General features: G+C 47.1%; 6 protein-coding genes, 1 long non-coding RNA gene and 1 other non-coding gene across 20 annotated transcripts in view; 4 read left to right on the top strand and 4 right to left on the bottom strand.

The window, feature by feature from the left end:
- The window catches only part of EPHA10 (EPH receptor A10), a 40,889-nt gene extending 11,786 nt beyond the window's left edge, over positions 1-29,103 (bottom strand). For 2 of the 3 annotated variants that reach the window (XM_025857081.2, XM_073902885.1), the window contains exons 1-7: positions 28,899-29,103; positions 26,904-26,968; positions 25,493-26,171; positions 19,110-19,265; positions 18,242-18,592; positions 5,611-5,744; positions 2,902-3,073 (exon numbers count right to left, since the gene is read on the bottom strand). In XM_025857081.2, the coding sequence (XP_025712866.1) occupies positions 2,902-3,073; positions 5,611-5,744; positions 18,242-18,592; positions 19,110-19,265; positions 25,493-26,171; positions 26,904-26,968; positions 28,899-29,004 (1,663 nt within the window). In that variant the 5' untranslated portion in view covers positions 29,005-29,103. The remainder of the gene's footprint in view (positions 1-2,901; positions 3,074-5,610; positions 5,745-18,241; positions 18,593-19,109; positions 19,266-25,492; positions 26,172-26,903; positions 26,969-28,898) is intronic. The other variant, XM_073902884.1, reaches the window with a different exon arrangement.
- Positions 10,706-30,501, top strand: LOC112812316 (uncharacterized). The gene is made up of 3 exons (XR_003205251.2): positions 10,706-10,784; positions 11,981-12,141; positions 29,901-30,501. It is a non-coding gene; the product is annotated as an uncharacterized lncRNA (long non-coding RNA).
- Positions 30,502-51,527: 21,026 nt separating this feature from the next.
- MANEAL (mannosidase endo-alpha like) lies at positions 51,528-57,040 on the top strand. Of its 4 annotated transcripts, XM_073902876.1 has the most exons (5): positions 51,528-52,139; positions 53,337-53,446; positions 54,306-54,382; positions 55,494-55,537; positions 55,771-55,931. In XM_073902876.1, exons 1-5 carry the CDS (start codon positions 51,590-51,592, stop codon positions 55,797-55,799), a joined length of 810 nt encoding a protein of 269 aa, XP_073758977.1. In that variant the 5' UTR covers positions 51,528-51,589; the 3' UTR covers positions 55,800-55,931. The 4 variants fall into 4 exon arrangements, with proteins under 4 accessions (XP_073758977.1, XP_025711620.1, XP_073758978.1 ...); XM_025855835.2 differs by having other exon boundaries at positions 55,494-57,040; XM_073902877.1 differs by lacking the exon at positions 55,494-55,537.
- A 476-nt stretch (positions 57,041-57,516) lies between these two features.
- Positions 57,517-61,902, bottom strand: YRDC (yrdC N6-threonylcarbamoyltransferase domain containing). 5 transcript variants are annotated; one of them, XM_073902880.1, is made up of 5 exons: positions 61,387-61,902; positions 60,703-60,889; positions 60,460-60,579; positions 58,960-59,219; positions 57,517-58,640 (listed from the first exon to the last, which is right to left on the bottom strand). In XM_073902880.1, exons 1-5 carry the CDS (start codon positions 61,776-61,778, stop codon positions 58,580-58,582), a joined length of 1,020 nt encoding a protein of 339 aa, XP_073758981.1. In that variant the 5' UTR covers positions 61,779-61,902; the 3' UTR covers positions 57,517-58,579. The 5 variants fall into 5 exon arrangements, with proteins under 5 accessions (XP_073758981.1, XP_073758980.1, XP_025711623.1 ...); XM_073902879.1 differs by having other exon boundaries at positions 58,960-59,215; XM_025855838.2 differs by having other exon boundaries at positions 58,960-59,102.
- On the top strand, positions 61,772-63,047 carry CUNH1orf122 (chromosome unknown C1orf122 homolog). 2 transcript variants are annotated; one of them, XM_025855840.2, is made up of 3 exons: positions 61,772-61,904; positions 62,130-62,331; positions 62,580-63,047. In XM_025855840.2, exons 2-3 carry the CDS (start codon positions 62,284-62,286, stop codon positions 62,673-62,675), a joined length of 144 nt encoding a protein of 47 aa, XP_025711625.1. In that variant the 5' UTR covers positions 61,772-61,904; positions 62,130-62,283; the 3' UTR covers positions 62,676-63,047. The 2 variants fall into 2 exon arrangements, with proteins under 2 accessions (XP_025711625.1, XP_073758984.1); XM_073902883.1 differs by having other exon boundaries at positions 61,898-62,037.
- Positions 63,048-63,169: 122 nt separating this feature from the next.
- Positions 63,170-105,498, bottom strand: MTF1 (metal regulatory transcription factor 1). 3 transcript variants are annotated; one of them, XM_025855833.2, is made up of 11 exons: positions 105,407-105,498; positions 103,090-103,548; positions 88,772-89,010; positions 87,695-87,826; positions 85,065-85,138; positions 84,479-84,615; positions 80,289-80,363; positions 74,576-74,672; positions 73,270-73,853; positions 70,259-70,322; positions 63,170-68,982 (listed from the first exon to the last, which is right to left on the bottom strand). In XM_025855833.2, the coding sequence occupies exons 2-11, from the start codon at positions 103,495-103,497 to the stop codon at positions 68,555-68,557; spliced, it is 2,238 nt and encodes a 745-aa protein (XP_025711618.1). In that variant the 5' UTR covers positions 103,498-103,548; positions 105,407-105,498; the 3' UTR covers positions 63,170-68,554. The 3 variants fall into 3 exon arrangements, with proteins under 3 accessions (XP_025711618.1, XP_025711619.1, XP_073758976.1); XM_025855834.2 differs by having other exon boundaries at positions 70,259-70,319; XM_073902875.1 differs by lacking the exon at positions 105,407-105,498 and adding an exon at positions 104,683-105,087 and having other exon boundaries at positions 103,090-103,544.
- Positions 105,499-106,795: 1,297 nt separating this feature from the next.
- INPP5B (inositol polyphosphate-5-phosphatase B) overlaps positions 106,796-140,974 on the bottom strand; it is a 46,086-nt gene continuing 11,907 nt past the window's right edge. The window contains 17 exon segments of the mRNA XM_025856246.2: positions 106,796-107,648; positions 107,896-108,007; positions 109,118-109,245; positions 109,608-109,692; positions 111,147-111,260; positions 112,040-112,275; positions 113,116-113,278; positions 114,204-114,314; positions 115,784-115,919; positions 116,881-116,990; positions 118,935-119,046; positions 120,563-120,750; positions 121,529-121,645; positions 121,989-122,103; positions 123,343-123,444; positions 124,303-124,470; positions 125,857-125,953. Of these exon segments, the coding sequence (XP_025712031.2) occupies positions 107,533-107,648; positions 107,896-108,007; positions 109,118-109,245; positions 109,608-109,692; positions 111,147-111,260; positions 112,040-112,275; positions 113,116-113,278; positions 114,204-114,314; positions 115,784-115,919; positions 116,881-116,990; positions 118,935-119,046; positions 120,563-120,750; positions 121,529-121,645; positions 121,989-122,103; positions 123,343-123,444; positions 124,303-124,470; positions 125,857-125,953 (2,210 nt within the window). The 3' untranslated portion in view covers positions 106,796-107,532.
- On the top strand, positions 110,275-110,382 carry LOC112812424 (U6 spliceosomal RNA). The gene has a single exon (XR_003205281.1). It is a non-coding gene; the product is annotated as a U6 spliceosomal RNA (small nuclear RNA).

The following is a 140,974-nucleotide window of genomic DNA, read 5'->3' as shown; positions in this document are numbered from 1 at the left end:
CTGTCTATCCATCCAACATGTGTGACAGGCTGGCGCCAGCACTTGGAAGGCAGTGATGAATGAGCCAGAATCCCTGCCCTGGAAGAGGGTAGAGACCAGTGGGGGAGACAGAAATAAAATTCCTAACTGTAGAATGAAAACAGAAACAGAGAGCTCGGCAGAGACAGGCTCATTTCTTCCCAAAGCCAGTGAGGAAGGCTTCGCAGAAGAGGTGTGGCACCTGCACCAGGCCTGGGCGCTCGGAAAGGTTCTGGTGGTGCTCGGGTGCACAGGCAGGGTCTGGAAAACGGCAAGCCATCCCGTGGGGCTGGGAAAACAGGCCACATGGGGGCCAAGCGGGGCCAGATGTGAAGCTGGACAGTGAGAGGAAAAAGGGAACGGGGGTGCGGGGGAGGAGACAGCACCTGAAGGGCCTGGGATGCCAGACCAAGGAGCAGGGACTTCATCCTGAGGGTGACAAGGGAGCCAGGGAGCAATGGACAGAGTTCCTGCCTGAGGGGAAAGGGGTGAAGGTATCTGCTGGGTTGGGAGTGGGGATGGACAGGAGGTACCTGAGAGAGGGGGAAATGTTTGGGCAAACTATTGAGAATGGGGGAGATGCTGCGCAGCCCTGGAGACTCAGCTGAGATTAGATGAGGCTTGGGACACAGGACTCAGGCCAGCTCCAGGCTCCAGGCTCTGGGACAAGCAGGGCAGGCACAATGCAGCATCCAGGGAGTGAGGGCCAACACGGCTGGGGAGCATTTCCCTGGGGAGGATCCGCAGCGGCTGGGGCGATGTGGGACCAGGAGGGGCTCACAGCCTGGGAGATAAGGTTGGATCCCCAGGGCTGTTAGGAGGATGTCACAGTCAACTGACAAGGGACAGAGGAGGAAGGGAGAGTTAGAGGCCAGCAAGGCCAAGGTCAATGAGGGGATTTTAGAGCCCATGGTTCCAGGGGTGGGGACAGGACCTGGGGGCTGGCTGGGGCAGAGGTGGGTGGAGTTGCCAAGAACTGTTTGAAATGAGGTGTCCATGTGGACCTGGAAATGGAGACAGGGCGGTTGTGGCAGGTGGCTTCTGAGATGTGCCCCCTGGATTCCCCACCTCCTGGTATTCAGTCCCCTTGAGTGTGGGCTTGACATAGTGACTTGTTTCTAATGAAGAGAATGCAGCTGAAGGATGGGATGTCACAGACGAGAGACTGTGCACCCTGTCTTGGGCACCCTGTCTCTCTCTCTCTCTCTCTCAGTCTCTGAAAGAATCGAGTTGCTGTGTGATGAGGAGCTCTAGGCAGAAGCCCAAGAGGCAGAGAACTGCATGCCTCCAACAAAGAGCCAGCAAGAACCCGAGCCTTGAGATGACTGCAGCCGTGAGGGACCCTGAGCCTGTGGCACCTACTTAAGCTGCACCCAGATGCCTGGCCCACAAAGACCACGAGAGAACAAATGTTGGCTGTTTGCAACTACTTGCTTTGGGGTAATCTGTTACGCAGCAATGGGTAGCTGATACAGGGCTGAAGTAGGATCCTTCATCGTGCTCCTGAGTTAGGGTCACAGATCACTGGAAGAAGGGGTCCACAGACTGGGAGACCTGTTCCCCCAGAGCCTGGGCCACAGCCAAGGAGGCCGAGGGTCCGAGCAGGGTCTACTCACCAGGCAGCACCAAATGAATGGAAATCATCGGCCCATTTCAGCTAACAGCCCTCAGCTCCCGCCCCCGCCACACTCACTGCAGCCAAACCTGTGCGCCTTTGTTCGGATGGATTCGTCTACCCCACATGCCTTCCCTGCCCATCTCCACACATTCAAATGCTCCCTAGCCTTCAAGACAGAGCTCTAATCTCCTCCTGCCAGCACCTGGCCGAGGTCTGGCACAGACAGGCATTCGAACAAGAAGTGCTGTCTCTCTTCCCAGAACCCAAACTCCCTCAACATTTTATCTCCACCTCCCTTTGGGCTCCGAGCTCTTCCTATCTTGGATTAGACTCATGTAGCAGGTTGGAAAGAATTATTATCTTGACAGCTGGTGTCAGAATGCCTCTTAGGGGGAACTGCCTTTGTCTGGGAAAATACTTTCGTGAACTGCTCAGGGTAGATAGAGGTGAGACCCTGAGGGCAGGGTTAGCAGCAGGCAAAACCACCAAAGCCACAGCTAAGCTGCTCATCTCTCATCATGAAAGGGAATTTGGGGGTTAGGGTGGGGAGAAGAGGAGCCAGGGGAGGGAGGTGAAGGGCGGAAGCGGGTAGCATAATACCACGGGGGAGAAGCCAGAGCCATTTTAGAATCAGGGCATCTGACGTTTAGCTTTTGTTTTGTTTTGTCGTTTCATCTTGATAATAGCTTTATTGGGAGAAATGATTCACGTACCATACAATCCCCCCCACTGAACATGCACAACTCTCGCTCTGTTTTGTTTTATTGCTGTGGTGCGACCCCTTTGTGTCCCCAACCTTCAGTGAACTATGCTTCTCACTCTAAGGCCGAGTGGGGAAAGGGACAGCATCCCATGTTTGAGTCTATATCATGGTAGAGAGAAAGAAGCAGAATGGGAAAGAATTTAGCCTTCGGAGCAAGAAGTGACCATGAGACTACAACTCCTCCCAAGAAAAATAGCAAGAATCTTGGAGAGGGCACAGGATGTTTCTACAAGACACAGGAGGTCCTGGGAGGCTGGGAGATCCCAGCTGAGACATGGCTTATAGCTGTTCATGAGCCCCTCCCCTGTGAGCTCCCCCAGGATGTGGCCCTCCCATTTAATTCATGTCACTGAATAGGCCCTCCGTCAGTGGATTCCAAATTCATGAATTATTTAGGTTGTAATTAAACTGTTCTGTGGGCTCCCTTAATTGCATGGATAACCACCCCCTCCCCAGCTGGTCTCCCCACCTCAGCCCCTCCCTACAGACACACATCACTTACCCTCGCCTGGGGTCTGCACTTCAATGGAGGGATTGAAGTTCTGGGTCTCCCAGGAGGGTCCTGGGGAAGCTGCCCGGATCTGAAAGACGTAGCGGGTAGCCGGCTTCAGGTTGGTGACTGTGACCGCAGGTGCCCCTGTCTTCACCGTGGAGTAAGTCTGCTCACTCTGACCCTGAGGAAGGACCAAGAAGTAAGGCCCAGACCCAGGGCCAGACCCGCGCTCCTTGGAGAATGACGGGGGCAAGGAGCAGGGGGGCGGAGAAGCGCTGAGGGTGGGAGAATCTGACTCCGACAGTCTAGGGAGGGCTCCGCAGGCTTCCACGGGCTCTCCAACCCCTCCCTGCACCCAAGTTCCCAAGTACACTCAGTGGTACTTGTGGCTAAGAACAGTAAGAGAAACTTGAGAGAAGACGCTAGATCCCCCTTCTGGGGGACAGACGTCAGGGCCTCGTGGTCCAGAGAGAGGGTGAGCTGGGCCTGATGCCTCGGAGAAGTGAGAAACAGTCCTGACACCTGCCCGGCCGTCGGCTCACACAGATCCTTCTCTTTGTCATCTGGTTTTCACAGACAAGGACTGAGGCACAGAGGGGTGGAGAGACTCGCCCGAGGCCTCTGCTGGACAGTGGGGACAGCGGTAGCTGTCATGGAGGGAGGGCCGGCTCACTGCCCGCTGCTGAGCTAGACTCTTCGGAGGCCTGGCTACCTACAGCGCCCACAGTAGCAGTTCTCTCTTCCTTTATAGGGGACAGTCGCATCAGGGAAGGGTCAGAACAACACCATCTTGATTCCTTTGGGTCCCGTGCGTACTTCATATCATACTGCCCCCAGCATGTCTGATAATGGTGTATACTGGGGATGCAGCTATTGTTTCGTCTCTGCCTGCCCCCCCCCAACCTTATTAGAGCCCCTGCCAGGCTCACAGCCCCTCATTATCATGTGGTCCAGTTCTTTGGTCACGGTATTCAGGAATGGGGAAGACTGGGACCCGAACTGGGCCAGTAGGGATCTCTCTTCCAGGTATCTGAACCACCCAGGGAAAGACAGCGAGACAGGGGCTGCAGGCGGGACCTCTGAGAGACGGGCAGGGTAAGGGCGGGGTGGGGCGAAGAGGCAAGGCTGCCGTCCTGGGCCACCCTCATGGGCCCTGAGCAAGCCCCTGTGCAGAGGACGCGGGCACTGGTGTGCACAGAGAAGGGCAAACGAGGAGCATGTGCCTCCAGGACTTGTGGTCCCGGGCTTCTGTGCAATGCCCCTGAAGCTTTTCACACGGAACCCCTTTTGTACAGGCTCCTCTTTTCAACGGTTTTGGTTCCCTGCAAATTCACAGCCCCTTAGGGCCTGGAGCACCCACACAGCTCCGCCTCAGGACTCTGTCTCCTATGCTCTGACCCCCACCCCGTGTCAGTTCAGTGAGGCCTCTGTGAGCAGTGACTGCGTGCCCAGCTCCTTCCCAGTGTCCTCTGCAGTCTCCTAAACCTCAGGGCTCCTCAGAGCTCTGTCTCGGCCCCTCTTCTCACGCTCAATGTCCTTCTTGGCCTTCTCTTCTGGCCCTTGGCTTCATTCAGCTCCCAGCCCTATGCTGAAGGGCCCCACCTCTCTTTTTCCAGGACAGGCCTCTGCCTTGAGCTGCAGACCCCCAAGTCCACCTGGATGTACCAGGGACCCCCTGAACGTTGCATGGGCCAACCCCAGCTCACCCACTGAGCCCGGACAGGCTTCTCCTCCTCCATCCCCATCCCCTAGATCTCCCAGCAGTGACTCAGGAGTCCCTCCTTCGTGTTCACTCCCCACCCACACCCGACTCACAGCTCTCAGTAAACTTCCAGTATTCAAAAACTATCATCTGATTCAGCTAAGAAGTCCCTCGAGTCACTAAGGGGTGAGTGAAGTTCTGACACATGACATGCTGAAGATGAAAGCCAAGGTTTTGCTTGAATGAAGAAAACTGGCACCAAGGCGAGAAAACTTTAACAGTAGATTACATATCACATTTAAAGACGGTAAATTTATGGGGAAAAGAGACACTGGACTGGGACATATCTCCATTTGTCAAGTCGAGGTTGAACTGCAACCATACATTGACAACAGATACAAGAAGTCAGCAAAAATCGGCAAAAGCATCCTATAAGGATCAATCGGCTAGATGGAGTTTATAATACGGACACTGTATATCTTTTTTCTTATTTGTAAACGATGCATTACACATCCTGTATATCAGTAAAACCGTAATAGTAATTCATACATGCATTCATTGTTCTGGACAGCAGGATGTTAAACATTTACCAGCACAGGGCCAAGTTCCAGTGGACCACCTGACCTAGGTCAGACATTTTTGTAAATTTTGAAACAATACGGTATTTCTGCATTCTTTTTCTTAAAAGGGGTTGCAAATTGTATATAGTCTGGCCATGCAAGATCTGGATCAGCCCCCAGGAAACGCTCTTAGTCAACTGTAAACAAGCAAAAGTGGTGACAATGGAGCTGATGACTGGTGAGGAGCAGAGAGGGGGGGACAGCGGATGAGCAGTGGGGTCCATGCACGGAGTGGAGGGGACAGGAAGAAACTCAGACCTTAGGAGGCCGGTGGATATGTTCACAAAGAAAGTAAGGAGGACTTTTTGCGGCGAGAAGGTAGAAAAGGAAGCGGCTGCTGGAGACAGACTGCAGCCCCTGAACGCAGACCCGGGTCCCGCCCAGACCCCGCCTCACCTTCTCGTAGTATCGGATCTCGTATTCGGTGCCATTAGCCCCCGGAGCTCCGACGGGGATAGGCTCCCGCCACGACAGGGACACACTCTGGGGCTCCACTCGGTCCCTGCGGATCTCATCCTCCTCCCAGGGCGCTGAAAGTAAGTAACGCCGGGTTCTCCACGGGATCCCACTGTGGGGCAGTGCCCGTGTGGGCGCTGGAAGGGCGAGGCATGCAGGGAGTGGGGGCGGGGCCGGGTGGGTGGGGCGGGGCCAGAGGCTCCTGAGGGGCGGGGTCTGAGCTGTCGAGTCCTGAGACCAGACGGTAGGGAGGCCGCTCTCACCCCACAGCTCTCAGCTTCCTGGGTCTCTGCGGGGGGGGGGGGGGGGGGGGAGAGGGGAGGGGGGGCCCAAGCCACCTGCTGCTTGCCCACCCCCTGCACTCCAGCTGCCCTAGTGGTGTTTGGTTCTAATCCCCCAGGTGCTTTCTACACTTTCTGTGGTTTGGAGACATTAAAGAGCACAGGAGGCAGGAAAACAACCTACTCAGGTACTCTGACGGTCTGGTGGAGAAGCAATACACTGGACGCACTAGGGACCGCAGGAAACTACCTCATCATAATAAAGACCATATATGAAAAGCCACAGCCAACGTGCTCAAAGGTGGAAAACTGAAAGCCTTCCCTTGAAGATCAGGACCAAGGCAAGTGGCACACTTGCCACTTCAATTTAACATATACAGAAGCCCTAGCTAGAGAGCTTAGGCAAGAGAAAGAAATAGAAGGCATTGAGATTGGAAAGAAAGAAGTAAAATTATTTCAGTCCACAGGTGACATGTTCTTATATGCAGAAAATCCTAAAAATTCCACAAAAACACCGTTAGAACTAATAAATGAAGACAGCAAAGTTGCAAGATACAAAGTCAACACACAAAAATCAGTTGTGTTGGGGCACCTGGGTGGCTAGTCGGTTAAGAGGCTGCCTCCAGCTCAGGTCATGATCCCAGGATCCTGGGATTGAGCCCCGCATTGGGCTCCCTGCTTGGTGGAGAGCCTGCTTCTCCCTCTACCTCTGTCTGCCGCTCTGCCTGCTTGTGCTCTCTCTCTATCTCTGTTAAATAAATAAGTAAATCTTAAAAAAAAATCAGTTGTGTTTCCACACACTAACAATGGACAATCTGAACAGGAAATGAAGAAAACAATCCCATATACGATTGCAGCAAAAAGAATAAAATACTTAGGAGTAAAGTTAATGAAAAACGAGAAAACATTGCTGAAAGAAATTAAAGAAGACACGAATAAATGGAAAGACATCGTGTTTATGAAGTGGAACACTTAATACTGTTACAATGTCCATGCTACCCAAAGTGACCTACAAATCCAACTCAATTCCCATCAAAATCTCAAAGATGTTTTTTGCAGAAATAGAAAAGAAATCCTAAAATTCATCTGGAAAAATCAAAGGACCATGAATAGCAATATGACCTTGAAAAAGAAAAACAAGGCTAGAGGCCTCACACTTTTTGACTTCAAAAACATTACAAAGCCACCAAAATCAAAACAGTTTGGTACTAGTATAAAGACAGAAACACAGACCAACTGAACAGAATAGAGAGCCCAGAAATAAACCCTCACACGCACAGTCTAATGATTTTTGACAAGAGTGCTAAGCTGACACAATGGGGAAAGGACAGTCTTTTCAACAAACAGTGCTGGGAAAACTGATTATCCACACGCAAAAGAATGAATTTGGACCCTTACCTTATACCACATACAAAATCTAACATGAAATAAATTACAGACCTAAATGTAAGACCTGAAACTATAAAACTCCTGGAAGAAAATGTAGAGGAGGGTGCCTAGGTGGCCAGTCGGTTAAGTGTCTGATGCTTCTTTTTTTTTTTTTAAGATTTATTTATTTTATTTTAGAGGGAGAGTGAGAGAGAGAGAGTGCAGGGGGAAGGGCAGAGGGTCAGGGAGGGAGGGAGAGAGAGAATTCCAAGTGGACTCCCTGCTGAGCGCAGAGCCTGGCGCAGGGCTCAATCTCACAACTCTGAGATAATGACCTGAGGAGAAATCAAGAGGCGGACACTCAACTGACTGAGCCACCAAGGTGTCTCTGTATCCAACGACTTGATCTCAGCTCAGGTCTTGATCTCAGGGTTGTGAGTTTGAGCCCTGCGTTGTGCTCCATGCTGGGCATGGAGCCTAACAAAATAAAATAAAATAAAATAAAATAATAAAATATATTTAAGGGACACCTGGGTGGCTCAGTCAGTTAAATGTTTGACTGTTGATTTCAGCTCAGGTCATGATCTCAGGGTCATGAGATCGGACCCCACAACAGGCTCTGCACTCAGCAGGGAGTCTGCTTGATATTCTCTCTCCTTCCTTCCTCACCCTTTGTCCCTCCCCGCCTCAAGTAATAAATTTTAAAAATATATTAAAAAAAAAGAAAAGAGGGGGCACCTGGATGGCTCAGGCATTAAGCGTCTGCCTTCGGCTCAGGTCAGTACCCCAGGGTCCTGGGATCGAGCCCCGTATTGGGTTCCCTGCTCGGCGGGAAGCCTGCTTCTCCCTCTCCTGCTCCCCCTGCTTGTGTTCCCTCTCTTGCTGTCTCTCTCTCTGTCAAATAAATAAATAAAATCTTTTTAAAAAATATTTTAAAAATAAATAAGTAAAATAAAAAAGAAAATATAGAGGAAAGCTTCCTGCCATTGGATTTGGCAATGATTTCTTGGATATGACACCAAAAGCACAGGAAACAAAAGCAAAAATAGACAAATGGGACCACATCAAACTTAAAAACATCTTCACGGTAAAGGAGACCATCAACAAAATGAAATAGGGAAACCATCCCTATGAAATGGGAGAAAATATCTGCTAACCACATATCTGATAAGGGGTCAATATCCAGAATATATAAAGAACTCCTACGACTCAACAAAAACCCCACAAATTCCCCCAATTTAAAAACAGGTAGAGACAGGGGCGCCTGGGTGGCTCAGTCAGTTAAGTGTCTGCCTTTGGCTCAGGTCATGATCCCAGGGTCCTGGGATGGAGCCCTGTACCTGGCTCCCTGCTCAGCGGGAGGCCTGCTTCTCCCTCTGCCTCTGCCCCACTGTTGAGCATAGTCCAAGAAAATGAAATCACTATCTTGAAGAGATATCTGCACTGTCGTGTTCACTGCAGTATCACTCACAATAGCCAAGATACGGAAATTACTTCAGTATCTGTTGATGGATGAATGAATAAAGAAAAGAAAATGATATCTATAAAGGAATGTTATTCAGCCATAAAAAAGAAAGAAATCCTGCCATCATCAAGAACATAGATGGGGGCGCCTGGGTGGCTCAGTCCTTAAATGTCTACCTTCGGCTCCGGTCATGGTCCCAGGGCCCTGGGATCAAGCCCCACATCAGGCTCCCAGCTCAGCAGGAAGCCTGCTTCTCCCTCCCCCACTCCCCCTGCTAGTGTTCCCTCTCTCGCTGTGTCTCTCTCTGTCAAATAAATAAAAATCCTTAAAAAAAAAAAAAGGATGAACCTTGAGGGCATTATGTTAAGTGAAATAAGAAAGACAAAGACAAATACTGCATGATTTCACTTATATGTGGAATCTAAAAAAACCAGACTCATAGAAACAGAGAGTAGACTGGTGGTTGCCAAGGGCTAGGGGCTGGGGGAAATGGGAGATGTTGGTCAAAGGGCATAGACTTCCAATCAGAAGATGAATAAGTTCTAGGGATCTAATGCAGAGCAGCAGGATGACTCTAGCCAATAATACTGTATCATATACTTGAAGACTGCTAAAAGAGATCTTCAGCGTTCTCATCACACACACACACACACACACACACACACACACACACACACACGGTAACTCTGTGAGGTGATGGATGTGTTAACTAACCGTATCATGGTAATCATTCTACAATATATACATACACTAAATCAACACATTGTACACCTTAAACTTACACAAGTTATATGTCAATTATATCTCAATAAAGCTAGAAGAAAAAAAAGAAAATGTGATATAGGCGTACAATTTTTCTGAATGAACTCATTCAGAAAAAAAAAAGGAAATCCTGTCACAGGCTATGACATGAATGAACTTGGGGGGACGTGATGCCAAGTGATAAGCCCGTCACAGAAAGGCAAACACTTCATGATTCCACTTTATGAGTCATCTACAGTCATCAAGCTTAGAAACAGAAGGGAGAATGGGGGGCAAAGAGGGCCAAGAGCTTTTGTTCAAAAACAAAGGGTTTTGTTCAACGGGCGCAGGGTATGAGTTTTGCAAGATGAAAGGAGTTCAGAGGTCTCCTGCACAAGGATGTACATATAGTTCAAACTACTGTATACTATACACTTAAAAACGGTTAAGCTGGCAAATATTATGTTTCTTTCCCCACAATAAAAAAAAAATATTGGTGCCCAGGTCACACAACCCAAAACAATTAAATCATCTTAACAGGGAGGGACTCGGGCATTTTTCTTTTTCTTTTTTTAATCTTCTCGGTGATTCCAATGTGCAGACAACTTTGAGAATCACTCGTCTAGATAATGTTGAATGGACAGTACTGAACTAAAAAAAAAGGTAAAAATGCCTGATCTGAGGCAGGGACCACAAAGTTACTGGGAGGTAAGACCATGGCCTCACTTCAGGTGTGTTGAATAGAGGGGTTTCCAAGAGAAGATACCGGACAGGCAGCTGGAGAGGTGGTTTCAGGGCTCACAAAAGGCATCTGAGAATGAGATGAAGATCCAAGAGCCATCAGAGGGTGACTGGATGTAGCTGCCCAGGAGGATGCAGAGAAAGAGAAAGAAAGCTTTTAGGAACAAGCATTTACTTTAGGAGGCAGGTAAAGGAAGAGGAGCTCAAAAATGAGGAGCCAGAGAGGTAGCAGGAAAACCAGGAGCAAATGAGATCCAGAAGCCCAGGGAAGAGAGCATTTACGAAGGTTCCCTTCTGACTCTTCCGGTTTTGAGCTACTGGTCCATGAGCAAGAGGCTCTGTTTCCTCACGTGTAGAATGGAAAGAATGATGACCTCACTGGGCTCACTGTGAGAATTTTATGAAGCCATGTGTATGAAGAGCTTAGCACGACACATGACACAGAGCACGCACGCCATGCAGGCTTACCCACAAGAGGAACCCACGGTCGACAGTGTCATCTGCTGAGAAGAGACAGGGTAAGACCACGATTCAAAGTGCCCTCTGGCTTTAACAAAGTGGTGAGGTCCTGGTGACTTCAGGGGATTGAGGGAAGCAGATACCAGGTGGCGATGGGCCAAGGAAGTGGAGACGGGGCGCATGTAGCTCACTCTTCGAAGAGTGCGTGAACATGGCTTCTAGCTGTAAATGGTAACGATCCAGCAGCCCCCACCCTCCAGTCTCTCTCAAATTCTAACTAAAACATAAAGGTACAGAAAGAATTGAAAACCTAGAACATCGCCATAAACTAGTCTTGACAGCTGATTGCCAGAATGGGGGTCGGGTGGTGGAGTGGCATTATCTCCACCTAGGAGAAAACCAGTGAAACTAGACTGAAAAGTACAATTGTAGTGAACCCCCAGGCTATGCTGCCCACAGAGTGACCCTGCCTCCCATCCTAAAAATAACTTGAAAGATCTTTTATCCCTCCTCCCACTGTCTGACCCTTAAAAAAAGGCAAGGTCTTTGTCAACTGGACAATGCATAGCCATCACTCTCCTGCAGAGTTGCTCTGGAGGAAGAGTGTTCCTACCTATTCCCCAGGAGTACCTCTCAGCCTAAATCCACTTGGAGATGGTAGCTCGCAGAAAAGACATGGCTTCAAGGGGGGAGAAGTGGGGAAGCATCCGAGGAAGAGGCACAGCCCCTTGCAGATACAGAGGGGAAGAGGCTAGGCATGTCATTTTTTGGAACTGCATTTGTTGAAAGCATCAGAATGGCCAGGATACAGAGGTGGGAGAAGGTTCCATTTCAACCCCACAGAGATACATTAGATGAAAGCCTGATAACTCCAGAGAATGGAGCTGAAAACCAAGCCCAAGCACCTGCTCTCCCACTGCAGATCAGTGATGAAATTTGGCCAGCGCCCAAGTGGGACCAAGAACACAGCACACATTACTGGAAAACCATTCAACAGCCACGTCCCCCTTCCTTGCCTGCGGAGCCCAACTTTTGATTCAGGGTGTACTGTTTCCCCCCATGGGACTCAGGTTTTCTGATTGTTCTAAGGTATCTGTGCGCACCCATTTCCTGTGCCAATGATTGGGGTCGGGCTTGTAAGCCAGTTCTGGCCAACGTAAGGAGAAATCAGCTAAGGGGAGGATGGATTCTGGGAAAGGTTTCTTGCTCTTAAAATGATACCTACAAGGAAGAAACAGTTCTTTTTCTGCTCTAGATGGTAAGGATGTGATGTCTGAAGCTGCCGCATTCAACTTGCCACCATAAGGGAGCTAGCCTAATGTGACAAGGATGGCACAGTAGAAAGACAGAAAGAACCTGGATCCTTGAGGACCCTGATGAGCTACTGAAGTAACCATGCTCTATCTCAACTCTTAGGTAAGCTAAGAAAGCATTTTTCGGGGCACCTGGGTGGCTTGGTCAGTTAAGCATCTAACTCTTTGATTTTGGCTCAGGTCATGATCTCTCAGGGTCATGAGATCAAGCCCCATGTGGGGCTCCGTGCCCAGCACGGAATCTGCCTGGGATTCTCTCCCTCTCCCTTTGTCCCTCCCCTCGTTCTCTCTCAATAAATAAATAAATAAAATCTTTTAAAAATCATTTCTAGTTAAACACCAGCGGGATTGAGATTTATTGTTACTTGCAGCTGAAAGCCTTACAAACCAACCCAAGGGACAAGTCACACATTGAGTTTTTTGGCAGACACCAGCTATCTCCTTGTTCAAGAACAAGGAAACAGAAAACACCAAGAAATCGGGCTCATGAAAAAAACCTTTCGGACTAAATGAACAGTAAAATTATTCTGAAGAACCAGGAGGAGCAGCTTCTTCCGAGGGATTTGGTGTGACAGAGAAACAAGTGAAGCGATTGTCTGGCATCTGCAAGAAGAGGAGAGAAAACACTGCCTCCCCAAAGAGGGAGCAGAAGGTCATGAAGGGACAACAGGCGGAGAAGAAAAAGAAGATCCGGGGGAGGTACAAGCGGAGAGGTGAGCACGGCCCGTGAGGGAAACTAAAGGTGCATTAGTGAAACTGAAGCATTTAAAAGAAAAGGCACTGCAAACATAAGGAATTTTGACAGAATCACACGCAGGATGGGAACATCAAGGAGACAAGAAGGAGGAGGTAGAAAGGAAGAGTATGTTTACTTTATACATGGAGAACGCGAGAGCAAAACGGCAGCATGGAAATAATACACGTTGCTCTCAAGTAGCCATGAAGCAATTAAAATGCTGACCCTACCCTTTCACAACAAAGAAAACCTCAGTGGTGACGTTAAAAAGGAAAAGTTGTACAAACCTCTTTCTCTAAGCACGGAGCAATAAAATCAGAAACAAAAATAAACGCAAATCATCCAGAAATTGAAACACATTCTCTAAAATAAATTCAGGCAAAACAGCACTACGAGAAGAAAACCATAGGTCTAAATCTTCATGACCTTGAACCAGGCAGTGATTTCTTAGATAGGAAACCAAAGGCACAGGGAACCCAAGATTTCACCAAAATGTAAAACTCGGAGCTTCAAAAGACACAACTCAAAGTGAAAGACAGGTGTCTGCCAGCAGCATGACTGGGGGGTGGGCAAAATGGGGGAAGGTGGGCAAAAGGTTCAAATTTCCAGTTATAAAATAAGTAAGTCCTGGGGCGCAATGCATGGCATGGTGACTCTAGTTAACAATACCATGTTGTGGGGTGCCTGGGTGGTTCAGTCAGTGAAGCCTCTGCCTTCGGCTCAGGTCATGATCCCAGGGTCCTGGGATCGAGTCCCATGTCGGGCTCCCAGCTCAGCAGGAAGCCTGCTTCTCCCTCTCCTCCCAGCTTGTGCTCTCTCTCTCTCCCCGCTTCCCTTAAATAAATAAAATCTTTTTTTTTTCAGATTTTATTTATTTATTTGAGAGAGAGACAGAGATAGGGAGAGAGAGCACATTCTCAAGTGGGCCCTCGGCCAATATGAATGATGTCCTTCTGAAAAGGGGAGATTTGGACACAGAGGCAGGCACTCACGGAGCGGAGACAATATGAAGACACACAGGGAGAACAGGCCGTGTGACTGGAACATGCATCTACACGCCAAGGAGGAAGAAGGACCGCCAGCAAACACAGGAGGCTAGAAGCAAGGGAGGATCCTCCCCCGGAGCAGTCAGAGAGCTCTTCACTCTGCTGTCACTTTTGATTTCAGACCTGCAGCTTCCGCAAGTGTGAGACAACACATTGCTTTGGTTTGAAGCCATCTGATATTCGGTACTTTGTTACAGCAGTCTTAGAGAACTAGAAAGGCCTTTGAAAATTTAGAAAAATACCAAGGCCTAATACCCAGAATATATATATTTAAAAAGAGAGAGAGAGAGAGAGCTCATAACTCAATGACAAAAAGAAAACCCAGCACATGAAAAGATGTTCAATGTCACCAGTCATTAAGGAGATGCAAACCCAAAACACAGTGAGATCCCACTCCACACCCACTAGGATGGCCGTAACCAACAAAAACACAAACCAGTTTCGGTGCCGAGGTGGAGAGACTGGAGCCCCTGTACGTTGCCGGCGGGAATGTCAAATGGCACAGATGCTTTGGAAGACAGCTTGGCAGTCCCTCAAGAAGTTCACTGGTTCCTCAAGAAGATAAAAAGCTACTGTATGTTTTAGTCAGCTCAGGCTGCCGTAACAAGATACTACAGACTCTGCAGCATCAACAACAAAGATGAATTTTTTCCACAGTTCTAGAGGCTAGAACTCCCAGATCGAGAGGTTTACAGATTTGTATCTATAGTATTCTGGTAAGGACTGTCTTCCTGACTGGCAGACAACCGTGTCTTGCTGTGCCCTGTCTTGGCCTTCCTTTTGTGTAGGCACAGAGAGAGCATGGGAGCTCTGGAGTCTCTTCCTCTTCTGTAAGGATGCCAGTCCTATGGGCTTAGGGCCCCACCCTTATGATCTCATTAACCTTACTTCCTCAAAGGCCCTATCTCCAAAGAGAGTCACATTGGGGGTTAGGGCTTCAACCTATGAATCTGGGGGAGACACAATTCAGTCTATAACATCATGGGACCTAGCATTTCCATTCCTACGTATACACTCAAGAGAACTGAAAACATGTCTCTACAAAATCGTGTACATGACTATTCACAGCAGCGTTATTCATAATAGCCAAAAGGTAGAAAAACGGCCCATAAACTGATGAATGGATAAAGAGAATTGTGGTATACAGTGGAATATTCCTCAGCCATATAAGGGACTGGTGTACCGATACACGTTACAACATGGACAAACCTTGAAAACATTACGCTAAACAACAAAAAAAAGGCAGACACAAAAGTCAACATATCGTATAAGTCTATGTATATGAGATGCCCAGAAGAGGCAAATCTATACAGACAGAAAATAGATTAGCAGTTACTAGGTGCTAGAGGGGGTGGGAGGAATGGGGAGTAACTATTAATAGGTTTCTTTTGGGGGTGTTGAGAATGTTCTGGAATTAGATAGTGTGGGCTGCATAACTATGTGATTATATGAAAAAGCACTGAACTGTACGTTTTAAAAAGGTATGTGAAATTTTAGGGTATGTGAATATCTCCTCAGAAAAGTGACTATACTAAGGATGTGATATATCAGGTATAAAAACATACTGGACGTGACCAAACTTATACTTAGAGGAAAATTCATAGGCTTAAAATATGAAAACAAAACTGGGGCACCTGGGTGGCTCAGTCGTTAAGCGTCTGCCTCCACCTTGGGTCATGATCCCAGGGTCCTGGGATGGAGCCCCGCATCGGGCTCCCTGCTCCGCAGGAAGCCTGCTTCTCCCTCTCCCGCTCCCCCTGCTTGTGTTCCTTCTTTCACTGTCTCTCTCTGTCAAACAAATAAACAAAATCTTTTAAAAAAATATGAAAACAAAACTAAGCACTGAACTCACCTAGAAAAAGACTTCAGGAAAGCAACAGGATGGTATTAATAAAGGTAAAACCATAAAATAAGTGACAAAAGTACACAACACTGGAATTGATAAATTGAAGAACTGATTCTTTATCATAACCAGTAAAATAAATCTCTGGCAAGGATAATTAACTAAAAAGAAATCTCAAACATATAACATGAAGAATGAAAAAGCAGAGTTAACTACAGATACTGAGGAAAGTTTTAAAATGTACATTTCTAGGCTACTGAATAAGAAAAAGATCATCAAAATATTTGCTATGAAAGCACAAATTAACGAAACTGATCCAAAAAGTATGGAAAAGGTTGAGAATATCATCCAACTTTCCCCCAAAGAAGGTGCAGGGCCCTGAAAGCGATTTTGCACACCTTCAAAGAATGATAATTATGGTACTTAAACTGCTGCGGAGCAGAGAAAAAGAAGAGATTTTTCTTGATGCCTTTTCCAAAGCCAGCAAAACTTGACAAATGTTAAAAACTTGACAAAGAACACAACAACAACAAAAAAGCACTAATCTCTCTTGTAAATGTACATGGAAAGAAATAGTAAAATATAAGCAAATCAATTCAGCAAAATATTAAAAGAATAATACACTCAAATCCAGTAGGATATAATCTGGGAATGCAAAAAGAGCTCACATTGAAAAACCCATGAATAGAATTCATCATGCCAATAGGTCAGAGGAGAAAAAACATGCAGTCATCTTGAAAGATGCTTAAGAAGCATTTTATAAAATTAACATCCATTTCTGATTTTTTTTTAAAGTTCAGTAAAAAGTGAAAGCATTATATGGCCAAGTGGCTAAAAGCACAAGGTGTCTACTTACTAACTGGGTGACCTTGGACAAATCACTTGTGCTCTCAGGCCTCAGTTTCTTTATTTGAAAGATGATTATCCTTCTATTTCAGTGAATGAATGTAGAAAATCATACTGCACAGGGCCAATGCCAACCACAGAGCACCACTCAATCAGTGGAAGCTTAGTATTTTCATTAGTAAAATGGAAACAGCATCTCCTCAACAGGATTTTTAAATCCATCTATATCAAAACAGGATTGTTAATATGAAATACCAGATAAAAATCTCATATCACATATATTATACAAAAGGGATTTTATAGTAGGTGGTTCTAGATATGGATATAGAGATGGCAAAAAAATGTGGAAGGATATACTCCAAGATATTAATAGTTGTATAGCTCTGGGTAACAGGATTACGGGTGCTTTTTTCTCTTTCTATATTGAATTTTTTTTTAATGTAAATGCAATAGCAAATGTTAAGTCACAGTAGAGATAGTAAAAAACAGAACAAAACTGTTATTCCAGAAAACCAGACAAATTGGAAATCTCTCGCAAAAGGCAGAGAAAATAGATTAAGAGCTAAAAATGATAAAGGGTGTGACAAGATTTGAGAATCAGAAAATGGATGTACAACCTAAGGCTTAGAGAGATTCCTAGAGAGACACTGGAGCTATCAGAAATTCTAGTCAAAGCAATAACAGAAAAAAAGTTCTTTTCCAGGAATAAAAAACTGTGTGCAGATCAAAAGTTTTACTAGGTACCAGCCAAACTCAATGAAGAGAGATCAATATTGGTTAAATTTTATTTTCACTAATAGGTGAAAGAATTACACAAATGCACACACCCAGGCTACTTACACAAGAATAAAAATCACCCTGGCCTCAGACCTCCGCAACAACAGCGGCCAGAAGACTGGGAAGTAGAGTCACAAACCCATCACATCTCAGATAAGAGAAGACCTGGAAACCCTACCACTCACTTATCTCTCTTGCAAAGGACACTTGAAGGATTACTTGAAGGTGTACCCCAGCTGGGCGAGAGACAAATGAAAAGTCAGTTTCAGGAACTGGGGAAGGTGTAGCACGAAAGGAGTGTAGGTCTTTATTTCCTCATCTCTATTCCAGACTCAGAAATGTGACTGCTACGGGTTGACCAGTGACTTCTGGCGTCCCTACAGCCTGACCCTGCTGTGCCTTCTTGCTCTTTTCCAAGACCAGGGAGGAGGGTGACCGATGCGGCAGGGATAGAGGCTGGGGGACACACGACAGAACGAACTCCTCTTTCTGAGACAGGAGAGGAGGAGGGACGATTCTGCTCTTCTGGCTGAAAGTTTTGAAAAGGGCGGGCAAAAGATTGCGGGGCTGCCCGCCTCTGTCCCCTGGGAGAGGAGAGGCAGGGCGGCCGCGAGCCGGGTGTGGTGCTGGGGCTCTCTGCCAGGTCGGGAGCAGGGGCGCCCGCTGGCTCCCGCAGACCCTCCCCCGAGACGCCCGCCACAGCTCTGGCCCAGCGGCACCTAGTCACCCGCGTCCTCAGTCCCTCCCCCCCCCCCCCCCCCCCCCCCCCCCCCCTGACCGCGCCCCCCGGCCCCCCGGCCCCCCCGGCCCCCGTCCCCCCCCCCCCCCCCCCCCCCCCGGGGGCCTCCGGGAAGGGCCGGCCGTCGGCGGGGGTCCCCGCGGTCAGGGATGTGTGCGGGGGGGGGGGGGCGGGGGGGTGGCTCGCCTCCTGGAGAGACGCGGCGGGCGGCCTTACCCCCGGGCCCCGTGGACACGGTGACCTGAGCGTAGGTGGCTCCCGCGGCGGCAGCCGGGCCCGACACGCCGTTGAGCGCCGCCACGCGCACGGTATAGCGCGCCCCGGGCCGCAGGTGGAGCAGCGTGGCGGCGCGCTCCCGCAGCCCGGCCTGGCGCGGTACGAAGGCCACGCGCGGCCCGCACGGCTCGCACGCGCCCCCCGGGCCCTCGCGGCCGCAGCGCAGGCACAGCAGCGAGTACGTGACGTCCGAGCGGCCGCCGGAGTCGGCGGGCGGCAGCCAGCGCAGCCTCAGCGCCAGCGGCGAGCGGCTCAGGCTGTACTGCAGGTCCCGCGGCGCCGATGGCGGCCCTGGGGGGCGGGGGGGCGCCGTCAGCGGGGGCGGGGGGGGGAGGGGGGGGGGGAGGGGCAGAAGGGGGCGTGGGGGGCGTGGGGGCCAGCGAGGTGGGAGGAGGGTAGTGAGGGGAGGAGGATGAGGACGCACGACGGCGCACAGAGTGTAAGGGGCCCGAGTCCCACTCCTGGCTGGGGCGCAGGGTGAGGTGACGGCGGGGGTGGGGGGGGCAGTCCACTCACGACCAGTCGAGAAGCCTGACCTCACCGCTCGGTCTCGGGACTCGTACTGGTTCTTCCAACCGCAGGCCCCGGCCCGCATCCGCCCCCCCCCCCCCCCCCCCCCCCGCCCCCCCCCCCCCCCCCCCCCCCCCCCCGGCTCCCCTCCCTCCGCCCCGCCGTCTGGGTCGCTGGTCCCCATGCGCCCCACGCTCCCCAGTGCAGAGCCCCCTGCCCTCGGCAACCCCTCCACCAGGCCTTTCCGGACTCCCCACCCCCCACCCCACCCCCGAACGCTTGCGGGAGGGGCACTCACGGGTGCAGGAGGCCGAGGGCGGGTCGGTGGGCGAGCGTGCGTAGCTGTCCTGGCACACGCAGAACGTGGAGGCGTTTTCCAGGGCCCGGCTGTGCTCTGGGCACGGGGAGCAGAGCAGCCGGCGCGGGGACAACTTGTAAAACCCTGGGGGACAGGCTGCGGGGCAAAGCCACGTGAGGAGGGGGTCTCCTCCACAGCTTCTCTCTCCCCCACTCTCTTGCCTGCCCCATTAGGGTGAGTTTATGTCCTGGAATTGTGCCGGGAAAGGGGGTCTCAGCTACTCCAGCCCTTACCCATGGGGTGGCAGCTCCTGACCCAACAGCCCGGTACTATTAGCCCTTAGTAAGTGCTTACTGTGTGCCAAACACTGAGTGTTTTACTTTTAGTAATTCACTAAATCCTCACAACAGCCCGTGAGGTATGTACTTTATCCTTATTTTTAAAATGAGGAAATTAAGGCTCAGAGGTTCAGTAACTTGCCCAATGTCCCACAGCTAGTAAGTGGTGGGATTCCAACCCAAGCAGACACCATGCCACCCTAATGCCCATTGGAAGAAAATGAGCCCAACTCTCTAGTCTTGATGTGAGGCCAGAAGAGAGGTGCCTCCAAGGGGTGTGTCACAGCTCCCCAGGGACAGACACCCACAAACTCCTAGTTATGCTCGCGCGCGCGCATGCGCGCACACACACACACGCACACACACACACACACACACACACACTGTTGTCGGAGCCCATCCTCCCACCACTAGCATTTGGGGTTCATCATCACAAATCCTCAAATGACACCCTTGGTTGCAGGATGGAAGTGGAGCCAGCCAGGTGGAGGGGAGTAGGCAGGAGGAGGGTGAAGTTTCCCTGGTTCTAGTCTTGACACCCTCCTCAATGACTTTGCTTCCCTCACTTCTCTGCTTCTCTCGCCTCACCCAGAACATAGGTTGTTAAGAGCACAGGCTTTTGTATCTGGACAACCTGGGTTTGCAGCTGGGTTGTACCGCTTAGTTGCTGGTGACCTCGGGCAGATTGCTTGACCTCCCTGAGCCTTGCATAGAATACCCACCTCAAAAATGTTGGTGGGGGACTAGCTGAGATGAAGTGTAAGCCTCTTAGCCCGGTGCAGACAACATGTACACTGCAGGGGTCGTAATTACCGTTCCTCCATCACAGGCCTGAAGTGGAAACTGCTAAACACCCACTTGAAAAATTTTCTCACCAGTTGGGCCAGGCGGGAGGGAGGCCGTGGCTCCTGGCCCCTCTTCTGGGAGTTTGGGTGGCTCTCACGTTGTTCCCTGCCCCCACCCAGCTGGCCTTCTTTCTAGTTTAGCTGGTTCTGGACGGCTGGCGGCTCTCCAGCCCCAGGAAGACACTATACAACAGAGGGGATGCAGACGAGCCCTCAGGAAGAATGTTCGGGCCGTGGGAGGAAGAAGAGGGTTTCCGTGATCTGGAAGCCTTTAGGCTTGGGAGGTTCCATCTTGTTGAGTCCTTGGGCAGCACAGCTTAGGGCAGGGTCTCTGAAGCCCCAGGGGCTTTGGAACTATCTGCCTTCAGAACAGAGCATGGGACTCACTACCATGGTGGTCTGGTGGGCAATAGCAGCCCCCACTGGGACTCAGGTGGCCTGGGTTCCCCTGTTAGCCCCACCCCTCCCTATGCTTCTCTGGCCTCAAGAAACCATCAGTCAGGTGCGGATAAAACCATGGCCTGCCAACCTCCGTTGTGAAGTCAGAGCCGGGATCCATTTGCAGGGTCTCACAGTGGTCGGAAAAAAAGACCAGAGGCTCCTTTTCTCTGCGTGTTTGTGGACATCTGCGGTCCCAGAGATGTGTGTCCCAGCAGAGACAGCAGTGGTTATCTCTACTTTGACAGGCTCCATTTAGAAGAGGTTTGTGTTGAGGGGCAGACTCCTGAAGCCTCCTGACTCCCGGCCCCTCCCCCTCTTCCTCAAGGTCAGAGTCAAGTGTCGGAGATCACCTAGTTCAACTCCACTGGCCCGGTCCTCCAGCAGCTTTCCTAGCAGGAGCCACAGTCTTTGCTCAGAAATGGCAAGCCCACCTTCTTCTGTGCCTCTGCTGAATGGCATTAGCAGTGAGAAGGGGCTTCCTTATGTTGAGTCCAAATTAGCCCCCCTGTCTGTAATCCCCCCTCATGCCATCCTGTCTCAGGGCCTCTGTGTGCCCATGGAGACTTAGAGAACATATCTGCTTGGGTCACTCTGCTCCAGGGCAGTCCTATAGAGATTTGAAGACACACCCTGATTCCCCACCCCACCTCCCCAGGGAAGCCCCCAGTCTTTAATTCCTCCAGTGGCTGGGAGAGGGTAAATAAAAGAGAGAAACAAAAGGGAGAACACCTTTGTTCTATCCCCTCCACATGCGTCTACTTTAGAGAGGGCTCTGTACTTAGCTGCAGAAGGCACTGGAAGGCCTTCACTGTCTAAACACAAATCTGACCATCTCACTTCCCTTCTTTTTTTTTTTTTAATTTTATTTATTTATTTATTTGACAGAGAGAGTGAGAGAGCACAAGCAGGGGGAGCAGTAGAAGGAGAGGGAGAAGGAGGCTTCCCGCTGGGCAAGGAGCCCGATGCGGGGCTCGATCCCAGGACCCTGGGATCATGACCTGAGCCAAAGGCAGACGCTTAAACCTCTGAGCCACCCAGGCGCCCCCTCACTTCCCTTCTTAAAACCCTCCAACAACTCCCCAGTGCCAGCCACCCCACCCATGCCACACTAAACCCCTTCCCACCTCTGGCTCTTGTCCTATAACATTTTGCTCCCCTTCGCTCCTGGCAAACTGCTACATTTCTCCAGACCCCAGTTCAAATTAATACCTCCCTTGTGAAGCTCTCCCTGGCATTCTCCCCAGCTCCCTACACCTCAAGACAGAGCTGACACCATTACAAGTGGCTTTTGTCTAGTCTCGGCTTAAGTCAGAAGCGGGAGTGGGTTCCTGAGTGTGTGTGTGTGTGTGTGTGTGTGTGTGTGTGTGTGATTGCATGATTGCCCACAATGTGTATCCAAGCCTCCTCCTCCAGATCCTGATCCATTCATTGGATGATTTTTTTTTAGCACCTACTGTGAACCAGGTGCTCTGGAGTGAGGCTCTGGAGATAAGAGTGCATAAAACAGACCAGGATCCCACTGTCCATTGGCCCAGATGCCCTCCTCCCACCCACCTCACAGGGAGAAGAGAGGCTGTCAGTTGGTAATTCCCTCAAGGTCTGGCCATCAAACCCACAAACCTCCATCTACACCCACCTTCCCTCTCCTCCTCCCTCCAGGCCCAGAGGAGGAGATGGGCCACCTCCTGTTGAAGGCCTCCAGCCCCTCCTCCTCCACTCTGGGTCCAGCCCCTTCTCCTCCTCCCAGACTTTATTCCATCAGTCACATGGCTCCTAATTCTTACATCACTCCTTCTCTACTGGGTCTTCCTAGTGACAGAACAAGGGAGTGGAGCAGTAAAAGTGGTCCATTCAGGGTGCAAATAGTAAGGGCGTTATCTATAGAGTATTAAAAAAACAAAACTGGGGCACCTGGGTGGCTCAGTTGGTTAAGCATCTGTCTTTGGCTCAGATCATGATCCCGGGGTCCTGGGATCGAGCCCCGAATCATAGGGCTCCCTGCTCAGTGGGGAGTCTGCTTGTCCCTCTCCCTCTGCCCCTCCCCCTGCTTGTGCACTCTCTCTCTCGCTCACTCTCTCAAATAAATAAATATATTTTAAAAAACAATAAAACTGGCTAAAACATGGCCTGATCTTTATTAGCAACAAGCATCAGCCATTCTAAACCATGTCAGTAATAAAATATATCCCCCTGGGGCAGACTGCTCCCACCAGGCCCCACTTGGTACCCCACTAGCTCCTTCGTCAGCAGATAAACAAGGCTCCTATCTACAGTCAAAATCTTCTCTCACCATCCCCCAACCTACTGCAGCCGGGTTCTCTCTCTCTCTCTCTCTCTCTCTCTCTCTCTCTCTCGTCCCCCCCGCATTACTCTCTCTCTCTCCGTTGCTCTTGCCTGGGCCACCAAGCAGACACTGTCCAAACCTCTCCTTACCTGAGTGCTTACCAATACTATAAGCTGTTCCTTCCTGGACCCCTCCATCTCCCCGGGCTGCCATGAAATCACACTCTTCTGGATCTCCTCTAACCACTGATTCTTCCTCAAAGTCCTTCTTTTTGGGCTTCAGTTCTTCTATGTATGCTCCCTTAAATACTGCTGTTGTGTGAGACTCCATCATTGGCCTTCTTGCTTCTTACCTCGCCTTTGTCTGTCCCAACCATACCCATGGCTTCAAATAGTTCCTATGTCTCTGTTGCTGAGCTCCAGACTTACTTTCTAGCTACCTCTACTTGAACGCACCACAGGCACCATAAATTCGATGTCCATCAGTATCTCGTGTTCTTTACCCCAGTGAATGATCCTCTGTCCATTCAATCCTCTAGAAGCATACAAATCAAAAAGGACTGTCCTCTCCTCCCATGTCACATGGTCACCAAGTGCTGTGGATGTGTCCCATTATCCCATCCATCCTCCTGTCTCAATGATCTCTGCTACTCCTACCTCAGTTCAGACCTTCTGCTCTTTCTTCTGGACCACTGTACCATCTTTTTCTGGCCTTTAATCCTTCCTTCCCCCAATCATTTCTTTGTAATTACAGCTCAAGTGATCTTGTGAAAATATAAATCTGAACATGTCAGATCCCTGCTTCAAATCCTCCACATAGGTCTACAGCATAAAGTCTAAGCTCTTTATTCTAATGTTCAAGGCCCTTCATGATGTATTCCTGCCCCTCTCCAGCCCCATCACCTCTCACACCCCCAAATGCCCTCTGCTCCTAGCCCCAAACATGCCTCCGTGTTTCTGCAGACAGTCTCTTAACTGAGAATGCTTTTAGCGGCCTGGAAGAAAGGCCTTCTCGCCATCTCTCTCCACCCTTAGAATTGGCTTCTCCCTTCGCCAGGCTTCCTCAACTCTCTGTGGATATGTATCACATGCCATGGTAATCACTGCTTCACCCAGTACATTTCCCCTGGGCACCTACCATATCCTGAGGCCAGTTCCTAGTCCAGTGGTGGAAACACACATAAGTAGATCGCTGCATACCATGGGGTGAGCACAGAGCATACATGGTTGCAGTCAACTACACTTCAATTTGAAAAAAAAAAAAAGCAAGAAGTAGAGGTTGCAATGGGTGCTGGAGAGCAAAGGTGGATCCTAACCCTACTTGGAGAGTTCAGAAAGGTTCATGCCTCCAAGTCCCTTACTAATCCACAAGTTCCCCCGAGGAAAGAGATGATGACATCATCTAAATACATATAATGAACCCGCCTAAATGCATTTGGTAAGTTCTCAGTTCATACTGAATGGACGATTGAACAAAGGAAAGAGTAAGTTTAGTCATTTCTTCCTCTGTCTTCCCACCACTATATTAATCCCTCTGTTAGATCATATATCACCTTGTTGTGATTTTTAAATTTTTACATTTTTCATCTGTAGAGCTTCTGAAGAGTTGAGACTATGCCTGACTCATTTCTGTTGTCCTGACATCAAAAGAGCTTGTAGCTTAGAAAAAGCATCACCTGATCTTTCTACATTAAGGGCACGCATCCATACCCCACCCATCCTTACCCTCAGTCCTCAGAGCCACAGATGGGGGAGAAAAGGAGAGGTCTGGTCCTGGTGCCCACACAGACCTGAGAACCCAACAGGACCCGCACATGAAGGGTCTCCCACAGGGGGCACAGTGATTCACAGATCAGAGAGCTGGGTGGGATGTTAGTAGTCACCTAGGGCAACCTCCCGATCTCTCTCTCCAGCTCAAGAAAATCCCCCTGCCAGCCTCTGATTTGCATATCATCAGTGAAAGGGTGCTCACTCTTTATAAACAATCCGTTAGCTAGTAGAGGTGGGTTGCTGTACAGTTCTTCCTTATGCCTAAGGGAGGCAGCATGATGTAATAGAAAGAACTTGACAGTTGGGCAAATCTGGGTTCAAATCCTGGTTCCCCATTTACTAACTTTGCAAGTGAGATGTTAATCCCTCTGGGCTTCCGTTTCCTCATCTGCGAAATAGGGATACTGGCGACTTACTTTATTGCCGAGAATAAAGGAGACGTCTTATGTGAGGTGCTGATCATAGTGCCTGAAATACAAGGCCCTCCTAATGCCCCCTCATACGAAGTCAGATTCACCTCCCAGTAACTTCACTCAACGGTCCTGGCTGGACTCCCTGGAAAGCTCCACAGAAGGTCAGGACTCTGCGCTCCACAGCCCATAGCTTCTCCACTCCCCCTCCTGCCTCTTTCATCTACCGCACGCTCTCTCCCCATTGCCACCTGCGCGCTACGCTCCCACGCCACACCCCCTCGTCCGCGGAATACCTTCACAGATGTCACCACGTTCCTGGAATCCCGCACTGCAGCTGCAGCGGCCCACGGGCACCAGCCACTCACCGTCGGCGCCACAGTGCATGCGCGGGGGGCTGCCGGGCTCCCCCTCTGCGTGCGCCACGCACGTTCCCGTCACCTCCACCAGCGTGGAGAAGGCGCTCTCGGCTGCGGTGGCTGGGAACGCCGCCAGGCCCCGCACCGTGGCGCGGCACTGCTTGTAGTAGACGCGCACGGAGACCAGCGCCACGCATGCGCCCACGTCCTGAAAGGCCAGGTGGAAACCCCGCCGGCTGAGCGGACCGATCTCGCGCACCTCTGTGTTCAGCTTCATCTTGCGCTCGCCCAGGTCGCCCTGCGTGAAGCTCTCATCCGCCGCGATTGTATCAATCTTGCGGGGCCGGCTGCCACCTGGGCGGGGACGCCCGCGGCCCAGGTCAGCCTCTGTTTCCAGGTAGTAGACGTTGAAAGTCTCCTTGCAGGTGCCGGCGGCGCCCGGAATGCTGCTGCAGTCGCGCAGCGTGAACTGCAGCTCCACGAAGATGCGCTGTCCGCGGCCACGGCTGATCCAGCCAGTTTGCAACCAGTTGTCCTGGTTGGGCTCCAGCACGTTGCACACCTGATATGTGCGGATGGGACGGTCATGCTCGTCCACGCCGCTGATCTCCTCCCACTGGGGAGGAGAACAAAGATGTGGGAAGCTCAGAGCCAAGGCGCCCCCAGGAGGTCGAGCCCTGGCGGTGACGAAAGCTGAAAACCCCCTTCCCCATCGTCACGCATTCTCTCTCCCCCACCTCCGGCCCCTGAAATTATAAAAGATGAAGAGCTGGGAGAGATGTTGGAGACAACGGAGCCAAATCCATAATTTGATAGGTGGGGAAACTGAGGCTCCAGAGAGAAAGAGTGATTTGACTGGATATGAACGTCGAGTTAGCTGCAGAGCTGGGAATGGTGCCTGAAGTCTCCTGGCTCCCCACCAGGTGCCCACTCAGTGACCAGGCTGCAGTCACACAGCCACATCTCCCCACCCCCAGCCCTAGTTTCCAAGTCTCTTTTAGGATTTTAAATCTTGCCTGTTCTGTCAATCTATCAATCAACAACACTGCTTAGAGGATCTACTACGTGCAAGGCATTGTCCAGCATTGGCTCATCTAGATGACACGTACATTTTGCTAGACACAGCCAGTTTCGCCCTCACTATCTTACCCCCCCCTTTTCTTTTTTCTTCTTGGACTGACTGAAGACTCAACGTTTTCTAATAGGCCACTCTGGCTTGAAGCCAGTGCTCCTGGAGACCACGTGCTCTGAGGAGCATTTTATGCTGTTGTAACCACAAGGAGCTAAAGGATTTGAATCCCAGACCACCAGAAGATTCCTGGGACAGGGAGGGAAAGGTTACACTTACCCCATTACTTGGCAGTGCAGTCCAGCCCAGCTCAGCCTGGGAGGCTTTGGAATCCAGGAGGATGACTAGGGAGAAGGAAGGACAGAGATGTCAGAAAACCGGAAGGTCAGGAAGGTGAGAGGGAACCTTTTGTGAGTTCACTGTAAATTTGCTGAGGGGACAGAGACAAATTTTTCCCACTCCATACCTTACCATGAGGGGGTGGGATGTGAGTAGCTCAAGTCCAGAAAGAGGTAGCCACAACAATTAGGGAAGGAGCCTGTATAGGTTTCCTGTAGCTGCTGTAACAAATTATCACAAACTCCACGGCTTCAAATAACAGTAACTTATTCTTTTACAGTTCTGGAGGTCAGAATTTGGAAATCAGCTTCATTGGTCTGAAGTCGGGGTGTCAGCAGGACTGGCTCCATCTGTAGGTTCAGAGGTTCCATTTCCACTGGAATTTTTCAGCTTCTTATGGCCACCTAGATTCCTTGGCTTGTGGCCCCCTCCTCCATCTTCAAAGTGCTTCTCTCCAATCTCCTTCTGTGATCGAGGTGCTTTCTCCTCCGGCTCTGACTCCGCCTGCATCCCTCTTACAGGAACCATTGTGATTACATCGAGGTTATCCAAATAATCCAGGATAATGTCTCCATCTCAGGATCCCTACCCACATCTGCAAAGTCTTTTGCCCTTTAGAATAACATTCACAGGTTCTGGGGATTAGGATGTGGACATATTTGGAGAGTCATTATTCAGCCTGCCACAGAGTTCATGGAAGTACTCTAAGACTGGCTCTAAGATGGGGGTGGTGGTGTCAGTGAGCCCCCCTCCCGCCTCCCTAGGCTCCCTAAATTATAGCTGAGTGTCCAGAAGAGGGAGAACATAAGCATATTAGAGGATTTCTGCATACATCCTGAATTACTCATACTCAGGGGCTCTTCTGAGTTCTGAAGTCACCAGGGATGGAAGAGACTTGAACCTTTTCAGTTTGACTCCCAGGGGCTCTGGGAAAAATGAGTGGAGAGACTCTGCCAGCAGCAGGAGCAATAAAAATCTCTTCTCTCCTCTGCTGTCAGTATCAATTCCAAAGAAGCACTGGTCTGGACAGCACAGCAGCAGCTCAGAGACAGGAGCCCAGGCTATTCTGAAGTCTTGGAAGATTACAAAGCTGGAGCTTAAACAAGGGGGCGGGGCTCCAAGGTAAGGGTCTCTAAGAGGGTTGGCTCCAGAGGCATGGGCGACTGTAAACAGGACCACAGACAGCTTCCCGGTTTTGGTATAACTGACTGCACTTCGGAATAGCATATTGGAAAGCCTCAGAGATCCGGCGCCCCAACCCCCCGGTCAGCGATTCAGATTCCAGCTCCTCGGGATTCTGCACCTGGATATGACGCCTCTGGATTTAGATGAGTGTGCAGCTCCCCCAAATCCAGAGTCAGAGGCAAGGCGCGGGCTCTGGTACCGCAGGCAGCCCCAAGCCCAGCAACGCGGACCGCGTCGGGTAGTCTAGGCTCCGAATTCAGCACTGCGGACAGCTCCCTCGCCAGCACGTCGGGCTGCTCTCGGCCGCAGCCACCCCTTCCCGACCAGCGCTCCACCTCCTGCCTCACGGTTCGGGCTCCGTCCCGTCGTCCCGTACTTCAATCTCACCTCCACACCTCCCTGTCTCCTCTCCTCTCTTCATCTCCCCGCCCCCACATCTCCCCCCTCCATTCGCTCAGCCTGTCCGTCTCACTGGCCCCTGAACCGCTGCCTTTGGCTCCCACGGTTCCTGGGCTCTTTCTTCCCCAGCCTCCCAGGTCTCCAGCCCCATCTCCTCAATGCCCCTCTCTTTTCCATTGCTTAGCTACCTTTTTTTCTGTCTCTTTAGTTCTTTGCTTCCCGCTGCCCGCTGGCTTCAAACCCCAGTACAGACTCCAGTCTCTCTATACGACTCCTTCCCTCAGAACCCCAGTTCTCCAGCCCCTTATCTTCTGGCATCCCGGCTCCAAGAACAGCCACCAGTCTCCTCACCTTCCTCGGCGGTCCCGGGCCTCCCTGGTGCCAAAAGCAACGCCAGACAGAGCGGCATCAGGCAGACCAACAGGCGCAGCGGATGTGGGCCGGCGCCGGTCTCCATGGTCCGCAGACCGCGCAGTCAGTGCGGCGGCGGCTCAAGCCGCGCCAGCCCCAGCACCGCTGAACAGTGCCCCCAGACCCTAGCGCCTGCTGGGGGCGGGATCTCTCTGGTTACCATCATCCATGGGAACCAATCACTAGGCACCGCCGCGGGAGGTCCACCAATCCTCGCCAGCAGAAGGTGAAGGGGTGGAGTTTCATAGGCCAGGGGCGGAACAGAGAAATGGAGGGGGGAAGGAAGGGGTCCAGCCAATCTCCAAACGTGGGGGTGGGGCAGCGCTGAGCGCTGGCCTGGCTCCTGGGGAGGAGGATGAGCCGTCGACGAGGGCCCAGAGCGCAAAACCTTAGCCTCTCATTCCCGAGAAGTAGACACCGTGGGCGTGGCTTAAGGAGGGGTGACCCTCGGGAGGCAACGACGCTTGCAGCCTCTGAGCTAGCCGGGAAGCTCCCTTGTTCCCCCAGGACTTGCAAGGGATTTTGAAGCCTGACGTCCTGACCCCAAGCTCTGGGGAGCTCTATCTCCCAGCACTTGGCTTCTTCCTATGTCTGCGGCTCCTGGCGTCTCCTGGCTGGATCCCGCCCCCTTCTCTCCCCGCCCTCCTCACACACACACACACACACACCGGCTGGAGGAAGGAAGGGGCTCGACCCTGGGAGCTACTCGAGAAGGGAGAGCAAAGTGGGAGACGGAGTCCCACCCTATCAGCAACGCTTCCGAGGTTGGGAAAACATGTGGACGCTAGAATGGGGTTGGTAGATTTTGCATGAACGACTGGTTCCTCAGGTTCTTGCTCTTGCTGCCAGGACACAGACAGCACTCTGCACAACTACCCTTTTCCCCGGTCTGCTCAGTTCCTGGAGTTCCCCCCTTTGATAATCCCTCTCCGCCCATCTCAGGGGACTGGTGAGGAGCTCAGCGGCGGGGACTCCAAGGCGTCTGCGAGAGAGGCGGACCAATCCTCAGAGTTCAACCAGCGCTGGGGAAGCTGCAAGGAAACGTGGAACACGACCTCTATCTAGTGAAGGTCATTTATGTGGAAGCTGAGGATTTAAGGCGTTGGTGGTGGGAAGGGCTGAAGCCCTCCAGGACGAGGGAGGCGGCTATTGAGCGCCACCATCTGGGCTGAACTTGAGCAGGCAAAGCTCCACCCACCCTGTAGCTTTTCAGTGCGCTTTTCTTGGGGGACCCAACTCCTCTGCTTTTGGAAGCTAAAGTAGCTGGAGAACCCTTGAAAATCAATGAGTCCTGTGTCTACATGACCTGCGTGGCTTGACTGTGCGTTTTGGATATCTGTGTTCTTTACCCTTCCAACCAACCCTCCCTGAGTGCCATGCTCTGTGCTGAAAATATCTGGGTGAATCTCTGACTCTGCCACAGTCCATACTTCCTTGAGCACTGAGAATAATGAAAATTCGTGACACTGTATAATACTGGCCACTTACAAGCCGCTTTCATGTGTCATTTCTGTGTGTGTGTGTGTGTGTGTGTGTGTACACACGTCCAGTATGTGTATACGCACACTTGCTGGCTCACAGACATACTTGCTGGACAGCAGCAATAGGAATGGCTGGGAGGAGTTGGACTCTTTTGCCGGTAGAAAGAAAGGTCATCAGGAGGGGCTGGGGCTCGGACACCGACACCGCTGGAGATGAAGCCAGCTGAGGAAGCAGAAGAAGGTGTGGCGTCCGGCAGGTTCTTGGATGCAGGCGGGGTCTTTGAAATCAGATCTACCTGAAGAAGGGCTCTTACACCCCACCTCTTTCCATCCTCATTCTTCTCACGCTCGATTTTCCCCTCTCCCGCCCCCCCCCCAGCGTTGAGAGTTGGTATTTTTAGAAGCTGCTTAGAGACCCAGGACTCCTTTCATTTCAAAATGAGTCCTCACTCCACTACCCCTCACCCTTCTCTTCATATCCGGGTCCCGTCCCCTATGCAGTCTTGAGGCGCCAGTCATGGCTTCTTACCTGAGCTCCAGACACTTCAACCCAGAGGTTCTGACCCTTATGTGCTAACACAAAATGCAAACTCCTTGTGAGCCTCGAAAAGATCTTTCAGGAGCCAAGCATATGGGGGAAATTAACTGGGGAAAGTCATACAGAATGCCCCAACAAACCCCTGGCTGTCAGGAGTCTGCCCCCCCACCACCACCACACATACAGGCAAGCTCCTTGGGCCTTGGGGAAATTGCCAGATTGAGACCCTAGCAATGGGGGAAAGAAGAATTGGAAAGATGAGGAAAAGAATTGAAACAATTCTTTTCTTTCTTCCTCTGAACAATTCATTTATAATAAAACCAGAACGGAGAAGCCTCAGTGTATGAGGATGTATGCAAATCAGCAAGACCTTAAGAGTTACTCCAGGGCGCCTGGCTGGCTCGGCTAAGCGACTGCCTTCAGCTCAGGTTATGATCCTGGAGTCCCGGGATCGAGTCCCGCATCGGGCTCCCTGCTGAGCAGGGAGCCCGCTTCTCCCTCTAACCTTTCCCCCTCTCATGTGCTCTCTCTCTCTCATTCTCGCTCTCTCAAATAAATAAATAAATCTTTAAAAGAAAAAAAAGAGTTACTCCAAGGCGGACTCCACTCTACTAGGTGACTGCGGAATAGACACGTAAGTGAAGATATTCAAAAGGGCCTTAGAAGGAAACTAAGCCATGGCTTACAGTGAACTTTAAGTGCTGGGGTCCAGTCACCCAAGGGCTGGGTTAGATCCTTTCCTGGAATAGCAAGTGCGGGAGTCGGGTAGGGGTGGGGTTCTGGCGTGGGGCTGAACTGTGAGACTTTGAGCCCGAGGGCCAGCTTCAGCTGTTTAAATTTTCTGTCATTGGTGCTGAACCCACTAAAGTCTGGACCCTCCATTTTCAACCAGACCTGGGACCTCTCCGCTGCCTTGCTCCAGTCCTCAGTCCAGGGCTGCTGGTATTCCTCCAGCCTATAACCCAGATCCAGCGATTTGAGCATCCAGAAGACAAGCAGCTTTACTCCATGGAGTAGGAGTGGAGGGGCCTGGAACCCATCTGGAAACTCCTGTTTTCTCTTCTGCTCCTCCCAAACCCCATATGAGGTAGTATAGAAAAGATCCTTCTCTCTTCTTCTACCTCACTATCTGCAGAATGATGGGGAGAACACCTGCTGGAGTTGAGCAGCTTAATTCAACATCCAAATAATTAGAAGTGATCTTCCAAGGAGCAGATCAAACTTTACTGCAACCTCCATCTCCAAGTTACTGAAAGTTACAAATTTAGGGGCTGAACATTTTATCTCTTCCTTTTGCACAAATCCAGAAAGTACACTCATCCTGGCTGGACAGAGAAGGCCATCTCCTCCATGGAGAAGACTAAGATTGCTTCAGAGATATCAGGGTCAAGCCCTGTCCTCAGCAAAGAGGACAAGGAGGGAGAAAAGAGCACTGGTGAGCCCTACTTCTCAAAGGGACATTTCCAATTTGTCTCTTTTCTCTTCCATTCTATCTCCTACTCAAGAAAAAAACAAACACACCCAAGGTGAATTATTTTCTAGGACAATAATCTCACAGGCAAAAATAAGATGGAGGTTATATACAAATGTTTGAATTGTATTTTTCTAAGATAAAGGAAATATAAAACATTTAATTGATTGACTTTGAAAATTAAGCAGCAAAAACCTTTCTTTATCAAACACAGCCATTTAGACTTTATGATACTCTACTTTCTCCTCTGTGAAATAAGAATGAAAACATTTCAGAGTTACTGTGAAGTCAGAATATAATTTACTTGTATGGCCCAGCACATGGCACTTGGCACATAGTTCTGGTACATTTTATTATTCAACCTCATGGTTAATTAAGGTGAAAAACAGAAAGAAAAAAGGAAAGGATAAAGGAAGGCTAGGTGGTGAGCTAGGAGGAGAGAGAGGTAGAATTAGGGAGACAATCATAGAGGAAAAGGCATAATGAAGGATAAAGAAGGAGACAGTCTATTGAGATGAATGTGGCTAGAAAGCACAAGAGCCTGAGAGAAACGTGCTTGAAGAGACAGGAGTGTCATGAGGGCAGGCTGGCTGGCCAGCTGCCAAGTGGCCTCAGAGGTGACACTTAACCTTGGTGAATTAATCATGGTCCAGGATCATAAACTTGACTTTAACAGCATTAAGAAAGAACCTATGTGTTGGAGGGTTGGAAAGTAGATCATAACTAACTCAACTCCGATCCTGCTATCTGAGCCAAAGAACCAATGAATTAATATACAATGAGAAATGGAACTGCCAAGGGAGCCAGAATTCTCACATTGCCATGTCCAGCAAATTCTTCCCTTGTAGGAAAATGTGCACAGGAAGCCAATTTATGATGTGAAGGCTGCTTTGAGAGTGTAAGGGGAGGCAGTTGGATGGTTTAAATATTTGATGGCATCAGGCTCTGGTAGTCTTATGCCTCCAAATTCCCAGTAGGGATAAACCTGCCAGTGGCACCTTAGTGATGGTACTAAGGGCCAGGGCTTGAAATGGGTTCTGTCAACATATGCTTCTCTGACTTTTTTTAAAATCCTAATTTTAGGGGCGTCTGGGTGGCTCAGTCAGTTGGGCGTCTGCCTTCGGCTCAGGTCATGATCCCAGAGTCTGGTCGGGCTCCCTGCTCAGCGGGGAACCTGCTTCTCCCTCTCCCTCTGTCTGCTGCTCTGCCTCCTTGTGCTCTCTCTGTATCGCTCTGTCAATAAATAATAAAATCTTTTAAAAAATAAAATCCTAATTTCATTTCTGAGGAGCTCATTTTAAGATCAAAGCAGCCCTTTAAATTTAAATGACCAGAGTAATATAAACTCATAAAAATTTTATAAATAAAAAGTAAAGAATCTGTAAAGCTATCCAAAAGTAAAGATATACCACCCCCATAGAGTCCCATTTCAAATTTTAAACCTGTTAACAGATTGATATGTACCCTTCCTGATATTTTCTATGAACACACACACACACACTTTTACAGAAAATGAATATATCTTTTAGTGAGGTAAATCAACAGTGTTGATTTCCAATACCTTTTTCCTTTCATATTTTTCATTGCTGAGAAAGCCCGAATTTTGTTTGGATGTTCATCTACAGTAGTCCTTTGCTCAGAGAAGATGACCCTCTCCCCAAGTTCAGGGATGAATAAAGATTGTTGTTGGCTAATCATTGTCATCCCATTCCATGTGTCAGGGTTAGCGTAGGTATGGGTGTGTGATACAACCCTCGCCTTCTGAATTAGGAATTCTAGAAAAGGTTTTCTCTCCTAATAAAAAGAATTGCATGACAGACAACATCCTACTTCTTTTCTTTTTTTTTTTTAAGATTTTATTTATTTGACAGAGACACAGCGAGAGAGGGAACACAAGCAGGGGGAGTGGGAGAGGGAGAAGCAGGCTCCCCGCTGAGCAGGGAGACTGATACAGGCTCGATCCCAGGACCCTGGGATCATGACCTGAGCTGAAAGCAGATGCTTAACGACTGAGCCACCCAGGTGCCCCAACATCCCACTTCTTTTCTGTATGTCATGTCTGCATCTGACACGTGAAGCTGCTAGAGCCATCTTGACACGAAGAGAGAGATCTCAACACTTTGTTAAGATTTTTCTGTTGTATGTAACTGGAAACCTAACCAAAACTGGCTTAAACAAAAATGATATTTTATTAGTTTTATTTACACTATGTTATTAGTGTAACTGAATGAGGTTGATCTGCATACAACAGCAACATTTAGTATTGGGATTGTGGTAGAGTATTAGCTAATCACCAAATTTGGATATTCTAAAAAGGAATGCAGTTGAGATCCTAGAACTAAAAAATACAATAACTGAATGTAACACAATAAATGTATCTAATATAAGATTAGACACAACTAATTCTAGGATTAATAAGCTGGAAGATCAGTCAGTATAAAATATCCATACTGAAGTGTGTAGAGAGAGAAAAGAATAGAAAATTATAGATAGAGACTCGGAGACATATGGGACATGGTGAATAAGCCTAAATATATGGAATTAGAAAGAGAGAATGGGAGAGAAGCAATAGCTGAAGAGAGGGTAATTGAAAAATTTCTAAAACTGATGAAAGACATCAAGACATATTCTCAAGAAGTGTCATCAATCCCAAGCAGGATTAATGCAAAGAAAACAACACCTAAACACCTCATAATAAAACTGCTGAAAACTAAAGACAAAAAAAAAAATAATAAAACCTAAAAGCAGTTAGAGTGAGAAAAAATACACGTTACTTTCAAAGGAAGAACATTAAGACTAACAACTGACTCCCCAACATAAATGATAAAATCAAGAAAATGATGGAATAGTATAAAGTGCTAAAAGAAAATACGGTTAATCTAAAAATCTATACCCAGTGAAAATATCCTTCAAAAATGAAAGAAAAATATGTTTCCAAACAATCAAAACCTGAGAAAATTTTTCATCCATAGAACCACACTAAAAAAAATACTAAGGGGACTTTTTCAAGCAGAATGAAAATAAACCAAAAGGAAGCATGAACATGCAGGAAGAAATAAAGAGCAACAGAAAGGATAAATATATAGGTAAAAGTAAATGAACAATGACTGTATAAAGCAATAACATCTTGCAGAGTTTTAAGCATATGTAAAATTAAATCACACCACAGAAATAGTACACACTGTGGGAGCAGGTGAATAGAGTTAAAGTATTTTAAGATCCTTGCATTGTCCAGGAAATGGCAAAAGAATTAATTTATATTACTTTAACAAGTCAAGAATGCATGCTGTAATCACCATGGTAATCATGGAAAAACAGTAAATAGATATATTACTAACAAGCTACTGTAGGAAAATAATGGAATAATAAAACCAATGCAAAAAAGTTTTATTTTTTAAAGATTTTATTTATTTATTTATTTATTTGATAGAGAGAGAGAGAGCTCAAGCAGGGGTAACAGAAAGCAGAGGGAGGGGGAGAAGCAGGCTCCCTGCTGAGCCAGGAGCTGGATGGGATGTGGGGCTCAATCCCAGGACCCCGGGATCACGACCTGAGCCAAAGGCAGACACTTAACCAACTGAGCCACCCAGATGCCCCTCAAAGAAAGGCTTAAAAGATGAGAGGGAAAAGGAACATAGAACATGTGGAAAAAAAGAAAACAAATACTATAATTATCTTGAAACTCAAATGTATAAATAGCTATTAAATATAAGTGAAGTAAATACCCCTATTAAAAAACAAAAAATGTCGAATTGGTTTTTAGAAAGCAAATCTTTACTGCTTTTAAAAAAAAATCATATATATAAGGGTTCCTGGGTAGCTCAGTCAGTTGGGCATTGGACTCTTGATTTTGGCTTAAGTCATGATCTCCAGATCATGAGATCAAGCCCTGTGTCGGGCTCAATGTGGGGCATGGAGCCTGCTTGAGATTCTCTCTCTCCCTCTCCCTATGCCCCTACACACCTCCCTCTCTCTCCCACTCTAAACAAACAAACAAACAAACAAACAAAAAACAAAAACTCTTATATATAAGGATTTGGATATGTTAAAGAAAAGACATGCTATACAAACAGTAACTAAAAGACAATCAGTGAAGCAAAACTAATATGATACAAATTAGAATTTAAGGCAAAAAAAATCATTAGATGCTATATAATGAATAAAATGTCAATAAATTAGGAACATATAATAATTCTAAATTTGTATAGACCCAGTAACATAGCCTTAAAGTATATAAAAGCACATCACAACACACCTCCACATCTGCAATATAAAAACTTACTCCTGGGAATCCAAGAAAAGAGAATTTGGGCAAAAGAATGAACATGGAGGGGCGCCTCGGTGGCTCAGTTGTTAAGCGTCTGCCTTCGGCTCAGGTCATGATCCCAGGGTCCTGGGATCAAGCCCCACGTCAGGCTCCCTGCTCAGCGGGAAGCCTGCTTCTCCCTCTCCCACTCCCCCTGCTTGTGTTCCCTCTCTGGCTGTCTCTCCCTCTGTCAAATAAATAAAATCTTTTTTTTTTAAAGAATGTTTAAAAAAAAAGAATGAACATGGAAGACAGAGTGCACTCAGTGATATGAACATAGCACCAGAGTATTGCTTGGCATTATCAACAATAGCCCAAAAATCCATCAGCTGATGAATGGATAAAGAAGACATGGTTTATATACAATGGAATATTACTCGCCCATCAAAAAGAATGAAATCGTGCCATTTGCAATGACGTGGATGGAGGTAGAGTGTATTATGCTAAGGAAAACTAAATCAGTCAGAGAAAGACAAATACCATATGATCTCACTCATATGTGGAATTTAAGAAATAAAACCGATGAACATATGGGAAGGGAGGAAAGAAAAAAAGGAGAGAGGGAAGCCACAAGAGACTCTTAATGATAGAGAACAAACTGAGGGTTGATGGAGGGAGGTGGGTGGGGGATGGGCCAGATGGGTGATGGGTATTAAGGAGGGCACTTGTTCTGATGAGCACTAGGTGTTGTATGTAAGTAATGAATCACTGAATTCTACTCCAAAAACTAATATTCCATTGTACGTTAACTACCTAAAATTTAAATTAAAAAATAAAATGAATAAAAATAAAGATAAATAGTAAAAAAAAAGAATATTGCTTTTTTGTTGTAATTAACTGCTTGCTGCTACAACAGATAAATCCCCCCAAATTTTAATGACCTAATTCAACAAATTGATTTTTAGCTTTCTTTACATGTTCAGTGTGGCTTAGTAGGGACTCTGCTTCATTTACAGTCCTTAGGGGGAAGAAACTGACAGAAACTTTAACATGTTGACCCTGTAGAATCACGAACATGTGATGGGGGAAGAGGAAGGTGTATAAGACACACAGAATTCTTTTTTTAAAAGACTTATTTATTTATTTGACAGATAGAGAGGGAGAGCACAAGCAGGGGGAGAAGCAAGCTCCCCTCTGAACAGGGAACCTGATGCGGGGCTCGATCCCAGGAGCCTGGGATCATGACCTGAGCCAAAGGCAGGCGTTTAACAGACTGAGCCACCCAGGCGCCCCAAGACACACAAAATTCTTAACTATCTCAGAAGTAACACAAGTCACTTCTGCTCAAAGATCATTGGCTAGGTCCATTCACATAGCTCTATTATTATTTCAAGGAGAATGGGAAATGTAGGGGAACACATGGAATATTTGGTGACCCTCCCTTTATTACAGGAATTCCCCAGATCCCTAGAGGGAAATACAGTCGACCCTTGAACATGCTGGTGTAAGGGATGCCAACTCCCTGTACCATTGAAAATCTGTGTATAACTTTTGACCAAAAATTTAATTAATAGCCTACTATTGACAAGAAGGCTTACCAATAAGACAAACTGGGTTTTTTTTTAAAGAATTATTTATTTATTTTAGAGAGGGAACCAAGCTGAGAATGGAGCCCAATGTGGGGCTTGATCCACCACCCTGAGATCAGGACCTGAGCCAAAATCAAGAGTCAGATGCTTAACTGGTTGACTGTGCCACCCAAGGGCCCTAACACAAACTGTTGATTAACACATATTTTGTATGTTATATGTATTATATACTGTGTTTTTACACTAAAGTAAGCTAGAGGGAAGAAAATGTTATTAAGAAAATCATAAAAAAGAGAAAATACATTTATTGTATTTTAAGTAAAATACATTTACAGTAAAATACATTTTTTTGTATTTATCGATACTGTAAGTTTATGTTGTCTGTTTACAAGATGAATCATCTGTCAGTACCTACATCCATATCCAATTATATGATACAAAACACTGTAGATATTATATGTTTTACTAACATTTGACTTCAAAAATGAAAACATAATGTGAAAAAGACATTCATATTTATTTACTGGTATAATGATTCATGCATTGATAATGAAGAAGCAGCAATATGATTGTTTTATGGTAGCCTAGTGTAATCGATATGATTGCCTCGTGGTAGCCTCGCCTACACACTAATGAATGAATCATTATAAAATTTTTATGACATACAGTATCACAGTCATATTCATAATACAGTACTGGACACACTGTTACATTTTTAAAAACCCACTTACCTATGATGATAAGCTGATAAACAGTTTCTCCAATTACGAGAGAGAGAGGCATACTGTACAATAATGTAATTCTTTGAAAGCGAAGTTATAAGACAGTGAGGAAAACTAACATATTATTAATTGTATATTAAACATCACTGGTCGTACGCCTCCATAAGGATAGGCCATCCATTTCCACACAAGTCTTGCACATAGAGTTCTATGCGACAAATACTTAGGTGATGATAATGACAATGACACAAAAATCAAACATATGACTTCATTCCAAAAATGTCTACGACAAGAGGAAGAGAAAAGATTCTCTCCTGTCGTACGGTTAATAGATGTTCACACAAAGACACACACAGGCACACAATAGGTCAGCTTATTAACTATATAGCGTGATGATTATTTGTTATTCATTAAGTGGGAGTGGATCATCATAAAGGTCTTCATCCTCATTGCCTTCATGTTGAGCAGGCTGGAGAGAAGGAGGTGGGGGTTGGTCCTGCTGTCTCAGAGGTGGCAGGGGTGAAGGAGGTGGGGGGGGAGGGAGGAAGGAGAGGCAGGACAGGCAGGCACACTCCGTGCAACTTTGTGGAAATACATAGTAATTTCTGTCTAACCCTTTTTTTGCCTTTTCATTTCTCTAAAAATGTTTCTGTATGGTACCAATCCTTCTTCCACCATTCACTTCAGTTTCAGTGCCTGGATCATAGAAGGATCCATGTCATAAAAGTCAAAAGCAGTCTTGACTAATCGAGCCCTTCTGCCAGATTTTCTAAGGTCTGTTTGTTTTCTGGTACTGCTGCTTCTATGTCTTCCTCATTGTCTGGACCCAGTTCGGAAGTATTCATCTGCATCGGGTCATCTTCTGTTAATTCTTCTGGTGTGGTGTCTTGAATTTCTCCAAGATCCATATCTTTAAGCCCTTCACCCCTCACCCCTCACCCCTCACACTGTTTGCCATACACAATCTTTTTTTTTTTTTAAGATTTTATTTATTTACTTGAGAGACAGAGCGAGAGAAAGCACAAGCAGGGGGAGTGGCAGAGGGAGAGGAAGAAGTAGACTCTCTGCGGAGCAGGGAACCTGACACAGGGCTCAATCCCAGGACCCCGAGATCATGACCTGAGCCGAAGGCAGATGCTTAACCTACTGAGCCACCCAGGCGCCCCAGCCATATTCACAATCTTTTTCATGATTTCCTCGACTGGCTCTCTTGTAAATCCTATGAAATTATATAAAACATCTGGATGTGGTTTCCTCCACCAGGAATATATTGTTTCAGGTTTGATGGCTTTCACTGCTTTTCAGTAACAGGGATGGCATCTGTAGTGGTGTAATCCCTTCCAGACTGTCATGACATTCTCTTCATTGGGGTTTTCTTCCATAGCATTGACAATTCTCTCTGTAGGGTACCATGTGTAATGAGTCTTAAAGGTCGTTATGACTCCCTGATCTAGAGGCTGAATTCGAGATGTTGTGTTTGGAGCAAATACACCCCTTGGATGCCTTTGGCATTGAACTCATGGGGTTTTGGGTGGCCAGGGCATTGTCCAATATCAAAAGAACTTTAAAAGGCAGTCCTGACAGTGCATCAGTGAAACCAATCCAGAAAAAGTGTTCTCATTGTCCATGCCTTCTTATTGTACAATCAAAAGACTAGCAACCAGTGTTTATCTTTTTCCTTCAAGTCTCAGGGGTTAGCAGCTTTATATAGGAAGGCAGTCCTGATCACAAACCTGACTGCATTTGTACAAAACAGTACAGCTAACCTATCCCTTTCTGCCTTAAATCCTGGTGCTTGCTTCTCTTTCTTACTAATAAATGTCCTTCGTGGATTTTCCCCCCAGAATAGGGCACTTTCATCTATATTAAAAACCTGTTCAGATAGATATCCTTTCTTCTCAATGGTTTTCCTAATGGCATCTAGGATCTTGTCTGCTGCCTCTTGGTTGGCAGACACTGCTTCTCCTTTTATCTGACATTTTAAAAGCCAAACCTCTTCCTAAAATTATCAAACCATCCTTTGCTGGCATTAAATTTTCTGACTTAAGATCCTTCACCTTTCTTTTGCTTTATGTTTTCATATAATGACTTCACTTTTTCTCAAATCATATTAGAGTCTAGAGGTACAACTTTCTTTTTTTTAAAGATTTTATTTATTTATTTGACACAGAGAGAGATAGCGAGAGCAGGAACACTAGCAAGGGGAGTGGGAGAGGGAGAAGCTGGCCCCCGCTAAGCAGGGAGCCCGATGTGGGACTCCATCCCAGGACCCTGGGATCATGACCTGAGCCAAAGGCAGACACCCAACGACTGAGCCACCTAGGCGCCCCTAGAGATAGAACTTTCTTATAACAATCCTGCACCCACATAAAAGCTGCATTTTCAATATGAGATAAAAAGGTACTTTGCAAGAAATGCAAGGTTTTTGTGCTTGCTGGCACAGCTGCAGCGACTGCTTCACAAATTCCTTTGCTTGCTTGCTTGCTTGCTTGCTTGCTTGCTTGCTTGCTTTTCCTTCCTTCCTTCCTTTCTTTCTTTTTTTTTAACAATAGCACTTGCAGTGGATTTATTTATCTTGAAATGGAGGGCAACTGTAGCTGCAGACCTCAATCTGCGGTACATATCAAGCAATTCAACTTTTTCTTATAATGTCATGACTTTGCTTCTGGGGAACACTTCCAGCATCACTAGTGGCATTTCACATGGGTCCCCTGGTGATATTCAAAGTTTACAATATTGCCCTAAACACAAAAAATACACAAGAACCATGAGAGATCACTTTTTACTGCAATACCCAATCTCCTGGAGAGACCGACTTCTCACTCAGAGATGATTAGCATCAATCATATGTTGCTTTTTGAAACCTGAAGTAGAGTTGACACACAATGTTACATCTGTTTCAGGTGTACAACATAGCAATTCCACAACTTATGCTGTGCTCACAAGTATAGCTACCATCCAACACCACACAACCTATTACAATACTATTGACTATATTCCCTATACTGTATCTTTCATCCCCTGGACTTATTCATTCCATACCTGGAAGCCTCTATCTCCCACTCCCCTTTACCCATTTTACCCATCCCCACACCTCTCCCTCCTCTGGCAACCACCAGTTCATTCTCTGATCACGTGCTGTTTTAAGCAGATACTAGCAACGCTTGCACTCACTGCAAGAGCACCAGGAGGCAACTACAAAGTTGTTGGGGTAGGTACAGTGCGCACTACAGTTTATTTTATGCAGTTACGATTTATACCGCATCTTTGCTTTTGTTTACATTTCTCTGGTGCCACATATGGTCTGTAAGTGTTTGTGTGAGTGAGTTTTGATACGTTTTAACTTTTTAAAAAGATTTTATTTATTCATTTGAGAGAGAGAGCCCACAAATGGGGGGAGGAGCAGAGGGAGAAGGAGGGGGGAAAAATCTCAAGCAGATGGGACGCCCGGGTGGCTCAGTCGGTTCAGCGGCCAACTCTTGATTTCAGCTCAGGTCATGATCTCAGGGTCCTGGGATCAAGTCCCACTATGTGCTCCAAGCTCGGGGGGGAGTCTGCCCCGAGATTCTCTCCCTCTGCCCCTCCTCCCACTTGCACTCTCACTCTCTTTCTCTGTAAAATAAGTAACTTTTTTTTAAGATTTTTTTTTTAATTTATTCATTTGACAGAGAGACAGCGAGAGAGGGGACACCAGCAGAAGGAGTGGGAGAGGGAGAAGCAGACTCCCCGCTGAGCAGGGGCCCAATGCGGGGCTTGATCCCAAGACCCTTAGATCATGACCTGAGCCGAAGGCAGACGCTTAATGACTGAGCCACCCAGGTGCCCCTAAATAAATAACTCTTAAAAAAAAAAAAAACTCAAGTAGACTCTACCCTGAGATCATGACCCAAGCTGAAACCAAGAGTCAGTCACCCAACTGACTGAGTCACCCAGGCACCCCAAGTTTAACTTTTATAATAGGTGTGTGTATATCTTATGGTAGTAAATGATAAAATACACTAATATCTACATATGTTTTATGAATACATGACATACCCAACTTTTAATTTTTTTGATATGTCTAAGCTATGCAGTTTGTCTGTGAGTTTTTTCAAATGAGCACAAATCTCCAAAAAGTTTTCCAGTATGTTTATTGCAGGAAAAAATCCATGTATGAATGGACCTATGCAGCTCAAACCCTGTTGTTCAAGAGTCAACTGTAATGTCCTTTATTGATGTATGACATTACTTGAAAATTGTGTAAAAAATTCTTTTTCTACCATCCCAGTAATTTCTCAGTTGTTTTATATTTAAAATAGCATCTATCTGGGGCACCTGGCTGGCTCAGTTGGTAGAGCTTGTGACTCTTGATCTTGGGGTTGTGAGTTCAAGCCCCATGTGGGGAGTAGCAATCATTTAAAAAAAAAGATCTTAAAACAAAAATCAAACAAAATAGCATCTATCCATTTCTCTCTTTCTGTGTGTCTGTTTCTGTCTCTGTCTCTCTTCTTTGCTCTCTTCTTTCCCTTGTCTCCCACATAGCATCTTCCTTAGCTTATTCAAAACTCCTGGAAGAGGTCCTATGGTGATCCAGAGTTAAAAGAAACAGCTGTGGGTCAGCTTGCTGGCTCAGTCGTTAAGTGTCTGCCTTTGGCTCAGGTCATGATCCCAGGGTCCTGGGATGGAGTCCCGCATCGGGCTCCCTGCTCAGCGGGAAGCCTGCTTCTCCCTCTCCCACTCCCCTGCTTGTGTTCCTGCTCTTGCTATCTCTCTCTCTGTCAAATAAATAAAATCTTAAAAAAAATAAGAAACAGCTGTATCCTTTCATATAATATGGTTTCCACTATAGACCATAGACAACAATTCAAATATAGTCCCTTCCTCACTCCTTACCCTCGAAACATTTATATTAATAGGGGGAGGCTGCATGGTTTCACAAAAGGATTGTGGCAAAATTGGAAGACCAAACAATGAGTTAGGATTTACACCCTCAGATGAGGGCAGTAATTTTGTTTTGGAGCCCTCTGAGATGAGAAATGGAGTCAACATATATCACTCCACAATAGGACAGTGGTCAGGGACAACATCCAAAACACTGCAACTGAAAAGGACATCAGGGGACGCCTGGGTGGCTCAGTTGTTAAGCATCTTCCTTCGGCTCAGGTCTTGATCCCGGGGTCCTGGGATCGAGCCCAGCATCGGACTCCCTGCTCGGCGGGAAGCCTGCTTCTCCCTCTCCCACTCCCCCTGCTTGTGTTCCTGATCTCGCTATCTCTCTCCCTCTCTGTCAAATAAATTAATAAAATTAAAAAAAAAAAGAAAAAGAAAAGGACATCAGAGCTCCACTAGTCCATCTGCCCATTCTACAGATGAGGAACCTGAGGCCCAGAGAGGGAAAGACCTTTGCCTGGGTCCAAGAAAACTACTGCAAAGCTTAGACTAGAACCTGGGCATCCTGATTAAAAGTTTCAAGCCTACTGTTTGGTCAAAGTTGGTTGGAAGGAAAGTGTGTTACTTTTCTATGCTGTACTAACAAACTTGGCATCTTAAAAGAATACATATAGGGACGCCGGGGTGGCTCAGTTGTTAAGCGTCTGCCTTCGGCTCAGGTCATGATCCCAGGGTCCTGGGATCAAGTCCCACATCGGACTCCTTGCTCAGTGGGGAGCCTGCTTCTCCCTCTCCCTCTACTGCTCCCCCTGCTTGTGCTCTCTCTCTCTCTCTCTGACAAATAAATAAAAAAAAATCTTAAAAAAAAAGAATACATATAATAATATCTCACATTTTCCATGGGTCAGTTCTGGGCACAACTTAGATGGGTCCTTTGCTCAGGGTCTAACAGCCAGCAATCAAGGTGTTGGCTAGGCTGCATTCTCATCAAAGGCCTAACTAGGGAAGAATTTGCTTCCAGGCTCATTCACTTTGTGGGCAGAATTCATTTTCTTATGACCATAGGATTGAGTAGGCTGGATTTTTGGTGGCTGTTGGTTGAAGGCTGCCCACAACTCCTTGCCATATGAGCTTCCCAAAGTGGCTGCTCACTTCATCAAGCCTATAAGAATCTATCACCTCGGGGGCACCTAGTCCTTCTGTTAAGGGCCTTTTTCATGAGTTAGTCAGAATAATCTCCCTTTCAATTAACTCAGACTCAACTTATCTGGGACCTTACTTACATCTACAGAGTTTCTCACTTTTGCTATGTTCTACTGGTTAGCAGCAAGTCACAGGTTCCACCCACACACAGGGGGAGGGGATTTCAGAAGGACATGCATGCCAGGGAACAGGGGTCACGGGGACCATGCTAGGGTCTATCTGCCACACACAGAAATATTTAAATCTACTCAAGTGAAGGAGAGAGGACTTATTAGGTGGATGGAAATATCTACCAAGAATGAACTGGATGACCTGGTGGCAAATGAAGCAGGTCTGAAAGCTGCCCGATACTGAGGCAGCCGATTTCTCCTTAAAAACAAACAAACAAACAAACAAAAAATCTTTTGCTTCCTCTCTCTTCCTCTTTCCTCCTGAGGTCAAATGATCTCTGGTTTCTTTGTCTTGTGGCATAGTTGCTGCACTTTCCCTTTTGTAGACAGACTGCTCACCTCAGCCTACTCATGGCATCTGTTCTTAAACTCTGGTCTCCTCATGACGTTGGCTTTTCATGGTCTACCTGGCTTCTCATGTCTACTCTGGCTTCTGCTGTGTCCTTGAGCCTGCATGACCTTTTAACTTGTCTCCCCACAGCTAATTTTGGTGAATTCTTGGGGAGGAATAATTGTCCAGCTTGGGTCAGACGTCTGTTACTGGTCCAAAAGCCATGATCATGGGAACAAAATAGCCACTTAAGCAGGTGTGTGTGTGGTGTGTGTGTGTGCATGTGTGAATGAGCCGGCACTCCAATTCATGTCTTTTATTTAATTCCATTGCACCAAGCTGGGCAGCAGCAAATGAAGATGCCTCTTCTTGCCAGAGGCCTCCACCTGCCCCAGTAGCTGCTCTGGTCACTGCAGCATTATATGCAAACTCCACCAAGGCATGAAGCTGACCTGCCTCGTTCACCGTTGTATGTTCAGTACCTAGAACTATGCCAGGACTTTGAACTTGCTGCTCTCTCTGCCCGGAACTCTCTTCCTCCAAATGTCGGCATGGTTTCCTTCCTCTCTCCCTTCGGGTCACCCTTGCAGTGAGGTCTTCCCTGACCAACCTATAAAAATCACAAAACAATCCCAGCCCTCCTCCCCCCACCCGGGCTTGCTTTTCTCTACAACACTTATCATCATCTGACCACTCTGTCTTATTCACTGATTGATAGACATCCTCATATGGGAACTGTGTAGAAGACAGTACTCAAAGGATTTCTATAACTGTGCTGGAGAGTTTAGGAGAAACAACTAATAAAGATATAGAAAACAAATAATGGGAAAAAGGGGAATTACTAACTCCAGGAGAAACAAAAATTATACAAGAAAGGAAATATAATCATAGTTCACATTTGGCTCAATAGTGTAAAGTATTATAGAATATAATGTATCTATTAGTGATTTAACCTAAAATAATGACACAGCCACAGAAGAAAGCTGGGACTGGGTTGTATATCAGGATGTCTATCAATTTCAGTCGTTCCCTGGACACACCTGCCCTTGGGTATTTTTCCACTCCTCTGGGGGCAGACTGCTCTTTGGACTTGCCCAGCTGTCATCTTGGGGCTCCCCAAAGCTTTTCTTCTGTCTTAGATTTCTTTTTTGCCAGATCCCAAGTTTCCCCTCACCTTTTTAAAATTTACCTTCTCATTATATCCTTTGGTGGCTTCCTAAGAAATGGAACATAGGAGGAAAAAAAAAACCTGAGACCTTGGATACCTACAAATGTCTTTATTCTCCCTTCACACTTGTTAATTTGGTTATAGAATTCTAGGTTCAAAGTTATTCTCCCTCAGAAGTTTGGAAGTAATTCTCCCCTGTCTTCTGGCTCCCAGTGCTATTCTAATTCCACATCCTTGGGGGCATGTCACTTCTGTTTTCTTCCTAAAAGAAAAAAATAAGACAGCCATTTCCTCTTCTGCATCTGGATATTGTCAGGTGGGAATGTGATGCTTGGAATTGCTTCCATCCTTTTTCAGCCATGAGGGGAAGGCCAAAGAAACCACAAATAAGACGATATGATGCCCCAGTGTCTTTGAACCACTGGGTTTAACCATCTCTAAAACCAGCCTATCTAAAGATCCTCAGAATGTGGGGTCATAAGCTCGTTATACTTTAAGTACGAAAGTGTGGTCTGAGGCCACCAGAATCAGCACCACCTGAGATCTTATTAGAAATGAAAAAAGAAAGAAAGAAAGAAAAAGAAAGAAAGAAAGAAAAAGAAAAAGAAAGAAAGAAAGAAAGAAAGAATGAAAAAGAAAGAAAGAAAGAAAAAGAAAGAAAGAAAGAAAGAAAGAAAGAAAGAAAGAAAGAAAGAAAGAAAGAAAGAAAGAAAGAAAAAGAAATGCAGAACCTCAGGCCTCACTCCGGACCCACTGAATGAGGATCTGCATCTTAACAAAATCCCCAAAGGATTGATATGATGTTCAAGTTGGAGAAGTACTGCTTTTAGCCGTATATAGCTATCTCCCTTCTTATCTAGAGCCCAACACGTTCTAACTGATAGAGTGGGTGTAGCCAACAACCTTGAAACCACAAGTCACAACCCCTTGGCTCACTTTGATTCCAGCAACAGTTTCCGAGGTAAGAAGATTTCTGAAGATGTCCCTGCCCCTGAGACTCTTGACCTTGGGCTATTCCTCCAAATACTAATATAGTTACTGCTGTGAAGGGCTTTGCAGTTGGGATTAAGGTTATTACTAATCAGTTGGCCTTAAAACAGAGAAATTATCCTGGTGTATCCAACAGGGTTTGATGTATCACACGAGCTCTTCTGAGTAGAAGAGGAAGTCAGAGAGATTCAGTGTGTGAGGCTGAGCCTGACGTTGCTGGCTTTGAAAATCCAGGCAGCCACAAATCAAGAAATGCAGGCAGCCTTTTTCTTGAAGGTGAGAAAGACCCTCACCTGACAGCCAGCAAGGAAGTGGGAACTTCAGTTCTACAATTCCATAGAACTGAGGTTCTATGCCAACCATCTGGGATTCGGATCCATTCCTAAAGCCTCTACAAAGGAGCAGAGTCCTGCCAACACTTTGATTTTGGTCTTGTGAGACTAAGCAGAAAACCAGCTGTGCCTGGACTTCTGGCTTACAGAAATTGTGAGATAGTACACTTTCCTGCTGTTTTAAGCTGCTAAGTCTGTTTTTTCTAGATGGTACAGTTAGGAGGGACAGTTCTGCTAAGTCCAGACTTACCTCTACCTGGCAGCATCCCACTTCAAACCTACGATGTGTCTGTCTTTATACCTGCCTCAGGACCTTCTCTGACATCACGGGAGCCTACCTGGCACAAAGGAGACCAGAAGGGTGAGGAAGTTAATAGCCCTAAGGAAAACACTCAACCCGTGGATGATGGGGGCCAGGAGATAATTGCTTTAGCTTTAACCTTGTAATTCTGGGAGGCATTTGTACACTTCTTAGAAGGCAGACTCAAAGCCCCATTAGCTGTAGCAGAAACCTCCATAATGTACCCTTCACTCGTTTGCCTCTTATTTTTTTGTCCCATTCTCCTCGATTCCTTGCTCTTGCTTCCTCCGATTACCCTCCAAATGCCCACCCTTCTCCCAAGTCCTTTTATCAATCTCTACTTGAGATTGACAGGCAACCGGTAAAGTCCACTCCATGAACTCATCTTGCTCAGAATTAAAGAGGTTAATTTACTGGAAGATTATTTCAGTGTTTCACACCAAAACCAGGCCTCAAGGAAAACCAAGATCAGGGATCCAATACCACTAAGTTCCTCTCTGTTCCTTGTTCCTTCCCTAATGGTATTACTTTTAGAGAAAAAGGTGGAATCTACCCTCAGCAACAGAGAGAAAAATCCCAGAGAAGGATTGTAATTGATGACCCTTGGGTTGGTGTCTGTGATTGGTACAGTGGGAAACAGGGCACTCTCATTGGTTCCCTGTGGGTCAGGGTTCTAGCCCCGATCAAAGTATGGCTGGGCGGTAATGTCAGGGCCTTCAGGCATGGCCAGTGGAAGCCACCATTACATTGCAGGGCATTCCCAGAAATAGGGGAATGACTGAGAGATGGGGAAACTCCACTAGTTTTCTAAAACCATTGACATCCACTCTCACTTCTCTTAACTGCTGTGGGAAACAAAGGCAGAAGGAAATGAAGATAAAATTAAATGTCCTTATAACCTTCAGCCCATTGACATATACTTGAGATAGGCAGATTATAACATTCTTCCAGGATCCTGCAAGTCTTCTTTAGCATATGAAAGTCCTTTTGGAACTTCCCTTATCTTTGCTTCCCCAACCCCAAGGTATATTAATCACTGCCCCTCACAATCCCTGGGCAGCTGGGAGCAGCAGGCAGCAGCAGGCAGCAGCTCTTTCTGCCCACGGTCCCGTCCCTGTGCTTTAATAAAACGACCGTTTTGCACCAAAAACATCTCAAGAATTCTTTCTTGGCTGTCGGCTCTGGACTCCACCAACACACAACAACATTCCAAAAAAAAACAAAAACAAAAAAAAAACCCAAACCAAAAACTACATCACTACTTCCTCTTTCCTGATTCTTCCTCAGCTTCCCTCACATGCTGTCCTTCCTCTGCCCAGTGCATAAATGCTGGTGTTCCTGAAAGTTCCATCTTTATTCTTTTTCTCTTCCCATTCTTATTCATTTCCAGAGTTATCTAACTCCACCGTAGACATCATGGCCTTCTCCCCAACATTTAATCCTCTCCAAACATTTGATCTAATCTAGTCATGGTAGTTCCATCCCCCTCGGCAACAATTTGTTTGGGATGAACAGGACTTAGTCGGATTAGATGGGTGAGATTTAAGGAGAAACTTGCTTAGGACTTCTGGGAAAGAGAAATCAGTCTTACTGTTGCCTGTTGGATGGGAAAGGGGAGCATGCTGCCTCAATTGTCCCCAGCAGTCATTCTGTGATATGAGGGGAGCCAGCTTCGGTATGAAGTCAATGGTGGGCACAGCAGAGCAGTGAGACAGAGGTGTCTCAGGTTCCTAATTGTTCCGAGTTGGTGAGCCAGGGAATCTACTCGCTCTGCCCTACCATTGGATTTCCTGCATTGTGAGACGATAGATTTCCAAACTGCATAAACCAGTTTGAATCAGGTGCCTGCTGCTTGGAGATGCCAGCATCCTACTTAATTCACACTCACTACTATGAATTCTCTCAAACTCGCTTTCCTGGGCTCCAGACCTACCCACATTTCCCAGCTTTGCTCCTCTTCTTCCTGGGTTTCCTACGATTCTTTCACATAAGAAAGAAGAATCCGGTGCCTACTATTATGCCAAGCTCTGTTGTAGACACTGCAGCTAGAGCAGTTGCTGAAACAAGATTGCTGTCCTCATGGACCAGTGAAGGAGGCAGACAATAAACAAAACTATTTTCTGAATAAATGAAATAACGAACAATGCGGAGTAGGAACTCAGTGTTGAGTAAAAAAGTTATCATTGCCTAGAGAATATCAGCCCAGAGACTGGTATTCACGCAACAGAGAGCCCTGGGAACTGTCAGACCCTGCTCTTGCAGCCCCCCATGGAATCTAGAAGGGTAAATAACCACCCAGGGCCAGCCCTCTGGAGCTGAGTCCAGAAAGAATGCGAACATGGACTGAGTGCTAATTTTGTCAGGCCCTCTATAAAGTGACTTTGGGTAACTATTCTCATTTAGTCCTCAACCGATTCTAGGAGTTCGTGCAAGGACAAACAGTCTGGCCAGTGACGAGAGCTCCCTCCAGCCAGCCCTGACCCTTGGGTTTAGGCCGGGTGCGTGTGACTTTGTGCAAGTCACGGTCGGCCTCGTCTTTCCACGCTCTAGCCAGTGTCTGTAGCGTCTGACCCCTGGGGGTTCCCCGGCGCCCCAAGCTTCAGAGGCTGCCTGGGGTGGGGGAGGGGGTCCGAGGGATGGGGGGCCGAATGCAAAGAAGGGAGGTCACTGAGATGAGTACAGAGGCTGTCAGTGAAGTCAGTAAGGAGGGATGAGTGAGTAAGGAGACCCTGGGAGAGAGAGACGGGCCCTGACCTTCGCACTCTTCCCCACCCTGCCCTCTGCTCCCACGCGCCGTCGGCCGCCGCTGCCCCGACCTTCTCCTGGGCTCCGGAAGGAGGGCATTCCCTTTCCTCCACTGGGTGCCTCTACGCCACTGGCCCGGGCCGAAAGGCGACAAATGCTCCGCGAGCCATGCAGCTTGACTAGGCCCCTGCTCCTTTGCCCCGGAACTCGCAATTCTGCTACTCTTCGCCTCTCCTCTCGTCCACTCCCCCCTCGGCTCCTGACCACTTGGTCTGCGCCATCTGCATTCGCTGTGTGCCGGGCCCGCCCGCACTGCGGGGGAGAGGCGGGGAGCCGCCCACGGCGCGCTCGGCGCTCGGCGTCGCCGTCTCCCTGGGACGCGCGCGGGCTGTGCGGCGCGCGGGAGCCGGGCGGGCAGCCATGGCGCGGCGCGCGGGGAGGTAGCCGGGCGGGCCGCGGGGAGCGCAGGGCCGCCATGGCCCGGCGGCGGCGCCGCGCCTGCATCGCGCTGTTCCTGGTGCTGCTCTTCGCCTTCGGCACCCTAATGGGCCTGCGCACGCTCAAGGCTCCGGACGGACTCCCGGCGCTGGGCCCGGGCCTGGAGCTGGCGCCCTTTGAGCGACGCCCGGAGGGAGCCCCCGCGCCCGCCGCCCGGGCCCCAGCCGCCCCCGCCGCGCCGCCCCCGCCGCCGCCCCCGCCCCGCACCGCTGGCCCGGGCAGTCCCCCGGGCCCGGCTCCCGCGGAGGCCGAGCCCGCCCCCGGGCAGAGTCTGCGCGTCTACTCGGACCTGCACGCCTTCTACTACTCCTGGTACGGGAGCCCGCAGCGCGAGGGCCACTACATTCACTGGGACCACGTCATGGTGCCGCACTGGGACCCCAAGATCTCGGCCAGCTATCCCCGCGGCCGCCATAGTCCTCCCGACGACTTGGGCTCCAGCTTCTACCCGGAGCTGGGGCCCTACAGCTCCCGGGACCCCGAGGTGCTGCGGGAGCACATGACCCAGCTCAAGGAAGCCGCCATCGGTGAGTTCCCCCCACCCCCGGGCGGCCCTGCTCCCCAGCCTCACCCTTCCTCAGTTTCCACACCCCAGCTCCCGCTGGTCCTGTCACCGGGCCTCTGATCCCATTCACCCTTCCGCCTAGCTTCTTACTCCCTCCCTTCTATTTTCGTTCAGCGCTTACCGCGCGGCGCCGCCCCCCAACTCCTGATATTGACTTCCCCATCTCTGCCACTTGAACCCTCACAGCAGGGCCCTTTCATAGGGCGGAGCTGCCGGGCGGGCCAGTGGAAGAAGGCATTTGCTCCGAGCTGTCCCAAGTAGGGACAGCAGGGAGGAGGAGAAAGTCTTCATGTCTCTTGGGTTTCTAGGCTTGGTAAGTGAGGACTGGGCATCCTGGCCCTGCAGGAGTGGAGTTCAGAGGAGCCACGCCTGGGATGGCCAATGCTTTCACACCAGATACAAGATAGGGCAGCAACCCTTCCAGTTTTTGCTGGCTGCAGGAAGTTTGCCCATGTTGGACCCTGCTGTTTGCAGTAGAGGGGGCAGGAGGTTTTCTTCAAGTACTCTGCTTGCAAAGAGGTCCCTGGGAGCCTCTCTTGTAGGCAGGCTCGGGTGGGGAGGCTCACTTCTTTCGGATTGTGTTACTGAATTCTCCTGGAGTTTAGAACACATTTCAATTTATCTAGAGATGGTTAGTGAATGGGGAGAGGAGTTGAATGACAGAGACAATGGTGGGAGGTATTTACAGATAAATAACACAGAGGCTACCCCTCAGGATTTTATGAGACAAATGTTATTTCCCTCGGGAAGCATCAGATGACCTCTGCATGGGGCTCTTATCCCTGCGGGACCTTAGAGGGGCCCCTCTTCTCCAGAGAGGACTGTGGCTTCCAGATGGGTGTGGCATCATCCAGTATTTCCTTTTGTTCTACTTCTTGCGGATGCAAGCGGAAGTCTTGAGTCCTCCTGGCTTTTCTCAGGCTCCTTCCCCGCTTGGTGCGCAAAGGTTCCCGCTGCCGCGGCGCTTCAGCACCGCGGGCGTGGACAGCTCCGGGACGCTAGGCTCTGGGATCTGATCCGTAAGACGTGAACCTGGCAGGAGCCTCGCTCAAGGTTTCATTCAGAAACCATTTTGCAGTTGGAGATGGTTTGGGAGGAAACGCATCTCTGTTGCGGGGGTACTGTGTGTCTCTGAAGTAGCTACTCTGTTGTGTCTCAGGCGTCCTGGTCCTGTCCTGGTACCCACCTGGCATGGCTGATGATAACGGGGAACCCTCAGGCGACCTGGTACCCGCCATTCTTGACACCGCCCATCAGTACAACATCCAGGTGAGTGTCCAAAGAAGAGGTCAGGTGCTCTTTGGCCCATTCTGGAGATTTCCCCTTCTCTGCCCACAGGGTTAGTTTTTGGCTTTAGCCCAGGTATGGCAAATACACAGCAAGTGGTATGTGTGTGGGGGGGTGAGGTTCTAATAAATAGCACCTGTCACTGTTATTTTCTTGAATTCTGGGGGGGGAAATCGGGAAAACTAAATATAGGAGAAATGGAAGATTGAATAAGTATCACTGTGATAGAGTTAGGTAGGAGACCCTGACTCTTGAATAGAGGGCAGGCAAGGGCCAAATGGGCCCAGAAACCAAACGTCTCAGATCCCTAGTGGGAGGCAGTGCTGGACCTCAAGGAGTAAAGTACAGGCAGGCGGGTGCACTTTCAAGAGGAATGATGGAGCAGAGCTAAGCATGTCCAGTTACTTTCCCCAAATGAACCTAGTAAGTCATTCCCCTCTCCTGCGGTGAAGGAAGAGAAACAGCAGAGAGGAGCCCCACCCCATTCCTGAGCCCATCACCGACATGTTTAACAGATCAGAGCACCCCTGCCCGACAGCTTCCGCAAACTTCTTCCCATGGTTTCAGACAGCTAGTGCCAATCACGTGGAGCTGGCACATAAGCTCAGACCTATTAGCCATCCAGTGACATCCCATCAGAATGATTCCCAGATGCCTGCTGTGGGAGGTGGCCAGGCTTCTTGGCCCTCTTTTTCTGACCCTAAGGGCAGTGGCTGCTTTTATCTCTGTTATGCCCACTGTTGCCAGGCCTCCGCCTCCAAGCCCCAGTGGAAACATGAGCCTTATAGGTTGTGGTCCCTGGGCAGCTACTCACCTGACCAGTACCTCCTGTTTGTGGCAGGTGGCCTTCCATATCCAACCCTACAAGGGCCGGGATGACATCACTCTGCATGACAACATCAAGTACATCATTGACACGTAAGGCTGCTGTGGGGCCTGGATCTCAAAGGGGATCAAAAAGGGGGAGGGGATAGATTTAGAGGGGTAGGTCAAGAGACACCAGGGCAGAATGCCAGTGTCCTCAGCAGCTACTTCCTACTAATACAGTACTAGGCTTGGAGTCAGCAACCTGGGTTTGAATTCCAGTTCTGCAGCCTCCAATCTGTGATCTGTTGCAAGCCTCTTAACCTTTGAGTCTTGTGAGAATTAGAGGAGTTAATATATGGGGGAATGGCTTATACTGTGCTTGCAGGTTTCATCCACTCACTCAAAAAGTACTTGAGTGCCTACAGGTGTCCGGGCACTGTCCTCAGCCCCGGTTGTACAGTCATGGGTAGGACTGGCGAGGTTTACATTCTAATGTGTGGCCGCAGTGAGGCAGATAATAGTTACACACGAAAAATCACATAGTGGCCCATGCGATTAGAAAGTGATAATAAAGAATAGGGCAGGGTATTGTGTTAGAGCATGCCTGAGAATGGGTGCTAGACTTCAGAACAGGTGGTCAAGGGAGCCTCTCTGAGGAGAGGATGTGTGAGCTAACACCTGAAGGAAGAGTCAGCTCTGCAAAGATCTGGGGCAGGCAGAAAATTCCAGGCAGAGGGCTGTCAGATCCAAAGGCTCACGATGGGACAAGTTTGACAGCAGAATAAGAGGCCTGTGTAGCTCGTGCGTGGAGATGGGGTAATAGAAGGAGTGGAGGTGGGCAGGGCCAGATCAAGTTGGAGGGGCCTTGGCAGGTCTCAGTCAGGAGCAAGCAGATCTGGTTCATGCCTTAGTGGATCAAAGGGAGCCAGAAGCAGGAGCCTGGAGACCGGTTAGCTGGCTGCTTCGGTCCCAACGGGGGAGGGGGGTGGTGTGGTGTGGGACAAGGAAGTGAGGCTTGAATGGAGGGAGGCTGAGGCTGGGGAGATGTGGGTGGGAACTAGGTTCTTGCTCAGGGGCATGAGGAGTGCAAGCGTGGGGACACGCTGGGTCCCACATCACACTTGGGCATCAGGAAAGGTCTGGCCCACGGCTTGTCCTGCAGCTGTGCTGGCTGCCCCCTCCTCGGCAGCCAGCTCAGGTTCTTCTCCCTCCCACTCCCCAGGTATGGCTCCCATGGGGCATTTTACCGCTATAAGAACAGCATGGGTAAGAGCCTCCCACTCTTTTATATCTACGACTCATACCTGACATCCCCTGAGGCCTGGGCCCACCTCTTGACACCCAACGGGCCCCACTCGATCCGCAACACCCCCTACGATGGGGTCTTCATCGCGCTGCTGGTGGAGGAGGGCCACACCCACGACATCCTGGCTGCTGGGTTTGATGGCATGTATACCTACTTCGCCTCCAACGGTTTCTCCTTCGGCTCCTCCCATCAGAACTGGAAGGCTGTGAAGAGCTTTTGTGATGCCCACAACCTCATGTTCATCCCCAGCGTGGGGCCTGGCTACATTGACACCAGCATCCGGCCCTGGAACAACCACAATACTCGGAACAGGGTCAATGGCAAGTACTATGAGACAGCCTTGCAGGCAGCCCTGACCGTGAGGCCCGAGATTGTCTCCATCACATCTTTCAATGAGTGGCACGAGGGCACCCAGATCGAGAAGGCCATCCCCAAGAAGACCCCAACGCGGCTGTATCTGGACTACCTGCCTCACCAGCCCAGCCTGTACCTGGAGCTGACTCGCCGCTGGGCGGAGCACTTCATCAAAGAGAAGGAGCAGTGGCTGATGTGAGAAGCCTGGGGCCACGAGGTGCCAATGTCCTGGCCTCCCCGGAAGGTGTCACTGTAGGGGGCTCAGCTGAGGTTGGAGGCACTCGCTGGTTCCCCAGTCAGCAGCGGGGCGCCTCTGGGTGGGCCATCAAGCCTGGGCCCATGTGGAACAGAGCTTGTTCCTCAGGCATGTGGGGCTGGGGGGCTCTGCACGGACAGGAAGTGAGGCAGGGTTCCAGAGAGGGCCCCAGAGAGGCTGGCGGGTGACTGGACTCAGCCGAGGGCCGCTCCACATCCTGTCGTAACACTTTAAAATGATCCCTTCGAGCTTGGAACTCAGTAGGTTGGTGTTGCATAGCAGTCCCGAAGTCACTGCTGTTAGGAGGGGTCAGGGCTCTGGGCGAGCACGTGCCCTGCTGCCTCTTCAGTCTTCTTCTGTCTTCTCCAAGTGAGGGAACCACATTTGCAACTTCCCAAGAGGGAAATTCTAGGTTTAAGCCCTTCCCAATAGACTCCTGAACACAACAATCAGGAAATAATCCTGAGCCTTTGTACACTCATTCAACACATACTGACAGAGTACCTACTATGTGCTAGAGACTTCACATGGAAAGGTTTCTTTCTCCCAGAAGCTTACAGGATCCAGCTTTCCTTATTTGGCGTGGCCTTGTAGCTAGTGCCTGAGCACAGTTTTTCCCTTTTTTGCAGTTTTCTCCAATGCTGAGTTTTTTTTTCTTCTTCTTCTTCCTCAAGAAAATACCTCTGTGCTCCAGAGCCCACATTTCCCCAGATGACCATCTAGCTCCAGGGAGAGGACCAGGACATCCTCCCTCCCTTTAGCTGCCTAAACTGAATGAGGCCCACTCACTAGAGCCATTTTCAGAGCTACTGTGATTTCTATCAATTAAATATGACATGGTCTTCTCAAGTAAGCATTCCTTTTGCTCTCTTCAAGCCTTCCTGAACTCTGAGCCCTCCCTCAAATGCTGTGACAAACTGACATGTGAGATGGGCTGGCCAGTGTCAGCAAAACGAAGAGTGAGTTTGCTTCAGAAACCAGGAGTGTAATCAAGACTTTTAGTGGGGATATTTAACGGTGCTTATTTACAAATAAGCGAGTATACTCGTTGTGGGGACCCTCAAAGCAGGCCCTGGAACACCTTCTTGGCAAGATTTAGGAGCTACTTGGAAATATGTGCATTACTTTATGGGCTCAAGCCTGAATCCCAGTTGTGGGAATGGGGTGCAAGGCAGGAGGGGAGGAAGTGGGGCCTACGGATTACTACGGGACCCCCAGCTCCAGTGAGGTGACGAGCACTGGATGCCACAATGGACAGGGCAGATCAGGCAGGAGCACAGTGCTGGATGGTGACCCGCAGTACTTTACAGAAGGGAAAAACACAGAGGCTTCATTTCACACATACACAGTTTGAAAAACATTAAAAGCATGGCAAGCTCGGGGCCAGGAACAGTAATTCTCATTCACTGCAGCTTGATGAGTTCTTTCGGAGGCTAAACTGTAGCAAGAGCCATAAAGATGTTCATACACTTTGACCCTGTAATCCTACCCCTGAGGAAATAATTCAAAGGAAGAAAAACAAACTATTTACAAAACATTTCTTATTAAAGAAAAACAAGGTTTAAATAGTCAAGAATAATTCTGTTTAACATTTGGTATACATATGAATAAAGGCTTTGAGTACACACTGGATTCAAATAAAGGTATTACAGGCATAACTCATTATAATTTATTTTACGACTAAATAAGAAAAAAGCTACTAGCTGAAAAGAATAGTGGAGATTTGTTTTCCAGTATTCTTTGATTTGGACTTCCCTACCCCCGCCCCTTGCCAACGGAGCTCACTTCTCACCATTAGTCCAAAATGCTGACTTCTCTCCACCAGGCCTTCCGGCACACCACACCACCAGCCTCTCCAGTTCAGAGAAAATAGTGTTGGGCCTGTGGCTCGACAGTCTTTATCCTACTGTGGTTCCAGCTTCAGGTGCCTAAGTACACGCCTTTGGCCACTTGGAGACTTTTAAACAGCACCAGCTGGTGCTCTGGGGCTGATTTGGACCTTAAATGCCACTACCCGCCAGACAGGGGGGCTCCAACTGGATTCTAAATCTGTTCCTCAAATTATTTTTCAGAAAAGATTTTTGAAAAAGAAACTTACTAGAACAAGGCCATCCTAGGAATGTTCTCAAAGTCTCCACGTCACCTTTTGGCTGATATTTGAAATTACAGATAATAAATATGACCTCCCCACCAGGTGTGAGACGAAACCAGCAGCTTCTGGGGCTTGTTCTACAGTGTTCAGAAAGACGCAGTGCCTTAAAGAGTCAGACTAGTGACGTCGCAGCCCCAGTGGCCTCTGTCAATGAGGCCTTGCCAGTCCCCAGCGGACAGACACACAGTGTCCAGCACCAGTCCTCAGGCCCTCCCCTCTTCCTGAGATGCAGAAGCAGGATCAGTGCGAGGGGAGCAGCCCGTACTTCTGCTGGAGGATGGCTGTGGTACTCTCCAGGGCACTGAGGAAGAAATGGAGGCAGTTCAAGTTCGACTTCTCAAAGCCCCGAGCCCAGCAGAGTCTGGTGATCAGCGACCTCTAAACCCTCTGGTCTTAACTATGCTCTCTTCACCAAATCCGTGATGAATCCTTTGAAACCTCAAAAAGCCAGCAAACACCAGCAAACTTAGTGCCCCTCCATCCACCACTTCTCCAAACCTGCCCACCCTGCTCAGGATAAGAGAGAGGAGTGCCAATCTTTATTTGGTTAAGGCCTTTTTTTTTTTGCACCTTCCAACCTTCCTCAAATTCTATCCCCATACCACAGCAAAGAGACTCACCAGCCTGGACGAAGGATGCCAAACTTTCCAGGTACAGACAAATCAACCACAGTTGAGCCCAGGCGATACTCGGAGCTCTGGCCGTCCCCAATTGGTCCCCCATCAATGACCAGGGACAACTGAGGCCAGAGGTCCTGGAACTCCTGAGGAGAGGGAGAGGAAGCACGGACACTACCCCTAGCATCTGCAATGATGTCATGATGCACACAGCCCTCATAAGGAGACGAAGACCGCACACTTCTAAAACAGGAGGCATCTTCCTTAAAGCAGGGGAAGGAACCTCATTCAGTTAAGGTCAGTTAGCACCTAGGACATGGCATCCTATGAGGTTTGGAGCCACCCCAGGTTAGCACCTCAAGTAACACCTATCTAGAGCTTAAAGAAAATCTTGCTGTGCCAAGAGGAGATTCCACACAGTGCTTCTGCTGGGGCCAAATTGGTCCAATAGCTGGAGTCCTAGGTGGGTGTCCAAAGATGTGGGCTCTACCCTGAACTTTCGCCTAGATTTCTATGTCACCGCATGCAAATTACTTCATCCAGAGCATCTCCTGGATCTCAGGAGAACTCTGGGTAAGGGTAGGGAGAGGAAGACAGGGTGGACTCGGCACTTGCATGCCACCAGCACTCAATCCTTGGGCTACAGGAAGGATACCGCCTCTGAAATCCGTGGCCTGAACTGTTAACTGGGTTAGAGCGTCACCCGCTCTCTCCACCACCACCACTCATGGCAACACTGCAGTGGTGGCTAGGCCTGGGCATTTGGGATGGAGGAGCCTAACCACCAGTTACTGCACTGGACGGGTCAAATGTTTGCTGACAAGAATACCCCTACCCCCCAATCCCCACTGCCTCGGGCATAGCCACCAGGTAAAGCCTGCAGTCCCAAAATAAGAAAGGATGCCGGGCCCTCAGTTTCTAAGGCTCCCGAAGCCACTCTCTAGGTCTGGGCATGGAAAACCCCATCACTGTGCTACGTTTTACATTTAAGTTCAGGAAGAAGAAAAATGTGTGGTAAGTGACATTTCTTTGTGTTTGCCTTCCTTCCACACTATGCAGTCAAGACATAATTAGTTTGATTCTTTGACCTGGCTAGTGGCCAGGGAAGAGAACAGCGTCAGGGGTCCCTGGGCCAAGTTCTCGGAGTCTTAACTTTCGTTACAGCACTGTTGTAAAGACTTACTGCCTAACTATATTTTCAAACAGCTACCACCACAAAAAGGGGGAAAAAACTACATTTACCATGATGTTATTACTAAAAAGACAACAAGACGAAAACACCAATTATCCCCTCTTACCTCTCAAGCTTTTTAATTAAACCTTTCCAAGATTCTTTAATTTGGATCCCCCCCAACCCACTCCTGCCAACCTGACAGACTTCCCACCACCAGACTAAATGCGTGAGCCTCCTGCAACGCATTCCAGGGAACCATCAACCCTACTAATTCAGAGGAAACTGTGTCTGGCCTGGTGATGTTTCTGGGGGGAGGACGGGTAACTTACCTCGACATTCAGAGAACTGGCCTGGGAGCTAAGGTTGGCACTGGTGAGAGCGAGTGGTCCCCCGAACACCTGGACCAAATCCTGTATGAAGGCATGGTCAGGAATCCGGATGCCTACAAGCTATGAGGCCAGGGGAAAGGGGATAGTCAGAAAGGTTGTAAGGGGTGGGGAATGGCTCTAGCCTGGATCCTAGTGAAAGCCAGAGGGCAGGAGTCTGGGGACACAAGAGAAAATCTGACTCACAGGAGTAAAGGGGTTCAGGTCCTTATTGAGCTCCTTCGAGCGTTCCAACACCAGGGTCACTGGTCCTGGTAGTAAGTCTTTCAGGAGTCCCTCAGGTACCCTCACATGGCAGTACCTGGAAAACAGGGCACAAATCCATCCAAGAATGAAGGGTCGCTGCTGGTCCCACTCTAGATGGTAGCCAGACCTAGAAAAGGAAACCCTGGGGATTACAATGGGGTCTGTCTTCCCTCTTCACCTCCCTAAGAGTTTGAGAAGGGAGGCTCCAGAAGAACACCCTCGGCTTGGGGCCCACATGCTTCTGGTCCCCGAGACTACAACAGCTGCACAGTTAGCACGCTCCGTGTTTCATTTTCTTCCAGGCATCCCCTACTAAATTCAGCTATCGCGTTTGTTTCCTTCGTTGTTGTTGTTTTTAAACCGTGGGAGTCCCGACCCCCTCCCCTCATTATCACAAAAACGCCAGGAGAACAGGGACCCTGCCTGCCTCGTTCACCGCTGCGCCCCAGCATCTCGTTCAGGGACTGGAAGACGTTAAGTGCTCGATACACATTTCCAGTTCCGGATTCCTGGGTGAGCCTGGACAAGCCCCTCCCGCTCTCTGCGCCTCAGTCTCCCAAGCCTGTCACCGGAAGCCCCTCCCGCGGTGCCGCCCCCAGCGGGGCCGGGTCGGGGCGGCCTCACCTGTAGACGTCGGCCACGCGGCCCAGGCAGACGGCCAGCGGCTTGGCCTCGCTGCGGCCCTTGAGGCGGTACACAGCGCCCAGTGCCGCCGAGCAGCTCGCCGAACAGGCCAGGCCGTACAGCGTGTCCGTGGGGACGGCCACCACGGCGCCGGCGCGCAGCTCGGCCACGGCGGCCCGCAGCGCCTCGGTCCAGCCGGCGCGCTCCGGGTTTGCGGCCCGCACGGCCCCGCTCCCCGGGAGCCGCAACAGCCGGGCCCCCGGCGCCGCCGGAGCGGGGCTCGGCGGGCGGAGGAGGCGGCCCCTACGGGCGGAGCCCGCCGGCCCCTCGCTCAACCCCACGCTGGCAGCCACCGCGGCCCTCATCCCCCTGCACGGACGCGCCGGAGACATCCGCCCGGCCCCGCTTCCGGGAGGAAGTGACGCGCCCAGTCAGCTTCCGGCCAGGGAGGCTCGGCCCCACCTCCGCGCCGGGCAACTTAAAGGGACCGCGACCCCCAGGAGGATTGAAGGAGACCGGTGGGGACGGGGCGGGGCGCAGCTTTGCGGAGCCCTAGCGCAGCGCTGGGGAGGGGGGCGACCGAAAGGGGGGCGGTGGTCGGGCCGCGCAGGCGGAGATGGAATGGGGCCCGGGCTCAGACTGGTCACGGGGGTGAGAGGGGGCCCGTCGGGGCGGGGGGAAGGGGCTCAGACCCCGCGCGAGCGCCGGCCCTGACCGTGTGTGTGTCGCTCTCTCCCGGGCAGGGAGGCTGCCGGCGTGGACCGTGGGAAGGCGGGGCTGGGGCTCGGCGGGAGGCCACCCCCGCAGCCACCCCGGGATGAGCGCGCCCAGCAGCTGCTGGACGCGGTGGAGCAGCGGCAGCGGCAGCTCCTGGACACCATCGCCTCCTGCGAGGAGATGCTGCGGCAGCTGGGCCGCCGGCGCCCGGAGCCGGCTGGTGGCGGGGTCAGTGCCCACCCCGGGCTGGGCCTGGGAGGTGGGGACTGCCCCGTGGCTGGACTTGCTAAGCCCTAGTTTCCTCTGGAGGGTGGACGTGTCCCCACCGCCTTACCCCCCCGCCCCAACCTCCTTTCATCCGGGCGAGAGGCTTTGAAAAAGTTAAGTGCTATCCCAATGCCAAGTGGCCATCTCCTTGCGGGGCCTAATCCAGGGCCTTTCCTCTCCGCCTCACTTTTCCTTTCTGTTCCAACCAGAACGTCTCAGCCAAACCCGGAGCACCTCCCCAAACAGCTGTCTCCGCCAGAGGTGGCTTTCCAAAGGATGCTGGCGACGGAGCTGCGGAGCCCTGACCATCCCTGATGGGCGCCCTGACTTCTCTCCCTCCCGGGGCTGGTGGCTGGACTCGAACAACTCCCTTCAATAAAGGGGACAGTCTTCACTGGCAGTGGCTGGTACTTGGCTCTCAGCCTGGGGTGGCAGCTCTGCTAGCAGCTGGGTTCACTCCCACTTCATCCTGGCTGAAGGCAGTGCTGAGCTTTGAAATGTAGCCAACGAATACCCATTCTGATTACCGGATTTGGGCAGACCAGCAGTGCTCTCCAGAGTGGTCTGGCCTGCTTTGGGGGATCCAGGTGGTGTTACATGTCCATTTCATGCTTTGGGGGCTCCTAGCCCCACAAAACACTTTTAGCAGAGCCTTGATTAAAAGGAAACCTGCAGACTCTCCTGGTGACCGACCTTTCCTTTCTGTCCCCTGAGACTCAGCTGGGGAGGGGAGTTGGGCTAAGTAGTGGAAAATTGTCAACCATGGGTAGGTTTGGAAAGAAATGCCACAGATACTACCAGATTTAAATAAGCATTTAATTAGGATTTCATTAGTATTTAATATTGCTTTTTCAATTCCAAAAAGTTAAATTTTCACTTAACAGATATTTTAAAGTACAATATTAAGTTTATACAAAATGAGCAATTAAGCAAACACCATTATTTCACATTCTTCAAAAATACAAATTCATATTTACTCTTTTTTGGGTTGGGAGGTTTCTTCCTTTGGAAGTACTGAACCTGTAACGTTTTCATATCGCTCAGTGGAAGTCCGTTGTTCCCATGTTTCACACTTCAATAAATTTGATAGGCTTTCACATCCAAATAAAACCATTTGAGATTTAAAAAACTGTCACCAAGACCTCCGGCCAATGACTACTAGTGTGTGTCAAAAAAGAAGGCTCTCTGTGGGTCTTGCCTTTCCTGGCCAGAAGATGTGAGCCAGAGATTCAGCAAAAACCTGTTTCCAGCCACCTTCCCCAAAAGGGACTAGGAGGAGTTGACAGGGAAAGGTAACAGCCACCTTGAACTCTGTCCTCCCCACCCCCACATTCTCCGAAACACAACAAAGGATGTAGACTGTTGAATCAAAGGCGCCCTGGGGAGGCCTAAGGACTTGGGAGAAGGGCAAGAGAGGCCTCTGACTTGGCACCACTTCGAGGATAACAAGGATATTGCAAAAAACACCCCTGGGTTTTGGTGAAAAAAGTTTTTATGAAAAATTTTCCCATAAGAAAAAGAGTAGAAACTGCATTGAGCTGAGAAAGTGACACTACATTATCACCCAATTTTTGGCCCAGCAGGCACACCACCAAAAGGGCAGTGTGTGGTTTTAAACTTTGCTTCCAGTAAAAAAAGCTTGTACTATGTACACATTGACATAAGATCCAGTTTAATTTGCATTTTTCAGTGCAGACTGAGAAGCCCTCTGGAACAGGAGTAACAGTGAGAAATGCCCAAAGAGTGATCATCAGCTTCCCCAAAGGGCGTGAGAGGAAACACGGGACCCTCTCCCTGTCCCCCAAAAGTATGCAAGAGGAAATAGGCTAAACTGACTACCAACCAGAAATATGCAAAATTCCATTCTGTCGCCTCCCCCCACCCCCAATATTAGGGAATGGACAATTTCTCATCTATGTCACAGCAGGACTATTTGCATATTGATCTGTGGAAATCCTTCTGCTTTGGCTGAAGTGTTATTTCAAAACTTCTCTATTCTACAGTAGCCTGAGAATTGAAGATAAAATGGGGGGGGGAACTCCCCCCTCCGAGACAAAAGGGGAATATGGGGGAAGGAAGAAAGTCGATAAAGCAGATTATTAACAGCTTTGTTTACTGGATTTAATGAAGGCTGGAGACCTTTTTTCTTAAAGAGCCAGCACGGGCGGTGAGGGGAGCAGTAGGGAAATGGCTCATGTTGCCCGCTCCCCCACTACCACCACAACCTCCCAAACATATTTCTGATTGGTGGTGGAGGAAAATGTAAACTCTAGCAATACTGTTGCAGTTCCACAAAGCAATGGTTTCAGTGACTCTGGAGAAGTCTTTAAGATTAAGGACAATGAACGTGATTACAAATAGAAAAGTCTAGAAGGTGCCAGGTTTCTACCTAGGAACAACCTGTTCCTTCCTTTCAGGCATCACTTTGTAATGGTGAAGGCGGGGCAAGATGGCAAGGGACCAAGAAGTGATGAGAAAGGGCCTCAACAGTCAGCAGAAGAAAACAGGACCCGCAGCAGTTCTTCAGAGAGCCTGAGGGGGCGCCCTCGGGCACACAGGGAAGGCTTGCATAGATTGAGCAGTTGCTGAGAATGCATAATAGTGTTTCCCTATAGACAGCCTTAGAGCACAGGGCTGATCCAGCGGAAAAACGAGGCCAGGCCAGGGCCACATGGGACAACGACCGTCAAGCTACACATATTGCACCAAGGTAAGTGCTTTTCTTTTCACACCTCAATTTAACTTTTTATTCTGAGCAAAAAATAAAACTTTGTGGAAAGTATATATATGTATATATATATATACACAAAAGAAATTGCAGCAATTGGGTTAAAGATAAAATAACCTAAAGTGCTTTTTTATTTTATTATTTCTTTAATATACCAATATGAGGTTCTGCAAACTCATCCCTCTGGACACATTCAGCATTATACAAAGTCTCTCAGGAAAACCCACCCACCCTCCATGATCCCCATCAGTCCACTGCCTTGACCCTGAAGGTAAAACTCCAATCTACTGACTTTCCCAGAGCTGGTGGAGAGAAGTCCCTGGCTTCGACCCAGAGAGGTCTTCACACCTTAAGGCCCCTCCTGGGCTTTGTACCATGATCTCCTTCTAAGGGGAAAGGGGTGGAATTTAATAAATGACACCAACTCCTGTCACCAAACTAGTGATGCCCCCATGAGGCTGGCCAGACTCCCCCCCCGCCAACCAGGAGAGGCAGGGCCATTCTCCCTTGATGTCCCACCCGCGTGCTGGGGAAGGGCCCACTTTGCTAAGGCAGTCTGGGGGTGCCAGCCAGTTTCCTACCCCTTCCTAAGTCCACGAACTCCAGTCCCTGTTGCTGATGACACCCTGTAAAGGGGCGGTGGAGCTGGAGATGCTAGTGGGAGCTGGAAGCATACATCTACCGGGGAGAAATTATTAAGGTTACCATGGGAAGAAAAAAGGCTTGGCTTCACCTGCCCGAAGTCTGCAGCCCTTCCCTAACCTCACCACAGTTTCATTCCTGGGTTTGGGGAAGCACACCCTCCATGAAGGCTCTTTCTGGCTCCACTTTAGCCAGTGGCCTGCTCTTCCCCAAGGTCCCTGGCACCAGAGGCCAGGCTTTGCAGGAGGTGATGAAGGGAAAGAGCTCTGGAAGAGGAAGGAAAGACTGCCTGCCCTGTAGAAAAAAAACCTCTTTTTTCTACCGATTTTTCTAAAGCTAATTGGCTCTGATAGTCCCCCTTATAATTTTGAGTCACCCTCAAAAGGCAGATACTTCCACTAGAAAAATCTGTCATTCTAAATACTGTTTTAAGATGCTTCTTCATCTCCCCCAATCTTCGGAGAGCAGAAAAGCCACCGACCTACCTAGGCCCAAGAAGAGCGCAGCCCTGGCTAACTAGAAAGAAGAGACCATGAAACCATGGACACTTCCAATGGCCTTCCCTGGACTCCTGTTTCCCACCTCAGCTCCCAGGAATGGAATCCCTGGTGGCCCTAGGCTGATTATGTGGGGAGGTCATTCATGTCCTCTGATATGAGCTACCTTTGGGGCCCCATCACGTTGCTCTGTCAGAAGTTGTAGCAAAAACAGTGAGGTTCCTGCCTCAAAGCTTCCTATGGGTTCAACACCAAGAGACAGCCAAGGACAACCCACACTCAGCAACTGGTTTTCCAGGAAGACTAAGCCACTGTGGTAATAGAAGATTCCTCCCCCCTTATCAACTTCTGCTGAGGTCAGTGGTCACCAGAACCCACCAGCCTTTGGGGGAGGGGAGTGCAGAAGGTCAAAAAGAAATGGATTCTTCGGACTAGACTCCTGGAATGAGAAACCACCAGCTGCCTGGGGGAAGGTCCTTTTCTCTTCATGGTAGTACAACATTTACTACTTCTGCTCGCTTGTCCAACTCTGTCCCTGAAATTCTGTCAAAGGCAGGGCCTTTGGGCCCCCAGATAAATGATCAGCTCTGGATACTGTCTTGGCTGGCCCTGAGTAATAGCTCAGAGAACAGATGAGTGACACATGCAGATCTCTTTACATTAGGGAATGGAAAAAGAAGGCAAAATTATGGCTGCTGTCTGCCTGACACTGCTGACTCAGGAGAGCAGCCCTGTCTGTGGACCCCTGTTCCTCACCCAAGGCAAGAAGAGGCTCTTGGAGGCAGAGGCCTAGTCTAGACCCTGGGCCAGGCCTCATTTCTGAGCTCAGTGAGCTTGGTGAGCACTCATGACTACGTTAATATAGCCAGTTGAGAGAAACTTTCCATTTTAGTGTGAATTGTATTTTAAGTTTTATTTTAAAGAGGCAATGACTTGGAGCCAAAGGCAGACAGATGGATATAATTCTATACACAAATCAAAAAAATTTTTTTTCCTATAACACAACTTAATGAAACATTCCAAATGAGATAACTTATTGCAACATTTCAGGCTTTTTGGTGGAAGGGGGATTTTTGTTTTGTTTTGTTTTACCCTGAGTAGAAGATCGTTTTGTGGTTTTTATTTTTTTGTTTTAGTTTGTTTGTTTAGAAATCACATGACTAAGCTGAGCAAGTCACATCCTTCTTTGCACTGTACTAGGACTATATGCAAAATCCAGAGGGGTGAGAGGCGGAGATGGGCGGGGCCACCAAAAGCCTGGCTAGAACCTGGAACCAGGACACCTGGCCTGCCAATTACATGCCGCCTTAAAAAGAAAACAAAACAAAACAAAAAAAACAAAAAAACTCCCTTAAAGCTGCACCTTCTCCCGATAAGCAAAATGCAGCTCTTCTGCTCGGAGGAAGAAAATACCATTAAAGGCAGGCAGACCACCACCCAGCCACTGGCCATAAGCCACATGTCCACTCTAGGACAAAACAGGGACGTTCCCCAAGAAAAATGCACTGCGATCTGCAAGCCCTGGCTGTCAACCGAGAGAGGGAAAGAACCAGGGAAGCAAAGACCGGGATAACATGGTCAGAGCTTGCTCTGCACCCGCACGGACGGACAGCGGTCAACAGCTCGCCCAGGGCCCCCACAGAACCCGATCACCCACACAGCCTCAGGCCAGGCTTTTCGCTACCCACCGGGCCACAGCCAGCTGCTGGATGACACCTGCCACAGCCACCCTGAGCTCCAGCAACACCAAGAGCAAACAACAAAACCACCTCACCCAGTCCCTGTCAGGCTCACAGCTGTCTGACCTGCCTTGGCCACGCCCCCTCTGATGGAGCCAGGGTCTGGGCCAGCTGCGGCCTCAGACTCAGACTCAGAGGACGCACAGGGAGGAGCAACACCCGACACACTGAACTCTGCTGCCCAACCACAGAGACCCCAGTGCAAGTGATGGGCAGCATCAGACTGATGGAAGCCACACCCTTTCATTTCGAATGTTTATGCAAACGAGTAACCTTAATTTCCAAGTTCACATGACAATAAGCAAAAGTGACATACAGTGCAGCCAAACAGTTCATTTATAACTTAGCTTTTTTTTTGTTTTTTTTTTTGTTTTTTTTTCCAAAGATCAGTTCCTTAAAATGGATGCTCCTGGGATATGACTAAAGAAAATACGTCTGAAAGGTGAGGATTTCAAACAGTAGATTTCTTCATCCTTCGAACTGCTGACCCCCCCCAACCCCACCCCCGTGACGGCAGGCACCCCACCTTCTGCTTCCCGCTCGCCCTCCTTTCCCGGAGGTGAGCGCGTGCGGCCCTTTCACTTGGAGAAGCTGGTCAGGCCCATCTCCTCCTCCCCCTGCAGTAGTGCTTCAATGGGAATCAGATTGGACGGCGTGTCCAGGCTCTGGAGGGACAAAAACTCTGACACATCCATGGCACTTAACGTTTCTGTCTGAGGGTCTGAAGGAGTCTCTGCTTGTCTGCTTTGCTCACAGGAAGAGGGGACAGCGGAGGAGGACGACAGGGGGCCAGGGGGCGAGGGAAGAGTCTGTGGTGGTAGCTTCAGGCCGGGCCCGTCAGGAGGCTGGGGGCTCGGCTCTGCAGGGGGTGGGGAAGAACAGCCCTTCCTCCTGCCCGCCGCCCGCTCCTTGGCAGAGTCCCGGCACGCGCACTGACACTGACACGCCTCCTCTTGTTTGATGATGATCACAGGAACACTGAGGCCAATCTGCTGTACAGAGCTCCCTGCGAGAGAGGCAAGAGACACTGCTCCTCAAGCAGCCGCGGGCAGGGCCGTGAGGGCCGGGGCGGGGGGGGTACGGACTAGGTGGGTGCCAAATGCCATGGCGGCAGGAACAGTGGGGAGGGAGGATGCCATGCTGCAGGCTTCGCTCTGCCTGACACTCCCCATCCCCTCCAAGGCAAAGTCCCTTTTCCTCAGAAAGCCACACACACCATCTAGAGGACCCTGTATCTCCAGCTTCATTTCCAGCCATTCTCCCCTGGACCCTCCATTCCAGCCACAGCAGATGCCTCCCTTTTCCTGACATGTTCTTCATACCTCTGGGCCTCTGGGCTCTTCCTTCTGCCTAAACTCCCCACACAGGGCTGCTTTTCCGGAGAACTTAACTCTTCTTCCCTCTGAAGACACGGCTCGTCCCCTCCTCTCCCAAGGCTGCCAGGCCTTGACTCCAGCAGGCTCCCACCTAGGGCTGGCTCTCGGGCAGCCGGCCCACGAGCCTCCTGTCTGTGTGCACGGGGAGCACCTCTCTCCACACTGTGTGGGACATGTGGCTTGAGTCCCCCCTGCCCAAGATCAAGCTCCTGCAGAGCCTCTTGCTCACACTTGCATCCCTAGTCTCAGACACACGGTCGGTTGGGGGGATCCCCCTTAAAACTGCCAGCCTAGTGCTCACGCATCCTCCCGCTCTTTTGTGCGTGTCTGTGTACTCTGCACATGCACACTCTGAAATCAGACAGGCTGTGTGTGTCTCAAAAAAGCTAGAGACCAGGGGGAGGGAGAACAGAGTGGGAGTCAGGAGCTTGAGGACTGGGGCTTTGGCTCTGTCACAAACTCACTTAGGACTCCGGAGGAGTCACTTCATCTTTCAGAGCCCCGTTTCTTAATCTATAAAATAGTTTGAAAAAAAAAGGAACTTTCTGCTCTATAGGAGTCTCTGACCCAGATGCTATTTCTTCATTACTGTAATTAGAAAAAAGTCCAGTGAATTAACAGCTGCCCTCTTTGGCATTAACTGTGAGTCAAACTTTCTTCTGGTTACATTTAAAAGCTGTATCTGAGAGGGAAAGAACCATTACTCCTTAAGGAACGTTAAATGTGGTATTTATGCCGTAAGTGTGCTAACTTGCAATAGTTGTGAGAATGTGAAATACTCTAATAAATAAACAATACAATCTGACAAATTTGAGGTTTTAAAAACTGGGGGAAAGCAACAATGAACTGTGCCTCAAGGGGCCCAGAAAGTTGACTTGCTTTTAAAGCTCCCACACAATTACATACCTGTGCTACTGGCTACTGGCACTGCAGTGGTAAAAAACACCTTCTCAACTTTAGATGCTTGCTGCTGGGGAAAAAAAAAAAAATCACATTTACAGCCACTCAAGTATGGCAGATCTCCAAGGACCTGAAGCCTGCCCAACTGTACTGGTCATCCAAGAGGACAGAAAACCCTCAGTGTTCAAGGATTTTTGCACTGAGTGATGTTTTGTTTGTGCTCTGACATGAGGTCACTGCACTGTTGGACATTCAGTGCTGACGATGCAGCCGGCTTTGTCCCCTACCACTTGGCTGTCTCCCAGCTGCCCAATCTAGTAGGTTCTGTCTGCCCAAAGGCTCCGCCAAGGCTGCTTTCTTAAGCTGGGTCTTCTCACAGGGCTCCCCAGGGCTAGCTTCCCTGTAAGCCCGCCACTGCCGCCACACCCCGACACTTCTGTGAGGCTGGAAAGTTCTTTTGCCTCCTCAAGGATCAAGTTGCACACTAAGGACCGGCTAAGACCCTCTCATGGGCAGAAGAGCCCCGTGAAGTGTGCTGTAAGCCACACGGGGAGCAGCTCCAGGGTGGGCAGGCCCTGGCCTCAAGTCCAAGCCCCACCACCTCTTAGTTCTTGAGTCCAGGCACATGATTTAACATCTTAGACTCAGTTTCCTCATCTGTAAAATGGGGATGATAACCAAAGGACCTCCCAGAGGGCCCCCGTGAGGGTGAAATGAGAGGAGGTGTGTGGAGCCTGCGGCGCATGGTGAGCCCGCAGCAAATGTGCACTATTTATGTTACTATGAGGCGGACCATAGAGTGAGGCCCAGAGATCACCCCTTTCACTGTGGTAACACTTCCTGTTACACTGGCTACAGGATTTCTGCTTTCTTCAAGTATTATCTTAAAAAGGCTTTGTCTTTTATCCCTTTAAGGAGGGAAAAGGATCCCTCTTGGCTGAGTCTAGGAGGAATGTGAAAGCTTCTGGCTAAGTTACAGGAGCTGACACTATAAAATAATGATGGAGAAATGAGACCCATATTTACATACACAAAAATAAATTGTATGGAAAAGGAATGACACCTGCCCCATGCAGCTCCCCAGGGCAGATCCAGAAAAAAAAAATGATAAAAATGACACGGAGCAGATTGGATTACAACACCAAAAAGGCCTTTCCAGTGACTCTGGCTATCTGAACATGGAATCAGGTGGCCTCCAGAGGTGGCTGGCACCTGACCTGTGGGATCTGAACGCCCTGGCCTCACTGTTCGGCCCTAGACTACCTTTTCAGTTTGACAGCGTCACACCTCTACCCAGACATTCTCCTACTTGGCACGTCCTTTTCTCCATCTATTTCCCCCTCATACAAGGCTCACCTGCCCTGGAAGGCTACCCAACGAGCCCTGACTCTCTGCACCCCTCATCTGGCAGCACGATGTAGCAGTCAGGAGCACAGGCTCTGGGACCAATCTGTCTATGCTCAAATCCCAGCTTTGCCACTTATGAGCTGTGTGACCTTGAGCTAGTCACTTAACTTCTCTGGGCCTCAGCTCTCCACTGGTAAAATCATACCTACCTCCTAGGACTGTTGTGATTCAATGAGCAAAGCATTGAGAAGTGCTTAGTTACCGCAGTGGGTCACATTTAGACATACAGACATTTAGAGACTGTAAAAATATCAGTGGTTGCTAAGGGAGGGGATGACCAAGTGAAGAACAGGATTTTTAGGGTGGTGAATCTACTCTGAATACAGTAATGGGAGACACAGGACATCATGCATCTGTCAAAACCCACAGAATGGTGCACACAAAGAGTAAGCCCTAATGTAAACTCTGGACTTTAGTTAGTAATAATATATCGATACTGATTCATCATTTGTAACAAATGTGCCAGACTAATGCAAGACATTACTAATAGGGCAAACTGGGTGGGGGAGGGGGGTGGCCAGGAAGTGTATGGAAATTCTCTGTACCACCTGTTGCATAAAAAAAAAAAAAAAAAAAGGTAATCTAAGAATAATGTACGTAAGGTAATGACTGGCACATGTTAGACCCTCAATTTCAAAAAGTGCTTACTCAGCGCAGTGAGCCCTTACACATAGTAAGGGTTCAAAAAATCACTGCAGTTATTTTTTTATTACCATTTTTATTATTATTTGGCACTTTCCCTACTGGTAATGTTAACTTTCTTTGAGGCATTTTAACCTCTTTAACTAGAATGTAAGTTTTTATGAAAAAGAGATCATGGTTTTCACTTTTCTGTATCCCTAAGAGTATCATGCATGGTATCTGGTAAACACCAGGCCTCGGGGCGCCTGGGTGGCTCAGTTGGTTAAGTGTCTGCCTTGGGCTCCAGTCATGATCCCAGGGTCCTGGGATCGAGCCCCCACTCAGAAGGGAGCCTGCTTCTCCCTCCCTCTCCCTCTGCCCCTGCTCATATGCTCTCTCTTTTGCTCACTCCGTCTCTCAAATAAATAAATAAAATCGTAAAAAAAAAGAAAAAATACCAGGCCCTCAAAATATATTTGACTGAATGACCCAGTCATTTCCTTTGTCATCGAGACCAAACACTTTTGTAGAAATTGGCTCTCGAGGAGGCCCTGGGAGCACAGATTTCTCTCTCTGACTTGGCCACTGCTGTGTTTTCTGCCTGACGGGGGTCCCACCATCCCCTCACATCAGTCTGACTCTGCCTTGGACAAGGACCTGCTTTCTTAAATCATTCTTGGGCCTCTGCAGTCTGTTGACTGTTCTGCTGTCCTGGATGGTGGCGTGACACTGCAGATGGAATATTCGTTCATGTGCCTCCTGCTACCTGGCAGAACGGGAGGGCTCTTTCTCTGCTTTCCTACTGCAGGTGTGCATCATGGCATTCCCTGGATTTCTACCACTTGGTCATGAGGAAAATGACAAGAGGCCAAATCACAGGTTTCAGGGCAGATATGATAACCATTTTCCTTTCCGAAGCAAAACCTGGGAACATGTCACCTATATAAATACACTTCACCCCACTGGATCTGTTTAGACAGAGTACTTACAATTTGTTCTTGGTTTTGTGGTGAACTGGTGGCACCATTTAAGATCCATTGTAAGTTCTGTTCTCCCATGACCAGGCTGGACTGCAGGATGGCCGTGCTGGGCGTCGGGGTGATGGTGATAGTGGGATTATTAGTCAGGACAGAGTTGGCGCCCAGGGGCAGAGTCTGGACCATGGCCGGCAGGGGCTCAGTAGTACTTTGTGATCGGGGCGGTGCTGCCACGGCTGGTACTGCCGCTGAAGCTCCGGCAACGACAGAGAGTCCCGGTACGACGGGCTGCGGGGCCTGGGGGTGCGGAAGAAACTCTTGATGATTAGCAGCAAACTGTGTGCTGTGGGAAACAGGCACTTCTGGAGGTTGTAAGAGAGCAGAGGGGTTGCCAAATGCAGCTTGCTGGGAACCAGTTCCTAGGGAAGGAGCAGGCGGAGGAGCAGACGGTGCTGAGGCTGGTAGTAGAGGCTGGGGTGGCTCGGAGATGCCAGGCTGCAGTACAAGTGGAAGAGATAAAGATGCTGAATTTCCTGTGGATGGCGGAACATCACTGACTGACTCTGCATCACCATTAAAACTTTCAATCAAGGCAGCTGGCAAGAAAAAGAAATAGAAATATATATACATATCCCAAGCCTTACAGGAGCCACAAAAACACAGTCATCATGGCGATACCAAGACAGCTGAAGCCCGTTAGAGCCAAGAGCTTCATTCCTAGAAGGCTGGCTTCCTGCTTTCCATTTAATGACCCCTCTGGTCGAAGCGCCAGGCTTCACGACCGACCTCTCTTTCTAAATGTGAAGAGCTAGTCTAGGCTTCACCATAACAAAAAAAAATGTATTCTAAGGCTTTTCTGGAAAAGAGACTAGACATCCTTTTTTGGCATAAGCAGCGAACACGCTTTCGGACTGCTGTGAAGCTTCAGGGACAGATTTTTCATTCACACACAGAAGGATCTATGCATCTGATGCCGGTCGTGGATCCTGCCCACTCATGAGCACAGTATCGCATCAGAAGAAAGAGCTCACAGCTCCTCTTGTTTTTGAGAGCCAACAAAAGCTTTTGGAGAAGGAGACCCTCTTCTTTTGAAGGGCTAGGAAAAGGAGGCCCTCAAGTAGACTCTTGCTGAGGGAAGGAGAGGAAAAGATGGAATCAAACAAAAGGCTCATACTTCCTAGACCCCTCACCAAACGCACGCATCGTTCAAGGGAAGTGAAATCTACTTCATCGCGCCCGCATCGATGTGTCACCGAGGGAGATTCACTCCCTTGCCCGGTGCCGAGACGTGAGTAGGAAGAGAGTTTGTGGCACAAACCTGTCTGTTGAGGATCTTCCTGAATTGCTGTATCATCAGAATTCTGGAACATGGATTCGAAGATGATTGCTGGTGAAATTGTGCTGAGGTCCTGGCCCTGTGATTGATGGACAGAGACAAAGATGTGAAACTTGTCATCCTGAGGCAATTCTTCACCAGGAGAGAACACACAGCAGCAGAACTAGAATGATCTTTTTTGATACGCTTCTTGTTTCTAACTTCTTCCTTTCCAAGGTGACATTTATTTCCCTCAACCTCAGACACTGGAGATTTGGGTCCTTAGATACTCTAAAACAAGAGCCCACAAACTATGACCTGGAGACTGCATGCCTGTTTTGGGAAATAAAATTTTACTAGAACAGATGCATGCTCATTCATTTATTGTCCATGCTGTTTTCAGGCTCTGACAGCAGAGCTGAGTTTTGTCAGAGACTCTACGGTCCGCAGAGCCAAAAATATTTTACTATCCGGCCCTTTCCAAAAACAACAGCTTCCTGACCCCTGCCCTAAAAGAAGACCAAATCCTTCCTAAAAATGGGATTGTATAATATCTATTACCTGCAACCTGCTCTTCTCATGTAATAATAATATACTGTGAGTACCCTTCAAGGTCATTACATAACTTCTATAATAGTCTAACATGTATGCATGGTAATGAATCAAACAATATAAAGAAACTTTTCACGAGAGGCAGTAGTTATTGCCTTATACTCACTAATGTTTGTTACTGCAAGTTTCTTTGTAATTAAGAATTAAGAAAATGTCAGAGGCATTTTTAAAAAGATAAAATGTGTGTGGGGGGGAACATAATGCCCGGAGCATCTGACTCCTGATAGGCACTAAATAAAATGGCCATCTCCAGGCTTCTCTTTGGTGAGGGGGAGGGGACAGCAAATCTTTACCTCTAGTCCTCCCCCACCCCACATTTGGTAGGGCAGGAGTGACAGAGGCAAACGCCTCCAGGAGAGCAGGCAGGTAGCACAAGTAATGAAGCCAGGGTGGTGGGGATGGGAGGCTGGGACAAACCGGAGAGCATGCGCCCCTGGCACCTAAAGGGCTTCAGAGGAACGCTGCCCTGTGATGTGCAGACTGGGGATTTTCAGCGCTCAAGAATGGTCTGAGATTTGGATTTTTTATGTGAAATCTACTGACTTGTAATTAAAAGCAAGTAACTGAAAACAAAGCACTGTATAGACCAAACAAAACCCATCTCCTGGCCATATTTTGTGTCAGTGCCAACCTGTGTTTAAAGGTCATTTTGCAAACAACTCTGCTTCTGGGAGGGGGAAGGATCACTCTGGGCCTGGGCAAGTGTGGTGAGTGGAGCAGCCTAGAGGTCCTCGAGATGAAACTGCCCATTTGAGCCAAGGGGGCCATTCTTCTTTTTTTTTTTAATTTTTTATTGTTATGTTAATCACCATACATCATTAGTTTTTGATGTAGTGTTCCATGATTCATTGTTTGTGTATAACACCCAGTGCTCCATGCAGAATGTGCCCTCTTTAATACCCATCACCAGGCTAACCCATCCCCCTCCCCTCCTCCCCTCTAGAACCCTCAGTTTGTTTTTCAGAGTCCATCGTCTCTCATGGTTCGTCTAAGGGGGCCATTATTCTAGCATGATTCCATCGACTGGAAGATGAATCTGATTTCCAGCATGCCACACACTGAAGGCACAAATCAATACGAGGCCTTCTGCTTCCAGTGCAGAGGGAGTTAAGGATCACAGGCCAAGACAGTGGCCTTCAAACTCTTATCATGATGCAAAGTAAGAAATGCATTTTATATATACGCACATACATGCCTCACATTACATAACTATCCATATGCATAACTGTAACAAAAGTCTATGAAACTAGGGTTATCCTTACTATATGCAATGCCTTCTGATACTCTCTATTGTGTTGATACCCTAAAAATGCTGACCATAATCCCATACTTTATAACCCAATAAAAAGGCGCAACTCAGTTTGAAAAGCAGTGGGCTAACAACTCCCACTAAGCTGTCAGCTCTACAACTTCCTCATGGTGGTTATTTTTGTTTTACCTGTTTACAAAATATCAGCAGTAACACTGTTAAAAAGGAATAAACCGGTGTGACTCCAAAAGATCACCTAACGAGAATGTTCACAGCAGCACTGTCCTGATGGCTCCAAACTAGAAACTATCCAAATGCCCAAGGAAAGTAGAAAGAACAAATTGTGGTACATTCACTTAGTGTAATACTGCTCACCAAGGAGAATCAATGATCTACAACTATACAACAATATGGATTCACTTCTTAAACGTGATGTTGCAAGGAAGAAGCCAGAACAAACCGGTACAACTGGCATGATTCCAACTGTACAAAGCGCAAAAATAAGCAAAATCCATCTTAGGTTGTTAGAAGTTGGGATAGTGGTTATCCTTAGGGAGAGGTAATAGCTGTTAGTGGGCACGGAGGGTGGGAGGCTTCTGGGATGCTGGGAATGTTCTATTTCTTGATTTGCGTGCTGGTTACATGGATGTGATGAATTGTGATCATTCATTAAGCTGTACATTTGTGGGGCGCCTGGGTGGTTCAGTCGTTAAGCGTCTGCCTTCGGCTCAGGTCATGATCCCAGGGTCCTGGGATCGAGCCCTGCATCGGGCTCCCAGCTCAGTGGGGAGCCTGCTTCTCCCTCCCCCACTCCCCCTGCTTGTGTTCCCTCTCTCGCTGTGTTTCTGTCAAATAAATAAATAAGGTCTTTAAAAAAAGAAAAAGCTGTACATTTGTGATAGGTGTACTTTTCTGTATGTATATTATACTTCAATAAAAACTATTTAAAAAAAAAAAGTGCTGAAGGGACCATGACTCAGCCACTGCCAGGCTTCAGAGCACAAACCCTGGGGGCAGAGTGAGTTCAAGCAGCTCCCCAAGGTAGAGGAGACCAGAACAGGCTGAGCCTCTGGGGCCTGGAGCAGAGAGACAAAGAACCCTGGGAGCTGTCAGGGACCAAGATGGATCCCGGAGCTCAAGAGCAAAGATGCCCTGAGGATCATTCCCTAGCCACTTCAACCCTCCTTTAACAAAAGATCCGAGCAAACCAAAGCTCACTTCCAGGACACACATACACACATGGCTGCCCAGAAACCTAGAAAAGGATGACCTCGTCAAAATGTATCATTCGGTATTAACAATTCATCATTTTTTTTTTAAAGCAGAACAAAGCAAAATTAATTCTATTGCTTCAAGGAATTGTGGCCTCAGAATGAAAGACTACAAATGAGACTATTTCCAATTCCGGAATAAATGATGGGTGGTGAGGGTACACTATGTAATTTGACCCCAAGGGACAGAGCCTCTCTCGCTGATGTCAATTGTGGTAGAAAAGGCATTCCTTCCCCACCCCCCCCCAAGGACTTAATGTCCCTCTATACCAGGATTCCTCACCTTATGACTCCAGGGCTCCAGAAAGCTCTTTAGTCCTAGGTCCTGGCCCTGGCCAGGGAGTGGACGCCTAAACAAACCATTTAATACAACCTCTGAGATTAAAGAGGTATTATACCCAGAAATCTTAGGTTCCATAATTCAGAGGGCATCGAGGCCATCCAGTGTGGAAATTTCATTTTAGACTATTAGCTCTGATATGCGAAATCCTATGAAGTGCTTATCTGATGTCTTTCTCTGTTCTTCAGATTGGTTCATTTCTATTGCTCCGTCTTCAATTTAACTGGTTCTCTCTTCCATCATTTCCAATCTGCTGTTAAGCCCAACTGGTACATTTTTTATTTCAGATACATTTTCAGTTCCAGAATTTCCATTTGATATACTTTTTATAGTTTCTTTTTCTCTGCTGAGATTTCCTATTTATTCAATTATTATAATCATATTCCTTTAGGTCCTTGAGCATGAAGGAGCTACTTAGAAATTCTTGTTTACTGGGGCACCTGGCTGGCTCAGTCAGTGGAGCGTGCTGCTCTTGATCTTGGAGTCGTGAGTTTAAGCCCCACACTGGGTGTAGAAATTGCTTAAATAAATAAAACTTAAAAAAAAAATCCTTTTCTACGAATTCTAACATCTGGCTCATCTTGGGATTAGTCTCCAAGATTACCTTTGCTTTGAGTAGGGGTAATGTTTTCCTCTGTCTTATGTTTACTGATTTTAGATTACCGTGGACATTGTAAATGATATGTTGTAGAGACTCTGGATTCTGTTACACTTCCTCTTAAGAGTGTCTGTTTGTCGGCTTGACTATTCTGTTGATCTGGCTGTGCTCCAACCGCAAACTCGGTCTTCCCTGCGGGGAGCAGCAGCTGGCTCTCTGTCCAGTTCTTCAGCCTTGGCTGGGCTGCTTAGGGTCGGTCTCACACATGCACAGTTCAGGGGCCAACCAGAGAGGTGGACAGTTTATACAAAGAGCCTGGCGCTCCCACTTTGTGGCTCTTCACTTTCCAGGTGCTGCTGTGGTAGCTAGGAACTCTTTCCTCTGGTTATTCGAGCCAGTGAGCCTGAATGTTTCCTCAGTTTTAGCCATCTTGTTTGGTGTCACCTGGGGCTTGCCCTGAGGCTGATAAGCCATAAAACTTGAAAACCTATCCAGTGCCTTTGCCATTGTCCACGTGGCTCCTTCTTCCAATCTTTACCTCTGCCTTTTTGGGGGCTGCTCTTTGGTGCCTTCAAGTAGTTGTTCTAGATCATTTGGCCAACATATGTGATTGTTTTCTATGGGAGGGTTGGTCTGATAAGAGCAACTCTGCCATTACCAGAAGAATCCAAGCCTTGGAGTGCTTAGATAAAAATGCAGTGTCAGATGCCATTCCCAGGGGATACTGATGAAGCAGGCTTGGGGTGAGGCCCAAGAAGCCACGTTGTCAAAAGAGCGGCAGATGACCCCACTGACACACTCTGGGAACCAGCACACATTTCAGGACATTCCTGAGTCTTTCGGTCTCCATTCAAATACTGCCTATCACGCTGATTCCTTATTTACTCATATACTCATAGAAAATCTAACTTAAGCTATGTTTATTTACCAAAGAACAACAACAAACAATGCACACTTAACAACCAGTGTTCGTGACACAGCAAAGCACAGATCCTCATGAAGGAGCATAATAAGCTCAGGCTTCAGGCAGTGGCCTGCAAGGCACATCATGAAGCCACGGGAATGGCAGGGAAATTCCACACAGAGTGAACTGAAGCCATCCGATCAAGAGACAGTGGGGTTGCTCTTTAGAAGAGAGCCTACAGAGAAGGTTCCCTTCAGGACCCCAATGCAGTGAGCTCAAAGAAAGACAAATACAGACTCTGGTCAGATCAGCAGGGCTTGAGGAAGTCTGCAAACTGGAATTCTGGTGAATTCTGGCCCTCCCCTTATCGTGGACTAATTTTAAACTCCTCAAGGACAGACCACACCTACTTTTTTACCACTACAAGCTCAGCACCAGTACACTGCCTGATGGACTAGGCACGCAATAAATATTTGCTATGCGAATAAAAGGAAGAAATTTTCTGGGGCCAGAAGTTATCGAGTGAGTGACACGGGTCAAAAGGCATTAGACATCAGAGAGAACAACCTCTCCCATGGGGGCTCTATCGGGAAATAAACCAAAACAGCCCTAAATGGTCAGTAATTGGACATAACCAAATCTGGAAGACTGCAAAGGCTGGCCTCCCTCAATTTTCCCACCAAAGCGGAGTGCTCAATTCTTGCACTTATTTTTCTTATACTCGTATCACAGGTACACTTACTGTAGAATTTTCTCGCAGTTCAGAATCTGTGGACAGAAGGCTCAAGTCACTCAGACAAAGTGAGTGATTTGTATCCTGTGAAAGAGAAAAAATTCTAATTGAGTAACAAAAAAATCAGAATTTACAGTAGCATAGCATGTAATAAAACACTTGATCACAATGTCCCTACCTACGGTTCCAAATGTCAAGATTTGTTACTTGCAGAGGTAAAAACCACCCAAAGAAAGGGCTATGTGAATTATTTTAATTTTTAAAATCCTGATATTCTTAGAAGACTGTCTTATATTTCTTAAAGATAGTTAATAGAAGAGTTTAAGAAATCTCATGACTCCAGCTCCAAGTAACAAAAGCTGTAATAATATGAAATTAGTAATATTTGTATAATTGGTCTTATCCTTTACAAAGCAATTTCACACGACCTCATCTGCTATTCATATGAACCTGAAGTATTATTTTATATTCCCATTTTAAGTATGAGAAAATTAACGCTAAGACTGGCAGTGAACTGCCCAAAATCACATAACTAATTAGCAGAACACAGACCCAGTGCTTCTGATGGGAACTCCACTACTGTATCACTGTGTCCCCAGCATCCTAGGGATTCTTACTCAGCAGTACTGAGGACTGGCTTTCAAATACGACTGCCTCGGCTAACTCTGAACTCTGGATTCCTAGAATGCCAGCTGCAATTCACACACTTTAAGTGGTATCCCTGCTTACCTCATGGATCAGATGTTTCTATTCAGACATGCATTCAACAAATAGTCACTGAGCGTCTACTATGTATTAGGATCTGTTCCAGGCCCAGGGATACAATAATGAACAAAACAAGGTCCCAAAACAAGGTCCCTGCCACCAGAGAGCTTACATTGTGGCGGGGGGGGGGGGGGGCGGGGCGGGGGATGACAAAATCCCCGAAGAATACAAGATGATGCTAAATGCTACGGAGGGTAAAGGGAATAGGGAATGCCGGGGCAGGAGATGCCCTTTTATTAGATCAGAGGAGGCCTCTTAGGTAAGCTGGCATTTGAGCAGATACTGAAGGAAAGAGAGCATGGGCCATGCACATCTCTGGGAAAAGTGTTCTAAGCAGAGGGTACAGCAAGTACAAAGTCCTGGAGGCAGGAATGGGCTTCCCTTGTTCGAGGCACTACGAAGAGGACAGTACAGTAAAATGAGAGAAAGAGAAGTAAATGAGGCCAGAGAAGTGACCAGACCAGGATCTATAGGGCCCTGTGGGCCACTGTAAGATCCTGACTTTTGCTCTAAGTGATGCAAGAAGCTACTGGAGAGTTATGAACACAGAAGAGGCATTATTTGCCTTATGGCTTAGAAAGATTGCTCTGGGTGAAATAGGCAAACCAGTCCGTGTCAAGGCAGAGTGGGAGTAGGGAGAAGGAGAAAGGTGTGAGGAAGATCACTTAGTGGTTACCGCAGTAATCCAGACAAAAGGTGACCGCAGCCTGAACAAAGTTATCAGAAATGATCAGATTCTACATATATTCTCATGGTAGAGCTGACGGACTTTGCTGGCAGCTGTGGGATATGAGGGGAGAGAAAGTGGTATCAAGAACGACTCCAAGACTTTTGGCCTGTGCCACTGAAAACACAGAGGTACCATTTACTAAGGTGGGGACCTGTAGGTGGAGGAGGTTTGGACATATCAAATTTGAGAAGACAGAGGTTTTCTGGGTTGAAGAGGGAGGCTGAATATATTGCTCTTCCTCAACTTACAGTGCAGCTACGTCCTGATAAACCCAGCCTAAGTCAAAAATGCACTGAATACCTAACTTTCCACACATCACAGCTCAGCCTAGCCTACCTGAAACACGCTCAGAACGCTTACATTAGCCTATAGTTGGGCAAAATAATTTAACACAAAGCTGATTTTATAACAAAGTGCTGACTAGCTCCTGTAACTGACTGAATACTGTACTGAAAGGGAAAAAAGAGACCAGTTGAATGGGTCTGGAACAGTTGGAAGTGTTATCCGTTGTTTACCCTTGTGACTGCAGGGCTGACAGGGGGTTGTAGCTTGCTCCCACTGCCCAGCATCACAAGAGAAGATCATACAGCCTACTGTTAGACCAGAAAAAGATTCAAATCAAAATTCAAAGTACAGTTTGTACTGAATGCATATCACTTTCACACCCATAAAATCAAACCATCCTAAGTGGGGCCTGTCTGTACAAGGCTAGAGTTCAGGAAGAGATCCAGGCTGGTGATCTTTACTTAGGACTCAGAGGCAATCTAGACGGCATTGAAAGCCTGGGACAAGAGGAGCTTCCCTTTACTGGCGAATGAGCTGCGACCCAGAGAAGACGAGACCTGAGCACCATGCACTGGGTTGTCCCAGTGCTTAGGGGCTGTCACCAATTAAAGTGTCCTTGTATTGTCACATGAATGAGAAGATTGGTCACCACTTAGTACAGGCAGCTTAGTAGACGAAGACTCTCAGATCTTAATATTTTTATCTGGTTTTCCAGAAGAGGAAACTGAGGCACAAAGAAGCCATTTGCCTAAGGGCATCCATCTGATCAGTAGTGGAGCTTGGATCTGAATTCAGGCAGCTGAGCTCCATAGGCCACAGCAGCCACAGCTAATGTTATTTTGCCTCTCACAACATAGGGGTCAAGAACCAGGCTCTGGAATCAGACTGCCTATCTAAATTAGAGTAATTACAAGCTTTGGATACTTACGCAAGTCATTTAATTTCTCCTTGTCTCAAAAGTTTCATTATCGGTAATGTGGAGCTAATAATAGTATTGGCCTCACAGAGCTCTTTTAAGTGAGATAATCCATATAAAAGCACTTAGCACCAAATTTGGCACAAGGTAAACACTCAGTAAATGTTAGTTATTATTACTAATAAGATACAGGGGCAGAATCTGTTTGAAGGAATCCTTTGCTATTTAAAAATTGGAAACTGGGAGCCTGGGTGGCTCAGTTGGTTAAGCAACTGCTTTCGGCCCAGGTCATGATCCTGGAGTCCCGGGATCGAGTCCCGCATCAGGCTCCCTGCTCGGCGGGGAGTCTGCTTCTCCCTCTGACCCTCTTCCCTCTCGTGCTCTCTATCTCTCATTCTCTCTCTCTCTCAAATAAATAAATAAAATCTTTAAAAAATAAATAAATAAATAAATAAATAAATAAATAAAAATTGGAAACCACAGAATTAAAGTATGCTGTCTCTCCCCAAATCAAAATCATATTACCTACTTTAGGGAAAAACCTCATTTTTCAAAAGGAGGTCAGTGTGTTTCAGTTCCTTTATCTATGAAACAGTAAGATGATAATAATAATGCTCACTTCCTAGGTTTAAGAGACATACATAAGTGCTCAATATGTTAGAAGTAAGAACAGTAGGGGTGCCTAGGTGGCTTGGTCGGTTAAACATATGACTCTTGATTTCGGCTCAGGTTTTGATCTCAGGGTTGAGATCGAGCCCCGTACTGGGCTTCACACTTAGTGGAGTTTGCTTCTCTCCCTCTCCCTCTGCCCCTCCCCATGTGCTGTCACTCTCTCTCTCTCTCTCTCTCCCTCAAATAAATAAATAAATCTTTAAAAAAAAAAAAAAAAGAAGAAGAAGAAGTAAAAACAGCAAATTTCTCCCAGGACCTCTCCAGAACGGAGCTGCAGAGGAGAGGGAAATACGGTAGAGGGGCTTGGCAAAGAACAGACCAACTGTCCAAAACTGCAGAAGAATGTTCTGTGGTTCAGCACCTCCCGTCAGTGGCTCTCAAACCTTCTGGCCTACAGACAGTTCAAAAGGGTAAGGAACCTTCCAGATTCTCCCTGGTTCTCCAATGATAGATTAAACGGATGTATGAAGCAAAGCATTAATCTGTGTTCCAAACTCAAGTACAGATGTACCATTTCGTAGACACAAATGAGGAAATAAGACCCTTTTAGAGCATCTGGCTGACCCATCCGAGACCTCTGGTTACAAGGCACCTCTTGCACCATATCTGATGGGAAGGAGGCAGAGCCGAATCAAAAGCTGAAGTACAGGGCGCCTGGTGAAATGTCTGGCTTGCACCATCCTGTCACAAAGACACAGATCTTGACCCTGATTTCTTCTCTCTCACTGACGGATACATAGAGAAGACGTTTTGACCTTTTATTTTGATATACAAACAACTGTTGCTGTTCCATGTTGCCCAGATCAAAACAAGGGACAAAACACCACGCACCTCTGATCCACTGTGATTTGGAAGTGCATTGTATGAATGTCCTTTGTTATCGTGACCTTTCATGTGACTTTTGAGACTGTACTGAGTGCTGAATGTTTTCTCACAGCCATTACTGGGGCAGAAAAAGGGTCTTTCACCTGCAAGAATGACAAATAGTGTTAATATTCCCATAGTCATTTCACTGGATTCAGACATCTACTTTTCCCTAACAGAGGGAAGTAAATATTCCTGAGGGTTCAGGTAACGGTCGTTACAAGTTGGACAAATTACATGCTAACCATTTCAGTCCTAAAACTAAATGTAGAGCAAACAGAGTCTGCCCTGGCAAGTTTAAAGAGAAGATATGTTTTTTCCCCCTCAGCTTCTTCTTTTGAGAATCTCTGCACTGGTTTCATTTCTTAAGGTTGGATTCCTGAGTCCAACCTTTAGATCCTTTTACCTCTGAAAGAAACTCAAACATTATGGGTGAAAGCTAAGCTGATTAGGCTTGCTTGTTCCACGAAGCTTTACAGGTCCCAAGGGAAACACAGATATTTACTGGCTTGATGAAGGTTAAGAGGAAAACTACAAATCAGCCTAAACTCACCAGTATGTGTACGGACGTGAGTTTTAAGGTGGTGGCTTGCCGCAAACGCCTTCCCACAGCCATCATGATCACACCTAAGGAAGTTGTTTAAGCAAAAAGAAACAGCAGTCATTAGGGAAACAGGTCTTTATCGTCACCATCTCTTATAAATACAAGCTCAAACTAAAACACATGTTCAGAACACTGAGCTCTCATCGAGGAAATTGGTTTTAGAGATGGGAAATGAAGACAGGTCACTGGAAAAAGTGACAGATCTGGGAACAGAGGGAACTGATGATCCAGGATAAATATTTCTTGTCCTACAAGTAAGTCACATGTTGAGAGCTCTGACAATAAAAGTCTTTTGATCAATTACTTAGCAAAATTCTACTGACGATCCAGAGCTGATATGGAAAATCTACTGCCAGTGGAATACCAGGGATGTCAATAGTGGGGACAGAGGCTCTCACAGAGGCCGGAAGCCTAAAATACAACACTACAACAAAATCAGTCCCAACTACATTGACCTTATAATATAGAATGTATAGTGGCTGTAATGACTTATTTATAATCTTCAGTGTCAAGATCCACTTCTTTCTCTTTTACTTTCTTGATAACCAGCACTGGAAGTAATCTCTCCCTCCTGGGAACTCCTGAGGCATTTACCTATGTGCTTCTTTTATGGCATCTGTCATTTCCAATCTTATTTTATCTCTACGTGTATACATTTGTTATCTGTTCTCCTAGATTATAAACTCTTTGAGGGCAGGGTCCAAGTAGTCCTTTACCTCTGCTGTAGTTCTTGCACACAGCAGGCATTCAGTAACTATTTATATGAATGAATGCATTTTCTTGTAAGCCAAAGTATTTTATTTCTTTAAATAGAAAGTTTCTCTGGAGCATTTTACTTCTTAATTATATATAATCATGTGTCTAAAGCCACATCTAATATTCAAGAAAAATGAGCAGTTTTAATCACCAAAAAATGCATGTGATTGAATAGAAATTAGAGTCCCCTCAACAGCCCTATGGGGGAAAAAGTAACCCAAGCGTCGCAAAATGTGGAGAGTAATCAACTAGAATTTAAATACTCTTGCTTTTAGGGGCGCCTGGCTGGCTCAGTCAGTAGAGCATGTGACTCTTGGTCTCAGGGTTTTGAGTTCAAGCCTCATGTTGGGCATACAGCTTATTTACTTACTTACTAAAAAAATACTCTTGGTGTTAGAGGGGCTATGACTCAGGAATGAATCTTTTTATTTTTTTTTTTAAAGATTTTACTTATTTATTAGACACAGCGAGAGAGGGAATACAAGCAGGGCAAGTGGGAGAGGGAGAAGCAGGCTTCCCGTGGAGCAGGGAGCCCGATGTGGGGCTCGATCCCAGGACCCTGGGATCATGACCTGAGCCGAAGGCAGACGGTTAACGACTAAGCCACCCAGGCGCCCCTGAATCTTTAATTTTAAAACACCATTCCATTCAGTTGATGTTTAAGAGCCGACTGCCCCTGAAGACAGGGGAACCATCTACGGGTCCTGAGAAGGAGATGGATGACTTGAGAGGGGGAAGGTAGCACATTTGATGCCATGTACGTAACAGCAGTCTCTCCTGCCACAGTTCAGAGACAATGTTTATGGGCAATTTTCAGTAATACATCTATATTATATTTAGGGGAAATCCTTATAAACTGATTATCTTATTTAAAAAAGTCATATGGGGCACCTGGGTGGCTCAGTCATTAAGCGTCTGCCTTCAGCTCGGGTCATGGTCCCAGGGTCCTGGGATCGAGCCCCGCTTTGGGCTCCCTGCTCAGTGGGAAGCCTGCTTCTCCCTCTCCCACTCCCCCTGCTTGGGTTCCCTCTCTCGCTGTGTCTCTCTCTGTCAAATAAATAAATAAAATCTTTAAAATAAATAAATAAATAAATAATAAATTAAAAAGTCATATAATCATCCCAAAGTTGTTTTTGAACCCCTACTGAATGCCGAGCCCACACTCTACACTATGAGCAGAGAAGAAGGTAGATGGTACAAGTCCTTCCTTCAAGGTTACCTGTCTACATGTGGATGTATTAAATATACATACATACATACACAGGTATATACAGATTGAAATACAGACAAAAATGGATGCTCCTATACGTATGTGAATACACACATATTACAAGGCAACAACTAAACAAGGCACAAAATAAAATACCTGTATTCTCACCCCTCAATCTGCCCTCTCATCTCCTCCTTTCCCCACCTCGATTTTTAGGTAGCTCTCCTTTCCGTTGTGCTCAAAGTCATTTGGGCACCTCGGCGGCATGTACTGTCTGGTTACTTGCGGTTTCTTTCTCACCAGACTACGTGCCCAAGAGAAGAGCGTGTGTCTTAGTATTTCTCTAGCACCGATAAAAGTGCCTCCCACTTTAAGTGAGTCTCAACAACTGCTTGTTGAAAAAGGGAAAGCATGAGGCGGAAAGGCTACCACCAGAGTCCAGAGTAAGGATGCTTTTAGAACCCACCGCCACTCCTCCTGTGTGCGGCAGTTGGTTGTAGCTGCCAAAGAACTAGCGGAGGGAATTTTCTTTCCGCTTTGAAAAATGTCAGGGCCACATGAAGACACCCATCTGCAACCTGGTCGGCGACAGACAGACAACAGTAAGACTTACCGAAATGGCTTTTCTCCTGTATGGGTTCGAATGTGCTTCCTCAGATCGCTGAGTGTGGTGAAGTACTTGCTGCAGCCTTCGGATTCACAGTTAAACGTTTTCCCTGTGTGAAGCCTCTGATGTGCTTTCAGCCTGCGTGATAGTCCAGAGATAAAGTCCCTCTGTCATTTGCATAATGTACGACAGAGCCTCCCCTCCCATGTCAGCTTAATGTGCTTCAGGATCCAGTGCCTAAGAATTCCATATCCGTAATATATTAGTATGCAAAACTTTTTGCTTGAAGGGAAATTCAGAGAAGTATGTAGCCTAGTGGTAGGAGTGTGACTGTGCAGCCAGACTGCCTGGGACTCAAATCCTGGTCCCACTTCCTACTGGATGGGGGGGCCTCAAGCCAGTTACAAAACCTCTCTGTGCTTCCACTTACGTATCAGCTCTGTGAGGATTAGAACTCAGGACAGTGCTCAGCACACCGTGGGTGCTTGCTAAGCGTTACATATTGCCACGTTTGTTATTTTAGACCCAAAGTTGAAGACTAACAGAAGTCTCCTGATACAAACAGTGTACAAGAGAACTGGCTAACGAGTGGTAGAAAAAAGTTATCTTCAAGGTGAGGAAGGAAAGAAAATGACAGAAGCCTCTGTACAAGACCCTGAGCCAAGGGGAGGCAACAGTACAAGTATTAAAATCCCCAGGCCAGTACGTCACTCCCGGAGATACAAATCTGAACACGAATGTACTATCCTTTTTAACCAACCCCATATATGTCAATCTTTAAGTAACATGTTCCTCCAGCGAATTTTAAACAGTTGAGAGCACAGCTGTGCTCTTCATTTTATTTTTTAATATTATTTTTTTAAGTAGGCTCCATGCCCAGCATGGAGCCCAGAATGGGGCTTGAACTCACAACCCTGAGATCAAGACCTAAGCTGAGACCAAGAGTCGGACGCTTAACGGACTGAGCCACCCAGGCGCCCCCGAGCTTTGCCCTTTAAAGCGCTGGAAGTGCCCATCTGCACAGGGCAAGGAGAGGGCTCCTCAATCACAAGGTCAGGGTCAGGGGTTGGAGGAGTGGGCGACCTGTACAGCGTGTTGAACGCCTTCTCACAGCCCTGCACGTCGCACTCAAATGGCTTCTCCTTCGTGTGCACTCGCACATGGATCCTGAGGCTGTAGGAGGTGAGGAAGGCCTTGCCACAGCCCTCCTGATTGCAGACGAAGGTGTACTCTCCTCGGTGAGTCTTCTGGTGGGTGCGCAGATTGCCTGCTGTGCTGTAGGTGCGGGGACAGCCCTCAAAGGTGCACTGGTACCGCTTTACCTGGCAGACAAAGGACACCTCATCAATAGGACAGAAGAGCTGCCGGGGGCCTAACTCCCCCCAGAGCCTGGCTTCCAGGACATGTGGACACACAGAGGTCCGTATCATAAACACAGAAAACAACCGCTAAGAACAAAGTGGGGAAATCTTCCCCTTGATCAAATCACGCCAGAACAACACATAATAAGTCACGGGGATGAGATAAGCTTGTAGGCAGATGAATATTCTAAATGAATATACTAAGGGGGGTTTTCAAACTCTAGTATACATCTAGCATCTAAAGGTGGGCCCATACTGTTATAGTTACCTATACTGAAATAACATTTTGGCTTTTTTTTTTTTAAGATTTATTTATTTATTTTAGAAAGAGAGAGAGAGAGAGAGAGAGAGACTGAGACTGTGCGTGCAGGGGAGAGGGACACAGAGAGTCTTAACCAGACTCCCCGCTGAGCACGGAGACTAACACGGAGCTCGATCTCATGACCCTGAGATCCTGACCTGAGCCGAAACGAAGAGTTGGACGCTTAACGACTACACCACCCAGGCGTCCCTTGGCTTTGTTTTAAGGCTTGATTAAACACCCTGCTTTATGGCACCCCACCTTGATTGGAACTGACCAATGTTAAACTGGGTCTAAGACATCCTGACATTGACATACTCAGTCATCAAGTGGTATCTCCCTAGCATAGTTTCCACTGCAAAGTTTCAAGTCTATGAAATGAAAATACCGTATCGTGAATTTCTCGGAGTATTTGCTGGTATGACATTTCTCAAAATGCCAGCCTCTCGGTTTCACTTTCACCACCAAACTTCTTGAGAGGGTGGCATACACGTGTGCCTGCATCTCCCTCGATGCCCACATATTCCTTAACAACTTGGCAGGCTGGTTTCACTGCAGGAAATTATTCTCTTGCCCTTCCCAGTGGCCAAACCCTTCCATCCTTCTCCATTTGCCTTTGCTTATTTGCAAACCTCTTGTATCGCCCTCCCCTCCTGAAAACTCGTCCTTCACAGCACAGCAATTCCACAGGGCTCTCTTTATCTTCTTCTCCTCCTCGGAGCCACGCCTTTCCCTTCACCTTGATATGTAGGTTTATTCTGGAACTTACCTCTCTCCTCCCTTGCCTGCCCCAGTGCAAGGGAAGCAGCCTTAGACGTGGCTAGAGGAGACTGAATTTCTGGCACTTATGTTCAAGACCTTCCACAACCCATTTTGCTTCTCTGAGCCTCAGTTCTTTATTTCTCAAATGAGTATTAATGCCTACCCTGCCTGTCTCATGGTGCTGTGGAGTGGAACGAAAGGAGATCAAACATTTGTGAAAATACGTGGTGAGTGATTTGATGCTGTACACACCAGGGTGCTAGTATTGTCTCCTCTTCAACTTTCGCCGACATCTTCATCCTTTGACCCGACCTTGCTCCAAAGCCAGTCCACATCTCCAACTACACTGTTAGTATTCATTCCACAGTTACTGAACTCTCAGGTCCCAGGCAACAAGCTAGATACCGTATCAGATAAATAAGTGAACAAGACAAAATCTCTGCTTTTAAGGAGTGCCAATTTTAAGGAGGCATATGTGCACAAATTATTATAATCTATGCTGAGCCCGACAACAGATATTTGCCCAAGGTGCCTAGGGAATATAAAAAAGGGAAACCTAACCCTTCTCGGAAAGACTGGAAGTAGTAAAAGGCTCAGAAGCTGAGGTCCTCTCTCCGAAGTGTTTTCTTCACTTGCCTGTTTGTTGTAGGGTATAAACTGAAAATGTGTTCCTCAGACAAACCAGGAAGAGAAGGGCAGTCTAAAAAGTGGTGACACAGGGCGCCTGGGTGGCTCAGGAGGTTAAGCATCTGACTTCAGCTCAGGTCATGATCTCAGCGTTGTGAGATCGAGACATCAGCCTCCCTGCTCAGTGGGGAGTCCGCTTTTCCCTTCCCATCTGAACCCCCTCTCAAATAAAAAAAAAAAAAGAGGTGCCACCTTAGGAACTGCATGGAAAGAGGAATGAGTGTGCTGGTACAGGGATCCACAAACATACCTGCAGTATGTAAGAGGCTATAAGGAGAAGGATCTAGAAAAATAAGGTGAGGCCTCCTTGGTCAAGCTATGGAGTAGAATAGGACAATGGGAGCTCACCAACGGATTTCAACCAAAAGAGCAACATATCAGATCTGCAGTCTAGGAGGGATCCTTCTGGTAGCCTAGTGGAAGATGGACTGGAAGGGTAAGAGAACAGAAGAAGGCACAGAGCCTAAGAGAAGAGGGACAACAGTCCAGGAGGGGATGAGAAGAACCTGAACGGGGAAGTGAGAGTGGACAGTATGAGAGATGAATTCCAGAGAAATTAAAGGCGGAGGAATGACTGGGCATACTGGCAAATGGGTGCTGAGAAGCAGAAGGGGTTAGGGAGAGGCAAAGTTGAGGTCAAGAGTATGGCCTGGATGACTAAACAGATGGTCACACCACCAAGCTGGGGCTGGATGGAGGGTGGAGAAGAGATCATGAGTTGGCTTTGAGGTGCTGCGAGGACTTCCAGGTAGAAACTTCTAGTAGACAGACATACAGGCTGCAAGCTGAAAGGAAAGCCTACGGCAGGAGTCATCAGTACACGTAGATGATTTAACCTATAGCAGGCTCTGCTTCAAGCCCAGCTCTTCCACTTATTCTGGAACCCTGGGAAAATTACTTAAGTGCACTAAGCCTCACTTTGCTTATTTATAACATGGAGAAAACAAAACCTATCTTTTTAGGTTTGTTGTAAGGATCAAGAATAATTTGTGTAAAGCATTTAAATATAGTGACAGGCGGTGTATCATAGGTATACAATAAAATAATAGCTCTTGTAAGAGGACAAAGGCTAGATCTCGGAAAGTCACCAATGTGTAAGGTGCTGGTAAGAGAAGCCACTGACAGGTGAGTAGGGGGAGGGGCGGGGAAAACAGGAAGAGATAAGGAGAACGATGGCACAGAAGCCAACAGAAAAAGGATCTCAAGGAAAAAGAACGATCCAAACATGAAATGTCTGAGAAAATAAGGAAGACAGGACTGAGGAAACTCCTGGATCCAACAGCTAGGAATCTAATGGCTTAGCAAGGCTAGTTTTAATGGACTGCTGGGGCCCGAAGTCTGGAGGAAGGTGAATAAACCAAAGGTGAAGCAGAGGTAAAGATGAGAGATGGATAGCAGCAGCAAGAGTGGGCTTCTGAGTTGATGAGGATTTCTTCCTTCCTTCCATCCTTCCTTCCTTCCTCCCGCCCTTCCCCTTCTTCCTTCCCTTTCTTCCTTTTTCTTTCTTTTTTTTTTTTTTTTTTTTTGGTTGGGTAGGTCCTGAGCATATTTGGAAGGAGAAAGGTCCCGGAAAAAAAGAGAAGCTGAGGATCTGAGAGGAATATAAAAAGGAGAAGGGTATTTAAAAGGTCAGTGGAGGGGCGCCTGGGTGGCTCAGTTGTTAAGCGTCTGCCTTCGGCTCAGGTCATGATCCCGGGGTCCTGGGATCGAGCCCTGCATCAGGCTCCCTGCTCCACGAGAGGCCTCCTTCTCCCTCTCCCACTCCCCCTGCTTGTGTTCCCTCTCTCACTGTGTCTCTCCCTGTCAAATAAATAAAATCTTAAAAAAATAAAATAAAAATAAATAAATAAATAAATAAAAGGCTAGTGGAGGGAAAAACCTCAGGTGGGAAGAAGGACAGGCAACTTGAGAGCGGAGAGGGACTGAGGTAAGGACAGGTGTGTTCAAGGGTGTACAAGGTTTCCATAAAAGGCCAAATGGTACATATTTAAGGCTTTGTGGGCCATGCAGACTCTGTTCCAACCACTCGACCCTGCTGCTATTATGTGAAAGTAGCCATAGACAATATATAAATGGACAAGCCAGGCTGTGCTCCAGAAAAACTTAATTTATGGACAGTGGGATTTGAATTTCGTATCATTTTCATATATCATGAAATACTATTCTTCTTCTGATTTAAAACAAATCATTTAAAAATGTAAAAACCACTCTACAAACACAGGCATCTGGATGGACTGGGCCTGTGGGCCACAGTTTGCCAAACCCTAAAACCTGTGGGTGTGGGGAAGGGAGGAGCCCTAACTCCTCCCGTCTCCCCTCCCATTCCTTGTCTCATCTGTCCAACCCCCAACACAAATCTTGCACAAATGCTCCCTCACTTTTCATTCCGCAGCCTTCCCACTACTACACAGGAGGTGCTCCGTCAATACTTGATGACAATGGAATGACTGACTCCGAAGTCCAGGCGTTCTCATGTTTCGGTGCCTATGTCTGAAGCCAATCGTTCCCAGATCTGTTCTACAATGTGTTCTCCACATGCCACCTCTATGCTCAGATGCGAACGTCCCTTCGCCTGATATTCAAGGTCCCCCTGTAGGTGTCTTCCGCCTTCTCCCCTGGGACTCCATCACCAGCCCAACAGGAGTCTCTGTTTGAGCCTACAGGCAACAGGACCCCCGATTCCCTAATCGCCACAGTTGAGTCCCCACTCGCCTGCCTCTGCTCTCTCCATTCTCTCTGCTGGAAGTGCCTGCTTCCTTCTCTGCTTTTCTGAGTCTCTCTCTTCCTTCCATTCAGGCCTCACTACCTCCAAGGTGCTCCAGGATCAACACATGAAGTGACAGTGCCCTTCTCTGAATTCCAATCATATTAAACTGTACCACTTATTTGGCACTTAGCCTGTGTTGTTAATTTTCCTCTCGTGCCTATATCCTGATTTCCCATCAAGACTGAAAACCTCGTTGGTTCTGCCAGGCAGAGATTTCAAAACAGTCACCGACCAGGAAGGAGAAGCAGGACTGTGGCCGCCGCAATAAAAGAGTAGCATGTCTCCGTCAGAGTGCGTCAACAATGGCGGCTGATAAGAGCAGACTCTCATTCTTAAGATGCGACAGCAGCTGGTCACTTTATAAGGAACAGTGCAATCAATCATTAACTACCCCTCCCTGTCTCCTTGCCCTGCCAACCCCACTCCCGTCCAGGATTTTCACTTGGCCAACTCAAGCTTCCATTAAAAGCTCCTTCCTCAAGGAATTGTTTTACATCATCACCTCTTTAGTTGGTGGGCATGGCAGTAGCGGGAGAACATGAGGCACTAAATAACTACTTGTTGAGTTAAATGCAGGAATGGCTACTCTCCTGGTGGACTGCAGGCTCCATAAGAGCAGGGCCCACGTCTGTCTCAGGCACAGCCTCAGGGTCTAGCCTGGTGGAGGAGTGGCACCACATTCATATTCGTTGAATGAATGAAGGATTGATTACACAAACAAACAAAAAAACCCAGCAGGACTTCATGCTGAGGAAAGTATGACAAAGGGTGACAAATGACAAAGGAAGGATGGTCAACTAGGTCAAATGTAGCAGACATGATGACTATGGAACCATTCCTTGGGTTCACCTGACTCGCCAGATCATAAGCGCCCCAGCAAGATTAGCTTCACTGGAGGGGTAGGACTAGAAGCCAGAATGTCACAGGCTGAGAAGTCAGGGAAAAGCAAGGAACTAAGACCATGAATATAACTACTTTTTCAAGGAACTTGGCTGAGAAGAGAGAGAGGAAAGTTGGGAGAGGACACAGACCGGGGAAGGTATTTGTGTTTAAAGGTAGGGGAAACAGGCTGACTGACAAAGCCACTGCCTGCTCCCCGATAACATGCTGAATAGACGAGTAATCTCTTACCCCATCAGGAGGGAGGCCAGAAATGGAAGTCATTATTCTGGGTCTTTCAGAATCATTTTTATTTTTTTATTTTTTTTTTAAAGATTTTATTTATTTACTTGAGAGAGAGAGAGAGAGCGCATGGGGGGGGGGGGGTCAGAGGGAGAAGCAGACTCCCCGCTGAGCAGGGAGTCCGATGTGGGACTCAATCCCGGGACTCCAGGATCATGACCTGAGCCGAAGGCAGTCGCTTAACCAACTGAGCCACCCAGGCGCCCCAGAATCATTTTTAAATAGCACGAAATTTCACAAAAGGGAAAACTAAACCTCAAACTGGATCCAAACAGGAAGTTGCAAAAAACACGTAAGTTTTCATGGTTACAGAGAAGAGGTATTGCAACATATGGTACATTTAAATCCAAGTAAGGTTTATCATGGTTTCAAAAAATTATGTCACAGGGATTATACTGTCCAAGGTGCTAGGCATACAGAAAAAACAGTCCCTGCTCTCAAGGAGCTCAATGTCAAGAGGAGAATCAAACAGACAGACAAAACCAATATGGTATGAGAAGTTGTGCTGATAATGGATATGAGAATAGAAGTACAGGGAAAAGCATCTAATTTAGACTTGGGGGCCACTGAGAAAGGCTTCTCAAAGGAAGTTACACTCAAGCTGAATCTAAAGAAAGAGGTGACACATAACTCACCTCTCAAAATTAACTAGCATTATGTATAGTATGTATGTATATGTATAATATGAACGTAAATGTCACTGACGACTCCACTGGATAATAAAGAATGCGTTTCTCTAGAAGAGCTGAAGAACTGCATCACTTTAACTTTCCTGTGTGGCCTCTAACACTTGTTGATTACTAAGGTAAGGAGCACGGAGGGGTGCAGAGTAGGCTCATTGAGGATGGGGTCTAATGTTATAATGGGCAAGAAGCATGAGCTTTCAGAGAACTGACAGCGGTTTACAAGGTGTTCTGAGTAGTTCTAGAATAGAGAAATAGTTAACAAAGATGACTGCCTGGTTAAGTCAACAGAATCAGAGAAGGAAAGGTAAATGAGACAAGCAAAAATGAGAAAATTAAACACTGGACTCCAGGAGACAAAAGCTTAAAAATTTTCAGAAAGGAAAAAAAGCTGGGTTTCTGCTGGAGGAAAAAGAAATGAGAGACCAAGAGAACTAGATTTGACCCTCCTTACCAGCCCCATACTCAATGAGGAAAAGGAGTCTCTGGCCCTGAGCATCCAGGGCATGAATGTTCTCACAAGTCAACAACTGACTTGGCCTCAGTGGCTGTGGGAGCTGTCCGTTCCTCCCCAACACTGGAGACTTCCCACCCCTCTCCCCAATACCACCTCTGTTCCCAGGCAGGCATTGATCTCACTTCTTCTACTCTACAATGTGCAACCACAGAGCTCAAAGTGGAAATGGAAGAGCTCTGACTGACCTCATTTCTTCATCAGGCCTCGCACTGCCCACCATCAGAGCTGGAGTCACACAGCACTTCCCACACCTCAGCCTTTTACACTCGCAGAACTAACGCCTTCCTGCTGCCCCTTTCCATGGCTAACAGGCCTCAGTGGCTGAGTCTCCCCTCTGTCTTTACAAAGGTGGTGTGTTATGTCCGAACAGCACAGGCTTTGGCGTCCAGAACATCCTCAGTTCAAACCTCATTTCTGCCACTTGCTAGCTGTTTGTTTCCAAGCCTGTTTTCTTCATCTGTAAAATGAGAGCTAATAGTACCTATTCTATAAATTGTTATGAAGATCAAATACGAAGCTATGCTGAAGCCCCTAACACAGTGACTAGTACACAGCAGGTGCTCAGCAGATGCTAGCCACCTTACCCTCTCACCACTGCCAGCATTTCTGGAGTCCTCATTCTTTAGCTCTAAGGGCCCTCAGCTTATAAAATAAGTCATGGGGATGTAGCGCACAGCATGATAACTACAGTTAATGGTATCATATTGTGTATTTGAAAACTGCTAAGAGAGCAGGTCTTAAAAGTTCTCATCATAAGAAAAAACCTACAACTATGTGTGATGACAAGACTTATTGTGGGGGTCATTTCACAATGTACACAAATACTGAATCACTATGTTGTGTATCTGAAACTAATATAATGTTACATGTCGATTATCTCTCACTTAAAAAGGTGTTTTTGTTTTAAATGAGCCCTCAGCTCTTGCCTGGTACTCCAACTGCCCACCAATGGAAGTAACTTCCAGTGGCTGGGTACTAAGGAAGTCAAAGGGAACAGATCACCTGTGGCAAGGGCTGGTGTTCACAGAACCCAAAGGACTACAAACATGTTGTCCTGATTATAAACGGTGGTTCACATTCTGTAGCGATATTAATACAAAAGCTCAGCCAATTAGGGGTTACTGGGACTTCTGCAGGCTCTCCTGGAACCCAATCACAATTTATAACCTTGTTTTAAGGAGAAAATGCTTCCCAAAGGGTTCCTAACAAAGGCCATTTTAACCTCTTCTTAAACAGATTACCTCTGAACCTCCTTCAAGAACCGCAAGGGCCTACAAGGGACAGAGAGTAAATGAGCATTCACTGAACAACCACAATGATCCAGACACTGTGCTAAATGTTTTCTGCACATACTGTTGTATATTTATGTATGAATAAATCTCATTTAATCTTCACAAAATGCAATGGGGTATTTTTATTTCAATTTTACAAAAGAGGAAACAGAGCAGCTTGCCCAAGGCCACACAGAATAAGCCAGAGCAAAGATGGAACCTAAATCTAAATTATCCCTTTGCACATCACAGAAGAAACAATTTCAAGAATAGGATTGATTTAAATAAGAGAAAAACATTAAAATTTGGGCTCTTTTTCCAATGTCCTACACTACCAAAATGTTAGCAATACCCAACAGGTACAGCTTATATAAAATGTAAATTTGAGACCTGTTATTCCTGCAGCACCATGCTATAAAACCAATATGTACACAAAACCACTCTGTTCCTCTTCCAGGCCAGGGGGCCTCAGTGATGGAAGTGCCGAGGGCTATGGAGAGGTACTAACAGGCATACAGGCTTCGGCTTCTGCCCTGGGTTCCTACAAACTCCATAACCCCTACCCCCACCCCCAGCAGTCTCCCTGAAGGGCTGGGACTATTTCTTTGCCCTTCCTGATAGCTGACAAAAGTAGGTACTCCATAAGTAAAAGCCTGTGGAAAGGGTGAATGGATCCTTAACACCAGAATTTCAAGTAGCAAAAGTCCTAGTTCTGAATGGCAATTCTGTGGGAGTTCAGAAGGGAGCCTGGAAGAAATGTAATCACAATATATGCAAAGACTAACAGCAAGTAGTTCCCCTCTGGGAGAGTCAGCAATATCCAGGTTTGTCAGAGTAGATCATTCTACTGCCTGAGGGGCTGATAATGAGGAATGAAACTGGAACTAGGTCTCCCAAAGTAAAGGACGTATTGCAAAACACTAGAGTCAAATTTTTCCCTTTATTCTTATACTTAAAGTTTCTAATACTAAGGGGAAAAACCCCACAAAACTCCTCTTGGAGTGTCACTGACTAATAATAGCAAGCAGCCTAATTCACAAAGCATCTCTGTAACTGTGCTTCTTGGTAGAAAAAAAAAAAAAGATATTCTTTTCCAATCAACGCACTGGAATACTTTGGTGCATCATGAAGAACATATTTGGTATGGGATTCCTGGCTTTCTTCATACTTCCTGGCCAATTACTGAGCAGAAAAGTGGCAAAGTCAGTTAGCTACAGGGGGTACATTATGTTCACCAGTGTGGTTCACACAGAGGTGGATGAACAGGTAACTAGACAGTTCTGGCAGGTTCTCAGGAAGGGATGGATGCAAGAAAGTTTGGGATATCATGGGCTACATGAACCAACTAAGGGAAACACAGCTGCTCAGAAGCCCAGAGCAGGGCATTAAAGGAGCAACCCCCTTTAGAATGCTGACTTGTATAGAAGGACATATTTTGATTGGAGATTAGCAGGAGGATGGTGGTAAGACAGCAAGTATGAGAATAAGATACATGAAATTAGAGTCAGAATGACCAGTGGGCCTGTGGAAAGGAGGAGAAGACAGTATCTGTAGCAAGGTTCTGGTTGGTTTATTTTTACGCAAGACAAGCAAAAGGGAAAAAAGTGAAGTAACAGGTAAGCCAACTACACACTATAGGAAACAATAGAACAATCAAGGGTAAACAGGAAAATCGGGCTAAAATCTGACTCAGAAAATAAACTACTTGGGAAGCCAAGAAGACTAACTAGTTATCAAATGATTTGATTTCTCAAGAGTAACACCTGGACACGGAGATGGAGGGAAAAGACCAGGTTTTCAAAAAGAGGGAAAAGTGGGGGTACAGAAATCATGAAATTATCAGTCTGGCCTCTTCAGGCCAATTAAATGGATTTAAGTGCCCCCCACCCCCACCCCAATCACTGTTAAAGCAAAAGCTAAGGTTAAGATGGTGCCTCAGGAGGGCAATGCCAGGTCATTAAGCAACATTTTCAAAGACTAAAAGCCACTGAATGCTTTGCCCTCAGTCTCCAACAAACTCCACTCTGATTTTTTTTAAAGTTTCTAGAATCTTCCATGTACGTTCATGGATAGACTAGAAAGATACGGTGGGATGAAAGTACAGTGAGCCAAATCCATAGTAGATTGAACAAGGTGTTCACAGTACTCTTCACCTTATCTACTCAACATGATCAAGACCTGAAGCCATGAATGGTAAACTAGGCTTCCAAGTATAGTCCCCAACTTATGACGGTTCGACCGTACAGTGGTGAGGAAGTGATACACAACCAGGAGAAACTGTACTTCAAATTCTGAATTTGGATCTCTTCCCTAGCAGCGAGCCACGGCTCCCAGTCAGCCCCATCATCAGGAGGGTAAACAACCGATATACTTCTAGCCATTCTGTACCAATACAACCATTCTGTTTGTCACTTTCAGCATAGTATTCAATTAATTACATAAGCTGGTCAACACTTTATTACAAAACTGGCTCTGTGTTAGATGATTTTGCCCAACTACAGGCTAATGTAAGAGTTCTGAGCACATCTAAGGCAGGCTAGGCTAAGCTACGAGATTGATAGGTCAGGTGTCTTCAATGTACTTTCCATGACATTTTCAACTTCTGATGGGTTTATCGAGACATAACCGCACCATGAGTCAAGGAAGATCTGGAGCCCGGAGTGGGAAAGCGACAGCTCATATAAGTGATTGCATAATATCATTCCTTCCCTACCATCTCCTTTCCTGCCTAGATCAGCATTTCCCAAAATGTGTTCCACAAAATACCAATCCTAGAAATGACACCTGAAAATGGTTTCCCAAGTTCAAAGTATTTAGAGAAGTCTGCATTTCCTTCCTTTGCAGTTATTAACACATCAAAAGCTCTGAAAAATTCTGTAATAAGCCTCTGTCTCGATTCAACTTAATGTTTCCCAAACAGTTGCTCTCAAAGCACTTTCACATAGTAATCATTAACTGAGGATGGCTTAAAGTTTAGGCTCTAAGCCAGGTTCACATTTTCTGTGCTAAAGAAGTGATTCCACCCCCTTGAGTTGCTACTACCACCTCATCGCTCTTCCTCCAAGTACCATAGTAAACACACACACACACACACACACAACTTGACACTTCCTGCCTCCGGTTTCCTCACCACCCACTCACTTCTCCATCACTGGAAATCTGGCTCTGGCCCCCAGTGCTCTATAGAAAGTCTTCTCATGGTGTGATCAGTGGACAGAGGGCAGAACCAATGGCTTCTCTTTGGCCCCTCAATCCCTCTGCAGGGTCACAGAGGAACAGTCACACTCCCTGACACTTGGTCCTCACCTGCCACAACACCGTATTTCACTCATCTCTTTCACTATGTGATCTTTGGTTCCTCTTTATCTTTTTAGCCTTTACATTCGCAGTCCAACTCTGACTCCTCCCTTGAGTGAACTGCCCATGGTCTGAACCCTTCGTGAATCCTGAGCCAGTCGCTTGACTTCAGATCCACATTTCCAATGGGCTTCTCAACTTGTTCACTTTACTTTTCCTCAAGGACTCTTCATTCACTATACTCCAAAGAAGCTCATCAGCTGCCCCCCCAAACTTTCTCCTCTTCCTGATTCCTCTTATGAACTCACCATTCCCAGACGATGAGGCGAACAGCAGAGTCCACTGCTTTCTCCTCAGCCTGACACAGCAGTCTGAACAGGCCTCTGATAAAGTACCTATCATGGTTTACTCTAACTACTCAACATGCTTCCTAGTCTCCATTTATCCTCTGTGCAGCCCCTTAGCTAAGACAGAGAAGAAACCCGACATACTTGGAAAAATGGATGAATCCTTTGAATCATACCCAATTCATGGCTCATTCTTCGAATGCCAGTAACAGATGAGGTTCTCTTATACTTCAACAAAAGCTCTGGATTCTTTCTACTTTACAAGGCCATTATCCTTCATCAGACTCAAATAAAACCCCAGATCTAAACTACAACTACCTAATTGGGCAATCAAGCTACCACTGCTACCAGAGCAATATTTCTAAAATGCTACCCTAACCACATCACTCCTTGGCTCAGACACCTTCAATGGTTTCCCACTATTTCCAGAATACAGTCCAAACCCCTGAGCATGTTATCACTGCCTTCCATGTCTGCATCTCTGCTACCTTTCCATCCTTATTTTCAACTACCCTCTAAGCTCCCTATGTTCTAGTCCAGGAGTAGGCACACTCTAGCCAGTGGGCCAAATCTAGCCCACTGCCTGTTTTGTAAATAAAGTTTTACTGGATAACAGCCAATCAACATTTTGGGCCAGATCATTCTTTGTTGCAGGAAGCTGTCCTGTACATTGCTGAAGGTTTAATAGGATCACTGGCCTCCACCCACTGGATTCCAGCAGCACTTCCCCAGTGTGACGACCAAAAATGTCTCCACACGTTATTAAATACCTTATGGGGAACAAAACTGCCCCAATTAAGAATCACTATTCTAGAGATTTCCAAGTACAAGCTAAGAGTAAGTATGATGTCACTGCTAATAAAATACAAACCATACAGCAATTGTCGTATAGTGTCCACATTAAGAGATAAGAGTCGCACAGTATTCAGTGCTGGTTGCCTCACTCTTGGGAGACTGTGCTCCACTGTGAATTTTAAGAAGACTTTGGATAACTGGAATTCATATGATTCAAGGTGATCAGACTGATGAGAAACTAGCGAAGAATGTCACAGAGGAATATTTAAGTAAATCAAGGTGGTTAGCCTGTACAAGAGAAGATAAAGAGAAAGCCATGATCTTTAAATATCTGTTGTCCTGTCAGAGGAAGGTTTAACTTGCTATTGTTCAGGAAGGCAGAACCGGTGGGCAGCAGCTGCTGGAAGGCAGGTTTTTGGCTCTATACAAGTAAAAGCTTTCTAACAATCAGAGCTGGCCAACAAATGTATGAGGCTGAGTGGTGAAACACTGTGCTCTCGTCATTCTGCAAGTGTTCAAGCAGAGACCAGATGAACTCATGTCAGAGATGCCATAGAGAGATTCCTGCCTGAAGTGGGAGGTAGGACGAGATGGTTTCTCTCTGGTTGCTTCCAGCTCTGAGATTCTACGGCTAGCAGTGGAAAAGCCATATGGCACAAATAATAAAATTCTCCAATTCCAAGACCTTAATTACAGCACAAGAGAAAACTATTTTGCTAAATCATTTACCCTATGTTTGGTAACATTTTACATTTAGTCCCTGACATGGCGACTACCAGTGATCTGTTTTTTCTAATGGACCTGTAATCAGTTCTAGATAATGTCTATCACTACCTTTAAACCGTATCTTTCATTCTGCTAATGATCACCACACCAGTACAATTTGTACAATGCTTTACGGTTTTCCAACCATCGTGACATACATTACCTTACTCACAGTAGCTAAGTATGAGCATGAACACTTATTTTAGATAACCTGCTCTCATTTACTGTCTCTTGCCTGAATTTCTTATGAGAGAAAGCAAGGCCTTATTATTCATCAAATATTCACTATGAAAATAAAACATATTCTAGAAGATACTCATCTCCAAAACAAATTATTTATCGACACCCAAGAATAAGCCAAATCTAGTTATTTCAGCATCAAAACATGGACTTACCTCAGTGAAATTTCTATTTTATTTATGACTTGGGGAGGAAAATTTGAAACACTAGAATTCAGCTTTCCCAAATTTCAATGTGGCCATACAAACTAAAACTTCCAGAAAGCAGTCATAACAAAATGTGAAGCATATGTGTTGTTGACAAGCAAAGCCACTGTAGGTCCTCATTCCAGGAACTCCTTTATTCCCCAGCTAAAACTGCCAACACAAGTTATGTAAGGACTTTTTTCCAAAGCTAGACTGGGCCCTCACCCACTGCTTTACTTACTTCTTTACGTTTCGTTTCTGGACATTCCGACTGCAGAGTGAGAGTTGCACCTTCGATATTTCTTGGCATGGGCGTGGAACCAGGGTTTATTGTTAAATGAATCTGATCTGGTGAGATAATGTGTTGCACATAACCCTGGGACATTGCTTCATGATCTATTAGGTGAAAGCCTTCTTCACCCCCTACTAGAAAAGGCAAGTGTTCGCCACACTGTCCATCGTCATCTTCATCCTCCAAAGTGCCAGGGTCCTGCTCAATAAGAACAGTTGTCCTATCATAAACAGTTCCAGATGAGGAAGGCACCAGTCCGTTTTTATCCACAAACCTGAGCATCTTGTCATCGGGGGTCAGCTCATCTTCCTCTGCCTCAAAGTAGATGATGTTGTCGTCTGGACTGTGTTCCCCCATGGTTCAATCGTGCTCAGCCCAATTGTGAGAAATGGAAAGGTAATGACCTGTCTGCAACAGGACAAAGCCAGAGTTAGAATCAAACCCAGGGACCTCCTCAGCAACCACAGGGCTCATTTTTCCTCTCACTTGAAGAATAGGCCAAAGTAAATGAAAATCATCTTCCTTGGGAATATTTTTTGAAGTTTAACTTTGAAACCATCAAGTCATTTTAAAGGAAAAGCAATGTCTTTATTTTATTTTATTTTTTTAAGATTTTATTTATTTACCCAACAAAGAGAGACACAGCGAGAGAGGAAGCACAAGCAGGGGGAGTGGGAGAGGGAGAAGCAGGCTTCCCGCTGAGCAGGGAGCCCGATGCGGGGCTCGATCCCAGGACCCCAGGACCATGACTTGAGCTGAAGGCAGACGCTTAACGACTGAGCCACCCAGGCGCCCCAGGAAAAGCAATGTCTTAAAAAGAAAAAAAAAAAAAAAAACTGAAGAAATAAGTAGCAGTTCTTAAGACCTTCCAAACATGTGTTACTACCAAACAATTCCTAAAGGGGATAAAAGGGCAAACTACTTCAAGGCTGAGTTGTTTTAAGTCTTAGAGTAAGAAAACCCCAGTCACATATCCCCCAGATTAGATCATGGGGGCAGCGTAGTCTATTGTGGAAATTGAACTTTGGAAGCAGGGTCACCTACCCACAAATCCCAGCTTTGCCACTTCCTACTTGGGTAACTTTTCTGTACCCCATTTTTCTTATGGGTAAGGGGGACTGGTAGTTCCTTCTCTCAAAGTTGTTACTCAGAGTAAAAGAGATAATATATGTTAAGGCACAATGTCTGAGAATAATAGGGAAAACAAGTATGAATTCATTCCCTCCTTCCTAAAACAGACGTTTCAGCTTCTGGGTAGGGGGGCTGATCCCTAGTCAGGCATATTCAATGAAGATCATTATGTCCATTAATCTTCTAAAACAATGTGGTGTCCACTAGAACCTATGCTTGTATAGTGTGCTCTCTGCAGTGAGGAAATAGTGAATCTTATTTTTGTTTCTACTGCCCCTAGCACAATACAAAGACACTAAGAGTTCAGGAGATGTCAGCTAAATGAATGAAAGAGCTGCAGATATACTCTCTTGGGAAGACATACTCTCTTGGAAAGATATGTTCTCTTGGAAAAAATACCAAATTTGAAACTTTCCTGTTCTGGATTCGTTCTTCTTCCTTTAGTTGCAAACACACAGGTTCTACAAATGTGGGTCTGGCAGGCAGAACAGAATTTAAAAATAATCAGCACATCACTTTTAGTTTTCAGTCTGGCTTTGCACTTTTTCTCTTCTGCCCTGGGTTAGCAAGTGAACCTTTACATAGTGGGGCGGCTAGACAGAGAAGTGTTTAGCAGAGACAGGCCAAGGGATCAGATCCGGGAGGAACCTGCCCGACCCCTTGCTCTGGCTTACGCAACCCGGTAGATGCACATTTCGCTGCATCTGAGGAGAGATAAGAGCACCGGAGGCCCCACAGGGCTTCCCCGGCACCATCAGCAGCTAAGCGGAGACCAACTGTCCGGAACAAACAAGACCAGGAGGCTTGAGGGTGGCATACGAGGAGTACAAACGGAGCACCCCTGAGAGAAGGCTGAGAAAAGGAACCTGACTGGGATAGCCCCCAGACGGGGCCACAGAGAAAAATCTGAAGACAGGCTGGGGGGCTCCAAGCCGGGCGAAGAGGGGCAGGGTCCAGGTCTCCATGGAAACAGGGAAGGGGGGCTGGATACCCATCCCCATGGAAACGGAGGAGGGGTGGGGTCCCTATGGTGACCAGACTGGGGTCTCTAATGGGAAATGCTTCAGGAGGGAGCCTAAGTCCCGCGCCCCCCGGGAAGCCCCCAGCCCAGGCCGCGTCTAGTTTCGCCTTTTACCTCCGCGGCTCCCGGCAACGGCGGCAGCGGCAGCTTCTCCCCTCCCCAGCGGCACCATGATTGCCCCCACCTTCCCCGAACGTCACTTCCGCTTCCGCTTTCCGGAGGAAGGAGGAGATACCGGCCCCGCCTCTCCCTGGCGCTTCTAGTTGGTTTAGGCGATGTGGGGGCTGAGCTCGAGCCTCCAATTGGCGAGCAGGAGGGGCGGGGCGGGGCGGGGTGCCGCGGAGACGCCGCGGGGCCGTAAGTTCGTCCCGCGCTGGGAAGTGCCCGCCGCGTCCGCAGTCGACCGGTTGTTGGGGCGTCAGCCTTTTGGCGCCAGAGGCAAGGAAAGGGGGTCGAACCTCCCCAACTAGTCGAAAGTAGCCTCAGCCCGGCTTGCGCCGGCCGCCCTCGCCCTGGCAGCCACAACTGCAACGGGAAGGACCCCAGTTAGCCATCCGAATTCCAGCTCGGACCCTTAAGGGGAGCCTGCAAGGCTATGACCTTCCCGGCTTTCGCCCTCTGGTGTTGAGGGGAAGCTGGGACCAACCAAAGTTAACGTACCAGTGGGGTCAAGAAAGGAAGATGGGATCCAAATGGCAGAACCAAGGCCAGTCAGAGGACGCCGCCGCCTCCCCCAACCCCCACTAGCTATCACAAGAGGCCCCGCTGCTTCCCTCTCATTTCTGCCCAGGCTGTCGGTTCCAACTTTTCCCCCTGCAGAGGACTGCCGGCTTCCACGGGACTCCCGCCCGGGCCAGTCAGCGCCACCTATTTGCCATTCTTTTTCTTTTTTTTCTTTTTTTTTTTTTGACCGGTCACGCTGTCATCCTATCAGCCCGCATCTGAGTCACATTTCACACTGCCAAGGAATGTTGGTGTCCCAGTGCCCAAGAAGCGACTTTGCACGTGCCTTCCTTATTTTCTAAGATTTATTTAGAGAGAACATGAGTGGGAGGGGCAGAGGGAGAGGACGAGAATCTCAAGCGGACTCCGCCGTGAGCGAGGAGTGAGGAGCTGGATGTGGGGCTCTATCCCATGACCCTGAGATCACGACCTGAGCCGAAACCAAGAGTCGGATGTTCAACCAACTGTGCCACCCAGGCGCCCCTCTCCGTCTTTTTTAAATGCCCGTTAAATCTGTTAGAACCTCCCAGCAGCCACTGCCTGATTTTCCCATAAGCTACTTCTCTATAATATTCAGAGTGGGACGACTCCCAGAGACTAGATCTGGGTCAAGGCGTTCAGGCCATGCCTGTACATTTCTTGCGTGAAAACTATGAATAGTGATTGTTACCCACCAGACTGCCAGGCAACTACCTCTTTGGCCCCTGACCGCCTGCTCCAATGCTTAAGCCACAAAGAGTCCAGCAGCCATCCCTTAAGAGAGAAAAACATACGAACAACCACTGTTAAAAATACATTTATCATTAAAATATATTACATATATGAGAGAGGGGATGCATCATATACAGTTCGGAGGATTTGTTGACCCAGAAAATCCCATTTGTTTCACCAAACACCACTTTCTTCGGTACCTTCATTTTCAAGCCACTGTATTGCCCTCAGAGGCTGAGTGGCCAGCCCCAGAGTTGTTGAGCCACATCTGAGTAGGAAAGGGGGTAGGGTTTGTATATATATATACACATGTCCTTAGAGCACTGGAAACATCTGGGGTGGCTGTGACCTGTTTATCCAACAGATTCCACTTGCATTCTTGCTGTCCAATTCATTCTCCCTTTAGGACCCCAAAGTTTGTTCAAATATCTGGTCATGGGAAGCCCAGTCCAGGCTACAGGGAAGGCACTGACTATGCCCAGGAGGCACGCTGAGTGAGCACAGGAAATACAGTTATTTAAACATCTTTAAAGTTTAAAAAACTAGAGAGACCTGTGTTAAATAACTAAAGTTGAACATTGACTGTCAGTTTTATTGTGGCGGATTTCCCCCAGGTCTTCAGAACTCAGAGTGACGGGACTGTGACAGCCATAGTGAGGGGGGGGGGGAGGGTGTCAGGGCTCAGGAAACAGGCAGCTGCCACTTTTGCTTCCAAGAGGCCTCACGTCTTCTTGTGGTAGTTCTTGATCCTAAACAGGTGGGGTTGGTAATTGGCTGCCTCGAGTAAAATAGGAGAGGAGATAGGCTCAGGGTGAGTTGCAGAGGAATAGGTGAATAAATTCTTGAGCCTTCTTCTTCTCTGCCATGTCAAGCTTTTGGTGACCAGCTGGGTTTCGAAGCAGTAAGCTGCCAAATATGCTAGCTGCATGAGAAACACAGAAGACAAATGATTCAGCAAAAGAAACACTACTTATTCTGGTACGGTTGAGTTGGGAGGAGTGCCCCAAAGCATTATTTTCTGCTTGAAAAAAACTATGTGAGGGTAAACTTGGCCCAGAGCTGGAGATTTTAGTTCCACTACAGTGATCTTGGGACCTTCCTCAAGCACATTTCTCATAATGAGTCTCTCAGTATGCAGAGATGCTTTCCACAGACACTTGACTGCTTACCTAGAATATTCTCATCCAAATGATTTTTTGTTGAATTTTTCAGCAGTTCTCGCAGAAACGTCATCAAGTAGTTGAAGACATTTTGGTGGAATGTAGGGAGGGTAGAAATGACCTGAAAGAGGGAGAATCGGCATTTGTCTTTTCATTCATTCATTCAATCCTTTGTCAGACATCTGCTATATTCCAGGAGCCAAGTACGTGATCCAAGGGCATGAGTAAGACTGCGCACGGGAAACCCTGATCACTTACCACTTGGCACAAGTGTCAAAAGAGAAGCACAGATCAAGCGCTATGTGAATTTAGAGCTCAATAGCCTAACTATGTGTTCTCAAAAGGTTTACAGCAATAGAAGACATTTTAAGCTGGGTCTTGAATATAAGACAAGACTGGACTTGCAGAGGTAAGGACTAGGGCGTTTAGGGCAAAAGAAAGTGCAAAAAAGGTAAGAGAGGGAAAACAGTGAGATGAGGAGAGAGAACACACTGAGAAGTCAATTTTAGCAGGAGTGCCCCTGCCTGAACAGGTGCTGAGCCTGGAGGGGTCGATCAGGCTAGAATTCAATGAGTACTCCAGCTATCTGCGTATCATCATTATCACATGGGAAGCTTGTACAAGATATATTCCAAAAGAGATTCTGATTCAGTGGCTGTGGGGTGAGGCTCTGGAACCTATATTACTAGCAAGTTTTCTAGATTATTCTGCTATGGCCTGTTAATGTGTGAACTATTAGGCCAGATGGTTAAAAGTCTTAAACATTTGTTTAAGAAAATCATTAATTGGCAAATGGAGAGCCAGGTGTGGTTTTTGACCAACAGTGACAAGAGTGATGAGAGTTTTAGAGTATGTGGTCTGATGGCAGTATACAAAACAAATGAGCAGGGGGAAAGCCTGAATGCAGGGCTTAGAACCAAGGTGAGTGGACGAGAATGGAAGATGGGTGACAGATCAAGGGAACTGGGCATGTGGGAGGTGAGCAGAGGACAACTCAGAAATGACTCAGGTTTCTGGGTTGAGTCACTGGAATTCAGGGTGAAGCCATGAAAAGAAAAGGGGACATGAGAGGAAGAACAGGTTTGGGAAGGAAAGCTATGGAGTTGAGTTGCTAGGACACTGCATTTGAGAGACTGCGCCCACTTTGTTCCCTCAGGCCCCAGGAGGCCTGGGGCTGCAACATATGAATGCTCAACGTTTTTTTACTCGCAGGTACTGCGAGTACCCTCACCTGTTTACTCGCAGTGTAGTTGCCAGAACACTCCAAGCAGTTATGGTAGGTGTTGTAGCAGATGACGGGCTCTGGCAGGCTCTCCAGGAAAAGCAGCAAGGCTTCAGCTACAGAATGATTGCTGGCGGCTTTTGGCCCATTGTTAAGGAACTGGCGATGCCGTGCCGCAGTTAGGAAAAGGCCCAGGAGGGAGCACATGTCAGACATGCCGCCTGCCCAGTACGGCTCTGCTCAGAGCTGGGATGCCAGCCTGACGTGGTGAAGGGGCCAAGCTGTTTATCAGCCTAGCTGGGCCCTCCTGAGTTCCTGCTATATTGGTTGCTTAAAGTTGTAAAGTCTTCTCTATGCAAACTTTAAGTAAGAAAAAATATGATAGCTGAGGACACAAGATCTGATTTTGAGCCTTAAAATAATACTCTTTTTTTCCTCTCATCTCTTAATCATATTCACATACACACGCACACACACATGCACAAATGTCTGAGGATACAGAGGGTTTCAATCATTCCAGTATCCAAACAGTCCCTGATATGCTCAAATTCCGACCTCAGGCCTGGCTGCTGAAACAGATCTTCCTGCAAAATAGAAAAAAAAGAAAGTCAGTCACCACATAATTACATTCTCAGAAAATCATCCATGATCTCCTGACCTAGAAATATGATCACCACCAAGGTGCAAAAAGGGAGCAGTGACGTGAGGCCTTTGAATCAACCAGTAAACAATCTGATAAAGTTAGGGCTGATGCGGCTAACTCATCTTGCAGGCTTTCCCAAGCATGCTCCCATGACAGGTCTTTAAAGTCATAAAACATCTATTATAAAACTATAGGTAGGGCATACTACTCACAACAGTAAGGGAAAACTTAAAACTATGTTTCCTGCAGTGTTGTGGAAGGATTAACTGGAAAAAGAAAAACATGAAGAAAATATATCATTTATAAGATGGAAAAAGTTAAAAAGACACCACCTTGCTTTCTGAAAACAAGATTATGGCAATAAAGGTATTTTCATTAGTCCTAGCATGCCTTTATTAATTTATTAAATGACTTAATGCCACATAACTGAATAATAATATTCTATGTATTGTTCAGGTTACACTTGAAAGGAGCTCTACGGAGAAGGCAGACTACTAGCACAGTACTTAAGAATGTGACTTCTGTCCTCGATTCAGCAGCACATACACTAAAATTAGGACAATACAGAGAAGATTAGCATGGCCCCTGCGTAAGACTGGGACGTCTACAGCCAGACTCCCTGGGTTCAAATCCCCATCCTGCCCATTTATCAGCTCTGGGATTTTGACCAAGTTACTTAGGCTTCTGGACCTCTGGTTCTTCATCTGAGAGCTATCATGAGAAGGAACTGAGGCAATGCTGTTAAACACTTAGAATAGTGTTTGGGACACTGTAATAATGGTAATAAAGGGGGGGGCAGGGTGGCGGGGTGGGGGAGTAAAAGGAGAATGTCATAAGAACGTATGTTGCTCCCAAGTGGTAGAGCTGTGGTAGACTATAGTTTGTATTAGTCTCCTTATATGAATGAGTCAGTGAAACTGATCTGATCTCATGAAGCTTGCCCAAATCACTCTAGAAATCAGGCCTCCTGACTCATGGCCTGGGGGCTCCATCTGGTCTCCTGCCTCGGTCTGGCTTATCAACAAGGTAGCCCCTCCCATTCCCAGAAACTGGCAAGAGTTCATCAAAAGGATAGCAGGCTGACATCTTGAGAAGAATCCAGATGGCTTTCTACTTGGAGGACCCCAGAGGCCAGGAGAGGGAACACGCTGTACCGAGAAGGCCATCCTATGCAAGGCTGCTTCCCTTGGGGGTGATCAAGTGCTCTATGTAATAGCAAGGTCTCGTGTGGGTGTGAAACATGAACCTATCTGTCCCCCACTCACTCCCTCGGGAAGGGACAGCTTTCCAGATTCCTTGGGGTAAAAGCTTCTTACACCAAAAGTTCTTGGGGCTGATGCTCTTCCCCAAGGCAGTCTGGTCTCAATCAGGTCTGACTGCCGCACCGCCACCTACCTGCTGGGCAGCATTTTGGTACAGGTAATCAACCATCACCCAGAGCTCTTTGGGGATTCCCAAGGGGTTCTCCAACTGGACCCCATCATCTTCAGTCTGTAGGGGCATCAGAGTCTGAAAAGAAATAAAATGCATAACACAAAGGCCAACCAACGGAACTTCTGACGGGCTGGCTCCAGGAGAATACAAGATAATGAGGGCAGCAAACCCACGGAGGAGGGGGAGCACTTCAGTCCCCTAAGCAAACATTCCACAGGCAAAAAAATGAAATTAGGTGGCATAATCAAGGTACAGGTGATTTTTGAGAACTAGGAGTGGGTTATGGCAAGCAGTTTCAATAAATCAGGTGAAATACGCATCATCTTCTTTGAAAAAACATCCTGCCAGGAGCATTTCACTGTCAGAAACAGGAAGACAGTGTGTCTGGTGCAGTAAGGGCAGAGACTTGGGAGTCCAAAAACCTAAATGTAGGGGCCAGATCCACTGTTAACTCGCCACGTGACCTGTGACCAATCACTCTCCTTACTAGGCCTCTGTTTATAGGCCTCATCTTATATAATGGAGAGGACAGAAATCAAGAGTCCCTAAATTAAAAAGTGCATTGGAATGGGGGGAGGATATGCACATTACTATAAATCGGCTCTAAAGTAGAGCCCTTGTATTCAAATTGTCTCCACAGGAGTCTTTTACATCTCAGAAAATTTAGTTCAGGGTGATGACCAAGTAATGATTAAAACAAGAAAAAGGAATAAAATCATGGGACAGGGAAGCTTCGTATCTTGGTATCCACGGCTGAGTTTCTGTGATGTACTATATGTGAAAGATGGACAATATCTTGCTTCACTGGCTTGGCTGCTACAGTTATATATGCTTCCACATGGCATGAAACTCACCAGCTCTCTAATTGTTTCCAGTGGCAGGTCCAAGATCGGCTCCCTCATGTAGCACAATGTGTGAATGGGAGATCCAAAACAGCTGGGCAGGTAGTTCCCAGACACAGACAAAAAGTAATCCTTTCCCCTGTCCAAGTGCAAAACCAGAATGTCTTCGATTCTGTCTTCACCTGAGTTGAGCTTTGTAGCTGTGGTCTTATTTACAAATAGCTCCAATTCAATCTCAATGGCAGAATCTGAAGACAAACATTAGAAGTCACACTGGCTGGTGGGAGGCCAAGAGGGAAGGGGGAAAGAGGACGGCAGGGCCAAGGACCGGGCACAAAGGGCTGGGGAAGGGGACCCGAGGCCTCAGCCAACCAGCAAATACGAATGTGCTCAGCACTCAGGGGGCACATGAACAAGGAGCTGATGGTCCAGGCGGGGACATAAAAACAACAAACAAAAACATGTGAAAAGGCAACTGCTATGGAATTCAAGTACAAAGGAGCACAGCTCAAGTTAGAATTATTAATACAATCAGAAGGCATGGATCAAAGAGCTTGCCCTGGGCCAGGTCACATGAAGACATCTGATCCAGGAGAAACTATAATGCAAGTATCAGCCTGTGAATTGTCCACAAAACAGGCTTTCATCCCTCTGCCACACAGCACGATGCAGGGTGCAAAGGAGAAGTTAGGGGAAAGACACGAATGGTACATTCCAGGGCCAGATATAATTTCTGGATTACCACCCTGTTATCTTTCCCTACAAGAGCAGACGCTGGGAGCTGATTATAGTGAGGCAGACAGCGAAAATGGGTCCTTCAAGAGCAGCACCTGCTTCCCAGCGATCTTCTGTCTTCTCTTTCTGTGAAATTATGGAACACACACATGGCTGAGAAAGCTTTTCAAGCTGACCTCGTGCCCCTTCCTGTTTTATTTCTTATTTATGGATGGTTCCCCCACAGGGCTTTTAGAAGTTTTGATTGGACAACAAACGCTCAGAAACAAAAAAAGCTTACTTGAGAAAAATAAACAGTCGGGGTAGAGCCTTCCCCAAACCAGCAGCCGGGAACCTGGGAACGGAGGCCTCACCTGGCAGGAGGAAGCCTCTGCTGGGGTTGGCATTCAGCCACTGCTTACAGTAAGACTTTTCATCGGGCTTGTTGATGAATTCAAACTGACAGGGAACTTGTCCATTTTGAATTGTAAAGGACTGTACTTGCAACTGCATGTACTTCACATTCTGAAAACAGAACTGGGGACAGGCCCAGGACCAGTCAGATCAATGCCCACTTCTTGGCGACCCGCCCAGCCACCCCAACTGGGCAATCTTTGCCTTTTCTGGAAAGACAACGAAGGACCACCTCTTTCAAATCATGTTTCTGCTTTAAGTATGTCCCTGGGAGGCCACGGCGGTCTGTGTTTAACCCAGAAACCCAAAAATTTAGGTTGTTTTATAAATAAATTTCCTGAGGGAATCAAAGTTCGAACCTTCTATCTTCTATACCCGAAGACCATTTCCAAAATACCTTTACAAATTCCACCCCCAAACATAAAGACCAAGCACATCCTTCCAAGTAGCTGGACATCTAGGGCATTAAAAAATACCCACACCATAAATCCCCAATTTGACTGACTTCTTGACATTGTCCATTCTGAATGATCTATGCTGTAGCTCTTCCACGGAAAATCTTCTGCCCTAACCTGACTTCCCCCACCGCCCATCCCTTTTCTACACTGCCTGCCCTCCCACCAACACCGGTGTGTGTACCCAAGAAATTCTGACTCAACTTAGTCTTGGTCAAAGCAAAACATCCAGAGGAAGACAAGCCCCTGCAAGAATACAGACCAGCTATACTAAAATCAAACAGAACACCTTCTGGCCCATCTGTGCCATCATTGAAATCATGAATGGCCCATGTGTGGATGAAATCTATAAGCCACAAAGGTCAAAGGCTTCTGATACAGAAGATCAGGAGAAGAACATATTCTAAACCAACAACCCCCCCCTCCTCTCAGCTAACACCAGCAGCTTCACTGTAACTAGAGGAGGCCCGTCAAAAAGACTGGAGTCCAGGGGTTGGACAGGTGGCTCCTGGATTTCTGAGGCCTCGCAGATGAGATTTAAGTTCTACAAATAGAAGAGCCTGTTGCCAATATTCTCAACATGTCCTTCCTACCTCTCGCTTAGAAAGGGACACAGAAGGAATGTTGGCATTTTCCATCTTGTCCAGGGAGCGAACAATCTCCTCCAGAGTCTTCCGGTAACGTTCTTCGTTGACCATCTTCACCTGGGAGGGAAATATCGGAGCCTGAGTGCCTTCTGCCCGTTTCCTCCTTTTCAGGAAAGAGGACAGGCTGGGCACTGGGCAAGAGCAGTTGGCAGCCACACAGAAAGTGAAGACTAAATAGATTTAATTAACAAAGAACCCAATTAACAATAGACTCAGAAGGGGTCCTCCGGAGGCCGAGCTTGTGATGAAGTCAACTGCTTCCTGATGAGCAGGGAGAAGACACAGGGGTGGAAGCCTGGTGGGCAGCTCTGCCTGGGTCGCAGCTCTAGAGCAGAAAGATGCCCAGTGACTAGCTCTACTTCGTTTGCTGCTATCCACAGGCCTGTGGTGAGAAACCTCTAGGGTTTGATTTCAAATAGCATTTCTCAAGTTTTTGTAACCTGTGTTCCAACGGCCAAGATTCTGTCAGGCTTTCCCTTCTGTATTGTGAGTTATAAACACAATTTTTGTCACTTTCCAGTAAGAAAACTCTGTACCATTCATTAGGCTTTTTCAACCTACTCACACCCTCACAGATTCTGATATGCCTCTACCTGAACCCTTGAGAATGGATAATATAAAGAAACACAAATCACAGAAGAAGAGATAATAAGCAAAAAGATGTTCAACCTCACTAGCAATCAAAGAAATGTGATCTAGAATAATGAAAGATCTCTTTCTTTTAGCTCACTAGGTTGGCAGAAATTTAAGACAGGTAAAATCCAATATTAGCCAGGGTGTGGGAAATAAGCTCATATAGAGTTGGCAGAGGTGGGAGGATGAGGGAACTCTACCTTTACTGACATGGAAAGATCTCCTAAGACATAGTCAGTAGGGGGAAAAAAGATGTTCTCTCAGAACAATATGTGTAATATGATCTCTTTTACAAAAAGAACAAAACATCCTCTATGTTGTATATAGAATACGGACAGTCCTGGAAAGATACAGTCCAAAAAGCAAAGGGGAACTTCCATGAACATAGAAATATATAGTATAATTAGGAATTAAATTTAAATTAAAACAATTTTTTTTTTAATTTTTTAAGTAACCTCTACGCCCAACATGGGACTTGAACTCACAACCCCAAGATCAAGAGTTGCATGCTCTATGGACTGAGCCTGCCAGGTGCCCCTAAAAACAATTTTTTTTTAAAGATTTTATTTATTTATTTAATTGACACAGAGAGAGAGAGAGAGAGAGAGAGAGAGCAAGAGAGGGAACACAAGCAGGGGGAGTGGGAGGGGGAGAAGCAGGCTTCCCGCCGAGCAGGGAGCCCGATGCGGGACTCGATCCCACGACCCTGGGATCATGACCTGAGCCGAAGGCAGTCGCTTAACCAACTGAGCCACCCAGGTGCCCCCCTAAAAACAATTTTTAAAAGGTTTCTCACACAGACCGGGGAGGAGACCAGAACGACATAAGTGGTCTTGGTTATGAGAACCAATTCCCTATAGAGTGCTCACGACAGGCGTCACCTGCCCACCTACCCCAATGTCAAACACTGAGCTGACAGGCTTGTGGTCACTGGTCTTCAGGGCCATGTGGCTCTGGTAACTCAGCTGAGTGATGTTCTTCCCTTTCCAGAGGACCCGGTCACACCAGGCAGGAGCACGACACTTCTCACTGAAATGCAAAGTCCGCACTGGGGGCCCGCACAGGCATAGCAGCACCCACTGCCTGGCCAGCGCCCCGGTACAGCTGGGGAATGATAGGCCAGGGCCTTCAAGTCCATGCGGCCCAAGGGATCCAAGAAGGCACAGCGATTCAGGCCCACCAGGGGATAGCATGTACCCTGTGGGTATCACCGAAAACAGCTGTGAGGGCTCCAAGCCAAATGCTGCCGTTCAGAATGACTCTCTGTTCTTTTACCCTCCTATGGGGAGGAGATGAAAAAGGCAATCTGGAAGTAAGTACTCTGCTTGACACAGGCTCTGAATTCCTACGGCCTCGGTTATAATCCTGATGCTATACTAGCCTGTTTGGGAGGCTCTTTATCTTATTTTTATCTCTTTTCTGTGAAGATTTTTTTCATTTTTAAGTAATCTCTACACCCCATGTGGGGCTTGAACTCATGACCCCAAGATCAAGAGTCGCATGCTCCACCGCCCGAGACAGCCAGGTGCCCCTTAGAAGGCTCTTTAATTTCTGCATGCCTCAGTTCCCCGATTTCAAAGCTGAGGATTATAAATCACACCTCCTTCAGCTGGCAGTTGAAGGATGAAGTGAGGTAACAGAGGTAAAGTGTATGAAATAATGGGAGGCATACCAGAAGCACTAATGCAAAGTGATAAACTCCTATGTAACGACCAAGTACAAGCTAAGCGGGTTGGAGTCATCCTATCGCCCTAAGCATAGCTGAAAGTAAATCATTACGGAACAAGGCTAAGGTGGTCAAAAAGAAAACATGCAGGAAGACAGAGCTGCTGAATGAGCAGACACTGACGGAAAATGTTTGACCCCAGAGTGCAAAACACGGGGAAGTCACAGGAATCCTATCCTCGTTCTTTAGGCCCATGGGGACAAGTGCTTCCCTAAATTCTGGGGTTTCCATTTGCTCAGCCCCCCGGAGGCAACCCCTACCTACCTGGTATCCCAGTCATCGGAGCCGGTATCATACTTATATGTAGGCTGGAACGTGAGCTCGCCTTCAATGAAGCCTTCAAAGACAGCCTTGGTAGCCATCTGAGTTTTCAGCTATAAGAAAGAATGGAATGGGGGGGGGAGCACCTCAGAATAAAAAAAATCAAACCTTGAATTAGCAGAGGAAAGGAAGTCAATCCGGAATCTGAACACTGACCCAAAGGGAAAGGCCCATGAGAAAGCTATCCTATAAGACCTTGAGAACTAAATCCTAGGAAGGGGAGTGAGTTGACCATTCCTTTGCCTCTTGTACAGTTTTTAAGGCTCTTTTATAAGAGGATACCTGCATCCAGGGGGCCTGAGTACCATCTTGCTGAGATGTCCCTAAGAGGATCAGGTACCAACAGACACAGAGCTTTTCTTTCCAAGTATCAGATATTTATTTCATCTGTGTAACACAGCTGTTCCCACTATACAGAGAGAACTACACAGAAAAAGGTCTGGGAAGGTACAGTCCAAAAACAAAGGGGAACTTCCAGGTGTCTAAAAATAAATAGTAGAAGTATACCAAAATAAGTATGAATTAAATTTAAACAATTTTCTAAAGGAGTTTATCAGATGAGTTATATGAACTAGGGGAAGCTCTGTGCCTTGATTTCCTCCATCTGCAAATTCTGGATTTGTAATAGAATCTGTCTCTCAGGGCTGCTGGAAAGAACTGTTAACTTAGAATGGCGCCTGGCACATTCTGAGAAGAGCCGGCATTCCTCCTACTGCACTCATTTTGGGAGCTCCTTCCAGATCACACTTGTAGCAAGATTAACAACCACAGGTGCTCCTGCCTCCTCCGTGGAGGACCAAGCTCGGCCCAGCGTGGACTGATGAAGAACTATCAGCTAACGCTGGAGACAGGGGGCAGCTACACAGGGGACAACAGTTGTCAAATTCCCCAAAATATGAATTCCTAAAAAAAGCTATTAAGGAGAAAGCCATAGAAATAATAAAAATGTAGGTATTAACTTAGGATGATTCTTAAATTGGTATACGTAGACCTCCAAACCAGCTGGGAAGTAGCGAACACACGAAACAGGTACTGTTAACTTGAAGAAAGACCAGAAAAGAAGGCGAGGGGAGCTGGGTATGAAACCACCAGGGAAGTTACTAGAACGCCTCGCTCCGGAATCCCGTTACAGAGCAGACTGGCTTAATGCTGGAACGGGGATTAAAGAGGAATAAAAGGTAATTTACCAAGGAAAGGAACTGGCGAGAAAAATGGGCCAAAAAAGATATTATTCCATAAAGAAAGACTTTAACAAAGTTGAGATTTTTTTTTTTCCCTTTGATTGATGTGCACTGGGGGACAAAAAGGTTAACAGAAAGATTCAGACTGATGACAATACGAAGGAGGCTACAGACTAAAAACGACCTTGACCACCTGAACAGTTTTGAAATCCACTGAGAGGGGTAGCCTGACGAAAGTCAGCGAGACAGAGTGCTCCTGTCCTGTGAAATGGCTAATGCTCTGAGCAAGAAACGCCGACCCCAACCACAGCGGGGAGCCGCAGCTTAGAGAACTGGTTCCTGTCGGACATGAAGAAAGCCGCTCAGGAAGAAGAGTGGTCATTTACACTGGACAAGTCTGATGAGAGCAGGAGGGGGCGAGGCAGGCTCACTCAAAACAATTAACAAATCATCTTAAACATACCAGTGTCTTTATGAGAAGCTTGGTACCCCTTCAGCCCCTACTGGAATGAATGAATGAATGAGCACAGGGGAAAGGGGCTGAGAGAGAGAGAGAGAGAGATTGAGACAGAGAATACCCATGCTCTTGCCCCCCAGGGGGACGAGGTGCCTTGAGGGAAGAGCCAAGGGGGGGGCGGGGGGGGGGACAGCCGGGGACAGGGGAATGCAGGTGAAAGGAGAAACGGCTGGTCATCAGCTCCTCGGGGAAACCTACCCAGCCGAGGAAGAAGAGGCCGAAGGTGGGGAAGCCAGACCTTCCTGTGCCCTCACAGTGGGGGGAGAGTTGCCGAAGAAGGCACAGGTGGCCATCTGTACCTGATCATACGCATACAGGGTTTGAAAGTCCTTCTCCTCGATGAGGTTTTTCACTGTGTCCACATCCAGCTCTTCTATCCTGTAGTTGAGGTCCCCCAGCCACAAGATCACACTGTGAGGACAGAACACAAAGGTCACAGATTGAGGAGGAACTTCACCTATCCTAGCCAGCGCACTTCTGACAGAAGCGCCCTGAGGCTCAGCTTCCTGGGAGCTGGGAGGGAAGTGACTCTGCTGTTCGGGAAATCTTTTCTCTTGCCGGCCCATTTCACATCACGGCTAACATGCTGCTTACTCAGTGACCCTTTGCTCCAGGTTCATCAGAAACAGCCTTGAGTTGTCCTGGACTGTTTTACGCTGTGGGGTTGGAAAGATAGTCTAATAAGATCTAAAAGCAAGACAACCATTTACCTCATTCCTGGGAAGAGGCACAAAAGATCAAATACTAGGAGTCATGTTGGTAGCTCGGGGGCCCCAAACCAGAGGACGCCATGATGTCGCCTCCATGCACATGACAGTCCACAAAACACACTCTCAGCCTTTGTTTCTAGAATTGAGTTCCTCTGAAACAAAGCTCAACCTATACAGTGGAGTCTGGGTTTAACGCCTGCTGTATCATCGGTTGGCTCTTTCTGCAAAGTGTGACAGGTGTTTTATCACACCTGCTGCTTCGGGAGAAGGGTAACTGGACATTCCCAGATGACAGTGCACAGCCCATAAAGTCCAATACTGCGCCATCTGAAGCCCGCAGCCGGATCATTAGAGAACCCGCACAGCAGGATACACGCACCAAAATAAATGCATCCACAAGCTAAAAGCAGAGAAACCGACATGCAAGCTGCAACCTTCCAAACTAGGGTGCTGGAGGTCCAGCAGGACGGAAGACACACTCCCTGCTAGGTTCCCTGGAGAAGGAAAACCGTCCTGTCAGCTTCCAGAACACCAGTGAGCTCAAGACCGTTCCGCCACCGCAGCAGGCGGGATAAGCTTGCATCTGTGTACTCCCTGGCAGACACCGTGGCCTCAGGGCTTCTTCCTTTTTCTAAAAGAAGTGGCACAGGCTCCAAGTGTTACTGTAAGGTCTGAAATTCTAATATGCCTTGATTTGAGACATACAGAACGTTTTAGAGATAAACGAAACAAAGAAAACAAAGATTAGCCCAAGATGCTCCAAGCAGCTGTAACTGCAGCTTTGTAACGTTGACTCAAGAGGTATAAGACACTAAGTGAAGGCGGACCACTGCAGTCCAAATCTCAATTACATGTGCTTCCGGAAAGAACAGACACGTAATATCCTAAAACACACTTCTGAAACCTGGACTTGAGACGCTCCCTCTTTGCTTACTTTCCTCGTGATGTTTAATCAAGGCAGACCCACGTTAAAATAAATCTGACACATTTTCTGGGGACAAATGATGTGTGAGAAAGATTCTAGAGGTCTGCCCGATGGTAAAAGTTAGGACATGGAACATTTCCACGAGACATAATCTGCGTGTAAGTGAGCGTTGGCTGGAGGTCCCACTCCGGCAGCGGGAAGCCTCCCCCAGTCACCTCCCTGACAAAACAGAGAGGCCCCAACTCTGCATAGCCGGAGCGGTGAACTGCTTGGGGTCTGAGCCCAGACTCACTCGTGCTTGCTGATGGTGAGAGGGGGAAGGCCTGGGTCAATCTGACAAAACTGCATTCGAGAACAGATGTCTTTATAGTCCTGGTTCCTCCTCTCATACTCTTCTGTGTGGGCTGCCAAGTGAGAATTCACGACGCAGATGCTGGTGTTGTGGAACTGGAACCTGATGGCCACGCCTCCTTTGTTACCCTACGGGAAAGAGCCCGAAAGAATCCAATTCACAACCTCAAGGTGGCAGCCATTTAAATCTGCACGTTTTCAACATGATTTCTCTTCAAAATAATCATGAGAGCTAAGTGAAGCAGTGTTACTGTCCGTATTTTATTTTTTAATTTTTTTAGAGAGGGAGAGAGACAATCTCCAGCAGACTCCCCGCTGAGCGCAGAGCCCAACACAGGGCTGGATCTCACAACCCTGGGACCATGACCTGAGCCGAAATCAAGAGTCTGGCGCTTAACTGACTAAGCCACCCAGGCGCCCCTACTGTCGGTATTTTAACAGGTAGGAAAACAAATCAAAGAAAGCAGAGTGACTAGCCGGTCAGTGGCAAAGCCGAGTCCACTTTTCACTAAATCACAGGCAAACCACATGCCTGCCCTTCTCCACAGGAAGCTAAGCTCTTGCAGGAGAACCTAAAAGCAGGACTTTAGGAGCCTGAAGAAGAGGAAATTGCACACTTCTGATCAGCGTTCTTTCTGTATCTTGGTTTCCCAACATAGTTCCTGCAGGCTATTTCATGGGGGAAATGGACAGATCAACTCTGGTGTGGAGTAGACACAGATACATGCTAAATCAGTCAGCAGCTCACTAAAATACAATTTCTAAGGGGTCCACTCCATCTAGCCCTGCTTGAGGGCACCATTCATCTTGTCACACCAGCACCCTCAACCTGGGACGCACTCAGTCACAGTATCATGAGAGGCAGGGCCAAAACCTTAGGGATCAAGCATACCAACCAAAAACTCACCATCCTCCCCATGATTCCTGTTCCCACGGTCTCAGCCTCCACCTCGGAGATGTGCGCTGCATGTTCGTGTCTGACATACAACAGCAGCATAATCCCCACTAGTCGGATGAGTTTCACCTGGACAACAGAGCCAAACATTCTGGTCACGCCATGAACTAGAAATCGAAAACAGGAAGAACTATCCCAGAGGAAAAGTGGTCTCGAAGCTGGCTGAGGACACTGATGTGTTTCCTTCTCCACAGTAGGAACACAGGGTAATCACCTGTGCAGCTCACCGAGCATGCTCCAGGATACCCCGAACAGCCTACTGGTGCCCAGACCTGCATCTTTCCTACCCAGAGAACCTCTTTTGGAGGACTTGGAATTGAAATAATTAGGACGGGCTTATGATAAAGGTGACAGGTCTTAGAATTTCCTTGCGTGGCAACCTAAAATTAAGGGTCACTGACCCCTCGCTTACCTTTGCATACTTGGCATCTGGGTGAAGACCTTCTGATACAGCTTTAAACCACTCTTCCTCCTTTGGGGTATCATGGAAGAAAAAGGCTTCCTTACTCAGATCAAGCTCCTGGAACCTGTAATAAGCAGCAAGCAGTCAGAGTAGAGAAGAGTAATGTGCAAGACAACACGTCCTCAGATTGGGTTAGGCGCGTGTGTCCTCACTTTCTAGCTAAACTGCAGGGCCCTCAAGAGGGGAGAAAAATAAATACGTGGAGCCAAGGGACTAAATGCTAAGAAACTACCAGCGCTTTCATGAGCAGCCACCCATTTCCTTTCCATAACCAGCCCGTGAAGCAGTCAGAAGTGTCTCCATTTTACACCTGAGACTACTAGTTCACACAAGCACCATATGGCAAACTGGGGGTGAAGCCTAGGTCTATATAAATTCCAAATTCTAGGCCCTTCCCACTTTACCATACAGGCTCCTTTGCTGCCCCCTCCCCATTCCCAGGCCTAGGACAGTGGTAGGAAGATAATATGTATGGAAGGAAAAAATGACCGACTGATGGACTTTTTTTTTTTTTTTTTTTAAAGCTAACCTTCCTGGGACACCTGGGTGGCTCAGTCAGTTAAGTGTCTGACTCTTGATTTCGGCTCGGGTCACGATCCTGAGATCAAGCCCCGCATCTTGGGGTTCTCTCTCTCCCTCTCCCTCTGCCCCTCCCACAGCCCCTCCCCCACACTCTCTCTCTCTAAAAAAATTTAAAATAATTTTTTAAAATTAAATCATTTTTAAAAATAAATTAAATAAATTAAAAAAATAAAGCTGGGGCGCCTGGGTGGCTCAGTCAGTTAAGCGTCTGCCTTCGGCTCAGGTCATGATCCCGGAGTCCTGGGATCGAGTCCCGCATCGGGCTCCTTGCTCAGCGGGGAGTCTGCTTCTCCCTCTCCCTCTGCCTGCCGCTCCTGTCCTTGTACTCTCTCTCTCTGTCCAATGAACAAATAAAATCTTAAAAATAAATAAATAAATAAAGCTAACCTTCCTTCCCTGGCAAAAGATATTTTTGCTTTGTGACCAACAAAGTGTTGAATGTCTAAGTAGACAGTTCGAGGTGTAGTGATTTTAACAGAGGGCTGCACTAAAAATTAAATAATAGCATTTAAATGCCAAGCACATCACTTTAACGGTGCCAGAAATGTGTTTACTTCCAGGAAGAACATCAAACAGAGAAGCAGCTGTTATTAAGCACATGCTCATTTTTCAATTCCTTCCCCTGCTGTGAAGACTCGGCTATACATTCATGTCCCTGTCCCTTCCGCCCAGCTACACTTTCTAGAGATGGAGAGGCAGAACTGAGAAGAGAAGCACTCACCCCACACAGTACACATCTGGGGCCGGGATCCCATGGCTTAGCCAGGGTCGGAGACCTTCTTTGGGGGACTGGCCATTCACATTGTATGTTCCCACAAAAAACCTGTCAGCAAAGAGAACTGATGAGTCACCTGGGAGGACTATGGAGATGACCGGGGAAAGCATCCTACGCTGACTTTGCCCAGTTTCAGTCTCCTTGGAGTCAAAGTTTAAGACCTAAGAAATGTCACACCTGACCTGGACCGAGGACTGTGGCACCAAAGGGTGACTTGCAGTCTGCCACGGTATCTGTTGTTTTTGTGATAACTTCAAACAGTATAGGGCTACTGGGAACATTCCTATTTAGCTTTGGCAGCCACTAGAGAATCATAATCCACAAAATGATTCCTTACTGTGTGTGTGCTAGGGAAATGAAAAAACAACAAAAAGTACCTTGGTAATTACCTTCAGAAGGAAAACAACAGCAGTGTTCACCATAATTGACTGTTTATATACCTGGAAGCAATGTCACTTTGTGTTATAGTCCCCGTGCACTGATTTAAAAAGATCTAGCAGAATCCTGCAACCTCTATTCATTTAACTTTCAGTAATCCTGTCTAAAAACATTACCAAACACTACCTTCGATTCGCTAACTTCAGTTTAAATGACTTTCTTCAAAGGCCCAGAATCCCCAAGGGGTACACAAATTTCAGGATATCGTTCCTTCTTCTGTCCTATATACCTCTTCAAATAATCCCGTGACTATTTGCAAATGGTGTGACTGTGCCTGTCCAGGCAAGACACAGAACAAACGGCTGCTCATGAAGACTGAAAGGAAATGGTCATTTAGAGAATGATGGGGGAGATTCTGTAGAAGGATCTACTTACAAATCCAGAGTATGGGGGCGGTGGGGGGGGTGCTGAAATTTCAGAGAGCTGAATGATCATTTTGCTTTGAAAACAGTCTGCCCAGGTAGCTACCTGAAGTTCTGGATATAGGTATAATCCTCTTCTTTCTGCACTAGACGGGATTTCACTATTGTATCTCGTAGCCCGAACTTCTGCATGGATAAAATGTGAGCCTTGTCTGATACCGTGATAGTGGAGGAGCGAACCATGTCGGTGATTTCATACTTGGATTTATTCTGTCTAGAAAAACAGAGAGACAAAAATTTATCATATTCTGATGAGTCCCCCATGACAAAATACATGAACCTGAAGCTTCCACACACAACTGTCTGAGTCACAGAAGATGAACGAGGCCAAAGTCAAATGTATTTACTAAAAAAAACCCCACTATGTCTATGTGCAATTAAGTAAACTTATATGTTGTTGATTGTATAGCACAATGGTCGGAGATTTTCTGATAGAGAGCTCAGATCAGAGGGGACCTTGAAGACATTCTGATCTAATCCCTTCCTTTTCCAAATAAGAAAAATGAGATCTAGCATCATCAATGATCCACCCAGTTGGATGGCAGCAGAGTATGGATTAGAACCCAGTTTTGACAGTACTCTTTCTAGACCCTACTGCCTCATGTAACGAGACTTATAAAACTGTCCAGATCCTTTGACTTGACAATTCTACTGTATCTCTATTCCACAGGAATAATCTGAAATAAAAGAAGAGCAATGAAAGTTTATATTTCATGATTATTTGTGTAGTTTTAATAGTCAAACTAAAAATCATTCAAATGCCAACATTTAAAGTTAAGCAAAATTTAAAATTTGACACATTTATATAACAGAATCCTAAGAAAAGTACGAGAAACTTTTGCTGAACATTATTTAATGAATTAAGATACATAAAGCACTGTCAACAACTTCTGGCCCTGAATAAAGACCACCTAAGTATCTGATATTATATCCTCAAGTACATACTAATTACAGCTACGTAAAAATGTGTCTATGTCTATCAAAAAGGCTCAAAGTGAACTGAGAATGACAGATCTAGCTACATTTAAAGTTCAGGGATTGTTCCTTGCTGCTTAAGTGCATAAAAATACTGACACAAACAAGCAAGTTTTTTATCTTGACCAGATGATTTTGGCCTATGAGCAGTAGGGGGCACTGGTGTACAGACTAAATATGATAGCACACCAGCAAAAAAAAGAAAGTAAATAAAAACAGAAAAAAAAAAGTATCTTCAGAGTCAGGAAACTCCTAAAAGAATGGGAGGGAGAAAGAAAAATGTTTCTAATCTACATTTCTAAGGTAGAGTTAGACTGCCAGTTTCAAATCCTAGATGGGCTACTTGCTAGTTCTGGATCTTGAGTAAATTATATAAAGTCTCTTCTTCACTTGTTTCTGTAGCTGTAAAACAAAGAACACAATGGTACCTATCTTTTAGGTTAACATAAGATAATCCAGGTAAGAGCATGGTGGCTGGCATACACAGTCAATGCTCAATAAATGTCCAACATTTCTTAAACCAGCTACCCTGGGACAACTTACATCACGCATAGTAATGGTCTCAGTTCTATACTGAGGGAAACTTTGGCCTTAGGAAGTACAAATGAAGGGCCAGCTGCATTACCTTGTGAGCAAGTTGTCTGGTGTATCCTGACCCCAAGAGCTTGGGTCCACAAGCAGGCCTCTCTTATCTGACCTCGAATCATCAAAGTCAGAAACACCTAAGGGGAGGTGGAAGGAATGAAAACATGCTTACACAGACTTTAACATAGAGACCACAGCTTCTCCAATTGTTGTCTAGAGATCACTGGTTGTGCACATAGTGGTTGAAAGCATAGGAAAGGCGGATGGTGGTGGCTTGTGGAGCACAAGAGAGAGGGCGAAAAAAACAAGCATTTCATCCAGAGATCTTTACTTCTGAAAACATAACTATCCCAGCTGGTCTGACTCCCTTTTCTTAGAGACAGAATGCATTACAGAAAGAATAAAACTGTGCAATCTGCAGACCTAAGTTCCATCACCAGCTCTACTATTTATTGGCCTTCTGACTTCAGGCAAGTCATCCAACCTCTCTCAACCTCGGTGACTTGACCTGTCCTGTCCTTATCACAGGTTTACTGCTGGGATCAAATAGCTGACATGTAAATAAGCACTTTGGAAGCCATACAGCATATTATGAAATATAAGATAGTGATCTCATTTCCATTTACTCCAAGTGGGACTTCAAGTTCAAGGAGGAAAGAGGCAAGGGTCAGAGATCTGACACTGGAAAGGGTCTAAGTGCTCTAGACAATAGGGAGTGCTTGTCACTGTTAATAAATTCCCTCAAAAACCAAAGAGCAAACCAAGGACTTTTAATAAATAAATACTTTGGGACAGTTGTTAAACCAAGATAAACCTGAAAAGAAAAAGTAATCTGCCAATAGCTTCTTTGCTCCTTAAAAGCCAAATCTCTTGTCCACAGAAAACAGCATGGAGAGGCCACAGAAAGGGGCTGTTTCAACACACAAGTTAAGGAGCACTGGAGGCATGAACCATCACGGAAGAATTCTGCCCTGAAGACTATTACTAAACATGGGTTTTTTGACCATGCATTCACAGGAACAAGAACACACACACACAATTTGAAATATGAAAATAATGATATTTCAATACCTCCAATCAATCACCGCGGCCTTTCAATGTTGTGTCCTGAATGCCTCCCAAATCAATATATTCCAGGGCACCTGGGTGGTTCAATCGTTAAGCGTCTGCCTTCAGTTCAGGTCATGATCCCAGGGTCCTGGGATCGAGCCCCACATCAGGCTCCCTGCTCCGCGGGGAACCTGCTTCTCCCTCTCCCACTCCCCCCGCCCCCGCTTGTGATCCCTGTCACTGTCTCTCTCTCTGTCAAATAAATAAAAATCTTTAAATATATATATATATTCCAATGTGGCCCTATCAGCCCGCGTTACCAACATCTCCCTGGAATGACTTCAAACTAATCTCCTGGCCTCCTTTCTCACCCCACCATCTCTGACCCAATTTCTACACTGTGGCCAGAGGATTTTTTGAAAAAGGAAGGCTAATCACATCACTTAAGACCTTTTAAGAGCTTCCCATTGAATAAACTCAAACCTCCCAGTATGGCTGCCAAGTTTCCCTCCAGTCTGGATCCCACCTGCATCTCTCACCATAATCCCCTGGTTTCCCACCTCCTTGAATGCCATAGTCTATGCATATTAAAGTTACTACAGTTACACTGCCATCCCATCAGAAACCCACTTCCTTCTTTCATTTTGCTTTACACAGCTAACTCCTACACATCCCAGGCCAGGGGTAAGCAAACTTTTCATACCGCCTCCATCACAACGATTTGACCCTGCTGTCATAGTGTAAAGGAGCCACGAGCGTGGCTGTGTTCCAGGAAAACTTTATTTATGGACATTGAAATCTGAAGATTACATAATTTTTACATGTCACAAAATAGGAATCTTTTAATTCTTTCAAACATTTAAAACTATAAATCTAGGGGAGGGGGTGGGGGGATGGGTTAGCCTGGTGACGGGTATTAAAGAGGGCACGCTCTGCATGGAGCACTGGGTGTTATACGCAAACAATGAATCATGGAACACTACATCAAAAACTAATGATGTAATGTATGGTGATTAATACAACAATAAAAAAATTTTTTTAAAAGTAAAAAAAAAAACTATAAAAACTATTCTTAGCTCACAGGCTGTAAAAAAGCAGGCAGTGAGCTAGATTGGGCCCACGGACTGTACTTAGCCAAGCCCTGCCGTAGACCACATCTCAGAGCTCACTCCTTCTAAGATGCCTTCTTTAACTCCCCCTAGATCAGGTCAGATGCCCTGCCACTGGTGTTCCCATAGCTCCCTGTATGTCTCATTATAGCCTCAACTGTTGTGTATTATAATGTTTGTTCTCCAGTTAGACTGTAAGCTTATTGAGGACAGGACTATGTCTGATTTATTCAACACTGCATCCCCATCATCCAGCACACCAGCCAGCACATAATAAGCAGTTCAATCACTCAACAATTCAACAGAAAATACTGGATGAACATGGATTCCTTATGTGTCTTATATAAATATGTAACATCTAAGCTCAAGTCTGTAGCATTCTTTTGGAATGTTTCAGGTCATCTTCCCATTGTCTTCAGCATACAACAGAAATAAGGCAGAACTTGTTTCTAGAATTCTACAACTCCATGGTTAACCAAATTATTTCTGAGAACCAAATCCCCAACTGTATTCTACCTCTCTTGCTTTACTCTCACTGAACTCTAAAGCTTAGAGAACCAAGGTACCTGAGTTAGTGAATGGCATAATGGGAAACCTTTAAGAATGGCTAAAGTCCAAAAAGCTGACAATACCAACTGCTGACAAGGATGTGGAACAACAGTAACTTTCATTTACTGATTGTAAGAATGGGAAATGGTATAGCCACTTTGCAAAAGCAGTTTGATAGTTTCTTACAAAGCTATAAACAGCCTTACCATATGATCCAGCAATCACACTCCTAGATATTTATCAATTTGAAAGTTTATGTCCACATAAAAACCTGCACATAACTTTCTTTTTAAATTAATTTATTTGAGAGAGGGGGAGAAGGGCAGAGGAAGAGGGAGCGGGACAAGCAGACTCCCCGCTAAGTGCAGAGCCCAACGCAGGGTTTGATCCAGGACCCTGAGATTACCACCTGAGCCGAAGTCAGACACTTAACTGACTGAACCACGCAGGCATCCCTACAGCAGCTTTATTGATACTCATCAAAAACTGAAAGCAACCAAGATGTCCTTCAATAGATGACTGAATAAACAAACTATGGTATATATATATAATGAAATATTATTCAGCAATAAAAAAGAATGAGTCACCAAGTCACAGAAAAACATGAATGAATCTTAAATACATATTGCTAAGTGAAAGAAATCACTGTGAAAGGGCTCCAAGCTGTAGGATTTCAACTCTAGAGATGGTAAACAGATGAATGGTTACTAGGTGTTCAGTGGGTGGGTAAGGATTAAGTAAGTGCCACACAAGGGACTTTTTAGGGCAGTGAAACTATTCTGTGAGAAGCTGTAATGGTGGATACATGACACTACCCATAGGCTTCAAAACCCATAGAACTTTAGAGCACAGAGTAATGTATGCAAATTTTTAAAAAATCATTTTGGAGATCAAAGGATCCTGGAGTGAAATGAGAAAATGACAAAAGAATCTAACTATATTACAAATGTCTGAAACAGCCTCAGTGACGGGGGATAGAAGAAAAAAGTGCTGAGCTAAATAGCTTTGGAAATGAGTGGACTCTGTAAGACTAAAGGCAAAATGAACTGTTCATAAGAACTCTCCTCTGGCTGATAACGCTGCTTCCCACAGGGATATGGGTTATCAATTCTGAAGCAGCTATACATGGATCCTGAAATTTAACACTTAAGAAAATGGAGAGAGGATTGTGGGAGCCAGGTTTCTCATTGTTGGAGTGGGAGATTCCAGGTAAACAAGGGGAAGGGGCTAGAATGATCCATGTGGTAATGGGTTAGAGTTGGAGATATCAGCATGAGTTCATGTTTACCTAATATAGATACATATGCTTACATATAGAAATATAGAGATACACACATTTAAGTATATACACATACATTTCCTTGCTCCATCAGCTAGGAGAGCCTAGAAGCAAGGACACACCAGTAGCAAGGACCACTCTTTAATGCCCAATCTCGATTTCCAATACCATTCTCCAGTAAAAGGAACCGGGGCTCCTTGAGATATGGTTATTTTAGGACTGGGGTAGGAAATATACAAGATGGAGCATCTTCTAGTGCCAGAAATCAAGAAAGTACTCAAAAAAACTCCCAAAATAAAAACACCCACAACGATGAGGGTATGTCAAATGGACACAGAAGCCAACTGAAAGAGCTCCAATGGTCACAGCTGGAACAATTTGAGCAACGAAATAAAGCAATATTGGATTATAATTCCAAGTATAAAAGAAATAACCATCAATCCATACTGCTATTAATAATTGAATAAAAAAATAAATGGAGGCAACCCTCTTGGGTCCCCTGCCTCTTCGGGAGCTTTGTACTATCACTTTACTATCACTCAATAAACTTTGCTTTGGGGCGCCTGGGTGACTGAGTCGGTTAAGTGTCATGATCAGGTCATGATCCCAGGTGCCTGGGATGGAGCCTCACATCGCTCTCCCTGCGCTGCAGGGAGCATGCTTCTCCCTCTCGCTCTGTCAAATTAATAAATAAATAAATACATAAATACATAAATAAATAAATAAAATCTTTAAAAATAATAAAAATAAAAATAAACGGAGGAGAAAAGACAAATCTGCTATGAAGAATACCCTTGCCTTCAAAGAGGTGGAGCCTAACTCCCCACTACTCTACCACAACCGCTGTGTTAAGGTTACTGATAACCTTCATGTTGCCAAATCCAGCGGTCAGTTCGCAGTTTTCAGCTAAGTCCACTCCAGCCTCTTCGGCAGCTCTTGATAGAAACCATTCTCTCCCCCGGTAAACACTTCCCTTAGTTTCTGAAGGCTCCTTTTTTTCTCCACACACCCCACGCCTCACCCCCAGGAATGAGTCCGGGCAAAGCCCCTGGCACTAGACCGCTTCTCCAGCTACGCTCTTCCCCAGCCAGGTGATCTCACTTAGCCTCACAGTTTTAAAAACCACGTACATGCTGACCACTCCCAATCTCCAAGCTCCAACCTTTCACCTGAGCTCCAGGTTGTTCGATGCTGCTTCCCCTCCTTAGGCTTCTTCAGCTCGGTTTATAGCACCATCATTGGACCAGCTGTGCAGAATAAAAACCTGAGACTCACTTGTGACTCCTCTTTTTTCCCCTTACTCCCACACCTAATTCATCAGCAATTCAGCCAAGTTCTACCTTCAGAAATACACCTGGAATTTCTCACCACACCGGCTTCCTAACTGTTCTTGACTTCCACGCTTACACACTCCTGTCGTTAGTTTTCCAGATAGCAGCCAGAGTGAAAAGAAGGTGTATCACTATGTCACACGAATTAACTTCTCTGCTTAACACTTTCGAATCGCTTCCCACACCTCAGAATGAAATTTGGCCCCCTGAGAGAGTTGATAAGGCCCTCCCTAACCTGGCCCCCACACCTCTCTGGCCCCCATCCACTGCACTCTCCCTCACTCAGTCTGCTCTGGCCACACCTCCTTTCCTGCTGTTCCTGGAGCATGTCAAGCTCATTCCCAAGTCAGGGACTTCGCCCTTGCGGGTCCCTCTGCCTGGAAAGCTTTTCCTTCAGATCTCCACATGACTCACTCCATTTCTTTCAGGCCTCTGCTCAGATGTCAGAGGCTCTGCCACCCTATTTAAACAGCCCCCCACCAGCCCACGTCACTCTATCCCCTTACTTCAGAGCTTCCTAAATTCCTCTGTTCACAGCACCCTTACTATCTCAGTGATTTTTTTCAAAAGAGCCTCGAGGCCGAAATACCTACCAGTGCCATTGAAGTAGTTAGGGCCAAAATAAAACCACGAAGTATTTAAGTCCTAACAACTTAAGTAGCAGTTTGAAATACACATAAATAGAAGGAAAAAAATACTATTTCTATTTCATTTGAAATAACCACAATTACCGACTAAAGAGAGGTGTGTGCCTGTTGCGTACCGCACACCCTCTCAAGCCTTGGAATCCGAAGGGACACCACCTACGATGTGCCACACTGATTTTTGCCTGGTGCTTGCTTTTGATCCCAGCAACCACCCCAAATCCAGTTTCGCAAAGATACCATGTCATCAAAAGGAATGCAGCACCATCTAATGTTGAAACTGTGAACAAAGTCGAGCTAGAAGGTTGGTGTTCCAGCAGACTGACAGGTATCTCTGTATTTCCTTCCGAACCTTGAAATGTTCCACTGTGGCCCTGTGAATTCCCTGCACGGTGCTGGGGAGCCACAGCACACCAACTGGGAACCACAATCCTGTTACATTTTTCCTCTTAGTACTAATACCATTTGATATTATCTCTCATAAGTATTCCTCAGCTTATTGGAGGCTATGTCCACTGAAAGGTAAGCTCTGGAAGGCAGGGGCCTTGTCTTCATGCTCTTTCCCAGGGACCTGGAGCAGCACTTGGCTTATAGTAAGTACTCGATGTGTTAAATGCATGGAAGTATCAGGAAACGTAAGCTGAAGCCTAGTTGTACCATTATCTTCCTATGTGACAAGTTCCTTCTTTTCTTTGGGTCTCAGTTTCTTCATCTACAAAGTAGGAACTTCTGTATAAATATCTCATGGGGCTTTATAAGGAGCCAAGGCAAATTACGGACTAAGGGGCAGAGCTCTGTTCCTATATCAGCGCTTTCTAGGGGTCTTGTTTTTGGGGCGCAGTTCCTACTAACAGCCAGACCGAAAGGACATCTCCTGGGGACAAGGGGTGTGTCCCTATGGATTCAGCTTCCGTCCATGAATGGACTGGAAAATCACCCTGCAGACCTATATCACCGTGTCTGCCGCAGGACCCAGTCCGGCAAGGACGAGAACATCTTCATTCCTCCCTCTGTGCATGGAAATTTTAAGGCATGATTTGGGGGATTTCCAGCCACAGGGCAGTCTTCTCGGAATCTCTTCTCCCCTGAATCTAGCACAGAAGCTGGCTGTCAGTGGCTCTTTACCAAATTTACCATCAGGCAGCCCCATGGTTCCTTTTTGACCACAGCTTCCTGTCCTTCCTCCTCTCCTGCTTCCCTACTCACGCTCTGCCCTTTTTCCAACCTCAGATCTCCATTCCTTTGTCAGCCAATCTAACAGCTGACATCTGGGTTTTTCCTTTCTTCCCATGTTTGTCCACCAAGTCCTATAAATCTTCTCTCCTAAATATTTTTATACCTGACCGTCTTCCCTATCCCTACGGTCATGCCTTAGTTTAGGCCCTTACGGTTTCTGGAAAGCACATTCAGTGATTTCCCTGCCTCCGTTATCTCCCCCTCCAGTCCATTCTGCCACCACCTAGAAGAAAACACAAATCTGAGCAGGTCATTCCTGTGCCTCAGACCCCAGGATAACTTCTATCACCTGTGCAATAAACCCCAAACCTCTGAGTATTACATACAAGGACCTCTGTAATTAGCCCAGACTCCCTTTCCAGCCCCATCTCCTGCCAACCCCCCCCAATCCAGTCACAGCAAAACGATTTCTCTCTTTAGATGCTGCCTCCTCACCCCCACCCCCGACCCAAACCACCCCCCAATCCCACCTTCATGGGGTGAATTTCAGTCATCCTTGCAGACTCAGCTCCGGATTCACCTCCTTCAAAAGGTCTCCTCTGGCCCTTGTATTTTCACACACCCAGGGTTTGCCTCTGTCAAGGCATTTATCATAATGGAACCGTAACTGTGTTTAACTCTTTTTGCCTTCCTTCTTTAGCTAGACCACAAGCTTCTTGGAAGCAGGAGTTGATGCTTTCTCTGTAGCCCTCGGCTTACCACAATTTAGGGAACATATCAGGCAGCCAGTAGACACACACTGAACAAAGAGCCACAGGGTGTCATTTCTGGGTGTTTTTTTTTAATTAATTTATTTTTATTTAAATTCAATTTTTTTGTTTTTAATTAAAGATTTTTATTTGTTTGAGAGAGAGAGCAGAGTGAGAGAGAGAGCACGAGCCAGGGGTGGGCAGAGGGAGAGGGAGAAGCAGACTCCCCGCGGAGCAGGGAGCCCGATGCGGGGTTCAATCCCAGGACCCTGGGATCATGACCTCAGCCGAAGGCAACAGACAGACGCTTAACTGACTGAGCCACTCAGGTGCCCCCTGGGTGTTTTCTTGATGACCACCTTTCACAGCTACAAGTGAAACCATGTCCCTGTTAAGAGCCTACGGAGGAAGTAGGTCAACCATAGTAACAGTTTGGTCTGGGTGTATAAAACTGCAGAGGTGTTGTTCTTGCAAATTCTGCGCATTGCACTGTACAGCTTACAGAACCACACCCCCTCTCCCATGCCTGGCTAAACAGACAACACTGCCCCGGAGGCCCCTTCCTTCACCCAAGCCGCAAGAGAGCCTAAAACAGATCCCCAGTCCCTGATCTAAAAACCCTTGGGGCCAAGTGTACTTTGGAATTCAGAATTTAGGGGATTTTATTTATTTTTTAAGACTTTCTATTTATTTATTTGACAGATTGGGGGGGCACACAGCAGGCAGACAGGCAGGCAGAGGGAGAGGGAGAAACAGACTCCCTGCTGAGCAGGGAGCCCGATGCAGGACTGGATCCCAGGACCCTGGGATCATGACCTGAGCTGAAGGCAGATGCTCAACTGACTGAGCGACCCTGGGCAACCCAGAATTTGGGGGATTTTAGAAAGCTAATACATTACCTATGCTGCCTGTAATACAACACCCCCTAGCAGAGTCTGAGGCGACACCAAGGAATCAAACACTTTAATATCTCCACAGTGCAACTTAGGAGTAGTAATATGCGATGGGATAAATAAAGCCTATAAATAGCCTCCTGTCAGTTCAAGCGAGTCTTACTGCCAAACTGAGCTTGGGCCAAACTTGCAAAAAACATTTTTTCAGTCTTTGGAGCTTTAAGGACTTCAGAACTGCTGATAAGGGATTGAAGATGGCAGTTAAGAACATGGCCTGACATCGCTACACACATCAGAAAGGACTAGAGTGTATGTCTGTGTACATATAAAACACACTTCTAAATATCCCTATACATTTTATAGACACATACACATACACATTGGAAAGCCTGGACGGGGAGACACCAAAGGGTCGACAGTAGTCATTTCTCCGTGGTAGGACTTCTTTTGCTTTTTGCTTACAGGCACTTTCAAATACTTTTTTTTTAAGATTTTATTTATTCATTTGAGACAGAGAGAAGTGCGTGAGCAGGGGGAGAGGGAGAAGCAGACTCCCCACTGAGTCAGGAGCCCGATGCGGGACTCGATCCCGGGACCCCGGGACCACGACCCGAGCCGAAGGCAGACGCTCAACCATCTGAGCCACCCAAGTTAGTTACAATGTGTATTTTATTTATATACATCAATATCAAAGACCCAGGTTCCATTTTTGACTCTGCCACTCACTAGCTCTACAACTTTGGGCAAATCACCTAACTTCTCTAAGCGTGGACTCGCCCACTGACCAGAGATAACAGTGTCTCTGCCTTCTGTGATTACCGTCTTCTTTTCCTATGGCTAACTGGAGCCCCTCCCTCACTGCAAGGCCAAAAGGTGGTCTAGAAGCCAAACCAGACCTATCGAAGGCCCAGAGCTACAAAACAAAGAGAGGAGGCAAGGTCTCGATGTCAACATCTTGTAGCCAGGCCTATCACTGACCTGGGGTTGGGGCTTTTTCTCAAACAGGACATCACACAAGGAAAAAAAAAGTAAATTCTAACCCAAATCCCAAGTACCGGACTTCTTTCAAGAATTGTCCGAGAGGCAGTAACATTCTTTCTTTTCTTTTCTTTCTTTTTTCCCCCCAGCAACGTTATTTCTTAATTCAGTTGCTCCTCCTGTCTCCCCCTCTTGCTCCATTTCCCCCTGCAGGTCCCCTAGTTACCTGTAGGTACTCCCCAAGATCTAGACAGTGCTGTCCAACAGAACTTGCTAAAATGGCAGAAATGTTTTACAAGCCCACTGCCTGAAACGGTAGCCGCTGGCCACACTGAAACACTTGAAATGTTTCTAGAGCGAACAAGAAACTGGATTTCTTATTTTATTTACCTAAATTAAATGTAAATAGCCACATGTGGCCGCCACAGTGCGCAGTGCAGATCTAGGTCGTGCTCTTCTCTTGCACAAGAACCCTCAGTCATCACAGTCCACTCCAGACAGAGCTGTCCAGTTCTGCCTGAGCGCAGTCCCACCGCTGTCTACATTTCCACCAGACATTCTGTGTTGATCCATTCCAGGTAAAGCTGTCGTTTGACTGCCGGGCCCTCTCCCTGAGCTCTCCCTTTGTCACCTGCACCAGCCCCATCTCCGCCAGCCTGGTGTGCAATCCTGCCATCCGCTCACCCCTCTCGCTGGGCCCCCAGAGCTGGTCGGCCACCGATGTCTTTGACTTCGTTCCCACGGCTGCCATCCCCCAGGCCACCCTCTTCTTACTTGTCACCGTGAGAGTCTCCCGCTCCAGGATCTTCCCCCTTCTCCCTTCCCCACTTTGTATCGACGTGGCCAGACTGAACTCTGATTTCCTATCTCCCTGCTCTAAAGCTTTCAGTGTTGCACTGCGGCCTGCAGGTTAAGGTACAAACTGATCCAACTGGAAGATGAGGCCCTTTGCAAAGTGGCCCTCCTTGCCAAGCTCACGGCTCCACAACCTAAAAACAGCCCGATCGAAACAGCCAAAGCGGCCGTGTGCGCCACCCTCACTCCTGCTTCCAGGGGAAGGCCCTCCTCCGTGCCGGCCACCTCTGCTTCAAAGCCCAGCCTCCACTCCTACGCCCTCCCTCATGAAGCCCCACTCCCACCACCAAGCTAGTCCTCGGTCTCCTTTCTCCGACTTCTGAAGACCTTCTCGTCCACAGAACTTGTGTGGCACTTTAAGAGAAATAAGAGTGTTTGGGGAAAGAAGCCTTGGGCTTTGGAATAAAACAGACCTGGCTCTTTGACCGGGCTGCATCCATTACCTCCTATGAAACCTCAAGCAAATTACTTAAATTTGTTTCCTCATTTGTAAAATGCGGACGACAACACCAAACTGACAGAGAAGCCAAAGAATAACCAAATGAAATCTAAGTGGGTCAAGAGCCTAGCACAATGCCTGGTACACAGCAGATGTGCAGGAACTGTTAGTTCCTTTCCCTCTACCACTTTTTTCCCCCAGCTCTAACACTCCTAATTCCCCCACTGCTCTGATCATAAAGCCTACCATTTATCAAGTTCCCTCTAATCGCTAGGGATTTTCCTAAGTGCTTCCTCTGTTATTTCCAATTATTGGTTTCATTTTGCAAATAAGGACACAGAGGCCCACAGCAGAGAGCAGACGTGCCCAAGGACACAGAACCAAGCCAGTAAATGGCACAAGTGACATTAAAACCCAGATTTGCCTGACTCCACAGTGTCCCCCTCTGCAAGCATGAGCACAACATCTTCAATGAAACTATCACCTCGTAGAGCTAAGTACTCTATGAGTCTGTTTGGATAACAAAGCAAAAGTACTACCACGGTGTCCACAGGGTGTGTGGGTGTGTGGCTGTCATTGCTGGGTGGAGATCATGTCCTACCCTTGCTGAGCGTCTACTAGACAGGTCTGAGAGGACCCCTCCTATCTTCTCAGCCACTGGCCTTCGCGTTCCACTTCCAGCACACAAGAAGAACCGGCAAAACCAAAGGAGCCACATACCTGACTATTCAAACTGGCAGCAGTGAGTTGGTTCAATGCTTATCAGTGACACTGTGCTGTGTACACAGAGGGGGCCATGCCCAGGGCTCTGCCAGCCTCAAATGGCAACACATACCAGCAAGAGACACATTCAACTGACAGGGAGATAAACAGATCCAGATCCAACTAATCAGAATCCAAGTCAGGCTGTGTTAATAACAACAGTGATAGTACTATTAGTGTGAATAACATTAATAGCAAATACTCAGGGCTTACTACATGCCAGGCATGGTTTTAAATGTTCTACATTTATTTAATCTTCACAGCTACTCCAACAGGTAAGTGCTATTATCTGCACTTTACAAACCAGAAGGTAAATACAAAGAGGTTAAGTCACTTGCCCTGCAACATACAGATAATAAATGGCACAGCCGGGATTCAAGCCCAGGGAATCTGGGTCCAGAGTTTGTGCTCTTAACAAGTAAACTATACTAACTATCAGAAAAATGTGAAGTTCAGAAAGCAATTCTGGCAGAAGAAACAATTTCAGTGCAAAGACATAGCATTATGGTATCCTCAGAAAAAAGGAGTAATAGGTAGTATAAACAAGCAGGAAAAGTTTTGTTTGAGAAGCATTAGGGGAGACGGAAGGATTAAGGCTCAAGCATTAGATTCAAACCAACAACCTGAGTTCTCTTCTCAACTCTGTCACTGACCAGTGAGTGATCACAGGCATGTTACCTACCCTCTCTGAGGCTCAATGTCTCCATCTGAGAAATGGACATCCTCTTCCTATACTTTTGTGGCACAGCGTGAGCCCCACTGACCCACAGTAAGCACTTAATAAATGGTAATTGCTAATAATAATAATAGTTCACAGTAATACATTTTTATAAACAAATTTTTATTTTAAAGGATTTGTTAGTAATACACATATACTAGTAATATATGGCCAAAGTGTAAGACTTTGAATACCATGTAGAGTTTGGATTTTACTCTATGATAAAGGGGAGCTAGGGGCACCTGGCTGGCTGTTTGTTGGAAGAGCAGGCAACTCTTGATCTTGGCGTGTGAGTTCGAGCCCCATGTGGGGGCATGGAGTCTATTTAAGAAAAAAAGAAAAGGCAGGGTGAGCTAAGTAAATAGCGCACAATGCAGGAAACTCTGGAGAGAAGCCCGTAACACAGGGCACCCAGCATTACAAACAATGGAAAGAATCAATTTTTCCTATTTCAGCCTGGCCACCACCCAAACAGCTCTGTTACTTTCTTTTTTTTTTTTGAAGATTTTATTTATTTGACACAGAGAGAGAGAGACAGTGAGAGAAGGAATACAAGCAGGGGGAGCGGGAGAGGGAGAAGCAGGCCTCCCGCAGAGCGGGGAGCCAGACGCAGGGCTCGATCCCAGGACCCTGGGATCATGACCCGAGCCGAAGGCAGACGCCTAACAACTGAGCCACCCAGGCGCCCCAGCTCTGTTACTTTCTAAAAAGTCGAATAACCATGCTTCTTCGTTTTCTCTGCTTTTCTCTTCTTTCACATCCTGTGTCCTGCAAACCGAGAAGCCCTGGATTCAAACTCCAATCTGCACCCTGTGCAAATCGGACTTAGGTTGGCAAGGACTAACCGTGGCCAGTTCAGCTTTCAAGGAGGAAGACTCCAGGGCAACCACTTCACAGCAACAGATTGTAGTGGGGACAGGCTATTGGACAGATGACGTGACTTTTTCCCTCCAGGCTCTCCCTTTGCTGGACCTTCTGTGAACTGTCTGTGGTCTGATGATAAAGCTAAAAGAGAAGTGTGCAAGAGCAGACCAGGAAGGGAGGGGAGAGGAGTTCAGAGCGTGCTCAGAGAGGAAGGGGCCAGGAGCTGCTCACTTGACTGAGCACTTCAGGGGATGAACTGCCCGGGTCTCTGTACCTCAAAGCCACAGACATTTTTGAGCACCTACCGATGTGCAAGGCATTCAGGCTGGCATTTATGGGGGGGGGGAGCAAAAATGCTAAGAACAGCAAGTTTAAGCTTATAAAAAATGTAGCTGAATGAGCAGTCAACAAAGATGAAGAAGCAAAGGGCTTTATCCAAAAATTACAAGCAGTCAAGTTTGAAGAAGAGGAAATGAAGGTGAGTTGGGGCAGATAAGACTAGATAAGATAAGAGGGGGCTGAAGCCAGGCTGTGCAGGACTTGAACTGCCATGCAAAAGAACCTGAACTTTTTCTGTGGACACCAGGAAGTGGCACAATATTAAATATAAAATAGTAGGTACGATAAAAGTTAGAGTCTGAGGAAATCCCTAGGCAGAAGAAGGCTTAAGGTTAGGCAGGCTTGTAAGGAAACCACTGGGTTCATTCAGGTCAGAAGCTACTTACATGAACCATGGGACTTTAAAATTTTTTTTTTAATGTTCCAAAAATTTTTAAATTGCAGAAAAAGATGGACAGAATGTGGTTATTAGAAGAGGAGAGGGAAGAGTCCAGGATGACCAAGGTTTTTAGTGGCTGTATTAACAGAAAAGAAACCGGAGGGAGGGTGGAAGGAAGATGATGAGTAGTTACCTGGAAGAAACCAGCCTCGGATAAGCCCTGAAGAGAGCAGCCAGTTTCTAAGCTCTGGGAAGTGGGCATTTGCAATTCATGAATGCGTTTCCCAAACGAAAGCACCTCTAAATAATTCAGAGGTTCTCCCTCTCCCTCTCCCTCTGACCCTCTCCTCAAATAATTTTTTTAATTTTATTTATTTATTTGAGAGAATGAGAGAGAGAGAGAGAGAGCATGAGAGGGGGTTGGGTCAAAGGGAGAAGCAGACTCCCTGCCAAGCAGGGAGCCCAATGCGGGACTCGATCCCGGGACTCCAGGATCATGACCTGAGCCGAAGGCAGTCGCTTAACCAACTGAGCCACCCAGGCGCCCTAAATAAATAAATTTTTAGAAGTAAATACATAAAGGGGCTCCTGAGTGTCTCAGTCAGTTAAGTATCTAACTTTGGCTCAGGTCATGATCTCGGAGTCCTGGGATCCAGCCTGCGCTCAGCGGGGAGTCTGCTTGTCCCTCTCCCTCAGCCCTTCCCCCAACTCGTGCTGTCTCTCTCTCTCAAATAAATAAAAAATATTTAAATAAATAAATAAATAGGGTGCCTGGGTGGCTCAGTCATTAAGCGTCTGCCTTCAGCTCAGGTCATGATCCCAGGGTCCTGGGATGGAGCCCCGCATCAGGCTCCCTGCTCGGCGGAGAGTCTATTTCTCCCTCTCCCTTTGCCTGCTGCTCCCCCGGCTCATGCTCTCTCTCTCTCTCTCTCTCAAATAAATAAAATCTTTAAATAAATAAATAAATAAATAATTCAGAGGTGACCTTTTAGGAGGCAAACATTCGCTCTCCTTGTATAGATGGAAGAGAGCAAAGTCAAGAGA

Source organism: Callorhinus ursinus, unplaced genomic scaffold (assembly GCF_003265705.2).
Source record: "Callorhinus ursinus isolate GAN/ISIS: 27379988/994484 unplaced genomic scaffold, GSC_fseal_2.0 scaffold18, whole genome shotgun sequence".
NCBI classification, from domain to species: Eukaryota; Metazoa; Chordata; class Mammalia; order Carnivora; family Otariidae; genus Callorhinus; species Callorhinus ursinus.
This window is presented reverse-complemented; position numbering and strand designations above follow the sequence as displayed.

Coding starts and splice junctions, on each gene's coding strand:
- YRDC (XM_073902879.1), bottom strand. CDS start 61,778: ATGTCTCCGGCGCGTCCGTGCAGGGGGATGAGGGCCGCGGTGGCTGCC. Junction 59,216..60,459: donor CCAGTTCTCTGAATGTCGAG/GTAAGTTACCCG, acceptor GCTTTAAGGAAG/ATGCCTCCTGTTTTAGAAGT. Junction 58,641..58,959: donor GGCATCCTTCGTCCAGGCTG/GTGAGTCTCTTT, acceptor TTTCTTCCTCAG/TGCCCTGGAGAGTACCACAG.
- CUNH1orf122 (XM_073902883.1), top strand. CDS start 62,003: ATGGAATGGGGCCCGGGCTCAGACTGGTCACGGGG. Junction 62,038..62,129: donor GGCTCAGACTGGTCACGGGG/GTGAGAGGGGGC, acceptor TCTCCCGGGCAG/GGAGGCTGCCGGCGTGGACC. Junction 62,332..62,579: donor CGGAGCCGGCTGGTGGCGGG/GTCAGTGCCCAC, acceptor TGTTCCAACCAG/AACGTCTCAGCCAAACCCGG.
- MTF1 (XM_025855833.2), bottom strand. CDS start 103,497: ATGGGGGAACACAGTCCAGACGACAACATCATCTACTTTGAGGCAGAG. Junction 87,827..88,771: donor GCGTTCAACACGCTGTACAG/GTCGCCCACTCC, acceptor ACTATCACGCAG/GCTGAAAGCACATCAGAGGC. Junction 84,616..85,064: donor TCACGTCCGTACACATACTG/GTGAGTTTAGGC, acceptor TCATTCTTGCAG/GTGAAAGACCCTTTTTCTGC.
- MANEAL (XM_025855835.2), top strand. CDS start 51,590: ATGGCCCGGCGGCGGCGCCGCGCCTGCATCGCGCTGTTCCTGGTGCTG. Junction 52,140..53,336: donor GCTCAAGGAAGCCGCCATCG/GTGAGTTCCCCC, acceptor GTTGTGTCTCAG/GCGTCCTGGTCCTGTCCTGG. Junction 54,383..55,493: donor ATCAAGTACATCATTGACAC/GTAAGGCTGCTG, acceptor CCCACTCCCCAG/GTATGGCTCCCATGGGGCAT.